We start from the raw sequence: 144179 nt of genomic DNA, 5'->3' as shown, positions 1-144179 counted from the left end.
GCTGAAGGGGTTACCGTTCAGGCTAGTGGGGGAGAGTTTCCTATATTTGGGGATGCAGGTGGCAAGGGACTGGGGCAGGTTGCATGAGCTCAACCTGTCCCGACTGGTGGAACGAGTGAGGTAGGAGGTCCGGAGGTGGGATGCGCTCCCACTGTCATTGGCGGGGAGGGTGCAGACTGTTAAGGTGACGATTCTCCCGCAGCTCTTGTTTGTTTTTCAGTGTCTCCCCATCTTTATCCCGCGGTCCTTCTTTAAGAGGCTGAATACAATTATTCTGGAATTTGTATGGGCAGGGAAGTCCCCGCGGGTGAAGAGGGTGATGCTTGAAAGGAACAGAGAAGAAGGGGGGCTGGCGTTGCCGAACTTCAGCAACTATTACTGGGCGGCCAACATAGCGATGATAAGGAAATGGATGGTGGGTGCGGGGTCAGTTTGGGAGCGGATGGAGGCTGCTTTGTGCAGGGGCACTAGCTTAGCAGCCCTGGTCACGGCGTCTCTGCCGCTTCCGTCGGCACGGTACTCCACCAGCCCGATAATGGTGGCGGCTCTTCGGATCTGGGGCCAGTGGAGGAGGCATGTAGGCGAGGTAAGAGCATCGGTGTGGACCCCAATCTGCGGCAACCACCGATTTGCCCCGGGGAACATGGATGGGGGACAGAGACTGTGGAGGAGGGCGGGGATTGTGAGAATGGGGGATCTGTTCCTGGAAGGGAGCTTTCCGAGCATGAGGCCGCTGGAGGAGAAGTTTGGGCTGGCGAGGGGGAAGGACTTTAGATACTTTCAGATGAGGGATTTTGTTCGCAGACTGGTGCCGTCCTTCCCACGTCTCCTGCCGAAGGGGAGGCAGGACAGGGTAATTTCTAGGGGAGAGGTGGAAGAGGGTAGAGTCTCAGACGTCTACAAGGAACTAATGGGAGCTGAGGATACGCAGACCGAGGATCTGAAGCTTAAGTGGGAAGAGGAACTCAGGGGTGAGATGGAGGACGGTATCTGGGCAGAAGCCCTGAGCAGGGTGAACATGACATCAACATGCGCCAGGCTCAGCTTGATCCAGTTTAAGGTCGTGCACTGGGCCCACATGACGGGGGCCCGGATGAGCAGATTCTTCGGGCTGGAGGACAAGTGTGCTAGATGCGCCGGAGGGCCAGCTAACCATGTACACATGTTCTGGTCATGCCCTAAACTCAGGGGTTATTGGCAGGGATTCGCAGATGTCATGTCCTGAGTATTGAAAACTGGGGTGGTAATGAGCCTTGAGGTGGCAATCTTTAGGGTTTCGGAGGACCCGGGAGTCTAGGAAGAGAGGGAGGCCGACGTTCTGGCCTTTGCTTCCCTGGTGCGGTAAATGTTGTGTTTATCTTCCCCGGCTCCGACACCATGTTCCCAACCCAGTCCGTATCTAAGCCAAATCTCCAGCCAATGGGGTGCTACCCTCAGCTCTGGGACACAATAAACATCTCCTCCCATAATCAACTGGTGCATGACCAAGTCCAGGATCGCTGCCAGCAACCCCCTCATAAAACCTACATTGTCCCAATTCGGTGCATATACATTCACCAGTACCACCGGCGTCTCCTCTAATATCCCACTCACCATCACACATCTCCCACCTGGGTTCCTCACTTCCTTCGCGCTCACAAACCCCATTTACTTGTTCATCAAAATGGCCACCCCCCGTGACTGAATCAAACCCCAAGTGGAAAACCTGTCCCACACATCCCTTTCTTAGCCTAACCTGGTCCTTCACGCGTAGGTGTGTCCACTGCAGAAAGACCACCTCCGCTTTTAAACTCCTTAGGTGCACAAAGACCCAAAATCTTTTTACCAGTCCATTGATCCCTCGCACATTCCATGTTCTCAGCCATGCCGGGGGCTTACCCCTCCATTCCCCTCTACTATCCGTTAGCCTCCTCTTTTGGCTCTACCCCGTTAATTTCACCGTGTACCTGGCCCATCCAAGATGGCTCCTATCTCCGCCCCTGACTATATTTCTTCCCCAAACTTGCCGAGTCACATTACACCCCTCCCACCCCCCACAACCGCCACCACCACCACCCCCTCCTACGGCCATCTCTCCCGGCCTTCTCCCACCACCTCAACTTCTGTTCACCAGCATGACCCCCCCCCCCCCACCCCTCCCCCAACTTCACCTCTTTGTTCTGTGAAGATGACTCCCGTTGACCTCCCCCTCCCCCACCCAAACAAAGACTCATCCAGAACCACAGCTCACCTTCCCCAAAAACAAACAATAAGAAAAAACACACCACAGGCAGCGGATTGGGGGTGGGGGTGGGGGTGGGGGGGGGGGGGGGGGTACATGTCCCCTTACAAACATTTCACCCCTGCTACCCTTTGTCAACCCAACAGAAAAACGAAGACAGCTCCTTCACTTCGAAGGAAAGTACCCATATTCTCCATTATTCCAGTCTCCCAAAATTATTCAGTTTTCCCCCAGTTTGTGCTGCTTGATAAAGTCATTGGCCGCTTCTGGGGTCTCAAAATAATATTCCCGGTCTTCATAAGTCACCCATTGTTTAACAAAGAACAAAGAAAATTACAGCACAGGAACAGGCCCTTCGGCCCTCCCAGCCTGCGCCGATCCAGATCCTTTATCTAAACCTGTCTCCTATTTTCCAAGGTCTACTTCCCTCTGTTCCCGCCCATTCATATACATGTCTAGATGCCTCTTAAATGATGCTATCGTGCCCGCCTCTACCACCTCCGCTGGTAAAGCGTTCCAGGCACCCACCACCCTCTGCGTAAAAAACTTTCCACGCACATCTCCCTTAAACTTTCCCCCTCTCACCTTGAAATCGTGACCCCTTGTAACTGACACCCCCACTCTTGGAAAAAGCTTGTTGCTATCCACCCTGTCCATACCTCTCATAATTTTGTATACCTCAATCAGGCCCCCCTCAACCTCCGTCTTTCCAACCAATAGTTTTCACCGGATAGAGCACCCCAAACCTGATCGACCATTGATATCACACCACCTTTGCTCTGTTGAACCCCGCATGCCATTTTCCCATTTCAGCACCAATGTCCTGGCATATTCGGACCTTGTTACCTTCCCATTCGCAGTTCCGCTTCTCCCTGGCCCATTGCAAGATCTTCTCTTTCTCCACAAAATTGTGGAGTCTCACAATCACCACCCGCAGCTGCTCCCCAGCTCTTGGCTTCTACCTCAAGAGATCTGTGCGCTCTGTCCACCTCAGTGGCCTCGCCCAGCACCCCTGCCACCACCAGCCACGCCAGCATCCTCGTGACTCTCGCACCTTCCACTCCTTCAGGCATGCTAACTATTCACAGATTCTGCCTCCTCGAGCTGTTTTCCAGCTCCTCCACCTTTGCTCTCAACATCTTGCAACGGTCTCCTAAGAGCCTCACCTCCGCCTCCAGTGCCACCACTCTGTCGCTGTGATCCGAGATCACCCTCTCAATCTCTCAGACCTGTGACCCTCTGAGCCTCCAGACGCTTTTCCACCCTCCCCATCGAGCCCTTCAGGGATGCCACAGCCCCTTCGATGGCCTTTGTGTGATCCTCCTGCATCTCCTTCCTCTGCTGGTGGAACTCTGCCTTGATGAGGACAGTCAACTGTTCCATCTGGGGCTTTGCTACTTGCACTAGCCCTTCCCCCTCCGCCATCCTTCCACTGGCTGCTGCATCACGGGTCTCTTCCAACTCCTTAGCCTGGTCTTTCACCTTCTCCTGCCGGGTTTGATAACCAGCAGACATACCACTCCTGGGAAAGGGGGGGGGACGGGGGGGGGGGGGGGACTTCTCCGACCTTCAGTTACATTTTTCCGTCGAAGTTACACCCGATTTTGAGTAAAAAGAGCTCTTTTCTCTGCCTTCCAGCAGGAGCTGCCCTGTGTGCGACCACTTACACCATGGCCACCACCGGAAGTCTGGATGCCTGCTATTTTAATTCTTCACCTTACTCCCACCCTGGCCCTCTCTGTCCTCCACCATTGCATTTGTCATTCAATCTCTCCTGATATCACTGATTTTCCTTTTGTTCTTTCCTTCCTCCCTTTCCCTGCCTCTCGCTTATTTAAAACCTGCTACATCACAATCTTTTTCCGGTTCGAATGAAAGATCATCAACCTGAAATGTTGACTCTATTTCTCTCTCCACAGAAGCTGCCTGACCTACTGAGCTTTTCCAGCATTTTATATTTTTATTTTAAGAGGGCAGGTACAGTATCTGGAGGATCTGATTTCTGAATGAATTAAAGAGGCAGCTGTCTTTTGGAGCTCACTCACCAGTAGGTGTCTGACCCTCACCCCCCACCCCAGTGAAAAAGCAGATTTGCCCATTAGGAAGCCCGTCTCGGGCAGCACGGTGGCGCAGCGGTTAGCACTGCTGCCTCACGGCGCTGAGGTCCCAGGTTCGATCCCGGCTCTGGGTCACTGTCCATGTGGAGTTTGCACATTCTCCCCGTGTTTGCGTGCGTTTCGCCCCCACAACCCAAAGATGTGCAGGGTCGGTGGGTTGGCCATGCTAAATTGCCCCTTAATTGGAAACAATGAATTGGGCACTCTAAATTTTTTTACAAGGCTCTCCTTAATGCCCCTCATCACTGGAATGTTCAAGTTACGTTAATTACCTGGCAACCCTTGCAGGTTATAAAAGTTTGAAACATTCACCGCTTCCCCTCAGATTTCTGCTTCATTTCACTGTTCCTTCATTTGGAATCCCCACCCTCGTCATTGTGAATCTATTGTTGAAAGCAAAATAAATCAGCAAATTACTGCAACATTGGGCCAATAGGTTTGATTGCCAGTCTGATCATGAGGGAGAGGGAGTTCAGTTCCAAACTTAGACATCAACGAATAGCTAATATATTTTATATATAGTTTGTGATCTAGAGAAAGGAGAGTATATGAGAGTGTCTCATACTTGCATTTAGGACCCCTGGACAGTAGGGTATCTAACAGAGACTGCCTGGCGGTAGGGCTGGATTTAAACTGAATGGATACAAAGTCAATGTTCTGATTAGACAGCTCAAACCAAAACCAATCTGAAAGCTTGCATTAATATCACTCTATTCACGGTCTCAGGCACCCTGAAGCGCAATGAACAATTAAATAGTTTTGAAGAAATCATCTGATGTTACTGTATGAACAGGTTGTATCATCCATTGAACACTACTCTTCCCTGTTCTACAGCTTCATTTCTGATGATAGAATTGGGTGTTCACGAAGTTGATTGAGATTGCAGTGACAGTGAAGGAACATATTTTCTCTTCTGCTGCCAATATTAAACATTCCCAGCTTGGGTTATACAGAGTAATGCTCCCTCTACACTGTCCCATCAAACACTCCCAGGACAGGTAGAACACAGGGTTAGATACAGAGTAATGCTCCCTCTACACTGTCCCATCAAACACTCCCAGGACAGGTAGAACACAGGGTTAGATACAGAGTAAAGCTCCTTCTACACTATCCCATCAAACACGCCAGGGCTAGGCAAGGACAGCACAGACTATTCATAGTTAGTAAACCCAGTTTCTTTCTCCATAGATACTGCCTGATCTGCTGAGTATTTCCAGCATTTTCTGTGTTTATTTTTAATTTTTTTACCAGACGTTGTCCTACTCTTACATTGCCTACTTACCCTAAATTGGTTTCCAAGAATCACACCCAGAATAACCCCTGAACACGATACTTCAGGTATCAATCCTGGGAACACTTTCAAAATTATCCCGGGCTAGATTCTCCATTTTTAAAAAATATTTTTTATTATCTTCCCTTTTCACATTTTCTCCCAGATTTACACCCAACAATAAACAATAATCAGTAACGAATGTAATGTCAATCCCCATATCAATAACAACGATCCAATCCTCCCACCAAACCCCAAACATTAGCCCGCATGTTCACATAAACAAACGACAAAAAGGAATCAGGAATCATCTATAGTCACCATTAACACATACAGTCCCCCACCCCCAACCCGCCCAGCCCACAACCTCCCCAATGTTCGTTTGTGATCCAATTCTCGAAAGTGCGTAATGAATAACGGCCATGAATTGTAGAACCCCTCCATCCTACCCCTCAGTTTAAATTTGACCTTTTCAAGCGTTAAGAATTCCAGCAGGTCCCCCCCCCCCCCCCCCCCCCCCCCCCCCCCCCCCCGCCACGACAGGGCACAGGGTGTAGAGGTTGATGAAGGCCAGCATGCCGTATGCCTTCTTGACAACCTGATCCACATGCATTGCCACTTTCAGTGATCGGTGGACATGCGTGCCCAGATTTTTCTGCCTGTCAGTACTCGCAAGAATTCTACCATTTGTTGGATATGCATTGGACCTTCCCGAGTGCGTTACCTCACACTTGTCCAGATTAAACTCCCATCTGCCATTTCTCCTCCCATGACTCCAACCAGTTTATATCCTGCTGTAACCTCTGACAATCCTATTCACTATCCGCAGCTCCACCAAATTTTGTGTCGTCTGTGTACTTACTAATCAGACCAGCTACATTTTCTTCCAAATCATTTATATACACCACGAACAACAAAGACCCCAGAACTGGGTCAGGCCACCGTGGGGGCACCTCCCGGGGCCAGATCCCTCCCCGAGGACCCTGGAGGTTGCCCGTACAGCCTGGTCCCGCCGGCAAATACCTGGTGTAATATACGCCAGCGGGACTGGCCGAAAATGGGCGGCCCATTGCAGGCCGGAGAATCGCGGGGGGGGGGGGGGGGGCGGGTGCGCTGCCAGCGGCCACCGACCAGCGCGGCGCGATTCCCGCCCCCGCCAAATCCCCAGCGCTAGAGAATTCGGCAGCCGGTGGGGGCGAGATTCACGCCGCCCCCCGGCAATTCTCCGACCCGGCAGGGGGTCGGAGAATCCTGCCCCTGATCTCTGTGGAACGCCGCTAGTCACAGCCTTCCATTCAGAAAAGCACCCTTCTACTGCTGCCCTCTGACTTCTGTGCCCAAGCCAGTTCTGTATCCAACTTGCCAGCTCTCCTCTGATCCCATGTGACTTCACCTTTTGTACCAGTCTACCATGAGGTACCTTGTCAAAGGCTTTACTGAAATCCATGTATTTAACATTTACTGCCTTGCCCTCATCCATCACCTTTGTCACTTCCTCGAAAAACACAATCAAATTAGTGTGGAAGAGGCACATCAACTCCATACTCCCAGAATGCGTAGATCCACTGTAATTCGCATTCTGCCACAACTGGTCAACTGCAGACACCATCTCCTTGGCCTACACATCCCTGGAGCATTTTGACAACAAGGACTCCTACATCAGACTCCTATTTATTGACTACAGCTCGGCCTTCAATACCATAATCTCTGCCAAGTTCATATCAAAGCTCCAAACCTAGGACTTGGCTCCTCACTCTGCAATTGGATCCTCGAATTTCTGACCTATAGACCACAATTGGTAAGCACAGTAAGAAGTCTTACATCACCAGGTTAAAGTCAAACAGGTTTGTTTTGAATCACCCACTTTCGGAACACAGCTCCTTCCTCAGGTGAACCACAATCGGTAAGGATAAACAACAACACCTCCTCCACGGTAGTCCTCAATACGAGGGCCCCCCAAGGCTGCAGTATTTAGTTCCCTACTTTACTCCCTGTACACACACGGCTGCGTGGCACAATTTGGCTTCAACTCCATCAACAGGTTTGCTGATGACGCGACCGAAGTGGGTCGGATCTCGAACAACGATGAGTCAGAATACAGGAAATAGAGGACTGAGTGGAGTGGTGTAACGACAACAATCTCTCCCTCAATGTCAGCAAAACTAAAGAGCTGGTCATTGACTTCAAGAAGTAAAGTATCGTACACACCCCTATCTGCATCAACCAGGCTGATGTAGGGATGGTTGACAGCTTCAAATTCCTAGGTGTGCACATCGCCAACAATCTGTCGTAGTCCACTCACGTCGATGCTACAACCAAGAAAGCATAACAGAGCTTATACTTTCTCAGGAAACTAAGGAAACCCGGCATGTCCACATTGACTCTTACCAATTTTTACAGATGCACCATAGCAAACATCCCATCTGGCTGCCTCACAGGCTGGTATAGCAACTGTTCGGCCCAAGATCGTAAGAAACCACAAGAGTCATGAACACCACCCAGTCCATCACGCAAACTTACCTCCCATCCATTGACTCTGTCTACACCTCCCGCTGCCTTGGGAAAACGGGCAGCATAATCAACGACCCCTCCCACCCAGCTCTTCCAACTTCTTCCATCAGGCAGGAGTTACAAAAGTCTGAAACACGCAAAAACAGTTTCAAAAACAGCTTCTCCCCGCTGTTACCAGACTCCTAAACAACCCTCTTATGAACTGATCTGATCTCTTCGCACATCTTCTCGACTGAGTAGTACTACGCTCCTGTATGCTTCACCTGATGCACGTGTCTATGTATTTACAGTGTGTATTTATGTTGCCCTATTATATTTTTTCTTTTCATGTATGGAAAGATCTGTCTGAACTGTATGCAGAACAATACTTTTCCCTGCACCTTGGTCCATGTGACAATAAACAACCCAATCCAAAATAATTCAATCATGACACTTTGTTTAATGGTCTATATACAACTCAAATTTCTTATCCAAATTGTAGGATCTCTTATTTTCAAATAAGAGACAGGGTCCGGTGGTAGTTTGAGGTTGAGTTTATTGCAAAAACTTGAGTAGTCCACGTTTAAATACAAACAAAAGAAATTAAAGCCCAGCAGAGCATAAGGAAGAAAACAATGGAAAGAGAACAAAGAAGAGGAGCGCGGGAAACGCGTGCACCAATAACTTTATACCTAAACATTTTGGTAACGACTCCCTCTCTGCCCCTAATTGGCTTGTAAACTTTGAATTATGATTTCTGAATGGTGCTCCATACCATCTCTCACACTGATATCCAACTTTCTGGCTGTGCTTACTTTGTTACATTGTCACATTTGTGGTCTGGATTCTGAAAAGCTGGTGTGTTCCCACAGTATACTCGCTTAATGTGAGAATCCAAGTTTTCTTCCCATGGACTTTAGCAGCTGCTTGGGTGGTCAGTAGCACTTGATAGAAGTTCTTAATGTACTTTCTTCATGTAAACCCAAACTCCAGGGACGTGTCCTCCTTCTGTTGGATCTCCCCAGCCTGCCGATACCTGTTGAGAAGCAGAACTACTGGCATTTGTTAGATTCTGACAATATTCTCATAAGGGATCACTTATCAAGTGACGATCGGCATTTTGCAAATCAATAGTTCCTGGACTATTTTAAATTGGATGAGGCTAAGCCTAGCGCACAAAAAGGATGCAAATTCACCCTTCTCAGAGCCTCCTCCCAGCCTCCAACACCTTCCCCAGCTCTTCCTCCCATTTCCACCTGGGTCTTACTGTTTAATTTCAAATGGACTTAGATCCGTGGTTCTTTTAGGCGTTGCCCTAATACTGCACAGGACTATTGGCAATGCCTGGGGCCACGGCATTCCTTCCTGATGATGTTTGGCAAGTCGTTCTTTCAAAGTTCTGTTCATTTGTTCCACTTGCCCTGATGATGAGGACAATGCAAGTCCCAGGTAATGTTTAGTAAACTACAGACCTCTTGGCAGACAACACCTGGAAAGCGAATCCGTTGGTCAGACTCCATGCTGGTCGGGCATTCCCATCAGCGAATGTGATCCTTACACAGGTTCTTGGCCGTGTGATTCGCTGTGGCCCTTCGAGTTGGAACGGCTTCCACCCACCTTGAGAACTTGTCGACCACCGAAACGGTCCTTGTATCAGTGAGATGGAGGAAGGGAGATATGGTCAACCTGCAAATTCTGGAATGGTCCTGCAGGGGATCTCAGTTGGGGTATTACCATGATAGGTCCAGGATTATTCTTCTGGCAGATCACACAGCAGTCTGCTTCCAACTGGGCGTGTTTCTTGACTCTGCTATCCCACCAGATTTCTGGAACCGTGCCAACCAAAACATATGAACATGGTTTGCAGGCCCCCCCGCAATGTTCACACACATCTTCTACCTCCTCAAAGAGCCGGCTCATCCTCGCCCTTGTGAGGTGTGCTCTATATAGCACCTTCAGCTGTATCAGCCCCAACATCGCACACGAGGTGGAGGCGTTCACTCTCCGGAGCACCTCACACCAGAACCCCTCCTCCATTCCCACTCCCAACTCTTCCTCCCACTTTGCCTTGATCCCTTCCAGCGGTGCTTTCTCCTCTTCCAAAATAGCTCCGTACAGCGCTGACACAACCCCCTTCTCCAGTCCCCCTGTCATCAGCACCTCCTCCAGCAATGTGGAAGCCGGCTCTATCGGGAAGCTCTCCATCTCCTTCCTGGCAAAATCTCGAACCTGCATGTATCTAAACATTTCCCGCTGCTCCAGCCCATACTTCGCTCCCAGCTCCTTCAATTCTGCAAAACGACCCCCAAGAAACAAATGTTTTAGTGTCCAAATTCCTTTCTCCTCCCAACTCCGATAATTTCCATCCCACTTCCCTGGCTCAAATCTATGGTTCCTCCGAATCGGCATTTCCCTTGACCCTGCCCCGAACCTGAAGTGTTGGCGATACTGTATCCAAATTCTCAACGAAGCTATTATTACTGGTCTTCCTGAGTATTTCCCCAGGGCCATTGGGAGCGGCGCTGTTGCTAGCACCTTCAATCCCGACCCCCTGCACAAATTCTCCTCTATTCTGATCCACTGGGAGTCAACCCCTCTGACCCAGCTCCGTACCTTCTCCACATTCGCCACCCAGTAGTAATACTTCAGGTTCGGAAGACCCAAACCCCCTGCCTGCCTTCCTCTCTGTAGTAGCACCTTTCTAATGCTGGCCACCTTCCCTCCCCCATATGAACGAGGTAATCATCCTTTCAATCTCTCTAAAAAATGGCTTGGGCAGGAAAATCGGCAGGCATTGGAAAATAAACAGGAATCACAGCAACACATTCTTTTTAACCGCCTGTACCTGACCTGCCAGTGACAGAGGGAGACCATCCCACCTTGCCAGATCAGCTTTCACCCTCCCCACCAAAGTAGAAATGTTGGACCTCATCATTTATGACAGCTTTGGCAAGTCCTCTTGGTTTAAAAGTAGAACATAAAACATAGAATACACAGTGCAGAAGGAGGCCATTCGGCCCATCGAGTCTGCACCAACCCACTTAAGCCCTCACTTCCACCCTACACCCATAACCCAATAACTCCTCCTAACTTTTTTGGTCACTAAGGACAATTTATCATGGCCAATCCACCTAACCCCGCACATCTTTGGACTGTGGGAGGAAACCGGAGCACCCGGAGGAAACCCACGTAGACACGGGGAGAACGTGCAGACTCCGCACAGACAGTGACCCAGCTGGGAATCGAACCTGGGACACTGGCGCTGTGAAGCCACAGTGCTAGCCACTTGTGCTACCGTGCTGCCCTGAATTCACTGATTACCTCTTGCCTGCCTTTGCCAGCAGATCTTCATGGTTTTGATCCTCATCAGCCCCAAAGCTCCTTATTTTTCTTTTTACTATTTATGCATTTATAAAATATTTGGAGTTGCTTTTATGATAACCCTCAATCTCGCCTCATACTCCTCTTGTCCCTTTTACGCCTTTCCTTTTACACCCCTCCTCTGTATTTTTGTATTCCACCCAGATTTGTCCTTGTATTATCAAGATGACATCGCCCATACACCTTTTGCTGTTTCATCTCAACCTCTTAATCTATTATTCGGGGGACTCCAGTTCTGGTGGCTCCCTCACAGTGCCAGGGACCTGGGTTTGATTCCCGGCTTGAGTCACTGTCTTTGTGGAGTCTGCATGTTCTTCCAATGTCTGTGTGGCTTTCCTCCGGGTGCTACAGTTTTCTCCCACAAGTCCCGAAAGACGTGCTTGTTAGGTGAATTGGCCATTCTGAATTCTCCCTCAGTGTACCTGAACAGGCACCGGAATGTGGCGACTGGGGGATTTTCACAGAAACTTCATTGCAGTGTTAATGTAAGCCTACTTGTGACAATAATAAAGATTATTATGTTCTTCCTTGTGGGAATGCACCTAAATATGTCAGAAATATACCACCTCCTCTTTAAAGGTTGCCCGTTATTGCAATACATTTTTGCTGTTCTATGTTCTATTTTGATGTTCTATTATTTGTGGATGGGAGGTTCGCGAGCCTGGGTGAGTTAGAGGGGAAGTTTGGGCTCCCCCCGGGGAACGTTTCGGTATATGCCGGTTAGGGTGTTTGCCAGGCATCAGGTGGAGGGGTTCCCCTTGTTGCCCCCATGTGGGGTACGAGACAGGGTGCTCTCGGGGGTGTGGATTGGAGGAGGGAGGATTTCGGACATATACCGGGTAATGCAGGAGGTAGACGAGGCCTCGGTGGAGGAACTGAAGGATAAATGGGAAGAGGAGCTGGGTGAGGAGATTGAGGAGGGGACGTGGTTGGATGCCCTGGAGAGAGTGAATTCTTCCTCTTCCTGTGCGAGGCTTAGCCTCATACAGTTCAAGGTGCTGCATAGGGCCCACATGACGAGGATGAGTAGGTTTTTTGGGGGAGAAGATAGGTGTGCTAGGTGCTCGGGGAGCCCAGCGAACCACGCCCATATGTTTTGGGCATGCCCAGTGCTGGGGGAATTTTGGAAGGGGGTAGCAAGGACGGTGTCGAGGGTGGTGGGATCCAGGGTCGAGCCAGGCTGGGGACTCGCAATTTTTGGGGTTGCAGTGGAGCCGGGAGTGCAGGAGGCGAAGGAGGCCGGTGTCCTGGCCTTTGCGTCCCTAGTAGCCCGGCGGAGGATTCTTCTTCAGTGGTAGGATGCGAGGCCCCCAAGCGTGGAGGCCTGGATCAATGATATGGCGGGGTTCATCAAATTGGAGAAGGTGAAATTTGCTCTGAGGGTGTAGCCATCTAAGATGGACACTGGGCTACAAAATGGAGAACTGCTAAGACTGCAGGGAAAAACAGTCATAGTGAGAACAAGCAGCTTGCAGAAGACTGTTTTGCATTCTGCACGTACAGAAACCAGTTTCTGGCCAGGTGCAGAGTTTCAGCCAAAGGTGCAAATGGGAAACAGATCTGCATAGTAATGAGGTGATCCAGATCCAGACCCCGGACAATAGAAACATTTAAGTATCAATGGATACTTTTCCATAGACGCCCAGACAGAATGGCGCCAAAGCAACCAAACACAAAGAGCCGTAGGGACCGCCCCACCCATCGAGGAACGACCCTAAGATTGGGGAGTTTGAAAGATATCGATTGGGAGAGACCCAATCGATACCTAGCAGGTGAAAGAACCCGCCCCAAGGGGCACAGACTTCTAGGACCTAGAAGAGTAGGTCCCGCACATGGTTCGGTCTGTTTTGCTCCGGCCCAGATCTGCTGTTGCTTCCAGACTCCGGCCCAGACTTGTTACATCGCATCCTGACTCCAGTTTCATCACCGGCCGTTGAGCATCAGCCATCGAACTGTAAGTGCCAACACAACGATCGCTACGTGATCCAGACCTTGCTAGATCTTGACAACTTCGCCAATCAGAAAGTTACAGACCAAGAACGGGACGAAGGCCTTGCTCCCTGACCTTGCCTGTTCCTGTCTAGATAAGTATTTAGTTGTTTAGTATTAGAAGTAAGTTAGTCTCTTTAGCGTATGCATGTGTATTTATTATATTTGTTATAATAAACACCAATCGTTTGGACTTACTAATCGGTGTACGGATTTATTACTTTGAACCTGACCTTTATATACTTGTGACGGTGTCTCAATACGGCACCTGGCAACTCCGAGCATAATTACACATACAGAGCCATAGTAGTGTTAATCACACTCCAGTAAAACGAGCAACAAGGGGATCAGTACAAGGGTTCTTTAGGCGGTGGCAGCCTTTCCTGGACTTCCTGGCGGAACGGTAGGGAAATAGGCCGGCGGCAGCAGCAGGGGGGGTTTGGTTCGGTGGGAGGGAGAACTGTGTACATGGGTTTGTGGGATGTGGCGGGTGTTATCTCTTTCCCTTTTGTTGTTTGTTTTTTTTTCTTTGTTTGCAGTTGCTTTTGTAGTTGGGTGGGTGTTGTTCTTGATAAATACATGAATAGGATGGGAATAGAGGGATACAGGCCCGGAAGTTGTAGAAGATTTTAGTTTGGAGGGCCGAAGGTCCGGGTCGTGTGCTGTACTTTTCTTTGTTCCCTGGCAGTGCATTCCAGACCATCACCACTCTCATGGTAAAAATGTTTTTCCGCAAACCCCCCCTCAACCTCCCACCCCTCACCTTGAACTTGTGTCCCCTCGTAACTGACCCTTCAACTGAGGGGAACAGCTGCTCCCTATCCATGCCCCACATAATCTTGTACACCTCAATGATGTCACCCTCAGTCTTTGTCCCAGTGAAAACAACCCAAGTCTATCCAACCTCTCTTTATAACTTAAATGTTCCATCCCGGCAACATTCTGGTGAATTGAAGAAACATCCTTGTGAATCTTAGAACGTCCTGGTGAATCTTAATATTGCTCCAGAAAACTACCCCATATATACTCTGGAAATTCCTCTACTGTACTGTGACTAATTTGACTCACCCAATCTATATGCTCATTAAAGTCACCCATAATCACAGATGTTCCTTTATCACATGCATCTCTGATTTCCTGTCTATTGCTATTCCCAACATTACCACTGCAGTTTTCTGGTCTGTATACCATCCCTATGAACGTTGGTGTTTCTAAACTCGACCCATACAGATTACAGATGGCCAGTACTAATATCTTTCCTCAATATTGTATCAATATCTTCTTTAATCAACAATGCAACTTCACCACCTCTTCCCTTCCTAAAAACTGAATAGCCTTCAATGCTTAGCTCCCATCCTTGGGCACCTTGGAGCCATGTCTCCATAATCCCAACTGTATCATACCCCTTAACATCTACCTGCGCAACTAATTCATCCATTTTATTTTGAATGCTTCGCACGTTCAGGTACAAAACCTTAAGGCTTGTCCTTTTAATGTTCCTTGTCCCTTCTCTACTATTTTCTTTACTGTATCCTTTTCTGATTCTGGCCATTGATCCCTCTATCACTTTTCTTATTCTCCATTCAGTCTTTTTCTCTTGTTCTTGATTTCCCCGTGCTCTGAAACCATACATAGGTTCCCATTCCCCCTGCTATATTAGTTTAAACCCTCCTCAACCGCTCTAGCAAGTAACTCCCCCCCCACCCCCCGAAGGACATCGGTCCCAATTCTGCCCAGATGCAACCCGTCCAGTTTGTACAGATCCCACCTTCCAGAACCAGTCCCAATGCCTCAGGGATCTGAAACCCTGCACCTCACATCATATCTTTAACCACATATTCATCCAATATATCCTGCTCTGACTTGCATGTGGCACTGGTCGTAATCCTGAGATCAATACCGTTGAGGTACAACTTCTCAACTTTCTTCCTAGTTCTCTATATTCCGCTTTTAGGAACTCATCTCTTTTTTTTTTAAAACCTATGTCATTTGTACCAATGTGTACCCAATCACTGGCTGTTCACCCTCCCCCACCAGAATGTCCTGTACCCGCTCAGAGGCATCCTTGATCCTACCACAAGGGAGACAACATACCATTGTGGAGTCTAGTTTGCAGCCATAGAAACACCAATTTTTCCCCTTACAATTGAATCCGATAACTATTACAATCCCACACTATTTACTCCTCCCCTCTGCAGCAGAACCAACCATGGTGCAACAAATTTGGCTGTTGCTGTCCCCCCCCCCCCCCCCCCCACCCCCCCACAAGCGCGCGAGAGGTCATTCCCCTCAACAGTATCGAAAGCGGTATATCTGTTTTGTAGGGGAATGGCCACAGGAGATTCCTGCACTGCCTTGGTGCCTTGCTCTTCCTGGTGGTCACCCATTCCCTGCCTACCTGTGGAGTCTGAGACTGCGGTGTGACCACCTCTCTATATGTGCTATCCACAATACTCTCCACCTTACGGATGATCTACAGTGCCCCCAGCTGCCCCTCCAGCTCCGAAGCCCGGGCTTCCTGGAGCTGCTGCTGGAGACACTTCCTGTACTCATGCTGGTCCCGGGAACTGAAAACATTCTTTGTCAGCCACATGGAGCAAGAGCAGACCATGGTTTGGAGCTCTTCTAGCATGCCTTAGCCTTTAAATTAAATTTATCCTTTTGATATCAATAATCATAGTGGTTATCATAGAATTTACAGTGTAGAACGAGGCCGTCCTTCAACTGGTTATCACCATTTAATAATATTAACTGGTATTAACAAATATTAACTAGGCCATTCGTCTTTGCGCCTTATACTCACCCAATCGACTCTTATGATTTCCTGGTTCTATTTTCAGTATCACCTCTATATCCTCCCTGTTAGGGCAGCACGGTGGCGCAGTGAGTAACACTGCAGCCTCACGGCGCCGAGGTCCCAGGTTCGAACCCAGCTCTGGGTCACTGTCCGTGTGGAGTTTGCACATTCTCCCCGTGTCTGCGTGGGTTTCGCCCCCACAACCCAAATATATGTAGGGTAGGTGGATTGGTCATGCTAAATTGCCCCTTAATTGGAAAAATGAATTGGATACTCTAAATTTATTTATAGAAAAAAAAATATATATATATATATATATATCCTCCCTGTTTTCTCCTTGATCCTCCCTGTTCTCTAACTGTTGTCCTTTTCAGTTATTTAAGTTTCAGCTATTTGGACACAGTTCCTAATATCAGTTACACACCAACCAATCAGCTGACCACTTCCTGTGAAATTGCTGTAGTTTTTTCCTCAAACTGAGCGTGCTGCCTGAACAACTCTTCCCAGACTGCTTCACTGCACTGCTGACTGCAGAACACACTTCCCAGACTGCTTCACTACAAGGCTGACTGCAGAACACTCTTCCCAGACTGCTTCACTGCAATGCTGACTGCAGGACACTCTTCCCAGACTGCTTCACTGCAATGCTGACTGCAGGACATTCTTCCCAGACTGCTTCACTGCAATGCAGACTGCAGAACACTCTTCCCAGACTGCTTTACTGCAATGCTGTAACTGCAGAACACTCCTCCCAGACTGCTTCACTGCAATGCTGACTGCAGAACACTCCTCCCAGACTGCTTCACTGCAATGCTAACTGCAGGACACTCCTCCCAGACTGCTTCACTGCAATGCTAACTGCAGGACACTCTTCCCAGACTGCTTCACTGCAATGCTGACTGCAGAACACTCTTCCCAGACTGCTTCACTGCAATGCTGACTGCAGAACACTCTTCCCAGACTGCTTCACTGCAATGCTGACTGCAGAACACTCTTCCCAGACTGCTTCACTGCAATGCTGACTGCAGAACACTCTTCCCAGACTGCTTCACTGCAATGCCGAATACAGGACACTCTTCCCAGACTGCTTCACTGCAATGCTGACTGCAGGACACTCTTCCCAGACTGCTTCACTGTGATTCTCACTGCCGAAGTTCAGCTTGCCCGGGGTGCCAGCAACCCTAGGGCCGGCGCTGCTGCAATGCTGACTTCAGTATACTCCTCCCAGACTGCTTTACTGTGATTCTCACTGCGGAACACTCTTCCCTGACTGCTTCACTGCGATGCTGACTGCAGGACATTCTTCCCAGACTGCTTCACTGTGATGCTGACTGTAGGGCACTCTTCCCAGACTGCTTCACTGCAATGCTGACTGCAGGACACTCTTCCCAGACTGCTTCACTGTGATGCTGACTGCATGGCACTCTTCCCAGACTGCTTCACTGCAATGCTAACTGCAGAACACACTTCCCAGACTGCTTCACTGCAATGCTGACTGCAGAACACTCTTCCCAGACTGCTTCACTGCAATGCTGACTGCAGAACACTCTTCCCAGACATCTTCACTGCAATCCTGACTGCAGGGCACTCTTCCCAAACTGCTTCACTGCAATGCTGACTTCAGTATACACTTCCCAGACTGCGTCACTGCAATGCAGACTGCGGAACACTCTTCCCAGACTGCTTCACTGCAATGCTGAATGCAGAACACTCTTCCCAGACTGCTTCACTGCAATGCTGACTGCAGAACACTCTTCCCAGACTGCTTCACTGCAATGCTGACTGCAGAACACTCTTCCCAGACTGCTTCACTGCAATGCTGACTGCAGAACACTCTTCCCAGACTGCTTCACTGCAATGCTGACTGCAGGACACTTTTCCCAGACTGCTTCACTGTGATTCTCACTGCAGGACATTCTTCCCAGACTGCTTCACTGCAATGCTGACTGCAGGGCACTCTTCCCAGACTGCTTCACTGCAATGCTGACTGCAGAACACTCTTCCCAGACTGCTTAATTGTGATTCTCACTGCAGAACACTCTTCCCAGACTGCTTCACTGTGATTCTCACTGCATGACATTCTTCCCAGACTGCTTCACTGCAATGCTGACTGCAGAACACTCTTCCCAGACTGCTTCACTGCAATGCTGACTGCAGAACACTCTTCCCAGACTGCTTCACTGCAATGCTGACTGCAGGACACTTTTCCCAGACTGCTTCACTGCAATGCTGTCTGCAGAACACTCTTCCCAGACTGCTTCACTGCAATGCTGACTGCAGGACACTTTTCCCAGACTGCTTCACTGTGATTCTCACTGCAGGACACTTTTCCCAGACTGCTTCACTGCAATGCTGCCTTCAGTATACCCTTCCCAGACTGCTTTACTGTGATTCTCACTGCGGAACACTCTTCCCAGACTGCTTCACTCTGATTCTCACTGCAGGACACTCTTCCCAAACTGCTTCACTGCAATGCTGACTTCAGTATACCCTTCCCAGACTGCTTTACTGTGATTCTCACTGCGGAACACTCTTCCCAGACTGCTTCACTACGATACGGACTGCAGGATTCTTCCTAAATTGCTTCATTAAGATGCCCCCTGGTTATTGACCCCCCCATCCTTCCTATAATGTAGCGACCAGAACTGCACACCGCACTCTAGCTGTAGCCTAACAAGTGTTTTTATGCAGCTCCCTGATAACTTCCCTGCTCTCTTTATTCTTCATCTAATAAAGGGTTGTTCCTCGTTTAGTAAAAGTAAGCATCCTACATGCCTTTTTAACCAACTTATTTACTGTCCTGCTGCCTTCAGGGACCTATACATATGCACCCTAGTTTTCTCTGGTCCTCTGTATTTCCTAGCAAACTACAGTTCATTCTACGTTCCCTTGCCTGGTTAATTCTCACAAAATGCATCACCCTACTTTTCAGGGTTAAATTTGCCATTGTTCTGACCATTTGACCAGCCCATCTATATTATCCTGTAATCCAAGGCCTTCCTCCTCGCTATTTACCAAACCCACCAGTTTCTGTGCCATCTGCGAACTTACTGATCATACTCTTCCCTCCCAGATAATGATTTAAAAAAAAAAAAATTTAGAGTGCCCAATTCTTTTTTCCAATTAAGGGGCAATTTAGCATCGCCAATTCACTTACTCTACACATCTTTGGGTTGCGGGGGTGAGACCCATGCAGACACAAGGAGAATGTGCAAACTCTACACGGACAGTGACCCGGGTCTGAATTGAACCACTGCACCACCATCCCACCTTACGTTCAGATCATTGATATACACTGGCCAACATGTGACTCCCACAGCAATATGGTTGACTCATGTATTACTCTCAAGGCCATTAGGAATGTGTAATAAATGTTAGCTTTGCCAGCAACCCATGAATGACTTATTGCCCCACCCCCTTCCTAGAGATAAAGTACCAAATCCCCCCCCCCCTCCCCCCGCTATTTTAGGGGCAATTTAGTGTGGCCAATCCACCTAACCTGCACATCTTTGGGTTGTGGGGGCGAAACCCACGCAGATATGGGGAGAATGTGCAAACTCGGACAGTGTCCCAGGTCCTCAGCGCTGCAGTCCCAATGCTAACCACTGCGCCATCCTCCTTCCTTTATCTCTGGCTTTAAGGCCTCAACCCCCTTCCTCCCTACATCATTTGCTCCAACACGGACCTTCCCTTCTCCACCCCATAGAATGTTATGCATTCTCGCAACATTCCTTACCCTGGAAGCGGGGTGGTAACTTACCAAACGGAGTTCACATTGGCAATAACAGAACTGCGTGGCTGGTCTTCAGTAACCAGGACATCCATCGGTAGTTTCCATGCAGTAATTCCATGATGTGCAACTTTTTGGCTCATCTATTGTCCTGGATTTCAAACCACGCTTTTTTAAAATCCCGAACACCATTTATTTTGTGAAACTAATCTCGACTGTCAAGCCAGAGAACCGTCACAGATTCAGAAGCTTTGATTGGCCAGCTTTCACGCACAAACTACTGACCTTTGTGCACTAGGACCCCCAGAAACATGAGGGGAACAGTGTAGTCAGTCTGCCATTCCGTGACCCAACCGTAACAGGTCCTTAAAATAGTCAACAAATCAATTTACAGCCGTGCACAATCTTTTTGCACTAAATTTTAAGTTGTAGACTGGTCCATCTTGTGTTTCATTAGATGCAGAATTAGGCCATGAGGACCTGGATACACACAGAAAATCCAGTGCCCATGTCAAAAGTATCACATTATGTCCTTATTTTGAACTATATGTGGATTTGTTACGATAGTCAGCGGACGACCTGTTGCTAGTTGGGCAGTAAAGTTGGTCTGAGCATGGAGCTTCTCTACACTACAAGCTTGAGGGGCTGGAAGAGGCCAAGTGAATACAGGTTTACTGACAGTACCAAGTTTAGGCGGCACAGTAAATACTTTGGTGGAAGTAATCAGCTGCAATGGGATTAAATGAGTGGCCGAAAAGAGCAGATGGAGCGTAATTGTGGGGGGGGGGGGGGGGGGATGGAGATTTTAGGTGGCCCCACATTAGACATTAGAATATATTTGAAATAGGGATACGCTGGGAAGTGTGGAGAGGCAGTGAGTTTAGAAATCCAAACACAGAAATTACTAAAAACTGATGGGCAGATACAAAAAACATTCACAAAGACTTATGGAATTTTGGCCTTTATCTTGAAGAAGGCTGAAGGCAAAGTAGTGGAAGTTGTTTTAGGTTAAGCTTAGGCCAACTGGAGTACTGTGTTGTGTGCTTGGGGCATTGCACCTCAGGAAGGGTACATATGTACCCTTGATGTTTCCAGGGTAGCATGGTGGTTAGCATAAATGCTTCACAGCTCCAGGGTCCCAGGTTCGATTCCCGGCTGGGTCACTGTCTGTGTGGAGTCTGCACGTCCTCCCCGTGTGCGCGTGGGTTTCCTCCGGGTGCTCCGGTTTCCTCCCACAGTCCAAAGATGTGTGGGTTAGGTGGATTGGCCATGCTAAATCGCCCGTAGTGTCCTAATAAAAAGTGGGGGGGGGGGGGGTTTGAGTAGGGTGATCATGGCTCGGCACAACATTGAGGGCCGAAGGGCCTGTTCTGTGCTGTACTGTTCTATGTCCAAATAAATTCACACGGGGTGATGAAAGCACAATTGAGTTTTTGCAATGTGTTCAGGACACATGTCTTACTTAGTATGGAAAAATACTCAACAAGGAGAGTGAATGAGCACTAATGAATCTTGTAATGGGGAATGAACCCATAAGATGATAAGAGAAGTACACATGGGGGAAACATCTAGGCAATAGTGATCACAACACAAGGTTTAAAATAAAGATTGGGAAGGATATAAGGAGGACAAAAACCAGGGCAATAAATCAGGAGAAAACACATTTTTCAGGAATTTGAGCAGAACAGGGGAATATAAATTGGAAAAATTATTGACAGAGCGATTAGAGCAGCAATGGAAAACATTTCAAACAGAAATCAAGAGTTTAGGAGAAATATATCCTCCTGAAAAGCAAGATAAACAAGCCAGTAATGAATTACTGTGGATGAATAAAAAAAAATAGGGGCAACATTGAAACTAAAGATAAAAGTATAGAGACAGTATAGGATGACACAAAGGAATTGAAAAGCTTGGGTGAGTAGTCAAGGAATACGAAACTTTGTATGTTCCACAGATACAAACAATAAAAGAAAAGTCAAAGAATTGGGTTCCTGAGGTTCAGACACTGTAAATTCAATGGCAATGATAGTGAAATAGCAGAAATGTTAATTACTTTTCTCGATATCATAATGGCGTATTTCAAACAAGATGTATTCATTTGTAATGATGTGCTTCAAATGCAAGAAACCTAAGCTGGGATAAATGCACGTAGATGGAAAAGGTCCAGTGACAGGGCTCATAGATCTGTGGGGACAATGTTGTGTAGTTGACTCATTTCCATTACAAGCCAGAGTGAGACTGCCCATGTTATTTGATCTCAGGATCCATATAGCATAACAAACTGCAGAAAGTAGCATCAATGTTTCAGACATAATGGAGATGATCGGATAACTCACTTCTTACCCACGCTGAGAAGCCACACTGCTGTGACTGGGATTGGCTTTAGACACAATTTGTATGGTAAACTATTCTCCACCCGTTACGTTTCTGGTGAAATACCTCTGCTTTTTTGCTGTAGTTCACACAGACTCTGTTTAAGTAGACTGATTTATGCAGTGTGCGGTTTAAATAAACACTTTGTTGTGGTCCCGCTCACCCTTCAACTCACTGGCTAATACAATGGTGTCAAAAAAAAAACACAAGAACTAACAGTAGGAGTAGGCATTTCAGCCCCTCGAGCCTGCTCCATCAATCAATACGATCACGGCTGATCTCATCTTGGCCACAACTCCACTTTCCTGCCTGTTCTCCATAACTCTTCAATTTACTCAATGTTCCGGTATCCACTGCACTCTCGGATAGTGAATTCCAGAAATTCACGACCCTTCGAGAGAAGTAATTTTTCCTCATCTGCTACCACTTATTCTAAAACTATTTCCTCTCATCCTAGATTGCCCTACAAGAGCAAGCATCCCCTCCACGTCCATTTTGTCAATTCCCCATATCATCTTGTATACCTCAATTAGATCTCCTCTCATTCTTCTAAACTCGGCAGCGGATTAGTATGGAAACAGATTTCATCAGCCTGGGCTAGATTCAATCACGTACCTTAAGAGATGAAAGGCTAGTGCCTAGCTCACTGTACTGCTCAATTCCATACACTGTAGATATGTGTGTGTGTGTGCGCGCGCGTGCGCACACATTAAATATTTATAGAAAAAAAGCTTACAAGGAACAGAAAGAAATCTCTTTGGTGAAAACACATTTTAATACAAGACTTCCAACATACAGTACCTAGTGGCATAAATAAAATGTTTACTAATAACTGTAAAAAGTAAAATTGCTAATAATGCATTATTCGGTTTTGATTTGCCCGCCAATCACCGTGGTGATGGATGAATCAGTTCTCTTGGCCACTGCAGATCCAAGCGCACACACCAGGCGTGTGCGGTGTTCTATTATGGCTTCAAGATCCCATGGCGTGCGCTTTAAGCCAGCTCTGGAGCTTGACCACCCAAGCTAGCACAGCACACGATTATTGCAATGGTTTTTGCGAGTCCCAAGTTCCAAATACCATCTCTTTGTGGTTCAGTCCAGTAAAGTGTGGCAGACATCACACCTACATGATATCCTGTGAGAATAATCAACTTTAAAAATAAAAGCAGTAAAACTTCTTTTTAAAAAACCCTTCTAAATTAAAATTTATACGGTGATCTATGAGAGGGAGAGAGAGAAAGAAAGAAAGAGAAAAAAAATCAAACCCAATTTCATTTCAATAATCCCTAAGAAGCCAAGCGTTTACAAATTGCAGTATGCTTTTAATAAAAGGATTGAGGCTGTATCAAAAATTTAGTAAAAAACTTAGATTGAATTTTTTATTTTAATCATTTCTGGCTGAATAGAATATAATCTACCATAAGACCCCTGTACGTCTGCAGCCAAGGAGCTGAAATGGGAGTAGCAGGACCTGACAAACAAGCAACTTTATATCAATTGCACGGATTGGAGAGGAAGGGGGCGCAAACAAGGAAGAAATGGGATGTACAAGCGGAAAAAGGTGGGAGAACCCAAAGAGATAAAGAAAGCGTGCAGGGCATAGGAGAAGGCAAATGGCACACCAAAACAGCGTGCGATATGAGAGATGTGCAGCACAGTCACACAGGGGCGATGATGTGCCAGACAGCTTCGCAAGAGCGCTTGGCGCCAAAGGGTGCGAACGATCTGGCGATATTAAAAGGAAACTGTTTAGAGAACCAGCGACAGAGGCCAGACAGCAAGAAATGATGAGAAGCTAAAAAGAAAGTTGACGGAGGCGTCCCAAAGCCACAGCAGAGAAAAGTTCCAACTTAAAAACAATTAACATGGCCAAAACTAGAAGTAAAAATTTAGGTATAGTGGATTAAATGTAAAACAAACTGATTTCAGTACAGTCTCTGACATTTACATTAGGCTACCGTTTTGTTATACTTCTGTTGCTAGACGCGTGAATAGAAAACAGTACAATTAGTGTTAAAGGCAAACCGTATCAAACATCCCCCAGTGCTGCCCGTGGTCTCTTTAGCATTTTAAAACAAATGTTCTGAAGCCTGCGGTATCAATGTACAGAAAAGATCAAGGTAACAATGCTGACTGGTGGATATCATCCCGCCAAGCGGGAGAGGTGATCAACAGCATTAAGGGCTGCAGTGAAACTGCAGCATTACTCAGCTTCCAAACCGACAAACCCAGTGCTCAAAAAATTAAAAATGGTGGCAGACTTCCATTCCTTACAGACAGCACTGGTGTGGAAAGGGGGTGGGTGAGTGGGTTGGGAGGGGTTGGTTATGGGGGTTCCAGTCTCCTTTGGGTATTAGGGTGGGACGTAAGGTGGTGGGGATCTGTATGGGGTCATGTTCTTTGGACGGCAGCCTTTTCCTTCCATTGGTGCTGTGAAGGGTGGCGGGGGCTGGTAGGGGGGTGCATTGGGATCCTCTTCTCTCAGAGGGGTGTATTCACCAATCAGATCCTGGCCCAGAGGGATTGCCTCATGGGTGGACTGGTTGGGATACTCTGGAGGAGGAAGAGGAGGCTTTTCCTCTTGGAGGATCAGGGGGACGCTCGATGAAGGAGGAGGCTTCGAGTCATCCAGTTCATCGGCGAAAATGATGGGAACGCCCTTCTTGATGAAGGTGGCTTGGTCCTCGATGGTGAGCTTCCCTTTCCGCTTCTTGCGGTAGCAGATCATAGCAATGATGCCAGCAATGAGGAGGATGGCAGCTACAACCACTGCTGGGATGACTGTGTGCAGATACACATCATCGTCGCTGGTCCTGGATGGCCCCCCACCGGCGGCAACCGACACGGTAGGCTCGATGGGAATCTCTAGCTGACCCGCTGGTACAAATTGGATATGTTTGCAGCTGCCTGTTCCGGTGACAGACACGTTCATGGGGATAAACTCAGGCTCCATGGTTGTCACAAACATAGAATCTGGCTTGCCATCTCTGTCCGCAATGCGCGTACTCAAAGATCGAACCTGCTCCTCTGGGCAGGGGTCGAGGGGGAGTGTGTTATTAGTCCACTCAACCACAATGGAACCCTTAGAGATACCGAGCAAGGTCACAGTGCTACTGTTGCGGTCGCCAAATGATTCGGCCAGCTTCTTGATCAGTTGGATTTTTTTGTTAACATTGTTGGCCACTTTCCTGTAATCGCCTTGAAATCGAGCGGCAAATTTGGCACTCGATTTGCCACCGTGAGGTCGACTGTGTACATGTACCTCGAAGGCATCCACCGCCGTTAAGCCTCCCTTGTCTGCAGCGTGCATAAAGTACTCATGCTTGCCTTCGTGACCAGTGTCTGGCAAACCATATAACAGCTGGCTGGTGCCGTTGAACTTGACCCAGGAGTTCTCGGGCAGCGGTTGCTGTTCCCGGAGTTTGAGCGTGAGCTGCAGTTTGTCCGTGGTGCCGTCCTCTTTGTCGTAGAAGGTGTCCGATGGGATCTTAAGCTCGAAGTACGTTCCCAACCACGAGTCCACGCGGTCAATATGGTTAGTAAGCTTGGGTGGCTCGTTGTCAACACCAGGATGCTTGGTCGCGTGGACGGGGCTGATCGTACGCCTTGTGGGCGGCGATGGGGTCGGCAGCTTGGGGGATGGTTTGGTAGTGCCTCGTGGCGCCTTGGTTCGCATCTTTGGCTTCCTGGTGGTTACAGTAATGGCGGTTGGAGTCGTAACCTGTGGTTTCAGAGTGGTAACCCTGGGTTTCTTGGTCGTGCGTGGAGACGGCACAGCAGTGGGTTCAACATAACCGCTTCTGGTTACGGTCGGTACGATCTGACCGGGGATGGTTGTACTTGATTTCTCCAACACCCTGGTTGGTTGCACAGGACCCAAAGTGGGTGTGTGAGTAATTGTATCTTTTGGCCTGGCTGTTTTCATGGACGACTTACTAATCAAAGGTTTCCTGATTGGTGGTGCCACTTTGTCAGTGGTAGATGCAATAATCGGAGAGGTGGGTGTTGGGACTATACGAGGAGGAGGTTCTCTAACAGCAGTTGTTGGTGGCAATGCAATTATGACGGGTGTTGGAGTGGGATGTATTTGCCTTCGCACTCTCTTGGTCACCTGCAACTTCTTGTTGGCAATGTGCCACCCTACCACAGGATAGCCAAGCTGAGCAGACATGGTCCCTTCCTTGGCAGGGATCTCCACACTGCTGATGTTAGGGACATTGTTCTGATTTAAGAAACATCCAATCTTCCAGGACAGCAGAGCCCCATTCTCCACCACCTTCTTGGCGTTCCCAGGGCCGGCCATGAAAGCAGACATGTCGAACAGACGGTTGTTGACAACTGGCACAAGTTTCATTTGATGGAGTCCCACCTCGGCAAACTTGCGCATTCGGTCTAACAGTCCGATGCGCTGCTCGGCTGTCATCTTTGTTAGGTCAGCGTCCAAAATCACAGTCAAAATGGTGAGGGGTTCCTCGTGTGCACAGACTGATGGTGTAACCTCGTTGACCAACTGTGATGACAGAGCAATGGGAGCACTGTCTAATGGGTCATCTGGCAGAACCTCAATAGAGAAGACATCTTCAGCGAAAGGCACAAGGCTACCATTGGCAGCCAACTCCAGAGCAGTGGCTGAGATATAGTGGACCCCTCTGTCTGTGTCCAACGGGAGCCCCTGAAGTGAGTGGCTCACGGGATCCCAATGTAGCCATGAGGGCAATGACTCCTTCCCAGACTCCGTAATCTAGGAAAAGAAGAAAGATATTGATTTACTATCTCCATGTAGCACTTTCATATTTAATCTCAGCACACAGGGATAAAAGCTCATTCATTACTTTGACAGGGTTCGTCACAGATGTAATCAGGATGCCTGATTCATGTTTACCTCTCCCAGTTTGGCAGAATGTATCATGTAGTAATGTATAGCTCCGAGAATGTTCTATGGCACCACTGAACAGCCACGGCACATTTTTCAAAAAGCAACAGCTGCTATTATTCCCTGATATTAGCTTAATAAAGAAAGTATGTTCAGAGTTACTCTACTGAAAGAACACATGGGCCACAGGGTCATTTTTGTTCACAATGTAAATGTACAAAAGGTCATTCTGTCCATTAACGTTTAACTCACTTTATCCCATCTCATCAAGGACAACGTCACTGCAGTACGTCACGGCCCATCCCTCCGTTACCATCATCCCCGCACGGCCCATCCCTCCGTTACCATCATCCCCGCACGGCCCATCCCTCCTGTACCATCATCCCCGCACGGCCCATCCCTCCGTTACCATCATCCCCGCACAGCCCATCCCTCCTGTACCATCACCCTCGCACGGCCCATCCCTCCTGTACCATCACCCTCGCACGGCCCATCCCTCCTGTACCATCACCCTCGCACGGCCCATCCCTCCTGTACCATCACCCTCGCACGGCCCATCCCTCCTGTACCATCACCCCGCACGGCCCATCCCTCCTGTACCATCACCCTCGCACGGCCCATCCCTCCTGTACCATCATCCCCGCACAGCCCATCCCTCCTGTACCATCATCCCCGCACGGCCCATCTCTCCTGTACCATCACCCTCGCACGGCCCATCCCTCCTGTACCATCACCCCGCACGGCCCATCCCTCCTGTACCATCACCCTCGCACGGCCCATCCCTCCGTTACCATCATCCCCGCACGGCCCATCCCTCCTGTACCATCATCCCCGCACGGCCCATCCCTCCTGTACCATCATCCCCGCACGGCTCATCCCTCCTGTACCATCATCCCCGCACGGCCCATCCCTCCGTTACCATCACCCTCGCACGGCCCATCCCTCCGTTACCATCATCCCCGCACGGCCCATCCCTCCTGTACCATCACCCTCGCACGGCCCATCTCTCCTGTACCATCACCCTCACAGCCCATCCCTACGGTACCATCACCCTCGCTCAGCCCATCCCTCCGGTACCATCACCCTCACACGGCCCATCCCTACGGTACTGTCACCCTCGCTCAGCCCATCCCTCCGGTACCATGACCCCACACAGCCCATCCCTCCGGTACCATGACCCCACACAGCCCATCCCTCCGGTACCGTCACCCTCTCACAGCCCATCCCTCCGGTACCATCACCCTCGCATGGCCCGTCCCTCTGGTACCATGACCCCACACAGCCCATCCCTCCGGTACCGTCACCCTCGCACGGCCCGTCCCTCTGGTACCATGACCCCACACAGCCCATCCCTCCGGTACCGTCACCCTCGCACGGCCCGTCCCTCTGGTACCATGACCCCACACAGCCCATCCCTACGGTACCATCACCCTCACAGCCCATCCCTACGGTACCGTCACCCTCGCTCAGCCCATCCCTCCGGTACCATCACCCTCACAGCCCATCCCTACGGTACTGTCACCCTCTCACAGCCCATCCCTCCGGTACCATCACCCTCGCATGGCCCATCCCTCTGGTACCATGACCCCACACAGCCCATCCCTCCGGTACCATCACCCTCACATGGCCCGTCCCTCTGGTACCATGATCCCACACAGCCCATCCCTCCGGTACCGTCACCCTCGCACGGCCTGTCCCTCTGGTACCATGACCCCACACAGCCCATCCCTCCGGTACCGTCACCCTCGCACGGCCCGTCCCTCTGGTACCATGACCCCACACAGCCCATCCCTCCGGTACCGTCACCCTCACACGGCCCGTCCCTCTGGTACCATGACCCCACACAGCCCATCCCTCCGGTACCGTCACCCTCGCACGGCCTGTCCCTCTGGTACCATGACCCCACACAGCCCATCCCTCCGGTACCGTCACCCTCGCACGGCCTGTCCCTCTGGTACCATGACCCCACACAGCCCATCCCTACGGTACCATCACCCTCACACGGCCTGTCCCTCTGGTACCGTCACCCTCGCTCAGCCCATCCCTCCGGTACCATCACCCTCACAGCCCATCCCTACGGTACTGTCACCCTCTCACAGCCCATCCCTCCGGTACCATCACCCTCGCATGGCCCGTCCCTCTGGTACCATGACCCCACACAGCCCATCCCTCCGGTACCGTCACCCTCGCACGGCCTGTCCCTCTGGTACCATGACCCCACACAGCCCATCCCTCCGGTACCGTCACCCTCACACGGCCTGTCCCTCTGGTACCATGACCCCACACAGCCCATCCCTCCGGTACCGTCACCCCCACATGCAGCTGCATTGTGAACAATTGTCTTCACTACATTTTTACCACTTACTTGGACACCAAAAGGGATGATTACCTGTCACCATTCCTGGTTCTGTTTCCAACTCTCCCTCTGGCAATACTATTTATTCCAATTTACAATACATTCTTTCCACCAGGAAACAGGCTTTACATTTATCATCAAATTTAATTTGGCATCTGTTACTAAAATTCCAAAGGCAAAGCAAGAGTTCTACTAAGTGCTCAATAAATCTGACAAACCTTCTTTTCCAATTAAGGGGCAATTTAGCGTGGCCAGCTCACCTACCCTGCACATCTTTGCGTTGTGGGGGTGAGACCCATGCAGACATGGGGAGAATGTGCAAATTCCACACGAACAGTGACCCAGGGACAAGATCGAACCAGGGACCTCAGCGCCGTGAGGCAGCAGTGCTAACCACTGCTCCGCCGTGCCGTCCCCGACTCTGACAAACCCAGCTGTAATCTTAATACACACACATCTAATATATCAAACCCAGTAAAGACTCTTCAGGACAGTAAGGTAGGATCCATGTGCAAGAAAGGATGGGAGACAGGGGATGCGTAGAGACAGACAGAACAATGAGTGTGTGGGAGAGAAAAAGAACACAGATCAGCTGATAGTAGCCATCGGAGAGGGTAGCGGTCTTATCTGAAAGATGCCACCTTTGACACTGCATTATGCCCTCAGTACTGCGATGGGGCGTCACCCAGACTTTATCACAATCTAGACTACACTAAAAAATAACAAATCCTGGAAACTGGGTAACAGAAATAGAATCCATTGGGTGCTCAAAATGTTAAAACTTGTCTTTTCACTACATTTTCAGACTGGCTATCTCAGCATTTTCTAGAAATTCAAAGCAAGATCTCAGCATCTGCAGCTTTTGAACAGCCCTCTTATGCAATTCCATGTTCTGGCTCCTGTTTTATTTTGATTAATTAGAAGCCTTTCATGCAGAACTTCTGCCAAAAGCCTTCCGAAAGCTCAAATAAACTGCACCCATGGAAGATCCAACTTCTATTGCGTGGGTGTCACGCACTCAAATAAAAATTTATTGGGTGGCATCTTCCTCTTCCAAATCTATGCTAAAATATTTTTTATTTAATTTATTGTAGTATGGGTCCTCATCAAGTCTGGTGCTTAATGTGGAGTCCATTACTGTTCTAGTTAAGGACACAAGACTAATGGGTCTGTTGGTGACAGGGTCAAACCTTTTATTCTTTTAAAATATAGACATATTTTCTTGCTTCCAATTCTTTGGGAGCTCAGTAGCATCTGTTGATTAATGACCACTTCCCTTCAAATCCTGCCCCTTGCTTCCTTCAGAGTGCTGGGATATAAAGCGTTTGGCTCAAGGGAAATTGCGATTGTAGTGTCTCTTTGACTTTTGACAGGTATGAAGCATACATGTCTGGTTTTGGCCTATAGTGGCCATTAATTCAATCATAATAAGTAGAGGGATGTTTAAAAGCCAGTTGCATTCAAAATCTTAACTTCACACCCAGTCTAATTTAGTACAATCAGGCAAAGATTTGTTCAGTTGTCTCAGACTGCAAGCTTGATAGAGGGTCGGGGAAGACTCGATGGGCCAAAAGACCTCCTTCTGTGCTGTAGGGATTCTATTCTAGAGGTGCCAAGCCACATTCAGGCAAAAGGCATAATATTGTTGCTTGCTTAGTTATGTCATTTGCAGTTGCATTTGAATTTGAATTTTGCTGACAGTTATGCCATCCATAGCCATCGGGGAAGGGTGTATGTAAGGCAAGGAGAGTTTAAATGATTATTTTGCTTTAGAATTCCAAAAGCCAAGGCCTGGCCAGTGGGCTCCCGGAGTTAACCAGACTACAAGAAAATAATTATATATAACAGCACTGCAATTGTACACATTATTTCCCTTCTGGTATTTCACCTCCCGTAAATGTATAATTTATTATTCCGAGTCAGCTGGGCTCAGTTGGTGGCACCTCTTGCTTCCAAGACGACTGACTGGTTGTGGGTTCAAGTCTCACTCCAGTGACTCGAGTACAAAAATCTAGGCTGTCACTTCACTGCAGTGCTCAGCACTGCCGCACCACTAGAGGGGGCACTTTTTGGATGAATACAAAATGGAGGCGCAACGTGCCTCTTCAGTGGACTAGACCGCTTGCCATTATTTTGAAGAGCGGCAGAGTTCTCCACGGTCTCTGGGCCAGCATTTATCCCTCCACCAACATTACTAGGAAAAAATAATTGCTGTCATCATATTTCTCTGTAAACTGGAATACCCAGTGGTGATGGCACTATGTAAGATTCAATTTATTTCTGTATTAAAGTACACAATTTATTTTCTTACTAAGGTTTGAAAGTGTGACACTTTTCAAAGACATAGGAAAATGCCAGAGGACAGATCTGGGAACCAAAGCAAAGCTTAAAGGAAATGAACACAGAAAAAAAAAATGGGACACATTCAGCAGGTCTGGGCAGCATCTGTGAAGAGAGAAACAGAGTTAAAGTTTCAGGTCGATGAGCACCCGCCAGAACTGGGGAACTCGAGGAAAGATTCGGTAAGGATAACAACAGAAACAATCCGACGAGATAGAAAGGCTGGTGATGTCACGGTACCCACCACAGCAGCAAGGAGTCAAGTGTTATGCGGTTAATCTGAAATACAGAATCTTAAATAGCTGGGATAGGAAGAGAGGAGAGATGTTTCAGCCATGAATGTTTCAATATCTTCTGGGATACCAAGTGTAGATAATATCGAGCAGCAAGTTTCTTGGTTAGTCATATTGCTCTGTGCCACTGTGGGCTCTGTTCAGAGATGTTGCATCTGCACAGACAACGCTATAAATTAATTTCTAAACAGGTGACATTTTAACTGATGGATTCAAGGTTTCCCAATTGTCAGAAGCCACAAATTTAAATCTGCAGCACCTCTATGACTAGCAATCAGTGTGGAGGCAGGGCGGTGGAGGTGGAAAGCAGAACATTTGTCAGCAATGTATTTATTTTTTCTATTTACAGTTGCCATCCAATTGGGTTATTCAGAGTCCAGGACAATGGCAAGGTTTCCGTGCAAGGGCTTAGGCCAATATCAAAATTGCCCAGCACTCGTTACCACCACTGGGGGCCCTCAGTGAGGCATGTGTAGCACGGCTCCATCTACTGGTCTGAGGTGGCAGTGCAATGTTTCCCACTCTTTCCCTGGTCCGTCATCAAACACTGAACTACTTTACATTCTAAAAACACCAACATTCAGCATCATTTCCAGTGATCCATAACACACAAAAGCTTGATAGTCTTGGAGCAACGCCAGAAATGTAACCTTTAGTAAGGATGTCATTGTGCATTAACCGGAGGATTGTTTAAGCTTTTTGTGTGGATGGGCTGCATACATACACATTAAGAGAGCCTCACCTCAAAGGCTGTGGATGTGGAGTCTGTTCAAAATGCAGGTTGAGTGAGGGCGTTAAAGAGTGTGGAAGTTCGGGGGGGGGGGGGGGGGGGGGGGGGAAGCTGAAGTATGAATAATCATGTTCTAACAGGAGTGGGGGGGAAATGAGGAACTGAACGGTCACGTATAAAGTTTAAAGTCAAGTTCCCATCAAGTTACACAGTTGGCACATTGTTGTCTAGGTGGCCCTGGGTGGTTCGGATTTAGGATCTACCCGTCTTAGAGCACAAGCAGTACTTTTCAAACACCCTGGCCCACGTATTCAAACAGGATAAAACCAATATGAAACAACTGCAAACATGCTCCAGGGATTAAAGCAACAGTTTGAAGATCTCTGCCTCAACCAATACCTAGATATTTAATTTTCTCCCTTCCTCTAGCCTGCTGGGATGATTCCATAAATCCCATTTAAACCTCTGCTGGAGTACAAATTTTGCCCAAACTCTCAATGACTGATTGCAGTGTCCTCTCTGCTTCACAGACAGGAGCAGGGAGGGAATCTGTTCTGGGACAGCTTGCCTGCCCACAGGTGAAGTATCTCCACATCAGCATCTGCACAAGCCCAAACTCTACGAGGGAGCAGAGGCTGCAGTACCTTCCTCGCAGCCCCTCAGCATTCCAGCACCACCTTCAGACCTTCAATTGAAAAATTATTTTTTTTTAAAAAACGTCTCAAACAGACTTTGCAGTGAGGGGGGGTGGGGGAGAGAAAAGGGTGGAGGGTGGGAAGAGTGGGTGGGCAGGGGGTTAAGGGGGTAGAGAGGAGGAGGGTGGGAAGAGTGGGTGGGCAGGGGGTTAAGGGGGTAGAGAGGAGGAGGGTGGGAAGAGTGGGTGGGCAGGGGGTTAAGGGGGTAGAGAGGAGGAGGGTGGGAAGAGTGGGTGGGCAGGGGGTTAAGGGGGTAGAGAGGAGGAGGGTGGGAAGAGTGGGTGGGCAGGGGGTTAAGGGGGTAGAGAGGAGGAGGGTGGGAAGAGTGGGTGGGCAGGGGGTTAAGGGGGTAGAGAGGAGGAGGGAGGGGGTAGAGAGGAGGAGGGAGGGGGTAGAGAGGAGGAGGGAGGGGGTAGAGAGGAGGAGGGAGGGAGGGGGGTAGAGAGGAGGAGGGAGGGGGTAGAGAGGAGGAGGGAGGGGGTAGAGAGGAGGAGGGAGGTTAGAGGGAGGAGGGAGGGGGGTTTAGTGAGGAGGGAGGGGTAGAGAGGAGGAGGGGGGAGGGGGTAGAGAGGAGGAGGGAGGGGGTAGAGAGGAGGAGGGAGGGGGTAGAGAGGAGGAGGGAGGGGGTAGAGAGGAGGAGGGAGGGGGGTAGAGTAGAGAGGAGGAGGGAGGGGGTAGAGAGGAGGAGGGAGGGGGTGGGAGAGGAGGAGGGAGGGGGTAGAGAGAGGGAAGGGGGGTAGAGAGGAGGAGGGAGGGGGTAGAGAGGAGGAGGAGGGGTGGTAGAGAGGAGGAGGGAGGGGGTAGAGAGGAGGAGGGAGGGGTAGAGAGGGAGGAGGGATAGGGGGTAGAGAGGAGGAGGGAGGGGGTAGAGAGGAGGAGGGAGGGGGTAGAGAGGAGGAGGGAGGGGGTAGAGAGGAGGAGGGAGGGGGTAGAGAGGAGAGGGAGGGGGTAGAGAGGAGGAGGAAGGGGGGGGCGAGGCAGCAGGACGGGGGCGAGGGGGGTGGGGAAGAGAGAAGAGTGGCGGGAGGCGTGAGGGAAGGAGCGAGGGGATGACCAGCTGGTGGAAGGAAAGAGGTGTAATATTAGGGGAGAGGAACAAGGAGAGAGAAGTGAGAACACAAATGGAGTGTATAAGTGAGAGAACGAGTGAAAAAAAAAACAAGTGGGCGTGAGGGAGTGCCTCATTGTCAGCAAAACAATCTAATTCAATAAAACTGGGCAACTTACAAAACGCCCCTTTCAAAAGTTGAAATATCCCTGGACAATGGGACTGCACTGGTAGCTCACCTTCACAGTCTAAAATCTTAACTTTTACAAATCTCCAAATAGGTGTGCGCTGTTATGCCATAACCCTCTCCATCACTGAAATGAGCAACCAGCCTCATTGCAGTCTATCTGGGATTTATCACGCAATTAATGTCACATGATCTGATAATGTATTGCACTGCGGATCATGGGATTTTGCCGGACACACAGCAGACAATGACAATACTTGAAAACTTCTTCACTGGCTGCAAGGGGGCGGGGTGGAGCTGTTGATCATCAAGGTGATAGAAAGCTCTGCTGAAAAGAGCGCTTTCCCATTCTGAGCCTCCCAGTGTCAGTGACCATGTGTGCACCCCCCCCCAAACCCGGGCTACACAATGTGTCGGTACAATGAAAGGCTTTCTATATTCTGTCCCAGTCTCTAACACAGCAACGTGGAGTTATTTAATTTCCTCTTAACAACCATCCCATGCTGCCTCAGAGTGAGGGATTGACAGCCCAGGGCAGCTCCTTGCTGTGGGCCCGTGCCCACTCGGGAGCTGGATTGTGATCGCCCAAATTTCCCCCACCCTCCTCCTAATTACAGTGGACGGCCTAAAACCCCCGTCAATCTGGGCTGGATCTAAAGCCAGGTATCAGAGACGAAAGGCCAATCACATTAACCCAGTGTACCCAATGAGCGGCTCAATTAATACAAATGCGCTTGTAGGCAGGACAAAGGCCCAGCAGCAGCTTGGTTTAGTCAGGGTACAAACCGTGTAAAATCGTGCTAGATTGCAGGAACCAAATGTGATGCTGGCAACCAGCTCTGCAACTTTTACAAATGGCCCTTTGTGCGCAGGGAATCAGGAAAGGTTGACCCACTTTTCATTGCAGCTAGGTCTCACTTAATTCTGCACGGACTATGCAAGAAAGGCAGCTAATAAAAGTATTTAACGTCTGCTCGGAATACTACCTAACAGTTACTGACTAACCTGCTGACACCAGCACTTCTGGCCCATCCCCCCATACCTTCTCTTCAAGCCGGGCCTTTTACACGGATGAACAATTACCGAATGAAGATGAACAATTACAGAATGATTAAAGGAAGAGTTGAACAGTGCTTTGAAACACCTTCCGGATTGGAGGACTGCAATGTGAACTTGCCGGTCCATCCCATAAACAGTCCGCCAGTGTGTATATGTGTAAGTGAGAGAGGCATTATTAACTGTGTTGAACATAGAATAGAGCTCAACAGGTAAAGGTTAATTGGAAGCAGGACTGAAAGCTCCTCTACTTTCATAGAACATAGAATGCAGAAGGAGGCCATTCGGGCCATCAAGTCTGCACCGACCCACTTAAGCCCTCACTTCCACCCTATCCCCATTACCAATAACCCCTCATAACCTTTTTTGGTCACTAAGGGTAATTTATCATGGCCAATCCACCTAACTTGCACGTCTTTGGACCGTGGGAGGAAACCGGAGCACCCAGGGGAAACCCACGCAGACAGCGGGGAGAACGTGCAGACTCCGCACAGAGTAACCCAGAAGGGAATCAAACCTGAGACCCTGGCGCTGTGAAGCCACAGTACTATCCACTTGTGCTACCATGCTGCCCAAACATGCTTCGGGGTGCTAAGACTGGGGGCATGGCCATTGTACAAATTCATTGTTGAAAGATGGAAGAGCAAATTCCCTTGAATGAAATGATCATCTCCATGCTATTGGTTGCTAATGACACATGGCAAGGGTATGTGAAGAGTTGGATGGATCATAACTTTCGCCGGCTCAACAGTGATGATAATGAAGTACACCTGCATTAAAAATGCAAATGCAACCTGCATTTACGTAATGTCCTTAACATATTAACATCTCAAGTGTCCTCACAGGAATATGATAAGGGAAACATCCATCAGGAGAGGTGATCAAAGAGGTTGTTTTTAAAAGGAGTATCTCAGAGGAGGATAAGGTGGAAAATGAGTACTTAGGGGTCTTGGTGGTTGAGGGCATGGCCACCAATGGTGGAACGGAGGGAGTTGGGAAACGGACAAGAGGCATGGGTGGAGGAACTTGAGGGCGGTGGAGGTTTAAGAGTTTCAAAGATAGGGAAGGGCAAAGACATGGATGGATTTGAATGTGAGGAAAATAATTTTAAGCTTAAGGTGTTCATGGATTGTGGGTATAGGGGTAATGTACTGGGTTGTTTGGGTACAGACAGCAAAATTCTAGATGAGGCGATTTTTATAGCAGAGGGACATGGGAGGTCGTCTCACTCGGAGATTACTGTGAGTGCCTGGAGGCAACAAAAGCATGGATGAAGGTAACAGCAGCGAATGAGCAAAGACAAATGGGCAACGTTATGGAGCTGGAAGAAGCCGGTCTTGGTGATGGGAAGAGTATGAATTGGTTGATGCCTATACCCTAGACTGTGTTAATTTGTTTACATGCTCAGACTGCATTTGTGGTGCATTCTGCCTAACCCCTTCTGCCAGTAGTCTCATCCAGGTCTTCATCCGAGTGTAAAAGTATATTATTTTACTTAGACTTGGTCAAATACATCAAAAACTATCCCCTCTTCTTTGTTGAAACTCAAGAAAACCTGTCTGATTGTGTCTTCCGTGATCACAGCATGTAAATTGTTAACCACTCACTGAATTGGCAATTTTATTATTTTCATTGCAGTGGAAGGAGACCCTTAATAGGAGGATGGAGGGAGCCGGGAAGGAAGGAGGAGGTGAATCAGCTGTTGCCACCCATCAAATATTTCTCTTCCTCAACACCTCTAGGCATCATGGTGAATTGTTGCATACTAACTGGCCTGGCAGGTATTAGTTAACCCAGCAAAGATCAGTCATTGAGCATTTGCCTTTATCCACTCGGCCATCAGAGGAGTTAAGAGTTCCAATGTTCAAAGGAAATGTGGACACAAGTGTGTAAGTAATATTTGGGAGCTTTTTATTAGCCATGGCAGAAAATAATTTGGGCGCGATAATTGACTGCTCACTGAATCCAATGTTATAAACAGGCTAATCCAGCGATGGATACATCTCAAGGGTATTTGACTAGGTCAAAATTCAGGCATTTCTTTTGCCCTTCATAACTCATTGGCAAGGCCAGATTTAGAATACTGTGTAGTTTGGAAATCTTTACAGTTTGAAGGGCACTGATGCATTGGCAGAAGTTCAGGCCAAATTAGCAAGTTTGATTCAGAGGCAGAGGGGGTAGCTCAAGATGGTGAAGAAAAGCTGCCACAATGGAACTAGTTTTTACTGGAATGAGAGGAGGTCTGACCCTGTCTTAGGTCAGGGCTCTGCCTTGGTGTGGCACGAGGCATACAAATCAGATCATCCCGTGTTCATTCCCAGTCTGTTTCGAGTCCGCTGATCTCATACGGTGCTGAATTAGGAACTAGATTGTTTTCAGCTTCCCACCTCAGCTGAGGGGGAGGGGTAAACTATTCAGACCCTTATCCAGTTTTGTTAAATAAGGGTGTAACATTAAACTGCCTTTCCTAGATGTCTGAACCAGGGATAAACACTTTGTTTTGAAAGCCATTCTTTAATGTGGCTGCCACTGGCAAGTGTGGAATTTGTCTATTCTTATTTGCTCCATAATAAGGTGGTGGTGGGTGATTATGAACTGCTGCAGCCGGTGAGATTCAGAACCTCCCACAGCACCGTTAGGAAGCTCCAAGGTTTTGACTCCGACAATGAGGAAAGAGTGTTATACGTCCCATGTTTGCAGTATGAGACACTTGGTAGGGAGCCTGGCGGCAGTGGCATTCCCATCCACCTACTGGATCCTTCTGGGTGTGTAAGAGGTCTCAAGGTTTTGGAGGTGCTGAAAGCCTTGGTGAGTTTCTGCAGCTTACTATGCAGACAGTACACATCCTGTAGACACAATGCTATATTGATAAGAGTGGATAGGATGCTGATCATAGGGGCTGCTTTGACCTGGAAGGTTTTGAGATGGAGTATTGCTCCAGCTACCTCAACCACGCAATTGGTGTGCACACCATCATTCTCCTCACTTGCACCTTTAATGATAGAGGGTTAGGGAAGTCAGGAGCCAAGCCATTTCCCACAAAGTACCCAACTTCTGATGTGCTCTGCCCAATAGCACTCATAACCACTATCCAGATTCTGATCAATGGCAATCTCCAAGGTGTTGACAATGGTGGGGTTGCTGAAGTTCATACCGTTTAATATTGGAGAGAGATGGTTATGTTCCTTTCTGTTGCAAATGGTTATTGTTTATCATTTGAGTGGTGTGCCATTTCCGTCTCTGGGAAAGGCCGAACGTACCCTTGGATCTCTCCTCCACTTTCATCACTTTATATCGTCCTGGCTGTTGCATTGAGAAAGGGCCTTCCAAAGATGAGCAGGCTCAAAAATTCTCACTGCCTCGTCGCCCACATGATGAACGATCTCAGTTTGATGTGCCAGTGGTCACGTGCTTGTTTGAGCCAGCATCTTCAGGGGAGGGGGGGGGGGGGACAAAATCAGAGGAGGAAGAGGTGGGGTGTGGAAGTTGTGATTAATGTAAGAAATCCACAGATGCTGCCAGACCTGCTGCATTTTTCAAGGACTTTGTTTTTATTTTAGATTGCAGCATTTTGCTTTTATCCTGGAGTAGTATATATCGCTTCTTGCCAAAGGAAGAATGTTATTTGTCTTAGAAGGAATTCTGCAACGGTTCACAAGATTGATTTCCTGGAATGAGGAGACTGTCCACGAGCCTATATTCCGAGAGGTTAGAGGAATAAGAGGCAAGATATAAAATTCCTTAAGGGCTTAATAGAGTAAAAGCCAGGAATATGTCTCCCCTGATTGGGAAGTGCAGAATAAGGAGTTACCCTGAAGTCTGAGACGAGGGGAATGTTGTTTTTTTACTCAAAGGGCTTGCAATTCTTCAGCCCAGAGGGTGTGGATGTTCATTCAAGGAAAGGGATTGATAAATTTTTGTATACTATGGAACTCCAGGGATATGGAATAGTGTGGGGAGATGGAGTGAGGTGGAAGATGAGCCATGGAATAGTGCAGCAGCCTTAAAGGACCAAATGCTCTTAACTGTTTTCGAAAAGTTGGTCAAGATTAAGCATTGGCCAGGACAGCACAAGAACTTTACTACTCAATTGAAATAGCACCATGAGTTTGATTCACAACTCAAGGAACTGTCTGTATGGAGTTGAGTTTGCACATTCTCCTCGTGTCTGCGTGGATTCCGTCCGGGTGCCCCCCCCCCCCCCCACTCCAAAGATGTGGAGGTTAGGTGGATTGAACATGTCAAATTGTTCCTTCGGGCGAGGTTACAGGGCAGGGGATTGGGCCTAGGTACGGGGGGAGGGGGGGTGGTCTTTCGAAGTGTTGGTGCAGACTCGATGGGCCGAATGGCCTCTTTCTACACTGTGAAGACTCTATGAAGGGACAGCGCTTGGTATTGCAGGTTGTAATGTTAACCGGATGTCCAGGAGTTTCACTAATTACCTAAGGAATCACAAGTCACTTTGCAAAGACTTATTTTCGTGTAGGTGTTACCCAAGGTTACACCACCTCCCACAGGCAATGAAACTGTTGATTATAAGTCCACTGCCAAGCAGAATGTGCACAACATATTGCAAGGTCATCAGAAGAGTCAAACAGCTCCTTCCGTTGTTGCCTACCTTATTTATTTTCCCAGTCCTGAAGCACCATTTCCCATCAAAGTCACAGAGGTTCAATGAATGGCTCGTGATTTGGGAATAAAGCAACCTGATATCACACAAGTTGTAATATTGACACTTGGTCTTTGATGCAGCACTTGTGTGAATGTAAATATTGGATCTAAAATGCAAAGGCCTGTTGTACAAACAGGTTAATCATTGTGTACTTGGCCCATATGTGTGAATAGATTTAACAGCAAGCTTTGTGGTTCTACAGGAAGGCCGATGATATGTACTCAGAAACATGTGGTGCAGTGAGCAGGTTCGAGGTGACGACTGAGATGCCAACGATGGAAGGTTAAAGAAGAAACAGAATATTTTAAGAGGATGACAAACAAGCACATCAACACAAGTGCAAACACTGGAAAGAGCCTGTGACTTCCAACACATCAACATTACCATTGGCAGGTTTCAATACAACACAAACTGGGAGGGGTGGAAATTGACCATTAAACCACAAGGTTAAAGGTCCATATGTGAGCTGCAGCAGATTTCTTTACATTTATTATGTTTTTATGCACAGAGACAGGAGTAGATCATACAGCCCCTTCGGTCTCCCCCTTCCCCTATTCATTGAGATCATAGCAAATCTGTACCTCAAACAGATTTACCCACCATAGCTCTAAACCAAACAAAAATCTAGTGAAGGGGAGGGAATTGCAGAAGGAATGCAATGGAAGCGTCCAAAAGCATCCTGGGCTGACATACTGGTTAGCACAGCTGCCTCAAGCAGGAACCTGGGATCGATTCCGGCCTTGGGTGACGGTGTGGAGTTTGCACGTTCTCTGCCTCTCTGCGTGGGTTTTCTTCTTGTGTTCTGGTTTCCTACCACAGTCCAAAGATGTGCAGGTTAGGTGGATTGAACACAATACTTGCGTTGAAAGATGTGCAGGTTAGGTGGATTGAACACAATACTTGCGTCGAAAGATGTGTAGGTTAGAGCGGGGGAGTGGGCAGAGGTAGGGTGATCTTTCGGAGGGTTGGTGCAAACTCGATGGGCTGAATGGTCTCCTTCTGCACTGTAGGGATGCAATGGACAGGCTTCAAGAATAGGAGGGGATGGCACGAGAACAGGAAAGAGAAAAATAAATATCTGAAAAAAGATTGGAACTGGGTTGACAACTGTCATAATTTATAATCAGCCCAAGCACACAACGTTTATCCCCTCAGCTCAAATTAAATTCAAACCAATGCCATAAGGTAAATGGACCGTGTTAACCCACTACTCCATCCCGCCAAATGCTGTGAATATGCAGATCGTCAGTTCCCCAAAGCATGCCTGTTTGAAGAACTGTAATCGATTGTTATATAAATGGAGAGCCTAGACAGATTATTACCATCCAGCAGATACAGTTTTTTTAAAAAAAGGAGTCAAAAAGGAAATGAAATGAAAATCGCTTATTGGCACAAGTAGGCTTCAAATGAAGTTACTGTGAAAAGCCCCTTGTCGCCACATTCCGGCGATAGGTACGTAATTAAAATAAGTGCAAATTCTAGGGAAATGAGAGTTGCAGGAAAGGTTAGTATTTATTGGCCAACTCTAGTTGCCCTCGAGGTGGTGGGTCACCTTCACAAACAACAGCACTCCATGAAGAGCTGTTAGGAAGGGAGTTCCAAAGTTTTGACCCAGCAATGATGAAGGAATGGTGATTTAAGGCACTGTGATGTAGCATTTAGGACCTACACCATGTACTTATACTGTATTCTGCTAGAGGCACGTCCCTGGACACTTTGGTAGGAAGCCGGAAGAACATTACATAAAAGGGCAAGAGCGTAAGGTTACAAAGAAAAAAGTGAGTCGGGTATCCAAATGTTAAGTGTCTTAAGGTAGGGGAGGGTGACACGATACTGTGCAGAGCAGGCATGGGGAGGGGGGGGCTCACCCAGATTATTTTCTAACACTTGACTGTGTTAATTTCAGTTTGGCCCTGGTGTTGGAAAAATTAATTTTGTAACAAAATGCACAATGGCTGCATCCTATACACCCAAGGATAAATCCGTTAACATGGAGTCAAACACTTATCATCTATTAATGGTAAAATGGTACACACACTTGTGACTTGCACCAACATTATAAAGGACAGCTTGCTAAAGAATATACACATATTACAGCTAAACCCTCCAGGTATTTCTCTTCTTCACCTCCCAATGTGCTGCCTGATGCGCTTAATCCTATAGATCTCGGCATTCCGTAGGCCTCATTTCCACTCTCAATCTCCATTCTGACATTTTATGGTCTTAAACTGTAGATCTTAAATTGTAGAGAAGAAAAGGTGTTTTTTGGGTTGACATCACCTAAAAGAGGCCATGCTACAATAATGATGACACAGTCTTCAGCTTAGAGTGACAAAGATAAATGTAAAGATAAACTTGGGTGAATGCTGTTGTTCAACTTTTCTTTATCGCAGAAATAATCTAAAATGGAACATAGTAATAATGGAATTTAGTAGCATACAAATAATTGCGTTAAATGGATTTAACTATTTTTCGATCTTCATAGTCAATGCTGGACAAATAGATCTGTTGGTCTCTAAAAGGCCCCATTTACAGTAAAGAAAATGACATGCTGCTTCTCTAAATGACTCCGTCAATAGCCTCCAGTTGGGAGTAAAGCCATTGAGGGGAAGGTTTTCTTGTCCTCTGCCCTTCTCCAGGGATGGGAGGCAATGGGCAAAAATGCACTGTTGGCTTGTTTAGACAGACAGAAATAGCAACAGCTGGTATGTAATCCGAAAATAAGATATCATACAGCAAGGGACCCTCCCTCCTCAACCCCCATGCAAAGGAACATGAAGCTGTGGGTCACCACCAGATTTAATGATTAAAGCAGAGACCATGGTGGCATTTAATAGGATAGATAATTCAAGGCAAACAGAACAAAGGTGTGCGTGAACAGGTCAGGAATGTGGGATTAGGCCGAAAGTTACGTGGCGGATAAAACCCAATTTGGTCTAGCTGGGCTGAATGGCCCACTTCCCTGTTGTAATTCTCCTGCTTGAAGGAGAGGAAGGCTAGTTGTTCTGGAGGGAGGTCCTCTGGACAGCTTCAACCTCACTTAGGATCCATCAATTCCAAAATAATGAAGTGCTAAAGTGAGGCTCTATCTGCAATCAAAAGGGGTTGTAAAGGATCCCTGGCCATTATTCGAAGAAAAGCAGGAGTTATCCCAAGTGCCGTGCCCGATATTTGTTCCTCAACTAACAGCACTAAAACTGGATTATCTGATCATATCACATTACGGTTTGTAGAAGCTTGCTGTGCACAAATTAGCTCATGTTTCCTACAACAGTGACTACACTTAACGCATTTCTGAGACTATAAAATGCAAGGGCCTGGTTTAGCTCACTCAGCTAAATTGCTGGCTTTTAAAGCAGACCAAGCAAGCCAGCAGCACGGTTCGATTCCCGTACCAGCCTCCCCGGATAGGCGCCGGAATGTGGCGACTAGGGGCTTTTCACAGTAACTTAATTGAAGCCTACTTGTGACAATAAGCCATTTTCATTTTCAATTGGATGTCCTGAACCATATATAAATAAAATATCTAGAATTGAATGTCACCTGTTTTATTCAAATGCTACAAAATGCCAGAGAAGGCTTTGAGCTTGAAGATATTGCGGAGATCACATCTGCCATTCACAATGATACAACATGGTCAGAATGCATGACTGTATGAAACATCTGTAGTGCACAGGGCCCAGCGTGCACATGCTGCTAAACAGACACCCAACTTGATTCTGTTTTTTGAGAGGGGAAAAATGCCTGCCCGTCTACTGATCAATATCATATCCTAGGGCAACCCAAAGTCCTTCACAGGCAATGGATAGCTTTTCAAAGTTGAGTGACCTATATTTGGCAGGTCACCAGCAGAAGGAGAGACACACTGGTTTAATACACGCTAGGTTACTGGTAAAGCAAAGTGGACCATCTTTATTTCAACTTAATACGTCGGCCAAGGGGGTAAGGCATGGTTATTTTTGAGTTGCCTCATTGTTGAACAGGACTCAGTGCGAAGGTTCAAAACCTTGATCCCAATTTTACTGTTCATTTGATAAGTTAGTGGAGGTAGGTGTGTCCCCTGAAGCCTCATGGATTGCAGTTAAGTGGACCAACACCTGTACAGCAGAAGGCACAGCTTATAATTTAATAGGCATCTATGTTTAAATAAATCTTAGTTGATCGCATTACTTAATTCCCGTTCCTACAACAGTGACTACACTTAACGCTGTGTGAACGGGACGACTACTGGCTAGAATCCTCCCCAGCCAACTTTAGAAGCTTTAGAACAGTACAGCACAGAACAGGCCCTTCGGCCCTCGATGTTGTGCCGAGCAATGTCTTGCAACATATGACAGCAGCACAGTCAATCCGAGTCGGAGATTGACCATTCTTTCTTGAAAAGGTCTAAATGGCAACCGCGTACCAAACATCTCAAGAGTAAATAGGAGTATGTGCCAGCCTGCCCTACACGGAGGACGAGGCCAGGAGTCAGCTGGCAGGCTACGGCCAGTCTCATGTTACGGGACGGGCACATCCACTTCCCACCTGTTATAACCCACAGAACTCCTTATTCACGTCAACTTCAGATATATTGGGTCACTTGTTGTGCACTGCCTTAGTACAATGGCATAATTGTGAAAAGAGATCACAGATGTGAATATGATAAATATGCTAGTATGATATTCATGTGATGCACTGGTATCCATGATCTGGAAAACACTGCCTGAAGGGATAGTATTTACAGCAGAGAACCAGACCATTCAGCTCAATGTGTCAGTGTTAATACTCCACGAGTTTTATTAATTCACAGAATGTGGGTGTCGCTGGTTAAGCCAGAATTGATCGCCAATCCCCAACCGCCCTCAAGAAAGTGGTTGGGAGCTGTCTTCTTGAACCGCTCCCATCCTTCTTTGTCTAACCCCATCAACATAACCTTCCATTTTCTTGTGTTTTTATCCACACTCTTCTGAAATCATAGAATCCCCACACTGCAGGAGGCCGCCATTCGGTCTGCACCAACAGGCCAAAGATGCACCCTACCTAGGGTCATGCTCTGTTCTCTTCCACCCCCCCCCCCCCCATAACGCTACCTAACCAGTTGGGCACTATGAATCAATGTTAGTCACCTCACTAGACCACACTACAATAGTTACCATACTTCACAGGTACTTCGCTGGTCGCAAAGCACTTTGGGAAATCCCACGGTCCCAAAAGACTATATAAATGCAACCACTTTGTTTCCTATTACATTCTGTGGTAAAACCTTAATCTTCCATAAATGGAGCTATTATACAAAGATTAACTGCTCTTTCACAAACTTCAACTTACCTCACACTGTGCAAATGCCCACGGTCCTGTATGTTGAAAAATAAGTAGAGAATTGTGTAAAAGGTCAGAAAACAGCCAATTGCATTTGTGCATAATTCAAGAATCCTGGAACTACATTTGATTTTCCATTAATTTTGCCTTTCAGGTCTGGAAACGGAACCCTTTAACAAGCTAAGTTTACCTCGATTAGACTCAATGCCACAGGAGAAGTGGAGAAAGACTCTATAGTAGTTTTCAAAGGGGAATTGGACGGTTATTTGAAAAGGAAGGGGGTTATGGAGATACAGCAAGGGATTGTGGGACTAATTATCTCACTCTTTCAAAGATCCAGCACCCACATGATGTGTTGAATGTCCTTCCTTCATTGTTGGATGATCCAATAATTACAATCTTGCTGTATTCATGGTGTTGTAGATGTAACTTGATACTGAAGCCACCGTCAAAAAGCCAAAAGGGGGAAATATAGACAATGGCTGTTGCAGCCACTGCTATTGGGTAGATTTAGAACACGGAACTGACTTTAGTCTGCAATCTGACTCCTGGCCTCGACCTCACGTTTGGCAGGTGTAGAGAAGATAAATGCAAGAAAGAAGATCATTTCACCCTTCGCAGTTCATTCTCCCTCAAAGACCCTTCAATGACCCCCAACCCATCACCAAATTGTTTCTTCAAAGGACTTTGCCATGACTACCCAAGACAGAGCTCCAATCCAGCATTGTCAGTCCGAAATTATCAGTTTGAACCTATGTCGCCTCATCCCAACCCTCGTAATCTGGTTCAGAGTAATTTTAAAACTTCTCCCGACCCGTTGCCAACTTCCTTACATGGAGATGGTTGCTTCTCAGTCATGCGTTTTTATGGACTCCAAACCTCAATCCCTGGCACTAAAGAACCGCCACCGTGACTCCGCTCAATGTTGATTTTGTGTCCTGAATGTACGTGACACCAAAGTACAATGATTTTAAGATATAGTCCAACCAGACTGTTCTACAATCTGACAGTTTCACATTTCAATTCTTCAGTTTTTTGCAACAGTTGGGACAGGTTTAGAACAATAACAATGGAAACCCCTCGAGCTCCCTCATTGCCATAGCTCTTTCAACACCACTTATGGAACATCACCTATTTTATCCTCCTGTGTACAACACTTAGCAGTCAACCAGCATCTGTTCAATTTGCCAATATTCTTCAACTTGCATTGGCACCAATTCATTTTGGATTTTCCAGTTGCTTTGGTTACTTACACCCAGTGTTACTCAACCTCAGGAAGGTCGGTTAGCTCAGTTGGCTGGATGGCTGGTTTGTGATGCAGAATAACGCCAACCATAACCCTCAAGTTAAATCACCACCAGCCAACTCTCTCTCTCTCCCTCAAAGGGGAGAGCAGTCTTTGGTCCTCTGGGACTAACAAGTGTTTTCATTTCATTCAACCTCAAAATACTCTCTACAAACACAATCCAAACTTGGAAAAGTAGAATGTGTGTGGCCTAGAGTTCCAGTGGACATAGCACAAACATTTTGTAGGCATCAGTGTAAGCACTTCACTAATATTTAACGGGTACAGCAGATATACTGGAGCAACCAGGCAAGTGTCTACTTGAAACCATCCATGAGAGTGGGTTATGGTCGGTTTAGCTCAGTTGGTGGGCAGCTGGTTCATGATGCAGAGCAAGGCCAGTAGCACGGATTCAATTCCTGTACCAGCTGAGGTTACTCATGAAGGCCCCACCTTCTCAACCTTGCCTCTTGACTGAGGTGTTGTGACCCTCAGGTTAAATCACCACCAGTCAGCACTCTTAAAGGGGGGAGAGCAGCCTATGGTCCTCAGGGACTATGGCGACTTTCATGGTTGTAAATGGCCATAGCAGGAATGGATTATAATTGGGGTGCAAGTTCTTTGGTTTTTAAATCCATTAGGATTTGCATCATATCTACACAGTATTCCTCTTCATCCCCCTCCCCTGCCCTTATGGAGTGCCACTACATCATAAATTGTAAACTCACCATTAGGAATGCCTCCTTATCAGAGAACAACCACTTATTTTTGCTAATCCTGTTACAAATTCCTACTGGGATGTGGTGGGTGCAATGGCAGCTCTTCAGTTCCACATTTTAGTCACCTGGACACAAATCTATAGATTGTATCGGTAGCAACTCACTGGGTTCAACACTTGAAACCTTCACAAAGTGAAAATCAGGAGGGGAACTCAATCCCAATGAGACAGAGGGCGGCCTATTCTCATGAAAGAGCTCACTTCATGCTGCGCAGCATGCCAACCAGGGCTCAGCACCAAGCTGCCAAATACCACCTGTTTCCAAATACAGTAACTGGCAGCAGTGCTCCAAGTGGCAGCCCTTATGAGGAGGAAGTTAAAGTTAGGTCCTCACTGGGAGTCGCAGCCAAACATTTACTGATCAGCAGTACAGCAAAATCCAATAGGCAAGTCTCATTTAACATGAGCACAAAGATAGCGCCGCGGTTAAATATAGTTGCCCATGTGGTAGTTTGCTAAAGAAAGCAGGATGGTGTCATCTTCAATACACAGTTTACACTGAATGTCAGTCACGGCTCACATGGGCCAGGAGATTGGTGCAGGTCTAAGCCATACTCCAGACTGGAGGATTTAATCTAAGCTAACATTTCAATGCATTACTGAGAGCCCACTATCCTATGGATGAGACATTAAACAATGCCCCGTCTGCCTGGATATTAAAGATCCCAAGGCAGGACTTCCGGTTGCGGCTATGCGGAGCTAAGTCGCACATTCGGCAGCTCCCGCTAGAAACGGACTTTTGGGTTCTTTTTAGGGCCCCCAGCAGCACTTTTTCGACAATTCCCAGTGTGGGAAGGGGTCAACATTATTTCCCCGGCACTGTATGGATTGGACCAGGAGTGGAGCGGTGCAAAAAGTGGAGTTGGAGCAGAGAAAGGTGCGCGGGAGGAAGGCCAAGATGGCGGCGGGTGGAGACCAGGCAGCGTGGGAGCAGTGGTCACAGGAGCAGCAGGAGTTTCTCCAGCGCTGCTTCACGGAGCTGGAGTCAGAGCTCTTAGAACCGATGAAGGCGTCAATTGATAAGCTACTTGAGACCCAGACGGCCCAAGGGGCGGCGATCCGGGGAGGTCCGACAAACGGTCTCGGAGAATGAGGACGAGATCTTGGGCCTGGCAGTGACGGTGGAGACGCACGAGGCGCTCCATAATAAATGGCAGGCGAAGCTCGGGGACCTGGAAAACCGGTCGAGAAAGAATCTACGGATTCTTGGTCTCCCGGAGGGGCTGGAAGGATCGGATGTGGATGCCTACGTGGTCACCATGTTGAATACGTTGATGGGCGCTGGATCCTTCCAGGGGCCCCTGGAGTTGGAGGGGGCCCATCGAGTGCTGGCGAGGAGGCCCAAGCCCAGTGAGCAGCCGTGGGCGGTGCTAGTGCGGTTCCATCGGTTTGCGAACAGAGAATGTGTGCTAAGGTGGGCCAAGAAGGAGCGGAGCAGCAGGTGGGAGAACGCAGAGATCCGGATTTATCAGGACTGGAGTGGGAAGGTGGCTAAGAAGAGGGCTGGTTACAACAGGGTTAAGGCGGTGCTGCACCGGAGAGGGGTGAAGTTCGGCATGTTGCAGCCGGCTCAACTGTGGGTCACCTACAGAGACCGTCATTATTACTTCGAGATGCCAGAGGAGGTATGGACCATTATTCAAACCGAAAAGCTGGACTCAGACCGAGGGCCGTGGACGAGGGGACGCTGTGGGTGGGGGGGGGGGGGGGGGGGCAGGACTGTTGTGGTGTGATTTTTTTTGGGGGGGGGGGGGGGGATTTTGTGATTGGGTTGGGCACAGTTTCTTTTTATTTTTGTCTGTGATGCAGGTTCGTAGGGGGTTGGTCAGGTAAAAACCTGTGGGCGTTGGTGGCTGGAATTGGGGATGGGGCCCCACGAGGGAGGAATTGGGACTGGGCCCCGAGCTGGAGGAATTGGGACTGGGCCTGGAAGGGAAGTTATGCCAAAGGGGGGCAGGGTTGGCCAGGTGGAAAGTGCGGGCTTTTCCCCGTGCTAGGCACGGAAAGGGGCGGGGCCGGTGCTGGAAGCGCAGGCTTTTTTCCCGTGCTGAGAGTGGAAGGGTTTTGGGGGGGGTGCCCGTTGATGGACAGGAGGGAGGGGGGGGGGGGGGGGGGGGGGGGGAGAGAGAAGACTCCCACACTGGGGGGGGGGGGGGGGTCGGTGGGATGGCGGGAGTAGCCTGGGTCAGCAGGAGTCGTTGACTCATGGGAGTGCAATGGGGGGGGGGGAGCAATGCAGCTAGGGGGAATCCATGCTTGGGTGGGGATGAGCCGGGCACTGATCCTGAGGGTAGAGGACACAGAGTACTCGGCAATAGTTATCTCTGACCATGCCCCACATTGGGTGGACCTTGAGCTGGGGGAGGAGAGGGACCAGCACCCGCTGTGGCGCTTGGAGGTGGGGCTGTTGGCAGACGAAGAGGTTAGCGGGCGGATCCGGGGGGTGTATAGAGATACCTGGAGGCCAACGATAATGGGGAGGTGCAAGTACGAGTGGTTTGGGAGGCGTTAAAGGCGGTGGTCAGGGGAGAATTGACCTCCATCAGGGCCCATAAAGAAGGAAAGGAGAGGAGAGAGAGGGAGAGGCTAATGGGAGAGATGGCAAGGATAGATAGGAGGTACTCAAGAGGCCCCCGAGGAGGGGTTACTTAAGGAGCGGCGTAGCCTCCAGGCAGAGTTTGACTTGTTGACCTCCAGGAAGGCGGAGGTGCAGTGGAGGAAGGCGCAAGGGGCGGTGTACGAGTATGGTGAGAGGGCCAGCAGGATGTTGGCACACCAGCTCCGGAAGCAGGAGGCAGCGAGGGAGATTGGGGGAGTGAGGGAAGGAGGGGGGAGCACGGTGCGAAGTGCGGTGGGTATCAACCGGGTCTTCAGGGACTTCTTTGAGGGCCTGTATCGGTCCGAGCCCCCATTGGAGGAGGGGGGAGGAATGCATCGCTTTTTGGACCGGCTTAGGTTCCAGAGGGTAGAGGAGGAGCAGGCGACGGGGTTGGGGGAGCCGGTTGGGTTGGAGGAACTGGTCAAGGGACTAGGGAGCATGCAGGCAGGGAAGGCACCAGGGCCAGATGGGTTCCCAGTGGAATTCTACAGGAAATACGTGGACGTGTTGAGCCCGCTGCTGGTTAGGACTTTCAACGAGGCAAGGGAGGGGGTCCTGCCCCCGATGATGTCTAGGGCGCTGATCTCTCGGATTTTGAAGCGGGACAAGGATCCTTTACAGTGCGGGCCGTATAGGCCGATTTCATTGCTCAACGTGGATGCAAAACTGCTGGCAAAGATACTAGCTATGAAGATTGAGGACTGTGTCCCGGGGGTTATACACAAGGATCAGACGGATTTTGTGAAAAGGAGGCAGATGAATACCAATGTACGTAGGCTCCTGAATGTAATTATGATGCCGGCGGTGGAGGGGGAGGCAGAGGTAGTGGTAGTTATGGACGTGGAGAAGGCCTTCGATAGGGTGGAGTGGGGTTACCTGTGGGAGGTGTTGAGGAGGTTTGTGGAGGGGTTCGTCAGTTGGGTGAGACTGCTGTAAGAGGCGCTGGTGGCGTGTGTGGCTACGAGCAGGAGGAGCTCGGAATATTTCCGGCAATACCGGGGAACGACGCAGGGGTGTCCTTTATCCCCCCTGCTCTTTGCGCTGGCGATTGAGCCCCTGGCCATGGCTTTGAGGGAGTCGAGGAAGTGGAGGGGGTTGATGCGGGGGGGGGGGGGGGGGGGGGGGGGGGGGGGGGGGGGGGAATACCGGGTATCGTTGTATGCAGATGATCTGCTATTGTATGTGGCGGACCCAGTGGAGGGAATGCCAGAGGTGTTGAGGTTCTTCAGGGAGTTTGGGGATTTCTCCGGGTACAAGCTTAATTTGGGAAGAGTGAGCTGTTCGTGGCGCAGCTGGGAGATCAGGAGAGGGTGATTGGTGAGCTTCCGCTAAAAAGGGCAGAGAGGAGTTTTAGATCCCTGGGGGTGCAGGTGGCTAGAAGCTGAGGGGCCCTGCATAAGCTCAACTAAACGAGGCTGGTGGAGCAAATGGAGGAGTTCAAAAGGTGGGATATGCTGCCGCTCTCCCTGGCAGGTAAGGAGCAGTCCATTAAAATGATAGTGCTCCCGAGGTTTCTGTTTTTGTTTCAGTGCCTCCCCATCCTGATCCCCAAGGCCTTTTTTTAAGTGGGTTAACAGGAGTATTATGGGGTTCGTGTGGGCAAAGAAGACCCCAAGGGTAAGAGGCGTGTTCCTGGAACGGAGCAGAGACTGGGGGGGGGGGGGGGGGGGGGGGCTGGCGTTTGTCTAACCTTTGTGAGTATTATTGGGCTATCAACGTGGTGATGGTACGTAAGTGGGTAATGGAGGGGGAAGGAGCAGCATGGAAGAGGTTGGAGATGGAGTCCTTGTGGCCACGAGCCTGGGAGCACTGGTGGCGGCACCGCTGCCACTCCCTCCGATGAGGTACACTACGAGCCCGGTGGTGGCGGCAACCCTCAAACTCTGGGGGCAATGGAGACGTCACAGGGGGGAGGTCGGGGCCTCGGTGTGGTCCCCGATACGAGAGAACCACCGGTTTGTCCCGGGGAAAATGGATGGGGGGTTCCGGAGCTGGTACTGGGCAGGTATTAGGAGGATTGGGGACCTGTTCATCGATGGGAAGTTTGCGAGCCTTAGGAAGCTGGAGGAGAAATTTAGGCTCCCCCAGGGAATTTCTTCAGATATATGCAAGTAAGGGCATTCGTTAGGCATCAGGTGGTGGGTATGTTCATGTTTGTTTGGAGATTTACTATTGTTTATTGGTTAACATTCATTTGTTTATTTATTTTTGCTGTTTCATTTTTTCTGTAAGGGGGGGGGGTCTCTACTTTCCTTTTCTGTTATTTATAATGTAAAAATTTTGAATAAAAATATTTTATTAAAAAAAAGATCCCAAGGCACTATATGGTTTAAGAACTGCAGGGGTTCGTCCTCGTGTCCTGACCAATATTTATCCCTGAACCATCATTACTGAAATTGATAATGTGGCTATTACGAATAGAGAACAAGGTGGTGAGAGAGGAGGAAAATGTGTACAGGCTGTGGTTCCTCACATAGTTGGTTGCAACACCAATACCCACGCTCGAAAAGAAACAGTCGCTTGAGGCAAGGTGCTTAGTGCTGCCAGTTACTGTGGAAACCAGAAACCAGTGAGCGAGTTCAAGCAGCAACTTGTGTATACATATATAGCACCTTTAAATGTAGTTTTAAAAGTCCCAAGGTGCTTAAAATTTGCTGGCAGTGTAGGTCAACAGGGGAATGGAAATTTAAAAACAACAAATGAAACATGAGAATATGAAAGAGTTTGGAGTGGCAGTAAGTATATTGGTTGAAGATGTGTCTCTAAAGTGTATCTAAATGTGGAACTGTTTTTTTTTAAATGTGGAATAGTTTTTTTTTAAAAAAACATTGGATGTTTGGAAAAGTTCACAAGCCGAGCAACATGTTTTTGACTATAATTTATATAATTCTATATAAAAACTGGTGTACGTGGAAAATTGAATTTTCATCAGAATACTAGAGTGTGGTTTTTAAGTAGTGTTGGCTACTTGAGAACAAGTGCAGAGTCAGAGCCGCCCATATGTGCACAGCTGCAGCATAAAGGCTCTTTGTGAGGAACAACAAAACCACTTTGCCTTTTGTTGCACAAGTTTCCAAAAGTATTTTGGGTCTGCATTTTGTTCGCAGCGCAATCTTTTTTTAAAATGTCACCTCGGGATTAAGGTGATGGGGAGTGGGAGGGGTCAAACTTTACAGAGCAACTATGATGACGGCCGAGGTGGGCGGGGGGTACCGGCAGGTTGTAATCAAAAAGATCAGGGCAGCATAGGCTTCAAAAAGAGAAAGATATAACCGCTCAATCCATTATAGCAGCAAGAAGTCTTACACCACCAGGTTAACGTCCAACAGGTTTGTTTCGAATTACTAGCTTCCACAGCACAGCTCCTTCCTCAGGTGCCCACTCCAGTCCAACGCCGGCATCTCCACATCACGGCATTATAGCAGTGTTGTTGCTCATCAGCAGCATCTGAAATGGAGTTGAGAGTTCTACCCTTCGAGTAAAGAGAACGCGCACCAACTTGGTCCAATGGGACGGGGACGGGGGGGGGAGAGAATTCCTGCTCCATTACCAAACATGTGCTACATATATCAGTTACATCCAAGCCACACTGTGCTCCTCCCACTCAGTAGAAACTTTCACACCACCCCACCCCCATCGCCCACTCCCCACCCATGGAGGTGTCACCTCACACTACTAATCTGCATGGACTTTATCCCAATAATGTTGAGCTGAGTGTCGAATCTAATCTTCCACCTCCTCACCGTTAATTATTTGTGCAGTCACACAGGTCTGTTACCTGGCACAAAGGAGCACTCTTCCAAGAGTACAACAGGTGGGCTGAGTGGCGAGCAGGGGCATGATGCTGGAGCTTCAGACCCTTTTTAAAAAATAGAAATTTAGAGTATTCAATTCTTTTTTTCCAATTAAGGAGCAATTTAGAGTGGACAATCCACCTACCCCACATCTTTTTGGGTTGTGGGAGAAGAGACCCACGCAGGCACAGGGAGAATGTGCAAACTCCACACAGACAGTGACCCAGGGCCGGGATCAAACCCGGGTTCTCAGCCTTTGGAGGCAGCAGTGCTAACCTCTGCATCACCAGCCTCAGATCCTCTTGACACCAGCTGCTGCCTGCTTCCATCTCCCCCTGACCACACCTGGAGTAATGTGCACAGTTTTGGTCCCCTGACTTGAGGAGGGATGTGGTTGCATTAGAGGCAGTTCACAGGATGATCACTAGATTGATTGCAGAGATAAGGGGCAGCACGGTAGCATTGTGGATAGCACAATCGCTTCACAGCTCCAGGGTCCCAGGTTCGATTCCGGCTTGGGTCACTGTCTGTGCGGAGTCTGCACATCCTCCCCGTGTGTGCGTGGGTTTCCTCCGGGTGCTCCGGTTTCCTCCCAGAGTCCAAAGATGTGCAGGTTAGGTGGATTGGCCATGATAAATTGCCCTTAGTGTCCAGATTTTCCCTTAGTGTTGGGTGGGGTTACTGGGTTATGGGGATAGGGTGGAGTTGTTGACCTTGGGTAGGGTGCTCTTTCCAAGAGCCGGTTCAGACTCGATGGGCTGAATGGCCTCCTTCTGCACTGTAAATTCTATGATCTATGATAAGGAGTTTGTCTTATGAAAAGAGATCAAGCAGTTTAGACCTATACTCTCGAGTTTAGAAAAACGAGGGGAGATCTAATTGAAGGGATTAATAACAGACGTAGAGCGGATGCTTCCTCTCGCGCGGAAATCTAGAACAAGAGGCCATAGTTTTAGGACAAGGGTTAGCAGATTTAAAACAGAGATGACAGGGCAGCATGGTGGGGCAGTGGGTTAGCCCTGCTGCCTCACGGCCCCGAGGTCCCAGGTTCGATCCCAGCTCTGGGTCACTGTCCGTGTGGAGTTTGCACATTCTCCCCGTGTTTGCGTGGGTTTCGCCCCCACAACCCAAAGATGTGCAGGGTAGGTGGATTGGCCACGCTGAATTGCCCCTTAATTGGAAAAAATGAATTGGGTACTCTAAATTTATTTTTAAAAACAGAGATGAGGAGAAATTACTTCTCTCAAAAGGGTTGTGAATCTGTGGATGCCAGGACATGAGTAAATTTGAGATAGGCAGATTTTTAAATTAGTAATGGATTGAAAGGTTATAGAGAACAGGCAGAAAAGTGGAATTGAGGCAGAGATGAGATCAGCCAGGATCCCATTGAACAGTGGAGCAGGCTCGAGGGGCTGAATTGCCCACCCGAACTCTCCAATCATCACCCCATCTCAATCCTTCCCTTGTTGGAAAGCACTATTCCGGCACGACTATTACAGTTCTTTTGAAATGTAGTGGTTATTCTAATGTATGGAAAGCAGCAGCAATTTTGTGCACAAAGTCATAATGAGCAGACTATCTGTTTGTGATGTTGGTTAAAGGATGGATATAGGCCAGGACACCAGGGAGAAAGAACTCCCCTGCTCTGGGAACAGGTGAACTTTGGTTTAACGCCTCTTCAGAAAAACAGCACTTAGAATCCCTACAGTGCAGAACGAGCCCATTCAGCCTATCAAGTCTGCACTGGCCCCCCTGCCCCATCCCCAGAACCCCAACCATCATTGGACACAATGGGGCAATTTAGCATGGCCAATCCATCTAACCTGCACATCTTTGGCCTATGAGGGGAAACTGGAACACCCGGAGGAAACCCACGCAGGCACGAGGAGAACGTGCAGGCTCTATACAGGCAGTCACCCCATGTCGGAATTGAACCCAGGTCTCTGGCACCATGAAGGAACAGTGCTAAGCACTGTGCCACCATGCCACTCTGGCAGTAAAGCACTCCCTCAGTGCTGCACTGGAGTGAGAGCCCACATTGTGCTCAGGTCGCGTGGGTCCATGGGCTGGCCACTCCACAGCATGCTATCCCAGTGGGCAGGCGTGAACCCTCAACCTCCTGATTAAAAGGCGAGAGAGTGTGCTACCACTCAGCCTATCATTTGTAAGCAGGGCTCACGACTGCCCACTGGGATAGCATGCTGTGGAGTGGCCAGCCCATGGACCCTCTCGTAGGTCGACAGGTCAAGAGTACAAAAGGAGAAATAAAACCAAGAGTGTTCTTTGACACCAGACAAGTGCAACCTCGACACTCACCAAGTTGCTGCGTTCAATCAAGGGGACTCTGCCCTCTGGCTGCTTTTATTACACTTCTGATCTAATTTAATTACTCTGCACTGATCCATAAAACCAGAGCTGTATCCGGCCTGTGGACATGGTGGGGGAACATCTGAACAAGTCAAGTACTTCTAAACAAAATAAACTCAAATCTGTGAGGCTGAACAGAGCCCAGGTTCCTGCTCTGCATTCAAAATAAAGATTCCTAAAAGGACCGACAATAATGTCCATATACTCCCTGTTACATGTCCATTTGTCAACTTAAAATGAAATGAAATTAAAATCGCTTATTGTCACAAGTAGGCTTCAAATGAAGTTACTGTGAAAAGCCCCTAGTCACCACATTCCGGCGCCTGTTCGGGGAGGCTGGTACGGGAATTGAACCGTGCTGCTGGCCTGCCTTGGTCTGCTTTAAAAACCAGCTCTTTAGCCCTATGCTTAGCTTGCTGATTAGGGTTGCTATCTTTGCCAGATTTATGATGGGAACTTGATGCCCCATCACCGAATCACAGTTCCCAAGGCTGTAGGCTGCTCAGTGCCTTCAAACAAAAGTAAAGTCGCCAGAGACCCAGCTGACCATAGGCTGCTTTCCCTTTTTAAGGGGGGAGAGCTGACTGGTAGTAATTTAATCTGAGGATCACCACACCTCAGATGTAGCTCACTGGGCTAAATCACTAGCTTTTAAAGCAAACCAAGCAGGCCAGCAGCACGGTTCGATTCCCGTACCAGCCTCCCCAGACAGGCGCCGGAATGTGGTGACTAGGGGCTTTTCACAGTAACTTCATTGAAGTCTACTCGTGACAATAAGCGATTTTCATTTCATTTTCATTTCAAGGTTGAGAAGGCAAGGCCTTCATGAGTGGGGCTTAAACTCTGAACCCCGATTAGCTGGTGTGGGAATTGAACCCGTGCTGTTGGCCTTGCTGCATCCAGATGTGGTAAAATTAAGACATTTCACAGGTGCACGGGACAATTGCCTCTGTTAATATTAGACCAGGTAACTAAAAGCTTCAGAAGTAAATTTTAAGGAGCATCTTAAAAAGGAGACAGGCGGAGAGGCAGAAAGACTGACGGAGCAAAGTCCAGGGTGATGCCAGCTGAGGGCACAGCCACCAATGGCGGGGTGAAGAGGATGATGTACATGAAATAAGAACTGGAGGGGCGCAGAGATAGAGATTTTAAAAATTATTTCATGGGATCTAGGCCAGCATCTTTATTACCCATCCCAAGTGCCCTTAAGATGGTGGTAGGCGTTGGGGGAAAAAAAAAGATGGTGGCAGGCAGCTTTCTTGCAACCACTCCAGTCCCTGTGATGTAGGTCTACTCAGTGCCATTAGGGAGGAACTTCCTGATTTTGATCCAGCGACAGCGAAGGAACGACAATATATTTCCAAATCAAGTTGGTGCGTGGGTTGGAGAGGAACTCGCAGGTGATGGAGTTCCCAGGTATCTGCTACCCATGTCCTTCCAGCTGATGGAAGTCATGAGTTTGGAAGATGCTGTCGAAGGGGCCTCAAGGGTTTCCAGGGGGTTACAGAGATAGGGAGGAGTATGGTCATGGAGGGATTTGAAAACAAGGGTGAGTTTTGAACAAGCTTTAATGGCTTTTGTACATTTCGAGTATGAGCTGAGCTGAGCTGACCTCGGCACACCCCCAATATGGCGGAGGACAGTGTCCTCAAGAATTATAGATAAGGAACACACCATTTGGTCCCTCTTCATTCATCTATCCAGAAGGATCCCAGAATTCTCCCAACCTCCACCATTGCAGCTTCTATGATCTCTGGCCTGGCCTCCACCAGTCTATTTGTAAGCTTATTCTTCACATCCCATGAAAAAGAATTTGCCTGATATCAGTTACTAGTTTGAACCAGAGTACCAGTGGAATTATTGCAATTAACAGGGCAATGGAGCAAGAGTAGATGGTATGGAGCGAATGGGATAGCGTAACAGAAGAGCAGGCATAGGTACGATGGATCAATTGGCTTATGTGATTATATTGAGATTTTAGTTCAATTTGTATCGTAGAATTCCCACAGTATAGGAGGAGGTCATTCGGCCCATCATGTCTGTGCAGACCCTCTGAAAGAGCACCCTACCCAGGTCCGCTCACGTCAAAGATAATTGACGCCACATCTTTCCGTTAAAACCGTTGAGCTGGACCAGTCTGTTTATTAACACTAGTGACAGATCTGACCCCAAGATGAGCTTCCAATCACATATCCGCCCCATTACTGAGGCCACCCATTTCCACAGGAGTTCTCAAACCCCCCCCCCAGTTTGAATCACTCCACCATTGATGGCTGCACCTCTAGTTGCCACGGTCCTAATCTCTGGAATGCCCTCCTCAAACCTTTTTCTCCTTTCGAAGATGCTCCTTAAAACATCTCTCTTAAACAAGCTTTTGGCCACCTGTCCCAATATCTATGTGTCTCGAGACCAAATTAGTTCAGAGCATTCTTGTAAAATACCTTGACTGTTTTACTACGATAAAGGTTGTATACAAGTTGGTGTCTACAAGAGGATGTGGTTTTATTTGTTTCCTTTCTTCGCACACTTTTTCCTTCAGTGAATAGCGATGAAACGCTGGAAGGATTAGCAGGCAAATCATCAGCCGGTTGAACTGCATCGTGAACACTCCTCCAACGCGTCCTGGAGTTTGGGGAACAAACTTGGAATCCTCGTGTGGATGTGTAAGAGTGGATCTCTACCACCAGAGGGAGCAGTTTTCAGTTCAGCTTTGTGTGTAAAATTCTGACCAAGAAAGCCCCATCAATTCTGCTTCTTACCTCGACTAGTTGCACAGTTAAGGGGGGAGTGACAACATTTTTTTGGGGAGGTTTTGTTTTGTTTCTGCTTCCAATTGCTGGCTAGTAGCAACTCGCTGTGTATCTATCGTATGTCCTACGTTTTCATGTATGGAACGATCTGTCTGGACTTTGCACAGAACAATACTTTTCACTGTACCTTGGTACACGTGACAATAAACCTAAATCCAAATCTCGAGTAACGGCAGAAGATGCATGGGAGCGCCACTTCCAAGGCATATCCGATACCGCCACCTCCAAGGCATATCCAATATCGACACCCCCAAGGTATATCCAATACCGGCGTGGATATATGGCATTGTTGGGTGAAATTCATGGAACTCCCTGCAGCAACTTTGTTGAAACAGTCTACAGCAGCTTAAGACAGCTCACTATCACCTTCGCAAGGGAAACCAGAAATGGGCAATAAACACTGAAGATTTTCAGCCTTGTCCAGATCTGGAGAATTACTTTCTGAAGTGAACACACCTTCAGCTTTGGCTCTGGTGCTCACACTCAACACAAGGTCATGAGGAGGACCAGTCATTTGTGCGGGATAGTGTGGGTTGCATCGTGCCCCTTGGAACTGACCCAAGCACAAGGAAGAGGGCAGGAGGAGAAGCAAATTTAAAAATAAAAAGCTCATGCAATCGGAACAGGCCACAAATTCTCCAGATTCCAGAGATAAGCTGCCCTGATACATTAGTCCCTCTTGGAATTGTTTAGAAATGCAAAATGTGAGAATTTACAAAAGCAAGTTTGTCGAGTTATAAAAATCCTGCAACATCTGCAGAAAGTTAAAGCTTTACATTCTGGCTGAACAGCTGTAGGTCACTGAATAAGGCAGTGTGTACAAGCCTTCAGCTGGGGCTGCTCGGAATGTAATCCAGATCTTAAGACTGCAAATCATCCGGATCTATAGGCGGACACTTGAATCATCAATTCACAACCAAAGCCTACACCGTGTCTAGGAGAAGGATTAGTTAGCGCAGCACAGAGCGGAGATTGAACTCAGCTGGCTCAGTGAGGATGAAACCATTCGTTTTGGCCTGGCTTGGTACACTGGCCTAAATCTGGAGCCCTCCTGGACAGTATGGCTCAGTGCTTTGAGTGTACTGAGCCAGTGTCAAATTTTCTTTCAACATGCATGTGTAAATAGGAGATGGGATGAACGTCAATAAGTTGCTCACCATTAGGGGAAGCCAACAGGACCATGCTATGGTAAAAGCCTTGTGCAAATGGTTGTCCAAAACCATGAGTGTAAAATAACATGTTTCCGTCTCCCCTCCCTCACTCCCATTAGCAAGTAGATGTCAAAGTGTCAAGGAGGAAGAGAGTGAAAGTGAACAAGCCTTCTGCTACCCAGAACATACTCCGCGTGCAGTCGCTCATATAGAGTTACAATGAAGGAGTGAAACTTGAGTAAGAGACAATTACCTTAAGCATTGCGTGGACAGGCAGCACCTCAGTTGGGATTCTCATTGTAAAGGCCCGACTAATGTAAGCAGAGCCATCCGGGATACTGAAGGACACAGCGGGCGGCTCCTGTTCCAGCAGCACCGAATGCATGGAAGCCTCAATCTGGCTGTCCAAGTCTTTGATGATCTGCACTGGCTCATTCTGCCAGTGCGCCAGTGCTGTGGTCTCCAGAAGCTCCAGTATAAACAGAGTCCTCCCCAATCCGTGCAGTAGAAACATTCTTCCCAAAGCAGAAGAGACCATTTAAAAAAAAAATAGAAATGCAGGACCAGGGTTGATCAGATAGCAGCAGCCGCAGAAAGAGATGTTCTTAAAGTCACGCCAGGTGCAGTCCTATCACTTATTCTCTGTGGTTGGCATCTGACAATAACCTGCAAATAAAAGGACAAAGAATAAATAATATTTTTAGCAAGAAACTAATTCCTCTGGTGGAGCAGTCCAGCACAACGGAGCTTAATCTTAAAATTAGCCTGTTCAAGGGTATTGTCAGAAAGCATTTCCTCACAGAAAGGGTAGAGGGAATCTGGATCTGCTTCCCACAAAAGAGCTGTTGAGCTGGGGATCAACTGAAAACCTCAAAACTGGGAACGGCAGATATTTGTCAGTAAAAGGGTACTCAGGGTAAAGGGGCCAAGATGGGTAGATACAAAATCAGCCACGATCAAAGTGAATGCTGGGAAAGTCCCCAGAGGCTGAATGGCCTCCTCCTGTATTCTGAAATAGGACCGGTGTTTTACAATGAGAACTGGTGGCTGGGGAGTGTCCGAACTGCTTCAACTGCTCACAGTCTCCACAGGTCAGCTCAAGGGAGACCACCTTTCCAGCATTTACATCAGAATGGAGCAGCCCAGCCCTGAGCCCAAACCCTGGCAAATCTTTGACCTTGGTGGGACAGCAAGTGTGCCCAATAGGCATGTACATGTGAATAGAACGTACATGTGACTGGCTGTGGTATGGACTTGTGGAATGCACCAATGAGGTGAGATCTCGAACAGTGAGGCAAAGTACAATGTGGCACGCTCGCCAGGGCTGGGTTAGCCTCAAGTGAAGAAACGCCAACGGTTAGGAAGGTTGGACTAAAAAAAACAGTCACATCTTTCTAACAGTCGGCTGGCTTCAGTAAATCCCACATATTCGGGGCAGCACAAGTGGATAGCACTGTGGCTTCACAGCGCCAGGGTCCCAGGTTCGATTTCCTGCTGGGTCACTGTCTGTGCGGAGTCTGCACATTCTCATGTCTGCGTGGGTTTCCTCCGGGTGCTCCGGTTTCCTCCCACAGTCCAAAGACGTGCAGGCTAGGTGGATTGGCCAAGCTAAATTACCTTTAGTGTCCAAAAAAGTTAGGAGTGGTTATTGGGTTACGGGGATAGGGTGGAAGGAAGGGCTTAGGTGGGTCAGTGCAGACTCGATGGGCCGAATGGCCTCCTTCTGCACTGTATGTTCTATGTATCTATGTGGGAGGGGGACGGCCTGGAGATTAGGACTGGTTGGCAGCAGGACCAGATCGTCGAGAACCAGCAATATTAAAGCAGTTCAAAACTGCACTGGCCATGTAATTCCCCAGAATTGTTCAACTGTTAAAAGCATGCCATCTGAATACAGAGTGTGGAGCCAGGTGTGAACAGCTGGCAGGAGAATTTCATTAAAAGGATGGCCCAGTAATCAATTTCAAAATAAGCACCTTTTCAAATGCATTTTCTTGGGCATGACGTTCAATTTACAGGCGTGTTTACTTTATGCTACCTTCTCATCTCCCAACAGGGCTCAATTTCAATTCAATCCATTTCTTTGTTCTTTTCTCCTTTTGAAATCCCAAATTTTGACACATTCTCGACCACTCTCTGGGACACAATTCAGTAACCCCGAGAGCCAGAATAACAACTTGTTTTGAAGCATTAACCCTTCAGAGAACTGAAGCATGTTAACCCATTGCTATGCAGTTTGCAGGCTAAGTGAGAATTCTTGACTATTTTATTAATAAAAGCATACTTGGGGGCGTGAATATAGAACCCCTGTAGTACATGAGGCTATTTGGCCGATTGAGACTGTACCGACCCTCCTTAGGAGCACCCCACCCAGGCCCACACCCCCACCCTGCCCTCGTAACCCCACCTGACCTTTTCTGGACACTTAAGGGGCAATTTATCATGGTCAATCCACATCTTTGGACTCTGGGAGGAAACTGGAGCACCCGGAGGAAATGCCGCAGACACGGGGAGAATGTGCAAACTCTGCAGAGCCATCCAAGGTCAGAATTAAACCTGGGCATCTGGCTTTGTGAGGCAGCAGTGCTAACCACTGTGCCACCATGCCTCCCCAATCCTTGCGATGTCTATACACCAGCTCATCTTTGACCCTTTATGACATTAAATGGTGGCAGAGTGGTGGGCATTGATGCCTTACAGCGCCAGGGATCCAGGTTCAATTCTGGCCTTGGGTAATTCGTGGAGTTTGCACTTTCTCCCCGAATGTATGTAGATTTCCTCTTACAATCCAAAGATTTGCAGGTTAGGTGAAGGGATTATTGGGATAGGGTGGGGGAGTGGGCGTGGGAGAGTGCTCTTTCAGAGGGTCGGTGCAGACTCGATGGGCTGAATAGCCTCCTTCTGGACTGCAGGGATTTGAAGATTCTAAATCCTTCCGAGTTTTACCTTCTGGACCAAAAGGTGCCTTTCACATGGTTTCAATGAACCATTTCAGCAAATGAACTGCTGGGGCAGAAACGGCAATTTTGAGCTGATACTGCCTCACAGCTCCTCATCACTGGGGCTGTCTTCATTTCATGTCAGAGTCTGTTATAGACTAATTTGACTAGGGTTGTTTGTCATAATCAGCTAGCAGCTTTATCATAACTACCAAAACGGCTACGGCAAACTAGATGAACCTTGGCCTTAGTCGGGCAATCTCTATATTTTTAATTTAAATGACTTCAGAAGCGATCACGTTTCCCTATTTAGGGTATGGTACGTATCTCAGAGTTGCTGTATTTCATTCCTGGTTAAGTTAGCTGATCTCAGGACAGGGAGTGACACATTCCAGTAGCCTCAGGTTACATGTTTGCTCAGACTTCAGGCAGACACGATTGCGCAATGGACCCGTGGACTCCCGGTCAAACCACAGGGACGGCCAGTTGTGAACAGCTCTATAGGCTGGGCCGGGCTGCAGTAGACCTGGACACCAGTAATCAACAGCACTTTCCAACAGCCCCATTGCTAGCAACAGTCCAACTAGACAGAGTAGCAAGTACGCTTCAAGCACATCCCCTTTGCGAAGGAATTTTATTTCTTTGGCCCCCTGTTGAGGCACTGTGTGTAGTTTTTAGTATTGAAGAGTTACAAAATCAATGTTTTTTATTTATTTATTTTTTATAAATTTAGATTACCCAATTATTTTTTCCAATTAAGGGGCAATTTAGCATGGCAAATCCACCTACTCTGCACATTTTTGGGTTGTGGGGGCGAAACCCACGCAGACACGGGGAGAATGTGCAAACTCCACACGGACAGTGACCCAGAGCCGGGATCGAACCTGGGACCTCAGCGCCGTGAGGCCACATAGTGGCCTAACCACTAGGCCACTATGCTGCCCTGCAAAATCAATGTTGATCTGCATGCAGCAGAGGTTCCAGTTGGCTGTTGGCACTGCAAATCAAATGCATGGCAACGTGTGATTGACTGTACCAATGGGTGATCACCATTCCAGTTCCTTCGCCCCCCCCCCCCCAAACACAAGAATCATGGGGCAAAACTGGGCAACCTACCAATGATATGAACGGTACTGATATTCTACTATGAGATACCACTTACAAACACATGGTATAGTAAAGGGAAGATGAGAATTACTGCGCCAGGAGAACAGCAATGCACATTTATATAGCAATTTTACTGCCCGGGCGATTGGCAACCTTTCCACAAATGTTCACACCCTCCACAACCAACACAGTGGCAGCAGCGTGCAGTGTGCACTACCTACAAGATGCACTCCAGGAATTCACCAAGGCTCCTTAAAGCAGCACATTCCAAACCCACGACCACTACCATCTGGAAGGACAAGAGCAGCAGATACCAGAGGTCTTCCCCTCCAAGTCACTTGCCATTCTGGCTTGGAAATATATCACTGTTCCTTCACTGCTGCTGGATCAAAATCCTGAACAGCACAGCTAGTTTACCTACACCTCACGGACTACAGGGTTCAGGACGGCAGCTTACCATCACCTCCTCAAGGGGCAATTAGGGATGGGCAATAAATGCCAGCCTAGCTAGCAACACCAACATCCCGTAAATGAATAAAAATACATCCCAGGCACATCATCAGACAAAAGAAAAACAAAAACCCCCACATAAATTCCTTGAATCACAAGCTTGACCAAAGTCTGGATGCAAGATCCAATTGGTCATTATTACAATAGCATTGCAGTACAATGATGATTTCCCCCCACTCCACTGACTGATGCTGAGGTACTGCTCTTAACTTACTATCCAGTACTATACCAAATAGCTGCCTTTCCCATGAAGGAGAGTGTGGTGGGGCAGGTTGTTTGACTATCGAAGCAGATACATCCAGTCCTCACCAAATACTGACTGACATTTGCTTACTTTCCTGCAGGGATCAAGTGATTGGGACCAACAGCTCTGGGAAGGCTCTCCGCTCTTCTCTGGAAGCTGCCAGGCCCACCTGTAATGGTTCAACTCCTGCTCCATCATGGGAGGGCAGGGCCTGGCATTTCCTCGCCTGCCTGCCACCCGAGTGCTGGAGGGTATCGCATTTACTGAGTGAGCCACCGGCGAGCACCCTAACATAATTCCTTGTAGAGTTTGTTATTTGTAAGCTTAGTGCTTTTGGCAAGTTGGAAACGCAGAATAAATCACATTACACCTTCAATTGGAAACCATCACTTGACTTGGCACAAAACAACCATTTAATTTAAGATCCTCCTGGGGGCCTTGGAATTAGGTATCTAAACACATTCCTGAGTCTGAAGGTAATGAAGGTTTGACAACAAGCAATTCATGGCATCCCAGTTAATATGACAGCACAAAACCTATACAGTACCTCAACTTACATAAATGTACATGCAGAAAGGCGTGTCAGCCATGTCAAACGGTCACAGAAACAGTTGTGTTTGACTCAAATATCCCAGGAATTAACCAAGACAAAAAAAACTAATCATTGTCTGAGCGCATGTCTGGCCAACACCTCCCAGCATTCTTTAAAGCCTTAGACTAGTTCAATGCCAACACCTGATAATAAACAATCTTACATTAACACAGCAATTAAGTTACTGTGAAAATCCTTTAGTCACCACATTCCAGCGCCTTGAGGTAGAATTCAGAGTGTCCAGTTCACCTAACAAGCACACCTTTCAGGAATTGTGGGAGGAAACTGGAACACCCGGAGGAAACCCACACAGACACGGCGAGAACGTGCACAGTTGCAAGACGGGTTCAGCTGTTTCTTTGAATTTTTGTTGGTAAAAGATATCCAGGCAGATGGAATGGAGGTAGGTAAATGGGAGTCAAGATGCAGATCCACCCTAATTTAACTGAAAAAGGGGCACAATGATCTTCTACGGAAGCGTACAATAAAAAAAAAGGAGACTTTGCGGCCCACCCTGCCTGGGCCAGCTCTTTGAAAGGGTTATTTAATTAATACCATTCCCTCCTCAGCAAATTTTCCCTTTCAAGCAATTTATTCAATTCAATTTTGAAAGTTATTATTATTAAAGTTACCATCAGGAATTGCTTCCACCATCTTTCTTTCAGACAGTACATTCCAGACCATAGTTCATTGCTTAAAAAATGATTCTCAGTTCTCCTTTGGTGTTTTTGCCAATTATCTTAAAATCGGTGCTAACTATAAGACCACCACCAAGCTTCACCACCACCTCTCCACCCACCCACCCACTCCTGCCAGCTATGTTCTGAAATACAATGTCGGTTGAGTGCTCAAGCCTAATGCAGAACTGTATTCATTGATAGATGGAATTATGTTTAATTATGCTTTTGTTAAACTAAAACGAGCTCATGCAGGGAGCAGTGTGTGGGGACCAGGACACACCCATTCCCAGTTCAAGCACATGATTCAGGAGAATGATTTCATTCCAGTACTTGCCCTGTGATTTCCAAATAAGGGAAGTCTGTTTTTCTTTGAATGATTTGCTTTTTTGAGGTGGGGAAAATTAGCTTCAAAGCTGAGCCTCAAATGCTTCACAACCTTTATTTGACCTTTCTTTCAGTTCCAATGGATTATGTGGTCTTGTGTGTAAAATATACACATTTTTAATAGATTATATGCAGAAAATAACCTCCTCAAATGCTTTCCCTCAGCCACTGAAAATGTCCCATATGGCTAGTGTTCTCATTTACAGGTCTGTCTGTTCATTACCACCCTTTCTGAACGCTTGCAGACTTCTCAAACTACCCTGAAGCACATTTCTGAAATTCTGAAAGGACAGCCTTTCAATTTTCATTTGCCCAAGCTCTCAAAATAAAAAACTTCCACTTCCCATCTGGATTACTCCCAACCCTCCCACACCGATGCTTTGGAAGTTAACCACAGTCCCGACAATTGGGATGGGCTAACCTGACCTTTCCCACACTCAAATGATTTCTTCTGGATCTCGATCAAAACCACCAGCGGCAGAAATATTTCAGGCAGCCAAAGAGTGAAAAGGCTCTGTCTCGTTTTCCACCACAGTCCGGAGATGACAGCCTGGATTGGCCTGAAATCATTATTTAGGTGACGGGTGAGGCCCTCCATTACCTTCCATCTCCTCACATCCTTGCTGCTGTATTCAAGACTCGCTGAATGGTTCCCGACTCGATCTTTCTCGCCTCCCTCCTTCATCCCCTTCCTCGACAATCTGCAGATCTGAACTCCCCATTTGAGCGCCACCTCGGCACGACCTCTCACTCTCCTTGCCAAAAGACGGTGGCAACATGCTGCACCACAGGCTTTGGCTCTGTATTTGGGTTTCTCAATTCAAAAATGAGTTCTGGGAAAGATAGACCACCAGCACAGAGACTTTCTCCCACGTTTTGCCTTTATTGATTCAGTCCACCATGACTGCAAGCTCCCTCCCCCCATTTCAGAGGTGACCATTTCTACAGGTACTGTCTTTAGCTCAAGTCTTCCCACGCTGCTGCTTCACTCATGGTTATCAGGTCACCTAACTTGATTAGGAGGAAATCAGTGAGGGATATTTCAAGGCAGTGGGTAGGAGTGAAGGTGAGCAAATACTTTTGAGGCATCTGAAGTCAGCAAAGCTTGCTGTACCATAGCTAGATGTAGAGGCAGACTGTCTCTACACCACCTCAGCTAGCCCCCGAGTTAGATGTACAATGCAGTGGAACCTCCATTATCCATGCTCTGATTATCCACTTTCTCAATTACCTGCTAGAATTTTCAAAGCTGTGCTTGACACTTCGCCTCATCGCACAGCTTACTAACACCAATTCCTTCCCAGCTGACAAATCAACCTTGCAGCCCATGAAATATTAAATTCAGTCTGTGTTGTTTGGATTGTACGGTTCTTCATTCCTGAGCTTGAATGTCTGACACCGCAGTATTGCGAGAAATGAAACTTGGATTCTCCCAATTATCTGTTAATTTCCATTATCCAGCAGATGACGAGGCTTCACTGTTGGAAGCTCTCATCATCCATACCCCATCAGTATACATTATTCCAACTTCAGATCAGCACTCTCTGCTGCACAAGAGTGTATCTCGTTTTCTATTTTGATGCTGTTGGTGCCAAAGTGGTAGTCGTTGGGATGAGAATGCTCAATGCTGGTCCACACTTAAAGGTCCTTGCAGACAGTAGAGATCAGAGATCCTATTTCAGGAGCCCAGGATGGGTTTGAACTTGGTATGATGTAGAAGTCAAAACACCATTTATAAAAACTGAGAAAAGATATTGCACATCCAGCTGCTGGGAACTGATGGCGACATGTTGTCCAGAGGCACCTTACCACAACACTGGATTCAGCTCTGTCAACAGAAATCGTGGTTTCTTCAATTCAGAACCAAAAAAAAAACAAGAGAAGGATGGAGGAGAGAGAGAGAGAGAGAGAGAGAGAGAGAAGTACAAATAGCCTTGGTAATCCTGGGCTCCAGAATACATTGAGCAGGGTTCCTACTCCTGATTAGGACCCAGCAATCAACTACATAATGGCCACTGCTTTTCAGAGTCAGCGAAGTTCTTTGGGAATGTAGCAAGGAGTTGGACACAGGCACTTCACAAAGACAAGGCAGACCTTCACCTTCCTTCTTTCAGCTATCCACAAGCCCTGCTGGAAAGTGACTTTGGGAACTTCTGAATGAAGGGAGGACAGGTTCAGCGGCAACTCTCCTCCTATGTCTGTTTAAAACATATCTCAGTTAAGAGGCAGGAGTAAAAGTCTGTGATAAAGGGAGAAAGAGGAAGATCATGCTGAAACCGTTTACTTTGGACATTGGGAAGTTTCAACAAGAAATTAGAGGAGGAAAAGACTTTGCATATTTTGCATTGCGTCTTTCAGAATTTCTGGATGACCCAAAATACTTTACAGCCAAGTTTGAAGTGTAGTCACTGTTGTAGTGCAAGAATCGCGGTGACAATTTGAGCATAGCAAGATCCCAATACGGCACTGTGATAATGGGCAAGTAATCTATTTTGGTAATGTTGGAGGAGGAATAAACATTGGCCAGGGCATTGGAGAGACCGGTCCTGCTTTTTGGAGGACTAATGAGGGATCTTTTATATTCATAGCAGAAAGAAGCCTCTGTCTAATCCAAAAGATTCTACCCCCAACAGTGCAGTACTCCTTCCACATTGCATTTAAGTGTCAAGACGAGATCATAATGCTCCAGTCTTTGCAGTGGGACTTGAACATCGAGGGGTTAATCTCAGCATTGGGAGCAAGCCTGTAATATGGTCGCATGGTAAACTAAATACTGACTGTAAGAAACAGACAATACTGGGTTGAGCTGCCAGCCTGCATCACCTTAGACTCACACTGCAGCATCGACCGCAGTAACACAACGACCGCACTCTCACCTCAAATCATTCAAACCCACTTGGGAACAGCCACACCCCAGTACATTAGTTTATGCCTGGCTGCTGCCCTATTTAATGCAAGGGCCATGAGGGAAACAAAAGGAAGCCATTTCAAGTTTACTTAGGCACAAGAGTCTGGACAAAGCCAGCTGGTGGTGCCTCAGCATCAGCTGCTAGGCGGTCAGGACTCCTAAATGTGAGCCACCACCAAGCTGGGCTCAACGCTGCTCTCAAAAGCGCACTTCACATCTCCCACAGGGTCAGTCAGATAGCTACGAAGCATGAAAGGTACAGGATGGGGTCGCAGAGGGGCACAAAAAGGGAAGCTAAATATGAGCCAAATGCACTTCACATCGCAGCTGGGGGGGGGGGGGGGGGGGGCGACAAATGCAGAGTCCCTGCCATAGAAAACTCAACACCTCAATCAAGAGCAAGAAGTAAACAGCCCGAGAATCAATTAGATGCCGAGTAAAGCAGTCACACAAAAGGGTGCTTTCTAACAGCCTGAAGCCTGGGTTTATTTGACCTTGAGAAGGGAGAATTTCACAGAACAGAATTAAAAACAAACTCTCCAATTTATAAGCCTTGCATTGATGCATCGCCTTCATTCAGAGAAACCTGGAGCCTAATACTGAGCAAAACAGGGCTGGAGCAATGGGGACTTGGGGTAACATTCCACTAAATAGGACAACTCAATGCTTCCCCAGTCTGAGGATTAAAATCTCCCAGGTGACAGTTTAATCACATGCCTTGAAATGCTAGGTTAGTCACTGGGCCTTTTGGTGCCCACAGAGATGGGGGTTTTCTCTTTTAAAATTGCTCTGTGACCAACATGGTGAAATATAACAACCTTCATTTACATGGCACCCTCCATGAAGGTAAAATGCCTGAAGACACGGCTACTAATAGTGGAGCGATTAAAATTGGAAACGTGCAGGAAGCCAGAATTGGAGGAATGAAGAGATTGGAGAGGGTGGTAGGGCTGTACAATATGCTTGTGCAATATTTAATTCCTCTATTTAAACAGCTTGCAATGATAGACGACGAGTGTCACTCTAGTTATATCACTCTTGTGGCCCAAGATTCAGAGGGCAGAATCTGGAATTATACTAGTGTTCAATAAAACTTAGTAAGAAGTCTTACAACACCAGGTTAAAGTCCAACATGTTTGTTTCAAACACTAGCTTTCGGAGCACTGCTCCTTCCTCAGGTGAAGGTACTTAAGCACGGTACAAACATTCTACAGATAATTAGGAAAATCCTAGAAGAACTTGGGCTGTGTTCGGCCTTACCGTACACCTTCGACAACTCAAATGTTATTCCTGGAGTTTTATCAATGTCCCCAATTTAAAGGTCATCAATCTGGAGTTAGAGATTTCTGGGTTAGAGCTATCGGGGGGGGGGGGGGGGGGGGGGGGGTTGTTGTTAGGGGGTAAATTCTATGTCACAGGTTGCTTCAGTGCAGGACTGCAGAAGTAGGCCATTCAGTCCTTCCAGCCTGCTCTGCAGGCCACTCACATACCGCCCAACTCACCAAGCTATTGTGGGAAAACAGACATTCCTGCCCAACTTTATATTCCACACAGAATAAAATCTGGGACACCCAGACAAGCAAATTCAAAATGCATCAACACTTGGCAAAAAAAAACTTCACAAAACAGTGAACGAGCGAAGAAATCATATCTGGATGCCGGGTACAGTAGCTGGTCCAGTAATCCAGAGATTAGACGAATGTTCCAGAGACTGGGGTTCAAATCTCAATGCAGCAGTTGGGGAATTTAAATTCAGTTAGTTAAACAAATCTAGTTTAATCCAGTCTCAGGTATGGTGACCATGAAACTACCAGATTAGAATAAATCCCCACCCAACTCACGAATGCCCTTTAAAAACGAAAGCTGCCCATTTGACCTAATCTAGTCTGCATGCCACGGCTCCAGTGTGGTTGATTATTAACTGCCCTCTGAAATAACCATGCAAGTCCACAATGCTCAGAGTGTAGTGATTCAAGAAAGCAGCTCACCACAACCTTCGATGGCAGTTAGGGATAGACAATAATGCAATGTCCAGAAATAATTATTCTGGACCGATAAACAGAATTATATATAAACTCCTCTCCAAACTACACTAGACCCCAAGGCAATTGTATATAAACGGTATCTCCCCACTCTGCACCAATCTCTTCCAAACACAAATCTGTTGACACTGGATCAAAATGGAGTGCAAGAGGTTCCGAAGTGCGATCAAATAATCGCAAGAATGAGCGGGAGTGAGTTGGAACTGTTTTGGTTGCAGCCTCCAGAGCAGTGAGGACAGATACATTCATTAACTCAAGAGTTTAACCCCAATGCTCTCACCACGTACAACATTCAAATGATGATCCACACAAACTCGGCATGCTGGTAATCTTTTTTGTTCTAAATTTAGAGTACCCAATTATTTTTTCCAATTAAGGGGCAATTTAGCATGGCCAATCCACCTATCCTACACATCTTTGGGTTGTGGGGGTGAAACCCACACAGACACGGGGAGAATGTGCAAACTCCTCACGGACAGTGACCCAGGGCCGGGATTCGAACCCGGGTCCTCAGCGCCGCGGGCAGCAATGCTAACCACTGTGCCACCGTGCTGCCTAGGCATGGTGGTAATCTGACCTTCGGGCAGGAATAGCATAGAAAATTTCTACGCCAAAAATCCAATCCCTTACATACAGAAGAATTTCTTCATTAAAAATATCCCAGCATAGCATGTGAAAAAGATGGGGGTGTTCAACATGCTTTTTCCATCATTAAACAGGCCCAGTATCTCACTGCTGGAGGACTCCCACCCAATGCACACACAATCAGCATTTTAACATTCCAGAAAATGTTGAGTGGGCCCCACACAAATATTTGCAATGCAATACATTTTACTTTCCAGTCACAAATCAGGAGTTTCTTTACCACTTCCAAATGAGCCACAAAGTTTATGTCAACTTGGATCTATCTAACCAGCTACAATGTCGCTTGGCTCGGGGCAAGAGGCGAGACTTGACTACCAAATCTCTACTTTATACAAGAGCTTGGGTCTGATAAAACCAAAAATACTGATCTGGTTTTGGTTCCCTCTCATGGCCAGGAGATACAGGCACTGGGTGCAGACGGGCCATCAGGTCGGTACCTAGTTTAAAAGAAACCTCAGTCATCTGAACAACTGGAGAGATCTGGGGAATGTTATTTTGGAATAGTGTAGACTTTGAGGAGATATAATGGATGCCTTTTAAAATAATGATTTAAAACATTTGAGGCAAAACCAGGGGCTGGTTTAGCTCACAAGGCTAAATCGCTGGCTTACAAAGCAGACCAAGCAGGCCAGCAGCACGGTTCGATTCCTGTACCAGCCTCCCCGGACAGGCGCTGGAATGTGGCGACTAGGGGCTTTTCACAGTAACTTCATTGAAGCCTACTCGTGACAATAAGCGATTTTCATTTTTCATTTCAAATAAGGTAGAGAGGTTCGAAGAATGAAGATGCGTATTTAGAACTAGATTAGTTACTTTTCATAGAGACTTCCCGATCTCGGAAATAAGTTATTGACACATACAGTAAATTCACAGCAAATGTTCATAAAGCGAAATGCCAGTGTGAGAGCAAAGTAACAACAGAGAACATAGGCTGCTCATTGCGGGTGGTGACACGGTTCACGATGACCTTTTAGAGCTTACTTTTGGGGTCAAAATGAGATTAATGCTTCCCATCAATTGAGCTCTCCTCAAGGATTGTGCTGTTGGGATGAGAAAATGGAGAGTCAAGGCATGAAAAAGTTGTACCATGTTAAAATGGGTCAGACTCATCCGATGAGCTGGTCTTGAAATGCCCTTTCTTGTATCACTTAGTAGTTGATAGATGCATACACACATACATAGGGATCACGACTGAGGGAAGAATCAGACCGAGTTGTGACGCCTTCCGTGAGGAAGCTCCAGTACACACCTGACCAGACAACATAGGCTGACACTTCAGGGCAATAGTGGAGAATATCATAGAATTTACAGTGCAGAAGGAGGCCATTTGGCCCATCGAGTCTGCACCGGCTCCTGGAAAGAGCACCCTACCCAAGGTCACACCTCCACCCTATTCCCATAACCCAGTACCACACCCAACACCAAGGGCAATTTTGGACACTAAGGGCAATTTATCAAGGCCAATCCACCTAACCTGCACATCTTTGGACTGTGGCAGGAAACCAGAGCACCCGGAGGAAACCCACGCACACACAGGGAGGATGTGCAGACTCTGCACAGACAGTGACCCAAGCCGGAATCGAACCTGGGACCCTGGAGCTGTGAAGCAATTGTGCTAGCCACAATGCTACCGTGTTACCCCAGCATTGTCAACATTGTTCACAGCATTGTCTTCAGAAAGACATTAAACAAAGATCCTGTTTAGGTGGATGCTAACAATGCTACTTAGAGGAGCACGGAGTTCCTTTAATACCCTGGTCAACATTTACCCATCAGCCAACATCACCAACCAGTCATCTACCATTTGTGGGGTTGGGCTGACGTGTAGAATCCCTATAATTCGGAAGGAGACTATTCGGTCCATCGAGTCTGCACTGACCCTCCGAAAGAGCGCCCCACCCATGTCCACTCACTGTTCCACCCTGACCTATCCCCATAACCCTGTAAGCTAATCTACACATCCCTGGACACTAAGGGACAATTTAGCATGGCCAATCCACCTAACATGTACATCCTTGGACTGTGGGAGGAAACCAGAGCACCCAGCGGAAACCCATGCAGACACAGGAAGAATGGACAAGCTCCACAGAGTCACCCAAGGTTGAATTTAAACCGGGTCCCAGGCACAGTGAGGCAACAGTGCTAACCACTGTGCCACCGTGCTGCCCAGGTTTGCTTGTTAACAGAAATGTGGCATATACTGCAAAAATGGTGAAACACTTTGGGATGTCTGAAGGACATAAGATGCTATACAAATGCAGATTTCCAATACTGAATGCCGTCAGTGGAAGGAGGTTAGATGGAAGAGGAACCTACCCATTGATCATGCTACAATACTAACGTCGCTGGCCTCAGCATCCACACCTGCACTGCATTTTTAAAGATTTCAAACTGCTCCCAGAGGCACAAGAGTGCAATCTATCCTCACTATAAAGAGCGGATGGCCCCAGATCACCAATCAAACATTTGAACAGGAGTCTCCAAATGCTTTCATCTTTTGACACAAGGGTATTGCCAACAAAACAGCACACTGCATAGCAACTGCCTTTGGACATACTTTCCTGTAAAGTTAACATTTCACGGACAGCACGGTAGTGCAGTGGTTAGCACAGCTGCCTCGTGGCACCGAGGTCCCAGGTTCGATCCCGGCTCTGGGTCACTGTCCATGTGGAGTTTGCACATTCTCCCCGTGTTTGCGCGAGTTTCGCCCCCACAACCCAAAGATGTGCAGGCTAGGTGGATTGACCACGCTAAATTGCCCCTTAATTGGAAAAAATGAATTGGGTACTCTAAATTTATCCACACAGTCACTCGTGATCAGAATCTAACCCTGTTTCTGGCGCTAAGGCAGCAGTGCTAGCCTCTGTGCCAACCCTAACCACTATCCTTTATAGCACACAAGAGGACCTTTCAAAACTTGTAGTCTCCATTACAACCTCAGGCAATGCAAAAGTATTTCCAAAACGTACGATTTGAAAACTTGTGGGTTTTTTTTAGTATGAGCTGTTGATAGAGGGATCAATATTGGCTGGGACAGAGGAGAAATCTCTTCTATTCTTATTCAACTAGTGGCAATACAGGCAGACAGGGTCTTGGATTAACTTCTTATTAACTTCTGAAGCTACAATACCTGCTCAATTCTGCACTTGAACAAGGGGAGCAAACACATGGGAACAGCACCACATGCAAGTTCCCCTCCGAGCCATACACCATCCTGACTTGGAACTATAATTGTCCTTCCTTCACTGTCACTGGGTAAAAATTCTGGAGCTTTCTTCCGAACAGCACTGTGGGTGTACCTACAGCACATAGATTCAGGAGGCAGCTTACCACTGTCTCGTCACAGGCAGCTCCGGATGAGCAATAAACGATTGCAACACCCACATTGCGAGAATGAATAAATAATAATGTCCGTCTAGATAATGGGGCCAGCCTCAATTATGTGCCCAAATCTCTGGAATTCCATCTGAACACACAAATGTCTGATTCAAACTGCTACCCACTGACCTATGACTGAGATCGAGGCAAGGAGAGAATACAGGATTAAATCACCGGTCCGCACACACGGGGACCAGTCCAACCATTCAGGCTGCAGAAAGGATAGAACAGTAACAGTAAATCTGCAAGGGCTCAAGAAGTAATGCTACACAGACACACTTGTCATATTGATCTGGCAACATCAGGAAGAATCCAGTAAACCACACCACTCCAGTGGGCTTAAAAACATTTATTTGAATAACTTGGTGAACTCAATTAGCCCAAAACTGAAGGCTTGAACCTACTCAAGAGCCAAATTGTCTGAACTTTCCCAAGGCTGATTTACATCTGCGGATATGGGCGGCAGCGAGGGCCTGCCCCAGACAACTGGGCCCCTTACAGCTGCTGGAGAACAGGCCAAGATGAGCACAAGAATGGAATGAGCACCAGCAGGAATGAGAAATAACTAACCCTGTTCTGTCACAGTAGCTAACTCAACCAATGCATGTTGACCTAATCAGTCTTCCCAGGACCTTTACGCCCATTATATATAAATAAGTATTATTAAAAACACTTCACATTAAATTAAGTCAAAGCTGGGGTGAACCCAGTCCACGGCCTATGATTCTCACAAGCAGAGTTATTTTGTCTCTCTGCGCACACTGGGAAAATTCAGCAACCTCGCCCATCATAATCTCCCCAAGTGGAAGCATAGACTCCACTTCCCTCTTCACCACAATGCCTCCACTTCTACCCACAGGTTATTCAACAGTAGGAATATTCACAAGTCCAATCTGATATTATAAAAGCAAACTCCTGCGGATGTTGGAAATCTGAAATAAAAACAGAAAGTGCTGGAAAAACTCAGTAGGTCTGACAGCATCTGTGGAGAGAGAAAGAGTTCATGTTTGAGTGTGTCCAATAATGATGCTTTTTTGGAACTGAACAACCTGGTTTTTATACATGAAAAGCAAACGTTTGCACGAGTGCAGGTGGAATGGGACTAGTCAGATAGCACAGGCACGATGGGTCCAATGGCCTTCTGCCTATGCTATAAAATTCTAAAATAATCCTGCCCAAAACTGACAACTGTGCTCCTTCTGATTTGGAGCTCAAACCCAAGCCAGTCAGGGTTTTTACTGATGTTCATTACCCACCAGCCCCCATTCAAAGCGCACAAGCAACGTTAGGAAAGCACTGGATTCAACCATGATGAAGAATTGAAAGCGGGATCAAAATATCAGAGAATGTCCAGTCCCATAGATAGGAAAGAGCAAAAAGGCTTGTTCTTATTTCGCACTCCAAAGCCTGAAGCACTTCATAGCCAATGAAATACTTTTGAAGTGCCTCCCTATTGCTTTGTGGACAAACACAGCAGCGAGTTGCACATAGCAAGTTCTTATTTGCAGTGAGATGCATGGCCAATTAATCTATCGTCGGCTGAAGGATAAATGCGGGTCAAGGTACTGGTGAGAACGTCCCCGCTCTATTTCAGATTTCAGATATAGCGCCATTAGGCACGAGAGCGCAGACACTCAATTTAAGGTCTGATCTGAAAGATGGCACCTCCAACAGTGCAGAGCTCCCGCAGAACGGCAGCGAGCATGCACTCAAATCTGCGGTCGGACACAATCTTCTGATTCTAGATTAGAATGCTACGAATTGAGACAAGTTGACAGCAAAGATCTGTTTTTAAAAATCACCCGGAAATCAGTCTATTTCTAATAATGTACAATTTACCTCTTGGTACAATTCACATCCTTCTGCCGCAAGCCATTGCGAGAGAGAAATCCTGGAGTGTAAGAGAACGGAGAAACTAAGGGCCGTATTGTCACAGTTTTCTAGCTGAGGCTATGTGGACTTATTGGATAATTTGTTCCATTTACTGGGAGCACAGCAACCGGCAACAAAACAAAACACAACTCAGCCAGATCTCCCCTCAAACACTCCAGTAGCTGCATACAAGTACAGCATCTGATTTAAATCCATCAGACGACCTACCCTCCCCCTGCAAAAACCCATGCTCATTAAATTTCTGTACACAATTATTCACAAATAAACCTGGAGGGGAGGGTGAGGGGAGGAAGGAATCTGGCGAGGACAGGAATCTTTTTTGCCAAAGAAACACTTGCTTCTTCTTGGGAATGGTTAAAACCTGCCAACGTGCACTCTCACTGGTGCAGAGATGGGCTTCTTCGCAGACATGCATCTTATTTCCTTGGCCAATTACACAAGATCTGTGATTGCAGCATAATGGCTGAAAAATCACAGCCATATCACAAGCTTCTCAACGGAAGCGTCCTGAAATGGTTTGCCAGGCCAACAGAGTATTTTAAGTTTGTTGGCAGTGGTGCAAACGTACATACCAAACACTGCACGCTTGGTGCAAGAGCACAGTTGAAAGCAGGAACGTTATCCAGTACTGATAAAATGCCCGAAATCACAGCTTCGCTTAAACGTCAAGGTCATTGAATATTGACCTTGACTGGACAAGAACGAAACAAAATTGGACACACCCTCAGCAACCTCTTCCAGTCCTTTTTAAAATTTAGCGTACCAAATTCATTTTTCCAATTAAGGGGTAGTGTGGCCAATCTACCTACCCTGCACATCTTTGGGTTGTGGGGGAAAAACCCACGCAAACACAGGGAGAATGTGCAAACTCCACACGGACAGTGACCCAGAGCCAGGATCGAACCTGGAACCTTGGCGCCGTGAGGCAACAGGGCTAACCCACTGTGCCACCGTGCTGCCCCAACCTCTTCCAGTACTGTATGTTCTGTGGGGGGCACTCCGTTCCTCCCAACGGAGACCGTTGAGAAACAAGTTGGCCATTCATCCCCTTGAGCTTATTCTGACATTCTTTTTAAGAACATGTCCAACCTGTATCTTCACTCCCATTTACAACAACAATAATTGGTTTTTTTTAAGTCGCCATAGTCTCAGATGACCATAGTCTGCTTTCTCCTTGGAAGGGCTCTGGCGAGGGGCAAGGTTGCAGTGGGGCCTTCATGAATACCCTCAGGTGGTACAGGATTGACCCATGCCGTTAGCCTTGCTCTGCATCACAAACCAGACGTTCAGCCAACTGAGCTGGTTTTTAAACTTGGGAAGTTAATGAAAGAAACAGACTGGTCTCCAACTTTTCCCACCCGTAAACCCGGCCCCAGCAGTACTCCAGGTCGTAGTAGGAAATGTGAAACTGGGCAATGGCAGAGCATTTGCTGGGTGATTCTAAATCTAACAGGTTGAAGAGTCAAGCACGTTTTATCCCGAGCATTTCATCAAGTTAACTAAACTCAGCTCGAACAGCAGCTGGAGTGCTGCAGTTGGTCTCAGCACCATGGATCAAGGCGAACAGGAGACAAATTAAACCAGAATTCCCATTCTTCACTGCCCAATGTCCTCCTCAGTCAGTACCAGAGTGGACACCATTTGTTCACTTCCCACAGACTGAATTTGTCTCACTGGCATATACACCACAACTACCAGGTAACATCTGTACGTGAACTCGGTGGGAGCACTCTCACCCGAGTCACAGGAAGAATTCAGAATGTCCAATTCACCTAACAAGCACGACCATCGGGATTTGCAGGAGGAAACTGAAGCTGAAGGAGGAGACCCATGCTGACACTGGGAGAACGTGCAGATTCCACACAAAGTGACCCAAGCAGGAATCGAACCTGGGACCCTGACACTGTGAAGCAACAATGCTAACCACTGTGCTACCATGCCATACCGTTACATTCCTGACTTGTGCCTTGTAGACGGTGAACAAGCTTTGGGCAGTCAGGAGGTGAGTTACACGCTGTAGGAATCCTAGCCTTTGACCTGCCCTGGTAGCCGCAGTATTAATATGGCTAGTCCAGTTCAGTTTCTGATCATTGGTAACCCCCAGGATGTTGATTGTGGGGCATTCAGTGATGCTAATGCCATTGAATGTCAAGGGTCGATGGTTAGATCCCCTCTTGTAGGAGGTGATCATTGCCCAACACAAAATGGAACTTGCCACTTGTCCACCCAAGCCTGGCTATTGTCCAGGTCCTGCTGCATTTGGACACGGACTGCTTCATTATTCGAGTCGTCGTGAATGGGGCTGAACATTGCTTCATCCGCAAGCAGTCATCCGCAAACATCACCACTTTTTTAAAAAATTTAGAGTACCCAATTATTTTTTCCAATTAAGGGGCAATTTAGCATAGCCAATTCACCTACCCTACACATCTTTGGGTTATGGGGGCGAAACCCACGTAGAGATGGGGAGAACGTGCAAACTACACACAGACAGTGACCCAGGGCTGGGATTCAAATCTGGATCTTCACTGCTATAGGCAGCAATGCCAACCACTGTGCTGCCCTAACATTCCCACTTTTTTTTCCATAAATTTAAAGTACCCAATAAATTTTTTCCAATTAAGGGTAATTTAGCATGGTCAATCCACCTACTCTGCACATCTTTGGGTTGTGGGGGCGAAGCCCACGCAAACATGGGGAGAATGTGCAAACTCCACACGGAGTGACCCAGAGCCGGGATCGAACCTGGGACCTTGGCGCCGTGAGGCAACAGGAACATTCCCACTTCTGACCTTATGGTGAAAGGGAGGTCATTGATGAAGCAGCTGAAGATTGTTGGGCCGAGGACATTACCCTGAGGAACTCCTGCAGCAATGTCCTGGAGTGGAGATGATTGATCCTCAACCACCACACCCATCATCCTTTGTGCCAGGTGTGACTCCAGCCAGAGGAGAGTCAATGAGAAAATCCCTGATCCTATTGACTCCAGTTTAGGTAGGGCTCCTTGATGCCATACTCGGTCAAATGTTGCCTTAATGACAAGGGCAGTCACTCACCGTTCACCTCTGCAATTCAGCGCTTTTGTCCATGTTTGAACCAAGGCAGGGCAGCACGGTGGCGCAGTGGTAGCACTCCAGTCTCACTGCGCCGAGGTCCCAGGTTCGATCCCGGCTCTGGGTCACTGTGGAGTTTGCACATTCTCCCCGTATTTGCGTGGGTTTTACCCCACAACACAAAAGATGTGAAAAGTAGGTGGATTGAACATGCTAAATTGCCCCTTATTTTGGAATAAATGAACTGGGTACTCTAAATTTATTTTTTTTAAATGTTTGAACCAAGGCAGTTCAGGAGCTGAGCGACCCTGGCGGAACCCAAAGTGAGCATCCATGAGCAGGTTTTTGCTAAGTAAGTGCTGCTTGATAGTACTGATGATGACATCTTCCATCACTTTGCTGATGTTGGAGAGTAGACTGATAGGGTGGTATTGGCTGGGTTGGATTTGTCCTGTTTCTTGTGTACAGGACATACCTGGGCAATTTTCCACATTGCCAGGTAGATGCCATTGCTGTAGCTGTACTGAACAGTTTGGCTAGGGGTGTGGCAAATTCTGGAGCACAAGTTTTCAGTACTATTGCCGGAATATTGTCAAGGCCCATAGCCGTTGCAGTATCCAGTGCCTTCAGCCGTTCCTAATATTACATGGAGCGAATCATATTGGCCGAATACTGATGCTGGGCACGTCCGGAGGAGATCGAGATGCACCATCCACTCGGCACTTCTGGCTGAAGCGAATGCATCAGCTTCGTCTTTTGCACGTGTGCTAGGCTCCTCCATCATTGAGGATGGGGGTATTTGTGGAGCCTCCTCCTCCAGTGAGTTGTTTAATTGTCCACCATTCACAGCTGATGTGCCAGGACTGCTTAGCGCAGATCTGATGCGTTCATTGTGGAATCACTTAGCTCCGTCTTGCTGCTTATGCTGTTTGGCACACAAGTAGTCCTGTGCTGTAGCTTCACCAGGTTGACATCTCATTTTTTGCTATGCCTGATGTTGCTTCTGGCGTGCTCTCCTGCACTCTTCATTGAACCAGGATTGAACCCCTGGCTTGGTGATTATGGTAGAGTAGGGATATGCCAGGCCATGAAGTTTCAGATTGTGATCGAATACAATTCTGTGCCGCTGATAGCCCACAGCCCCTCATGGATGTTCAGTTTGGAGTTGCTAGATTTGTTCAAAGTCTATCCCATTTAGCATGGTAGTAATGCAGCACAACACAGTGGAAGGTATTCTTAATATGAAGGTGGACTTTGTCTCCACAAGGACAATGCGGTGGTCAATTCTACCGATGCTGTAATGGACAGATGCATCCGCAGCAGGCAGATTGGTGAGGGTGAGGTCAAGTATATCTTTACCTCTTACTGGTTCCCTCACCACCTGCTGCAGTCCCAGTCTAGTAACTATGTCCTTTAGGACCCAACCAGCTCTGTCTGTGGTGGTACTACCGAGCCACTCTTGGTGATGGACATTGAAGTTTCCCACCCAGAGTATATTCTGCACCCTTGCCACACTCGGTGCTTCCTCCCAGTGGTGTTCAACATGGAGGAGTGCTGATTCAACAGCTAATGAGGGGCAGTATGTGGTAATCAGCAGGAGGTTTCCTTGCCCATGTTTAACCTGAAGCCATGGAGTTCACTGGGTCCAGAGTCGATGTTGAGGACTCCCAGGGCAACTTCCTCCTGACTGTATTCCACTGTGTGTCACCACTTCTGCTATATACCACCACCACCGGCAGGACATACCCAGGAATGGTGATAATGGTGTCTAGAACATTGTCTGTAAGGTATGATTCTGTGAGTATGGCTATGTCAGGTTGTCACTTAACTAGTCTGTGAGACAGCTCTCCCAGCTTTGGCACAAACCCCCCAGATGTTAGTATGGAGGGCTTTGCAGGGTCTGCATGCCGTTGTCATTGGTGTCTGGTTCGGTGCCTGGTGGTCCGCCCAGTTTCATTTTTCATAGTGGTTTAATACAATTGAGTGACTTTCTAGGCCATTTCAAGGGTATTTAAGAGTCAACCACATTGCTGTGGGTCTGGAGTCACATGTAAGCCAGGCCAGGTGGAGATGGCAGATTTCTTTCCCTAAAGGACATCAGGGAACCAGATGGATTTTTTTGACAATGGTCATCATTAGACTTTGAATTCCAGATATTTTATTGAGTTTAAATTCCATCACCTGCTGTTGTGAGATTTGAACCGGTTCCCCAGATTATTATCCTGAGTCTCTAGATTACTAGTCCAGAGACAATACCACTATACCACAGGGCCTCACCATATCCCACAGTTTGGGTCACTCACATGAACTGCTGAGAGTGCACAGCCACATCAGCTGACGAAATGCTGTGACTACGACAGACAGGGTACTTTGCAATATGATTCACCTCCCGACTCCCCTGAACTCTCTTTCTCGTCCAAGGCACAAATGAGGGTTATAATGGAATAATTTGCGCTTGCTTGGGTTCAGCTGCAATAACACCCAAAACATTCAATAGCTATCTGCACAAAGCAGGTCGACAGCCTATCCAGTATCTTCAACATTCACAAATGTGTGCACACAACTTAAATACACAGCACCTTTACCACGTGGACTGCAACAGCCCAAGACAGCAGCTCACCACCATCCTCAAGGGCAAGTAAAGATGGGCAATAAATGCTGGCCTTTCCACCAATGTCATTGTCCCTAAAATGAATTAAAAATAAACAAGTGACACAGAAGCAAAGGTTTTTATTTGAGAAATGATTTCTTAGTTAGGGGATAGAACTTGAGACTCGATGTCCCTTGCCGTGACCCTATTTTGCAATGACCACAGTCAACATACAATAGGCTTATTATAACTTTGGGACACTGTGTGCACCCTCAGTTGAACACCAGCGGAAATGGAAGTAGCTATTTTATATCCTCACCAATTAGAGAGACACAAAGGAAACAGCTGGGCATATTTCTGAACTGAGGAATAAAGAAGTTGGATCTATTTTGCATCTTGCGATCTTGGAACATCGCAGGGTTCACAGCCAATTCAGTACTTTTAAACAGTCACTGTTGTGGTGTTCAATACACACAAACAGCAATGAGATAATGACAATTTGTTTTAGTGATGTTGGTTAATGGGCAACTATTGACAAAGACACGAGGGAGAACTCCCTCGATTCTCTTCAAATAATCCTGTGGGAACCTTTACATCCAACAGGGGGGGGGGGGGGAAGAGAGTGCAGACAGGTTGCTGTTTAGTGTCTCCTCCAAAAAGGACATCTCCGACAATCCAGCACCTCCTCAGCACTGGAGCAACTGCTGGATAACAGAAAGAAATACAACACAAGGCCAATTCTTTCACAATCTTTCGCATCTTTGAGGTTGGCATGACGATTTGGTGGAGTGAAATCCGCCAGATCGAAAACAAAGCAAATTAGGATGGTGTACTGAATTGATACATTGCTCTGCTGACCTTCTGCCTTATCAAATTAAGGCAAAATGTTTCCATTTAGTGGCAAGTACAAATAATCCTAGAACCAGTTTGCTTCATTAGGACTACAATCATGTTGATGCTGCTATGAAAGGTCAAGAACACGTCACTCCGATGTAGGTTGTGTAATACCCACCTGATGTCAAGCAGTGAATGATCACCACCTCCTTCTCCATTAGGGGTGCTCTGGTATTGAGCATTTGATTTGGATTTAGTTGGCCAGTGCACTCGGTCCAGATTGCTGCTGGTTAATTGCTGTAATCAGACTACAGGAGCTGGATTTAGCAAGTGAAATAAGGAGAGTTGGCAGCCGAATACCACAATGTGAACTTTAAAAACAAGTCGAACCATACAGCTTCACCCTACTATTATGCAGTTTAGAAAGACTCTGCAGCAATTACATTTTGTACATATTAAGACATATTCTGAAATATCTGCACGCCCATTAGTTTACTTCACAAAAGGCCCCAACAACTCAATTTAAAACTTGTGCTGCCGTTCAACGACTTACAAATAAGAGACACGCCCCTGTTGTTTTTGTCTGCATAACACTGGATTATACACTGACAAATATGATTATAAACACACCATCATTGACTTCAACTTTTCCTCAGGCTGGGACTACAATGGACTCCTCTGTTTCTCTGGTACAACAACAACAAAGGCAGTGTTTCAGAAATGGTGGAAATTAAAAAGTCTGTGTAATGTGCTCAAGCTTCCTACACTTGATCTTTATCAAGATCCACACTTGTTCAGGGCTCCGCTTCAACAATGCCACAGTTACAAATTCACAAACCTGCTACGACAAAGAACTGGGCTGAAAACTAAAAATCTTTGCCACAGCACCTAAAAAGACAGCAGCTCAAGGATCAGATCACTCACCCAGCTGCATCACGAAGCTGACATGAAGCAGTGCAAAGAATAGGAAACAACATTTCAAAGCTCAGTTTTCATTCCTCTGCCCCACCAATTTTCACGTTTCCTAAAGGTGCTGGCTCTCAAAGTTACAACCCACTTCTGTTACATCACCCACGTGATCATTGCTAATGTCTCCAGACAAGTATTTGCGACTAAATCAGGGGAATGACCACAGCCAAATCTGATCCTGCCTTCACTCAACACACACAGACATAGAACATAGAACAGTACAGCACAGAACAGGCCCTTCAGCCCTCGATGTTGTGCCGAGCAATGATCACCCTACTTAACCCCACGTAACCCGTATACCCATAACCCAACAATCCCCCCATTAACCTTACACTACGGGCAATTTAGCATGGTCAATCCACCTAACCCGCACATCTTTGGACTGTGGGAGGAAACCGGAGCACCCGGAGGAAACCCACGCACACACGGGGAGGACGTGCAGACTCCACACAGACAGTGACCCAGCCGGAATCGAACCTGGGACCCTGGAGCTGTGAAGCATTGATGCTAACCACCATGCTACCGTGAGGCCCCACAATGAGGACTCACTTCGATAGCATTTAAATAAAAATCTAGCCTGGGAGAGTGGTAGAGGCCTCATATCCTTGACAAAGTACCTGGATGGGCACTTGGCACGTTATAACATACAAGGCTATTGGCCAAATGCTCACAAATGAGATTGGGTGGGTAGGTCAGGGTTTTTCCAAGTGTTGGTGCAGACTCGATGGGCCGAAGGGCCTCTTCTGCACTGTATTTTCTGTGCTTCTGAGAGAAGTGTGAATAAGATCACTGATGGATGCTCCATTGGAACAATTAAAGAATGGTTTATTTTGCGGTCCATAGAAACAGCAAGTAAAACCATAACCTCAAATGCTTTCAACAGTTCCTTAACTCAAGCAGCCCTTTTTATTGGGAAGATTGGGCTTGGGGGGATGGGGGCTCGAAGACTGGGGAAATACAAGAGTGAATGACGGAATGATAAGTGCAGTCTTGTGCAAAGTGAGAGGACGAGGCAGGTGAAGGATGACTATGGTGAACTCGAAGAGCTGGTAAAAAGACTGTGACAGAGGGGGATTGATGAACAGAGACTGCGAGTCAGGATCAGAAGGAGAAAGCGATAGAAATTGTGGTAACTTGACCACAAAAGGCAGTTGAACTTGGGACTGGTTTAGCTCACTGGCCTAAATCGCTGGCTGTTAAAGCAGACCAAGCAGGCCAGGAGCACGGTTCGATTCCTGTACCAGCCTCCCCGGACAGGCGCCGGAATGTGGCGACTAGGGGCTTTTCACAGTAACTTCATTGAAGCCTACTCGCGACAATAAGCGATTTTCATTTCATTTCAACCTTAAAGTTAATGTTTAAATATATAAAAATATAGCTTAAAATACAATATGCACTTAAAACCAGGAGCAACTAGTTAAACATTGAAATAACTAACAGAATTAGAACAGTTAATTACAAACATTCAGATAACAAATGCCACATAACCTATTGATGACGTCAGCTATGGTTTTAAATAAGATGCATAATAATAACACCGAAGTATAAACATACAGACTGATCTGTTAGCTTTCAATCCCAGTATCCGTGCTGTTTTAATAAATGACGAGACGTCCTTGCGATGCTCTGGTCGTGGGGGGGTGGGTGTACAAGCGTCACTTGTGTCTGGGGAGTTGGCTGTGTCTGGCTCATTCTGTATACGATCCTCCGCAGCTCAAACTCCTTCGTGCTAGAACTCTGCAGGGCTGTAGCTCTTGTTTGCGTGTCTCACCCCCAACCCCTCCCAAAGTAGGTTATTTGAAACCTCTGAATGGAGGTAATTTACATTCAATTGAAGTGAGGGGCCAGCATTGCAGGCCCTCTGATCGTCCATGGCCAGAGAAAAGGCCCTTGTACAGCTGAACAAAGAATGGCTGAAGAAAAACCTTTCTGACCCTTTCCCTCTGTGGAAGAGTCAATTCCTCAACATCCTGTTTCTACGGTAACCAAACAAAGCCCTGATTTCTGGAAAAAACGAGTTTGCTGCAACTCCAGGGAAATGGTGTCTTTTGGAAGGGAAGATTTTCAAGTGAAAGGTACACTGACTCATTCCGCATCTCATTCCGTACAACAGTCGCTTTGCCGGGGGAACAAACTTTCCTAAACCTGACAAAATTTCACAGCCTAGTGTGTGGGTGGTGGGGGGGTTACATTAGAAGTGGCTGCAGTGCACTGTCCAGTAGCTCCCCCGCCCTTATCCTCCCCCCTCCCCATTCATCAACCTTCTTTAGTCTGCAGTCACTAAAGCAAAACAAGGAACAAAAATAGATCATGAGAACGTAGTTTGTTCCCAACCCCAGCCTCGATGTTATTGTTTTTAAATTCCTTAAGCCACTAACTGCACAGGGTTAGACCAATCATGTAGCATGACTTCATTAAAAGGATTCTTTTAACCAACACTACTGTTTCTGCTAGGCTGGGATGAGAGGTATCATCTTTGAATTTATTCATAGATGTGATACCACAAGTTACTGCCTCAACGTACTGTTTCACACCCAGAGGCATTTATCCACTTGGGGCTCCCGAGAATGCAGTTCCAGGGACGCCTCCCGCTAGTTGGGCTGCTCCACCCTCAGATTAACTTGGCATCACCAGGAATCCAAGACTGTTAACGAACATGTCAGGAATTTTCAGAAACTAATGTAATGCAGTCAGTCTTTGAAATGTCATGGCCACACCACCTTGAGCGCCCCCGCCCACCCTCAACACATCTTTTTGATGTAAAAATGTTATGACTCATGATGCTGCAAGGTTAGTCTCGTCTTACTTTACCATGGCTCATGTGCACGGTTTCTGTCTCAAAACATGAAAACCCTTGTGGAATACTTTTACGATACCTAGGGATAAGGCTTGGGTAACCTACAGAAGCCTTCCCTGGCTATTGGAAACGGTGCAACGCTCAGGAAACAACATCACCATTCCACCCTCACGCACACTTTCCCCCAACTGTCAAGATTCAGCACGCAGGGTCACTCCCAGAGTCCTAAAACCATCTGGGAACTCTGCTCACCCTCAACACTGGTCTTTTGTGCATCCTTTTGCCCTACCCTCAGCAGATTGGCTTTCAGCCATCTAAGTCACAAACTCAAGAGTTCTCTCCCTAAATCTCCCATCTTTCAAACTCAAAAACATCCTTCATCACAAACCGGAGAATGATACAGCACAGGAGGAGGCCACTGAACTCATTGGGCCTGTGCCACCACTTGGTGGAGTTGTATTCAATTATTCCCACTTTCCTTAGATGCCTGTAAATTTCCCCACTTCAAATATTTATCCAATTTCTATCTGAAAACTATTGAATATGCTTCCACCACGTTTCATGCAGTGTGTTGCAGATTGGAACAGCTCGCTGCATAATTAATTTCTTTTTCCTTGTGCTTTTGCCAATTACCTTAAATCTCTGTTCTCTGGCCTCCAATCTTGTTGCTCCGGAAACAGTTTTTTTTTACTCCATCCAAACACTTCATAGAAGTGTTGAAAATTATGAATACGAAAAATTCATTTTTAAAATCCTTTTTTTAACAAATACAACTTTTCCAGTGTCGCCCACAACTGAAACGGTCATCGTCTCGTAAATCTCCTCTGAACCCACTCCAAGGCCTCGAGATCATGGATTCCAACATCTTCTGTTATGGCCTGGTATTCGTAAAGAGGTTCTGTTTGTCACTGTAAATACCCAGGTTGTGAACCTGTAAGGCAATCAGTACTATCTTGGGAGGGGGCTGGTTGAAACCGAGAAAGCATCAGACTTAACAATGAAGGAAAAGAAGGCTAAATTCGCATACATATCAATTATCTTGTAGGTAAGCATTTAAAAGACTTCATGAGACAGCAACCACACCAACATCCTCCCCAACAAAGGCGGTCTCTGGGTGCCATCCATAATGCGTGTGACAATGAAGGGTGTGTTAATGTTTCTGTATTAGAAAGCAAGCCTCGAGCAACAGAATTGGAGCTTGTGGAATGCATCAGAAAGATTTTCTTGTATACCATAATATATGTGGAACTTCACGTACTGATTGTAATCATTCCTCATGATATGCGCATTTGGTAACAGAAGTCAGCCAGACCCCTGTTCCGAGTCAGTATTATTATTTGGGATCACAGGTTCGATTCCCTGCTGGGTCACCGTCTGTGCGGAGTCTGCACGCTCTTCCAGTGTCTGTGTGAGTTTCCTCCGGGTGCTCCGGTTTCCTCCCACAGTCAAAAAATGTGCAGATTAGGTGGATTGGCCATAATAAATTGCACTTAGTGACCAAAAAAGGTTAGGAGGGGTTAGTGGGTTACCGGGATAGGGTGGGTGAGGGCTTAAGTGGGTCGGTGCAACTCGATGGGCCAAATGGCCTCCTTCTGCACTGTATGTTTTATGTACACATGGCCCACTGCGTTTTCTTTGGGTTTTATTGGTGGGTGAGGAAGAGAGAGAGGCCAATGTCTTCCCCCAGATCAAATCCGGTCATATACACAGGGGAGGAGATAGAGAAACCCTGCTCGAAATGCACTGGACATACAGACCAATGCCAATCACAGAGAGAGGTGGATAATTAAATTTGAACTGAACTAAAAGGAATTGAAGCATTTCTTCAATCTACCAAGTGACCGAGATCTGACAATGAATCCAGACATTTTTCCAATTATTTCTATTTATGACGTTTGAGAAAAGCTTTCAAGGTGGAGCAAACTCCAGAGTATAATCCACCCCATTCCTTCCGAATGGGTTGTGGGCAAGGAAAAGGACATATCAGACAAGGTACATGCTTTTGATCACTGGGATAGCTGAGCAAGGAGAAAATCACGTGAAGTCTACTTGGTGAGTACCAGAGGTACCAAAACCCAAAGAAGACAAGAAACAGAGCCTCTAGAGCAGGGGTGGGCAAACTTTTCCGTGCAAGGGCCACATTCAGAAATTCACAATTTTAAAGGGCCGCATAGTATATTAAGTAAAATAATTAATATTTAAAATAGCCAAAATAAAAGGTTTTTAAAGAAAAAAAAGCAATTAATTTTTATTAATTAATATTTTAAAGTAGAAACTTTACATGAAACACATTGTGCCGAGCAATGATCACCCTACTCAAGTCAACGTATCCACCCTATACCAGTAACCCAACAGCCCACCTTAAATTTAAATTTAAAAAAAAAATGTTATGACTTGATGTTGGTGGGCCGCATAAAGACCTTTGGCGGGCCGTAGTTTGCCCACCCCTGCTCTAGAGCCTGTGTAATATCACAGCTGATCTACCGCAACTCTACCTCTTCCTGCCCCTCATGAGGATCTCTTATGAAAATGAAATGAAATGAAAATCACTTATTGTCACAAGTAGTTACTGTGAAAAGCCCCTAGTCACCACATTCTGGCGCCTGTTCGGGGAGGTTGGTACGGGAATTGAACCGTGCTACTGGTCTGCCTTGGTCTGCTTTAAAAGCCAGCTATTTAGCCCAATGTGCTAAACCAGCCCCATGCATCAAAAAACCTATCAACCGCTGTCCTGAATGGAACTCAACATTTGAGGGCATTTCCAGCACTCCAGAATAGGACATTCCAAAGATCCACAATTCTTCAAATCAAGAAATTTATCATCTCAATCCTAAATGGTTTACCCCTTATTCTGAGACCAAGAGGTTGAGAGTCCCGTGTTCTAGACTCTCCAGCCAGAAAAAATATTTTCTTTGCATCTAGCTTGTCAAATCCCTTAAAAATTTTGTATGTTTAAAACTTTGATCAGCTCTCAAATCTGTTAAATGTCAGGAAATAAATGCCTGGTTTACACAATCTCTCTTCACAGGATAATCTCCTCATCCCCAGAAACAACCATTGTTTCACTTCCTCTGGGGTGAGTCAAGTCCTTTTTTAGGAAGGGAGACCAAATTGTTCCAGACGAGTCTCACCAAAACTCGATATAATTAAGATTCTTTATTCGTATACGTTCTTTACTCGGGCGGCACTGTGATTAGCACTGCGGCTTCACAGCTCCAGTGACCGGGTTCAATTCCGGCCGTGGGTGACTGTTTGTAAAGTTTGCACTTTCTCCCTGTCTGCGTGGGTTTCCTCCCGCAGTCCAAAGATGTACAGGTTAGGTGGATTGACCATTGATGTCCAAAAGGTTAGGTGGGGTTATGGAGATAGAGTGGAGGCGTGGGTTTAAGTAGGGTGCTCTTTCCAAGAGTTGGTGCAGACACGACGGGCCGAATGGTCTCCTTCTGCACTGCAATCCCTTTGTAATAAAGACCAGCATACCTCTTTCCTTACTAATTACTTGCTGCATGCCACGTGTATATGTCTCTCGGAATACCAATATTTTCCAGTCTATTACCATTTTAAAAAACCTTTTTTTTTTCCTTCCAAAGTGCTTACCTTCACACTTTCCCCACATTATATTCCATCTACCACATTCCTGTCCACACAATAGTGTAGAGGTAATGTCACTGGGTTTGTAATCCAGAGGCCCCAACTATTCTCTGGGGATACAGAGTAAATTCTCACTAACAGCACAGTAAATTTTAATTCAATTATTTATCAAACTGGAATTAAAAGCTAGCCTCAGACCATGAAATTACCGGACTGTTATAAATCCCCTTTAAAGGAGGGTAAGCTACCTGGTCTGGGGCTACATGCAACTCGAGGTCCACCAAAAAATGTTGTTTCGGCACCAACCTCTGAACGAGCATCCTACCTCGGCCCATGCCTCCACTCTATCCCCATAACCCCATCCAACCGTTGGACACTAAGGGGCAATTTAGCATGGCCAATCCACCTAACCTGCATATCTTTGGTCTCTGGGAGGAAACCCATACAGACATGCGGAGAGAGTGCAAACGCCACACAGACGCTCACCCAAGGTCAGAACTGAACTTGGGTCCCTGGCGCAGTGAGGCAGCAGTGCTATCCACTGTGCCACCATGCCACCCATAAAGGAATTTTAAAAAAATGTTTATATCCATTTGCGGACTCCTTACGTCCTCCTCACAGCTTACTTTCCCACTTAACATAGAACATAGAACAGTACAGCACAGAACAGACCCTTCGGCCCTCAATGTTGTGCCGAGCAATGATCACCCTACTCAAACCCACGTATCCACACTATACCCGCAACCCAACAACCCCCCCTTAACCTTACTTTTTTTTTTAGGACACTACGGGCAATTTAGCATGGCCATTCCACCTAACCTGCACATCTTTGGACTGTGGGAGGAAACCGGAGCACCCGGAGGAAACCCACGCACACACGGGGAGGACGTGCAGACTCCACACAGACAGTGACCCAGCCGGGAATCAAACCTCAGACCCTGGAGCTGTGAAGCATTTATGCTAACCACCATGCTACCGTGCTGCCCTAACCTTGTATCATCGGCAAACCTGGATCCATCACCCCTGGTTTCCTCATCTAAGTCATTGATATATTTGCTATGGGCCAAGTGCTGGCAAATGGGATTAGGATTGGCAGATCAGGTATCTTTCATGCGGCAGTGCAGACTCAATGGGCCGAAGGGCCTTTTCTGCACTGTATTTTTCTGTGATTCTGTGAACACGCCAGGTTTAGACTACTAACCTAAACTACATCTGCTAACCCCAGTTTTCTGTTCATTAAACCAATCCATTTTCTTTTTTAGTTGCTTTTTTTAAATAAAGGGCCAATTTAGCATGGCCAATCCACCTACCCAGCACATCTTTTGGGCTGTGGGAGTGAGACCCACGCAGACACAGGGAAAATGTGAAAACTCCACACGTTTAGTGACCCAGGGCCAGGATCGAACCCGGGTCCTCGGCGCCGTGAGGCAGCAGCGCCGACCACCGAGTTCCTTTAAGGATATTGTGGGGTTTTTTTTAAGGGTATTCAACCAAACCCATGGCAATAAGTAATTGCCCAATCTCAAGCTCTATTTTGGAGTAATAATCTCTGGTATAACACTTTATCATGCTTTTTTAAAACTACAAAAACACCACTTCAACTGGTTCCTCCTCATCCCCCCTGCTCAAAACCTCAAAAAACACTAAGGCTCACCTTTCATAAATCAGTGTTGAGGGTTGGCATGGTGGCACAGTGGTTAACACTGCTGCATCACAACTCTTGGGTGACTCGGTGTGCAGTTTGCACTTCTTCCCTGTGGGTTTCCTCCATGTGCTCCACTTTCCTCCCACAGTCCAAAGATGTGGCGGTTAGTTGGATTGGCCATGCTAAATTTTCCTTAAGTGTCCAAAAGATTAGGTGGGGTTACTGGGTTACACTAGGTTACGGGGATCGGGTGGATGCATGGGCTTAACCTTAAGTAAGGTGCTCTTTCCAAGGGCTGGTGCAGGCCTGATGGGCTGAATGGCTTCCTACTGCACTGTAAATTTTATGATTCTATGAGATAATCATTTTATAACTTTCTATGTTACTATGCCCAAAATAATAGAACCTCATTTTTCCCCACCACTGACTTCAGGATAACAAGTACTGGAGAAATTATTGGAACTATTTCTTTTACTAATACCAATTTTAGTTCCTTATTCTCACATGACCCTTGATGGGCCATTATTTCGAGATTTATTTAGTGTCTTCTTCCATGAAATAAAACATTTGCTTGTGTCCCTATCATTTTCTTCACCCCCCCCCCCCCCCCCCATTATAACTTTGTCTGTCATCTCCTCCACAGATCCACCTTTATTTTCACGAATATCTTCCTTTTTTTTGAAAACATATGTTGAAAACCTTGTACAATTCGTTTTTGTCTCGTGCTAGTTTACCCTCGTGTTCTCTTTGTTAGGGTCCTCCCAATCCTCAGGCTTACCATTTGAAAAAAAATTGCCACAAGTAGGCTTCAAATGAAGTTACAGTGAAAAGTCCCTAGTCGCCACATTCCGGCACCTGTTCGGGGAGGCTGGTACGGGAATTGAACCGTGCTGCTGGCCTGCCTTGGTCTGCTTTCAAAGCCAGCGATTTAGTCCTGTGCTAAACCACCGTGCTAAAATCTATGAAGCTTCTTCCTTTAAGCTACTCTTAGAACCACAATAAACATGAATCAGTGACTGAAAGGGGCAACCAAAAAAATGCAAGGGATCAGATCCCAACAGGTCAGGGCCTGTGGAGTTTGTAAATTCTCCCAGCGTCTGCGTGGGTCTCACCCCCACAATCCAAAGATGTGCAGGGTAGGTGGATTGGCGATGCTAAATTGCCCCTTAATTGGGAAAAATTTAAAAATATCACGATGGGAGGCACCCGCACTTGGTCTAAGAACGTAGAACATACAGTGCAGAAGGAGGCCATTCGGCCCATCGAGTCTGCACCGACCCACCCAAGCCCTCACTTCCACCCTATCCCCGTAACCCAATAACCTCTCCTCAACCTTTTTGGTCACTAAGGGCAATTTATCATGGCCAATCCCCCCAACTTGCACGTCTTTGGGCTGTGGGAGGAAACCGGAGCACCCGGAGGAAACCCACGCAGACACGGGGAGAACGTGCAGACTCCGCACAGATGGCCTACCGTTGACAACAATCATCAGTAGCAATCACTCACTGTTCCAACAATCAGAGAGTCGGACATGTAGTGGTGAGCAATGGATTTATGCAATAGACCACTGCTTGTCTTGATCTGCGTTAATGACAGACTTGGGTGCACAGGGCACAATTTCAAAATTTGCAGATGACATAAAGCTTGGAAACATTGTGAATCGAGGGGGAGGTTGGTGATAGACTTCAAAAGGACATAGAAGTGCTGGAGGAATGCCAATGGCATATGAAATGTAAGCAGAGGCGTGTGAAGTGGTGCAATTTGGTACACTGGAGCCTGGCTGCAATGCAATTTGGTGTCCTGGGGACCCTATCTTGAGCGCACATTTTTGAAAAGACCACATCACCAACCATCATAAAGAGTGTTGCGACACCAGTCAGCTTTTAGTCCCTCTTCAGGAAGTTCAATGAAATAGTAGGTTTTAGAAATGTCACTGTTGTGCAGTACCTTACAACACTGAACACAGTTGCCAACAGGGAGAAAGAGTCCAAGGAATGGGTGAATGTGTACTAAAAAATCATCTTTCAACTTCAACGAGGTGTAGTTCTAATTCCATGCATTCTCTTTGATTTCAGCCCCCCACGCCACTTTTCTTTAACCATAAATCCAGGGCAGCATAGTGGCGCAGTGGTTAGTACTGCTGCCTCACGGCGCTGTGGTCCCAGGTTCGATCCCAGCTCTGGGTCACTGTCCGTGTGGAGTTTGCACATTCTCTCAGTGTTTGCATGGGTTTTGCCCCCACAACCCAAAGATGTGCAGGGGAGGTGGATTGGCCACACAAAATTGCCCTTTAATTGGAAAAAATGAATTGGGAACTCTAAATTTATTTTGAAACACCATAAATTTAATCTATTCCTAAAATGTTGACATAATCAGTGCTTCGAGCACAAACTCTGATAGTACATTCCACAATCCAGTACATTCCACAATCCAGATGTTTTTTAAAAAACTGTTATATTCTGATAAATCTCTTACATTTAATCTTTTCTCCATGTTCCTCATTATAAACCCTTAAATTACTGGAAGCAGTCTGATTCTCCCTACACTGCCTCATCCCGTTGCAATTTTAAATAACCATCACCCTGTAATCGCCTCCCTTTTTCACAGAAACAGCCCCATCCACTCACTGCACAAACTCACTGAGCCAATAGATATTACTTCAGCTTCTTTATACTCCCGAGCTAAGTCACTCTACCAAATCCAGACTCTTTTGATGTCAGTAGCGCTCCAGCTTAAGCAATAAAAGACAACGTAATAAATTAAAGGATGTTCATTCTCCCTTGAATTTTTTTTTTAAAAATATAAATTGAAGCAGCAATCTCAGTCTTCCCTGGAAGCATTGATTCCTGAAGCCAGAGGACTCTCAGGAGGTGGAAAGTTTGTCATTTATACTTCAATGCTTAACACATCGTGGGGGGGAAAAATCTTTTCTGAAAGGAAAAACTTTAGTGGAGGTTGAGGTTCAAGTCAAACTAGTGTATCTAGAAATAAAAGCAAAATACTGTGGATGTTGGAATCCAAAATAAAAACAGAAAATGTTGGGAAAACTCAGCCACTCTGGCAGCATCTGTGGAGAGATGGAGTTAATGCTGAGTCCATATGACTTCATCTCTGGAGAGGAATCACACAGATTCAAAAAACGTTGACTGTTTTTCTCTCGACAGATGCTGCCAGACCGGAGGTTTTTCCATAACTTTCTGCTTTCATTTCAGTATTGTACCGGGCTCCATGCTATTACAGCCCAATGCCTAAAGGGAGAGAAGAGGCAATATAAAACAAAAGGGTGAGTTCTGGTGTATTTGCACACAACTCTTGGGGCAGGTAAAAAGGCAGAGGGAATCTTGGGCTTTATAAATGCTGGCCTAGTATAAAAGCAAGAGCGTCATGGTGAACATTAATAAAACAATGGTTTGGCACCAACTGCAGTATTATGTTCAATCCTGCTTCCACACTTCAGGAAACACGTAACAAGGCTTTCACAGGTGCCAAAAAGATTTGTGAGAATGGTTCCAGGGATGAGGGACTTTGTGGGCAGGAGAAACTGGGGTTGCTCTCCTGAAAGAAGGTTAATAACAAAAATAATAACAATAATAATAACAACTTATTGTCACAAGTAGCTTTCAATGAAGTTACTGTGAAAAAACCCTAGTCGCCACAGTTAGCCCAGCGTGCTAAACCAGCCCCAGTTTGAGAGATTTGATAAGAAATGTTCAGAATAATAAAGAGTCTGGACAGAGTAGATAGAGGGAACCTGTACACTGGGCTAAATCGCTGGCTTTTAAAGCAGACCAAGGCAGGCCAGCAGCACGGTTCAATTCCCGTACCAGCCCCCCCGAACAGTCGCCGGAATGTGGCGACTAGGGGCTTTTCACAGTAACTTCATTGAAGCCTACTCGTGACAATAAGCGATTTCCAATTCTCATTGGCGGGAGAGACAAGAACCAGAGGACAGCAATGAATGGCATCAAAACAAATGGCGACATGTGGAAACATTTTTACCCAGGGGTGGTTAGACTCTGGAATGCACTCCGAGTCTGTGATGGAGATTCAATCGTTACCTTTAAAAGGCAATTGAATAAGTATCTGAAGATGGAGACTCGATTAATTGCTCTTGCAAAGAATCAGTACAGGCATTGAAGGGCCAAAAGGTCTCCTTCTATGCTGTTACCACTATGATTCATTCTGGGATTCTCAGCTCCACTGATTCATTCACTGCCTGGATGCAGCCTGTTCTCCAAGATGCCCTGTATTTATTGAGAAATAAACAGTTGATTCTTCATTTCAGAATATTTTACTTATCGCCGCTGTTTCACCCCTTCCTTGAACATGTCACCATTTACAGCAGAGCCAACTGACCACTCCCCCTAAAAAGTTCAGCCCAGATATTTCACCATGAAAGGCATCACAATTCAGCCCAATCCCATTCTTGCCCACACAATGCGCACAGGTACACATTTTCTGGAAGGGATTGTGAAGCGGTCTAAGCAACAGCGAAATAAAACAGAAAATGCTGTTCAGACAGATGGAGAGTTAATGTTCCAGGTCAATGACCTTCCGTCAGAACTCCCAAGTACTTTGTGATGTGAGTTTTAAGCACGACAGGGGAAAGAGGGAGGGGAAGAACAAAAGGCAAGGGTGGAAGGGAGGAGAGATTAAATGACAAAGAGATGGATGGTGTGAGCCATAAAGAGATGATAATGGAACAAGTAAAGAAACAAAAGAGGAGTCTAGAATGGTTTAAATGTGAAAAGCAGAAACATCAACAGCTGCCAACAAAAGAAAGAGTTAAATCTGGCGAGTCCAGAAGGCTATACAGACATCACTGACCTCATCTCCCCTGGATACCTTCGCTCCATGATCTACAACCTGTCTCTCAAACCTTACACACGCTCCATCAATCTCCTTCCCAAAATCCACAAACAGGACCTCCCTGGTAGACTCATCATTTCTGCCCATCCGTGTCCCACACAATTGATTTCTTCCAATCTCGACTTTTTTCACCCTCGTTCAATCATCTTCCCTTCCACATCTCTGACTCCTCTGACACCCTCTGTCACTTTCAGTTTCCAATTTACTGACCCAATCATCTTGATGTCCACTTGCATCGCCAGCCTTCGCTGCAGTTTGAGGGCTCTCTGCTACTTCCTTGAATGGAAACTCAATTACTCCCCAACCACCAGCACCCTGACTGAACCCGTTTTCACATTGAAGAACATCTTTATTGCCACTCACTCTTCCAAATAAAAAGGTGTTACCATGGGAATCCATATGGATCATTGGTACACTGCTTTTTCACAGGATATTTGGAACATTCTTTGTTCCAATCCCACTGAAATCCATCCCTCTCCTTTGTACATTGCCGATTACTGATGCTTACCTGCGGAACGGTTTCCAATTCCACCCTTCCCTCAGTATGGTCCATCAACAACTTTTCGTTTCCTCAGCTTCTCAGTCCCAATTTCTGGGGATAGGTCATTGGCTAATATTCACAATAAGCTCACTGACCCCTCACAGCTACCCCGACGACACTTCCTTGCTTCCTGCAAGGACTGTCCCATTCTCTCACTTCCTCCGTCTCTGTACTCTGTTCCAACAATGCAACCTCGTATACTGGCATTATGTCTTCCCCCTCACTATGGTTGACAGTTGGCTCAACCGTAACCGCTCCATTTGACACACTTCTACTCTCATCGTCTCACCCTCCGAGAAACAAGAAAGATTTCCCTTGTCCTCATTGTCTTATGCAATTAATCTTCCTCTGCAACTTGAAATGTAATGCAACATCTACGCTTTTCCTTCTGAAGGGACCACTCCCTTGGAGACTGGTCCAATCCTCGGTCGTGCCCATCACCTCCTCTCTCTCACTTGCGCCAAACCATACAACAAAAATGCCCAGAAGATGCAACGTCTGCCCTCTTACCATCTCATCATCCGAGGCACCAAATAATTCACGGTGAAGTAGCAATTTACTCGTACTTCTTTCAATTTAGTGAACTGTAGTTGCTGGTCACAATGTGATTTTGCTCTACGCTGGGGAATCTAAATGCAGATTTAGTGATTGCTTTGTTGATCGCCTACATTCGGTCTCCTTGCATGACCCCGAGCTTCCAGTCATCGGTCATGGTAACTCACTGTCCGACCCCCATTCTGTCCGCACCCTCTGCACTGCTCCAGTTAAACTCATCATAAGCTTGGGGAACAGTACCTCACCTTTCAGCAAGCACTTTACAGCCTTCTGGACCTCAATGGAGTTCAACAATTTCAGAGCCTAGCCTTTGTCCCTATCTCTTTTTCGGGGAGACATGATTCTGAGTTTTACATTTACACCTCCTTCAGATGCCGCTTTTGGATTTTAAAAAAAACTTGTCCCATTATTATTTATTGTTTTATCTCTCATCCGCTTGGACATTTAAATCACTCCAGTCTTCCACCCTATCACATAATCCACATTTTGTACTTTGCTTCTCCATTCACCCCGCTTTGCATCTTGGAAACTTCCAAGTTCTGATGAAGGGCTGCTGACCCAAGCATCAATTCTGCTGCCCAACCTGCCAAATAACTTGAGCATCCACAGTACTCTGCTCTTGTCTAAAGGAGCAAGAGACCCTGACCAACTGAAGCTAAACACGGTGGAGTCAAAGGACCCACTCCTACCTTATGACAAAAAGAGGTCATTGATAAACAGCTCAAAATGGTTGGAAGCTAAAAGGATGCTTGCCTGAAGTTCACCTGAAATGACACCCTGGGAATTGTGGCGATTTGCCCGACAACGGCAACTATTTTCCATTGCATCACGTAGAACTCCAGTCACCAGAAGGACTTTCCTTTAACTTTGTATCTTTTTCTAGGGCTCCTTGGGGCTACATTCAGTTAAATTCTGCCTTGATGTTAAGGACAGCTACTCTCATCACTTTCCTGGATTCAGTTCTTTGGTCCATGTCTGGATCATAGTGATGCCAATATCTGGAGCCAGTGATTCTGGCTCTACACAATCAAGTACGAGTGAGCAGACACCACTTGTTGGCACAGTTTATGACTCCTTCCTTCATTTCCCTCATGCTTTGGGCATTAATTAGCCAAGTTAGATTGATCCTATCTTTTTTTTTTGCTCAGCACAAGAAGGAAGGGCCCAATAAACATAAGGTTTATCAGCAATACCCACACCTTGAGAATGGAGATTAGGGAAATGTATATTCCATTTACAAGTGTGAGATGGAGTGGAGAAGAAGTGCAGAATAGGAGTAAATAATCTTACCCCATGTATGATCTTAATTCAACCCCCAAAACTGCTGCCACTAATAGTTCAGTCACAAGCCTCTAACTGACCGTCCATTCCCCAGCTTCATTCTGCCAACAACAGAATCCACAATCCAGTTTTTCATTGGTCCGTAGGCCTTGCTGCTATGGACAAGGGTCGGTTTTAATGTAAATATGGAGAGCTGTTACAAAGACATTGCTGTCCCCATGACACAAGCTCATCAAAACTCTCTACAAGTTTCTGACAGCTGAAAATATACTCTGGACAGAGGGCATGTAGCCCCTTTTCACACTAGGTGAACAGGATATTAAACATTCACAGCCGCAGTTAACACTTCGAATCCATAGAATCCTTACAGTTCAGACGGAGGCCATTCAGCCCAACAGGTCTGTACCGACCCTCTGAAAGAGCACCCTAACTAGGCCCACTCCCCCACCCAATCCCACTAGCCCCACCTAGCCTGCGCATGTTTGGACACTAAGGGGCAATTTCAGCATGACCAATGCACCTAACCTGCACATCTTTGAACTGTGGGTGGAAACCCACACAGACACGGAAAGAACATGTAAACTCCATACAGACTGTCACCAAAGCCCTTATCGAACCCAGGTCCCTGGCACCATGAGGCATCAGTACTAATCACTGTGTCACCAGAGTTTATTAAACCTCAAGCGAGATTACTGCTGCATGACGGGGCGATGTCCCAGGATCTATTAAAGAGGTCAACAGTGGTAGCACGCTCACCCATCGGCAGATTCAAGTCTCACTTCAGAGATGAGAGTTTGTGGGATCTTGCTGTGCGCAAATTGGCTGTCACATCGCCTAACAGTGACTGCACTTAACGCGAACATTGAGTGAGGTACCATGGATTGGCTGGCACGGTGGTGCAGTGGTTAGCACTTCTGCCTACGGTGCTGAGGACCCGGGTTCGATCCCAGCCCCGGGTCACTGTCCATGTGGAGTTTGCACTTTCTCTCAGTGTTGTATGGGTCTCACCCCCACAGCCCAAAGATGTGCCGGGTAGGTGGATTGGCCACGCCAAATTGCCTCTTAATTAGGAAAAAAAGTATTGGGTACTCTAAATTTATATTTAAAAAAAGGTTAGCCGGCACCTGCACAACTGGACCCCAGCAGGAGAAGCACATGTGTACCAGACAGAGCTGGAGGGGGTTAACTGGGGAATGAGTGACACTTCATTAGATTGCAATGATGAGAATGTCGGGGGTTGGCATTGATACCACCTGACTTGAGTCCAGCTGATCAAGCAGTCGGAACAGTGGGGTGCAAACATCATTGTTGCAATTGCCCCAATTCCTGCTGTCCCAGTGTTGCAGTATCACACTTGGCAGCTGCCCCTTTCGATAGATTCAGAAACAAAGTCATTTTAAGCTTCCCTCCTGGCCACGGGCCTTTTTCACTCTCTCCCCAGCACCTTTTGGTCTGGAGTTCAGTGACTCACGAGACACACACAGAGTGAGTTGGGGGGGGGGGGGATCCCCAATTCAGCAATGGGACCAAAATGGCCCAAAGCCTTAGATAGAATCAAACGGCAGTCTTGCATTTCTACAGCATCTTTCACGGCCCCAGCACGTCCCAAGGTGATTACACTCTTGTGTAAACAGCAATGTGATAATGATCAGATTATTATGGTTTTGTGATGTTGATTGAGGTATAATGACCAAGACACCAGGGACAACTCTCTGCGTTCTTTGAAATAATGCTGTGGGGTATTTTATATTGACCCAATGGGGCCAAAGTGGACCTCAGTTTAAATTCTGGTCTGAAACATTGCACCTCTGACAGTGCAGCACTCCCTCAGAAGTGCATTGAACACCAGCTTAGATTCTCTGCTCATCTCTCTGAAGTTTAAACTTATCACACAGATACAAGAATGCTACCACTGAGCCACCAGGCTGCTGAGCTCTCTTAGCCTAGGTCAGGGGTGGGCAAACTACGGCCCGCGGGCCGCATGCGGCCCGCCAAAGGTATTTCTGCGGCCCTCCAAGTCATTAAAAAAAAAAAAAAAAAAAAAAAATTTTTTTAATTAAAAAAAAAAAAATTTTTTTTTAAAGGTTAATGGGGGGGGGGGGCTGTTGGGTTACTTACTGGTATAGGGTGGATACGTTGACTTGAGTAGGATGATCATTGCTCGGCACAACGTCGAGGGCCGAAGGGCCTGTTCTGTGCTGTACTGTTCTATGTTCTATATGAGACGCCCAGAATCATAACCGGGTGAAGTAATTATTTTACTTAATATACTATGCGGCCCTTTGTGAATTGTGAATTTCTGAATGTGGCCCTTGCACGGAAAAGTTTGCCCACCCCTGGCCTAGGTCGAGCTGTTCCAAAGAAACCAACTCCAGCTTCTCTACATAACTGAGGCCCTCGCTGTTGTGGAAGTTGACGACTACACCTGGTCTTAACGCTCCTGGGCCACGAATGGGGTCACAGCTGAGGGCCTTGTATCTAAATTCAGTGACCCATGGTGTTAAGTGAATATTGACCGTAGTGGATCAGATCTCAAACAATGCTGAGAGTACAGGAGGGAGATATAGAACCTAGTGGAGTGGTATAACGACAACAATCTCTTCCACAATGTCAGCAAAACTAAAGAGCTGGTCGTTAACTTCAGGAAGTAAAGTATCGTACACACCCCTATCTGCATAAATGGTGCCGAGGTGAAGATGGTTGACAGCTTCAAATTCCTAAGTGTGCACATCACCAACAATCTGCCCTGGTCCACCCATGTCGACGCTTCGACCAAGAAAGCACAGCAGCGCCTATACTTTGTCAGGAAACTAAGGAGAATCGGCATGTTCACATTGACTCTTACCAACTTTTTAAAAAATAAATTTATAGTACCCAATTCATTTTTCCAATTAAGGGGCAATTTAGCTTGTTCAATCCACCTACCTTGCACATCTTTGGGTTGTGGGGGAAAAACCCACGCAAACACAGGGAGAATATGCAAACTCCACACGGACAGAGAGCCGTGATCGAACCTGGGACCTCGGCACCATGAGACTGCAGTGCTATCGCTGCCCCACTGTGCTGCCCCGACTCTTACCAACTTTTACAGATGCACCATTGAAAACATCCCATATAGCTGCATCACAGCCTGGTATGCAACTGCCCAGCCAAGACCGTAAGAAACTACGATGGGCAGCAAGGTGGCGCAGTGGTCAGCACTACTACCTCACGCCGGAGGTCCCAGGTTCGATCCCGACCCTGGATCACTGTCTATGCGTAGTTTGCACATCTCTCTTTTTTTTTTAAACTATATTTTTTATATAGAGTACCCAATTAATTTTTTCCAATTAAGGGGCAATTTAGAGTGGCCAATTCACCTACCCTGCACATCTTTGGGTTGTGGGGGTGAAACCAGTGCAGACACGGGGAGGATAAGGAACATGAGGCAGCAATGCTAATCACTGTGCCACCATGCTGCCCTGAGTTTGCACATTCTCCCAGTGTCTGCGTGGATCTCACCCCCACAACCCAAAAGATGTGCAGGGTATGTGGATTGACCACATTAAATTGCCCCTTAATTGGAAAAAAATTATAATTGGGTACTCTAAATTTATTTTAAAAAGAAACTACAGAGTGGCGTGAACACAGCCCCGTCCATCACACAAACCAGTCTCCCATGCATTGACTCAGTCTACACCTCCTACTGCCTTGGTAAAGCAGGCAGCATAATCAAAGACCCCTCCCACACAGTTTTAAGTGTCAGAAGTAGGCTTACATTAACACTGCAATTAAAGGGCAGCACGGTGGCCTAGTGGTTAGCACAACCGCCTCACGGCGCTGAGGTCCCAGGTTCGATACCGGCTCTGGGTCACTGTCCGTGTGGAGTTTGCACGTTCTCCCAGTGTCTGCGTGGGTTTCGCCCCCACAACCCAAAAATGTGCAGAGTAGGTGGATTGGCCACGCTAAATTGCCCCTTAATTGGAAAAAAAATTGGCTAATCTAAATTTAAAAAAAAACACTGCAATTAAGTTACTATGAAGAGGCCCTAGTCGCCACACTCCAGCGCCTTTTGGGGTACACTGAGGGAGAATTAAAAATGTCCAATTCACCTGAAAAGCACGTCTTTCGGGACTTATTCACTGTTCCAACTTCTTCCATTGGGCAGGAGAAACAAAAGTCTGAGAACATGCACTACAGTAGTCCCCCTTTATAACGCGGGTGTTGGGGTCCAAGACAGCCAACCGCGTTGCATCCGAGCCGCGGATATCCACGATGGGGGTTTTAAATTTATTTTAAAATCTATGCTAGCGCTTCCCATTGAGAGTCTACGGGGGGCGGGGGGAAGAGGTCAGACCCCCGTAGACTCACAATGGGAAGCGCTAGCATAGATTTTAAATAAATTTAAAACCCCCATCGTGGATCTAATTAAAACAGTGTCAATTTCAGCGGCCGGCTCACTTTGGGGTACAGGCTGTGGCTCCTGGGGTACAGGCCGTGGCTGCTGGGCTTCAGGCTGTGGCTGCTGGGGTTCAGGCTGTGGCTGCTGGGGTACTGATTGGAGGGAGAGAGCAGCCGGCAGTGTCAATTTCAGCGGCCGACTCACTTTGATTGGGAGAGGGAAGCTGCTCTCACTGAAACAATCAGCCGGCCGCTGAAATTGACACTGCCGGCTGCTCTCTCCCTCCAATCCAACTTTTAAGTTTTAATGTTTCTGATTGGAGGGAGAGAGCAGCCGGCAGTGTCAATTTCAGCGGCCGGCTGATTGCTTCAGTGAGAGCAGCTTCCCTCTCCGGATCAAAGTGAGCCGGCCGCTGAAATTGACACAACTGAGAGTTGGGGTCCATAAGCCCCCCCGCGGTATATCGCGAACCGCGGTATTGCGGAGCGCGGTATAACGGGGGACTACTGTAACAGATTCAAAAACAGCTTCTTGCCTGCTGTTACTAGACTCCTGAATGACCCTTTTATAGACTGATCTGATCCCTTCACACATCTTCCCGACTGAGCAGTACTGCACTCTTGTATGCTTCACCCAATGCCTGTGTCTATGTATTTATATTGTGTATTTATGTATGCCCTATGTTTTTTTCCATGTATGGAATGATTAATCTGGACTGTACGCAGAACAATAAACAAATCCAATCCAATCAGGCCAAATCAGACTGAAACTGGGCTTGGCTTGGCCTTCACCAGTGAAGGAGTCACACTTAAAGGACGATTTACACAATACAAAGGGTTACTAGATAGAACTTTGATAAGCAGAACTTAATTTGCACCAATCAACCGTCATACATTCAAATGTACAGTGAACCACCTCTGATTGTTCATAGTCGTCTCATCAATAGAAAACCAGTGTTAAATGCATTGTATAAAGGGACTTATCACACGTATTCCCTTTTGCCCTGAGATTCCCAATGGCACGGTTACAGAGACTGCATTATCCAGCAGATGGCAAGGAGCCTTTCAGAGGCAGTTCCATACCGCAGATCAAATCACCTTGTATCAACTAGCGGTTTAACTTGCAAGGTGTGCTACTGACATTAAGATACGTCAGCTCCACCACTGACTATACCAGCTGCACTCCTTTTTATGGATCTCTGATTCTTTCCCTGTGGTTCACAGAATAATGCAGTGCAGAAGAGGCCCTTCAGTCCATCAAGTCTGCACCGACGCATGAAAGACATCTGACCTGCCTACCTAATCTAATTTGCCAGCACTTGGCCCATAGCCTGGAATATTATGACGTGTCAAGTACTCATCAAGGTACTTTTTAAGGGATGTGTGGCAACCCGCCGCTACCACCCTCCCAGGCATTGCATTTCAGACAGTCACCACCCTCTGGGTAAAAACGTTTCTCCTCAAATCCCCCCTAAACCTCCTGTCCCTTACCTTGAACTTGTGTCCCCTCATAACTGACCATTCAACTAAGGGGAACTGCTGCTCCCTAGCCACCCTGCCCATATAATCTTGTACACCTCATACACCTCGATCACCCCTCAGTCTTCTCTGCTCCAGCAAAAACAACCTAAACCTATCCAACCTCTCTTCATAACATATAGGCAACATCCTGGTGAATCGTCTCTGCACCCCCATCCTTCCTATAATGTGGCGACCAGAATTGCACAGTACTCCATCTGTGGCCTCACCAAAGTTCTATACACCTCCGACATGACTACCCTGCTTTTGTAATCTATGCCTCGATGATAAAGGCAAGCGTCCCATAAGTATATTCAAGGCGGAGTTCGACAGATTTTTAATCAGTAAGGGAATCAAGGGTTATGAGTATACAGTGGGAAAGTGGAATTGAGGATCATCAAATCAGATCAGCCATGATCCCATTGAAAGGCAGAGCAGACTCGACTGGCCGAATGGCCTACTTCTGCTCCTACATCTTGTGGGTGTTAACTATTTAAGAAAGCGGCTCAAGGTAATGGAAGTGTAGAGTGGTGAAAGGGAGCGTTGGCAGACAACAGTACAGGTTGATTCAAAGTTCCTGTGTTGGCTCTCAATTGCCCAGCATCTTAAACTTTAAAAGTTCACATATTTTCACCCTCAAGCTTCAAAACTCCACAAACTCTACAGCCCTCATGAAAATCTTCAGCCCTCTAACTCTTGCCCCCTTGTACGTGCCTCACTACTTTTACCCCAAAGTACATTCAGCTACCACCATCCTAAACTCTGGAATTTCCTCCCTAAACACTCCCAAAATCACCATTGTTGGCTTGGCGTTGATTGCTGTTTGATGAAACAGCTCAAAAAACTTTTCTATAGTCAACAGGCCAGTGCAGCACAAGCTCTGGATGATCTTTTAATGTCTATATTTAAAAGTCAGCATGGAACGAACACGCCCGTATTCCAACCACACAGGAACTCTCTGTGGAGTATAGTTTAAATTTTTTATGCTGCAGGATAAAATTATTTCACAAACTGGAACTGCAAATGTGGTAGCTTGGAAAAAACAACTGAGGAATTGTCTTGGGGCGGGGGGGGCTGCACCGAGTATGTTCGCTCATTCTCCAGTGAGTCCTTGGTGTAATTGTTCCTTACAATCACAGGAAGCGCGCTGTACTAGCTCTCGTCGCAAAGCACCGCCACACAACACAGTGCTCAAGATCCTTGCTGAGGGAAGGTCTCTCAGACCAAATCAGGCCCTGGTTCACCATCAGCGAGTCTTCTCCAGCCAAATGTTACTTGAATTCATTTGTTTCAAGCTCTCCCCCATCAACTGGAACGTACCAGTCTAGGTGGATACTACAGTGCTAGTGCAAAGGAGGTGGTGTGTGTTTCAGAGGAGACATTAAACCAAGATCCTGTCTGCCCTCTTAGGTGGATGCAATGAATCCCAGGACATGTTTTCAAAGAAAGAGTAGGGAAGTTCTTCCGGATGCCCTTGCCAATACATATCCTTCAACCAACATCACTAATCAGATTATTTGGTCAGTACCTCATTGCTGGTTTTGGGAGCCTGCGGTTCACTTTTTCCTGTACAAAAGTGATCAGGCTTTAAAGGCACTTTGTTGGCTGAAAAGTGCTTTGGGACATCCAGAGGTGGTGCAAGGTACTATAGAAATGCAAATTCTTTGCTCCTTTATCCCAAGACTTAACCTGACAAAACTCATTTAAAGGTCAGCAAGCCAGGCAGGCCTGTTCCTCACAGGAACGTCAGGACTGTCTTATACGTGTAATCCCAGTTGAGGTCCACTGGGAACCGGTGCCACGCCTGCATAATGTCTCAGCAGCTGGAGTCTGCTCGGCATCTCTGGGGCTCAAGTCCTCTGGTAGAACTCCTCAGCTGCTCAATGATTACCCTGGAGTCTTCAGAAATTAACATGGATCTCCTCGATTGTGCTGTGAGCAAACCCAGAGGTCACAGGGCTCCAGGTGGGAAGGGGACTCAGTTATAAGGCATCGCAAGTACAAAAAGCACTAGCATGGATATAACAATTTTCATGCCACTAATCCACATTTAAAATCTAGGAAAGGTGGCAGCCAGTTTGTGCACAGCAAGGTCTCAAGTAACAATGGGAGGGAGGACAGCCTCAATTTAGTATCTATTTGAAAGATAGCACCTTTGACAGTGTAACACTCCTGCAGTACTGCACTGGAGAATCAGTCTGGATTATGCTCAAATCCCACACTAAGAGCTGGATTTAATGAAGGTGACGTGGGTCTCGTCGGCAAGCTGGAGGGCCGACGGGACCCGCTTGCCACTTTTAGGGAAAACCTGCAGAATTAAGTGCCACTCAAGATACTTGACAGGCCAGTGGGAAGACTTTACCTAGGGTTGAGGAGCACTGAGTGATAGTGGGAAGTGTAAACTGGGCAGGAGTGGCTCTCAGGAGGCACCACCACCACCACCCACCTCCCTCTCCCTCAACCCTCCAGCTGCAGCTCCTTCGATTAAGCACCAATTGCCATTGACCACTGCCATCACCCACAACATCAACCCCACGTGAAGCCATAAGAATATACGGCAGGGTTTGCTTGTCGTGCTCATCAAAAGTCTGCCCCTTGTGTGCCTCGGAGCATTAATTGGCCACTTACGAGCCTCAATAGGTGGCAGTGAGGGAAGAGCGTCCTCAGGGGCCGGGAGTCAGTAAATGGGATTCTGGAAGTGCCATGACCAACAGCGAAAAGTCCTGGTTTTACATGGATATTGCTGCCCAAGACAACACCAAGGCAATTCCAGAAAAACCCCATCTATGGGCCTTCCCGCCCCAGAATTCATCTAGGTGAAGGCAGGGTCTACATTCGACACAAAGCTTGCCATGGGGGTGGGGATGGATTATTAAATTTCACCCTAGGACTTAGACTCATTTTCTGACCTAGAGTTGGGTGTGTTAGTGCCGTACCATGGTCAGCACTGTGCATACATTAGGTGAACAAGTTGGTCTTTTCCTATCCATCATTTTTATATATATTTGTGATCCAGGGGCTGAAAAAAAATAAGGTAATTGAATAGTGATTTTTCTACGTTTCCATGAACACTGAATATAAAAATATTGGAGATGGGAGACAAAGTACTTGGGCAACAAGGTGCCTGTTCTGGCTACACACCATCCACACATCAATCGGAAAGAGACCCGTGTTGAGAGCAGGGAGTTCCGGCAAAAACGCCCAGAGTCAGCAACCCTACGCCACAGGCACATTGTTCTCTGACAGCGTATATTTGTCTCGCAGCTGTCATTACAGGTATGGGATCTCAGGGGTTGCTGTTGGGCTTGAGGCACAAAGAGTTTAATTCTCACCAATGCAAGCTACAGGATAAATCAGGGGGAAAGAAGATTAAAGCTGTACAACCCAAGTCACATGACTCCACACCCACCCTATGCAACTGATGTCCTTTGAAGTGGGTGAGTTCTTGAAGGAGTAATTACTCTGGCTTCAAGGGATGGGCAGAAAATGTGACTGTGCCCAAATACCAAGAAGAAATAAGAAAATGACTAACTGATGTTAATTGAAATTAGAGAAAGTGAATGATGCAATTCAAAGGAGCGATGGGAGTGGGAATGTGGGTGGATCTATCACATGGCAATCCACATGAGCCAAGAATGGGATTGAATTCTGCCCCAATGTCAGTGTGGAGTTTGCACATTCTCCCAGTGTCTGCGTGAGTCTCACTCCCACAACCCAAAGATGTATAGGGTAGAGGTGGATTGGCCACTAATTGGAATTTTTTTTAATTTTTTTTTTTATAAATAAATCGCAGCGTCCTCAGCCACGCTGGCCCAGAACTCGTACTCTCCTTCTAACTTCTCGATCATCCTTTACGACGCTCATTAAAAACTACTTGTCTCTGTTCTAATATTTCATGAGGCTGAGTGTCAAATTTGCTTCATAATATTTTCAAACAGCACTTTGGAATGTTTTATATCGAAGGTGCTATATTAATGTATATTCCTGTTGCCCGAGCAGACACCAACGGTCTCGAGGTGCAAACACCCTCATCATGTATACCAACTCTGGTCAATTTGCAAATCATGAAGTTGGCATTGAGATGGCGTTTCTTCAACCCAAGCCCCCACCACCCTGGCCTCAAATGACAAGAGGAGAAAGAAAAAAAGGAAAAACTAAAGAGCTGTTGCTTGTGAGGCCACTCCTCTGGCACTCGCCCATTTCTAATTCTGCAGCTACATTCTCTCAGCCTGCTCACAAATTCCACGCCCACACTGTGCCCTTTCCCAACGTGCAAGCTGCTTCCGTCGGTCAGGAAATCTTAGATTGGCAATCGACCGATCCGCAACACAGTAATCACTGAAGTGATGCATGGTGCGCAGTTTAAATCCAGCATTGATTGGGAGGAGGTGGAAGAGAAATGCCCAATGTGTTTGATTTGGTGTCAATCAGCTGTAACCGGTTGCCAAGTTCACATTACAGCCACATATCCAAATGACCAGACCCAATAGTAGACAATTCCAGCCTTGGGAGACTGTGTGGAGTTTGCACATTCTCCCCATATCTGCGTGGGTTTCCTCTATGAGCTCCGGTTTCCTTCCACAGTCCAAAGATATGCAGGTTAGATGGGTTACGTTACGGGGATTGGATGGGTGTGGGGGCCTGGCACGAGTGCTCTTTCAGAGGGTTGGTCTAGACTCAATGAGGCAAATGGCCTTCTTCTGCACTATAGGGATATGATTAAATAAATGTTGATGATAGAACTATAGAAATAGGATAATAAATGAGTATATTGTCCTGTGCCCAACTGCTGACTGTCATCAACCTGTGTTGTCCAGTACCTTAACCAACACAGTTAATTGGGAATCAATGTGGCTTACTAAAATTTCTGTTCAATTTAAAATGACAGACCGACAGTCACTAGACACGTCATGGCAATAAGTCATCGCAATACTTGCATTTGCATGGTGCACGTGCATACTATTGGTAAAATGGAAGGTGAGAAGCAATGTGTCTGACAGTTTTTAGTTGGCAAGAGCTTTACTTCCTTGGTCACTGAATGGTAGAAGATGTTTGAGAAGTCAATAAACACGTGTAGTATATCGACTCGTTCTGTGCAGGAGGTGTCTTCTACTAAAAGTAACTCACGTGACTAACCGGCCCTACCATGCATTCGCACCCGTTGCCAGTCGGCACTTTCTACTGGACAACACTGGGCAAACCCATCAAATCACCATCAAGGTAACCTCACCACCAGCAGCTCAACACTCAACTGCTCTGCATCCTCAAGCATTAAGAAATGGAGCAGGGTTGGGAGCAGTGGTGATTTTAAGAGCAGACTCCAGCTCAATGATGAGCCAACAAGGCTCGGCACAACATCGAGGGCCGAAGGGCCTGTTCTGTGCTGTACTGTTCTATGTAATCGTTTTCCTGACATGATCAAAGCTGTGGCTGCTGGGCAAACCTTTATGAAATAGAAGGGATAGCAATGAAGGGAACTGCACAATGATTGGTTAAACATATCAGACAAGTTGAGGGGGCTTGTATTCTTAAAACTGTCAACACTTAAAAGCCCCTCCTGCAGAGGCCTCCATTTTCTCTGTGCTGTGCCCCACTTGCTGTGGCAGAGTCTAAGATTAGCCTGATCAGAATTGCACTAATCTGATCACCCACCCTCCCACAGCACCTTTAAACAGTCTCCGAAGGATGATTTTTATAACTGCTGGGTACACATGCTTTCAAGGGACATGGAACGAAGATAGGTAATAAATGAAGTTAGATAATTGCTGACTTGTACCTCCAAGAAAAAGGCAGAATAGGTCAAGGGCTGAATCATCTACTCATGTTCCAATGAATGAAGGGGAGGAGAAGAAAGAGCTTGCATTGCTGAAACACCTTCCAGGACGCAGGACAGCCAGTAACGTATTTTTGAAGCATAATCACTGTCGCTGTGCAGGAATGTTACTATGAGCTGATACAGCAGGTAGGAAGACCTCCAAGGAAGCTCATGAAACAATGACATGACAGAACGTGTACAGTCCAGACAGATCATTCCATACATGAAAAATATTTGACATACAATAGATACACAATGTAAATACATAGACACATGTATCGGGTGAAACATGTGCAGTGTAGCACTACTCAACAGAGAAGATGCGTGGAGAGATCAGTTCAATCCACAAGAGAATCAGGAATCTGTTAATATGCGTTCTCAAACTTTTGTATATCCTGCCCGATTGAAGCGTTGGAAAGAGAATAACCGGCGGGTCTTTGATTATGCTGCCCGCTTCTGATAAAAAAGGGTTAAAGGGATGTGGGAAACAGTTAGGGAGGAGGCTTTGCGACCAGGGAAGAGATCAGCCATGATCTGATTGCACAGTGGAGCAGGCTCGAAGGGCTGATTTACCTACCTCGGCTCCTAATTCCTATGTTCTTATGTTTCATTTCATTTTCATTTCCCCATGAAGCGGGGAGGTGTAGACCGAGTCAACGGATGGGAGGCGGATACGCCTGATGGACTAAGCTGCGATCACGACATCTGTAGTTTCTTACGTTTTGGGCCGAGCAGTTGCCATACCTGCTTATGTAGCCAGGTAGGATGCTTTCTATGGTGTATCTGTAAAAATTGGTAAGAGTCAGAGTCAATGTGGACATGCTGAATTTCCTTAGTTTCCTGAGAAAGCATAGGTGCCGTTGTGCTTTCTTGATCGTAGCGTCGACGTGAGTGGACCAGGACAGATTGTTCATGCGCACACCTAGGAATTTGAAGCTGTCAACCATCTCCACCATGGCACCCCTGATGCAGACAGGGGTGTGTCTGATACTTTGCTTACTGAAGTCAATGATCAGCTCCTTTGGGGGGAGAGATTGTCATCATTACACCACGCCACTAGATTCTCTATCGCCCTCCTGTGCTCTGACTCATCGTTGTTCGAGATCTAATCCATTGCGGTTGTGTCATCAGCAAACTTGTAGATGGAGTTGGAGCCAAATTTTGCCACACAGTCGTGTGTGTATGGGAGTACAGTAGGGGGCCAAGCAGGCAACCTGGTAGGGCACCAGTATTAAGAACTATCATGAAGGCGGTGTTGTTTATCTTTAGTGATTGTGGCCAATGGGTCAGGAAGTAGAGGAACCAGTTGCAGAGAAGAGACAAGTCTTAGGTTTTGGAGTTTTGATGTGAGCTTCACTGGTATTATGGCGTTGAAGACAGAGCTGAGGCCAATGAATAGGAGTCTGATGTAGGAGTCGGTGTTGTTGAGATACTCCAAGGATGAGTGTAGGGCCAGGGAGATAGCGTCTGTCGTGGACTGGTTGTGGCGCTATACGATCAAGGTACTCTGGGAGTATGGAGTTGATGTGTCTCATGTCCAACCTCTCAAAACACTTCATAATGATAGTTGTCAAGGCCACCAGATGGTAGTTGTTGAGGCACATTGCCTGGCACCAGGATGATGGTAGTCTTCTTGAAGTAGATTTCCTCAGATGCCCCTTGCAGATCAAGGACATTGATTTAACCAGTCATGTCAAGCTCCCTGCAACCTCATCTTCAGCTGACCCAATGAAAATGCTGATAAACTACACAGTAGCATGACCCGAGCAAAAGCCTTGAACTCCATAAAAAGGCAGTGGAATTGGCTGGCAGATTTCACACTATGTCCAACTTGTCACAGTATTAAGAGCTCAGAGTGAAAAGACAGTGTTAGAATTAGGTTTGGCCAACTTGGCAGGGAGGTAAGTGTGGTGGGAACAGAGGGAATTACCTAGTTGGACAGCCAAGCCAGGAACCTGAGCGACAGATGCTCCTGGGAGAAAAACAGAGGTGGTCCTCCAAAGCCACACAAGCTGATCTCAAAATGATCGGGGAGAGTCATAGCGAGCACAGAAAGAGGCTATTCGGCCAACAGTCCATGCTGGCTCTCCGTAGAGAAATCCTGGCAGTCTCCTTCTTCTGCTCAATCCCATATCACTGCAATTTTATTTCTTTCAGGTCCCCATCCAATTTCCTTTTAAAATGATTGATTGTTTCCACTTCTATCACCCCGTGGGCAGCAAATTCCAGGTCATTGCCACTTGCTGTGTAAAAAAAGATCTTCCTCACATTCCACCTGCATCCCTTGCCCAAAATAAGAAGGCCACACACCACACTGACTGGAAATTCACCATTCCATCACTGTCGCTGGGTCAAAATCCTGGAACTCCCTTTCTAACTGCGCTACCTACATTGCACGTGACTGCAGCTCACCACCACCTTCTCAAGGGCAGTTAGGGAGGGAGATAAAAATGTCGACCTAGTCAGCGATGCCAACATCACCTGAAAGAATCAGAGACTCCCTATAGTGCAGGAGGCCATTCAGCCCACTGGGTCTACACCGACCCTCCAAAAGAACAGCTCACCTAGGCTCACTGCCCTTCCATATCCTTGAAAACCCACCTAGCCTGCACATCTTTGGACACTAAGGGGTCATTCAGCATGGCTAATCCACCCAATTTGCACACTTTTGGACTGCGGGAGGAAACCAGAGCACCCGGAGGAAACCCGCAGACACAGGAGATAATGCAAACTCCACACAGTAACCAAAGGCCGGAATTGAACCCAGGTCCCTGGTGCTGTGGACAGCAGTGGTAATCACTGTGCCACTCCTAGTCTTTCGCAACATCAGCTATTGGGAGTTTTGCTTCATCTACTTTATCTAAGCCCGTCATAACAGCGTACATTTTAAAGGGTCAATGCCAATAACAACTACTGAACATGTGCTGAGGAGCTATGTCATAGTGATCCAGATGAATGAGAAGCATCTTCGAATAGAGTTCTAGCGGGGGCAGCAGAGTGGCGCAGTGGTTAGCACTGATATCTCACCGCGCCTAGGTCCCAGGTTCAATCCCGGCTCTGGATCACTGTCTGTGTGGTGTTTACATTCTCCCAGTGTCTGCCTGGGTTTCGCCCCCACAACCCAAAGATGTGCAGGGTAGGTGGATTGGCCACACTAAATTGCCCCTTAATTGGAAAAGAAAGAATTGGGTACTCTAAATTTATTTTTAAAAAAGAATAGAGCTGTAGCTATGTCCTGATATTCTATAATCTTGTAAATAGTTAATGTAAATAATGTACTTTGAACGAAAGACCATTGCTTCCAACAACATTTCTTCTGGAGTAAGAAACCAAGGAATCATGAGGCAAACGTGGAACAAGAGATGGTGGCAGCAGTGACTACACCCAGAGACAGCACAAAACGGTGGGAGAAGCCAGAAGAGAAACCCAGCCGTGCAGAGCAGTGCGTGAAGGAATTCAAGGTCAACCCAGAGAAATATAAACAGGACGGTCCAGTAGCTAGAAAGGCAAACAGCACTGGAAAAGGGAATCTTAACCAAGGTTGAGAAATAACTTACCTCTCCTGGAATCATTCAAAAACATAGAAATCCTAAAACAGGCAGAGCAATGGTAAAATTGGTGCCGACATTTCACCTGATCATAAAAAACGTTTCAGGTCTTGTGAGTAAAAATAACAAAAGGCCAGGTTATCAATTTGTTAAATGCTGTTGGGAGCATCTCAAGACAACGTGCTGCTCAAACGGTGTGGACGAACAGACAGCCGCCTACAAGGAGGTCATCATCCTGGACTCGTCTGTCGGTCTCCATTGAAATATTGTGATAGAGGGGGGCAACATTTAATTGGTGGTCAAAAACAGGGTGACGGGGGCAGCACGGTGGCACAGTGGTTAGCATTGCTGCCTATGGCGCTGAGGACCCGGGTTCGAATCCCGGACCTGGGTCACTGTCCGTGTGGAGTTTGCACATTCTCCCCGTGTCTGCGTGGGTTTCACCCCCACAACCCAAAGACGTGCAGGTTAGGTGGATTGGCCATGCTAAATTGCCCCTTAATTGGAAAAAATAATTGGCTACCCTAAATTTAAAAAAAAAAAACAGGGTGACGGGATCAACTCGTTCATCAAAAATTGTACTGTCCCGCTGACAATTGAGAGCACGGAACAGTAAAAGACTACTATAAAATAGTCAGAGGTGTTTTAGGTGAAAGCCTCTGACATTTTACAATCTCAGGAAGATTTAACTTTAAAAAAAAAAAAAAAATTTGGAATACCCAATTCATTTTTTCCAATTAAGGGGCAATTTAGCGTGGCCAATCCACTTAACCTGCACATTTTTGGGCTGTGGGGGCGAAACCCACGCAAGCACAGGGAGAATGTGCAAACTCCACGTGGACAGTGACCTGGGGCCAGGATCGAACCTGGGACCTCAGCGCCGTGAGCCAGCAATTCTAACCACTGCGTCACCGCAGTGACTTTAATAAAGCTGCACAACTATCCAGACAAGCCACAGAGCAGATGTAAAATAGAGTCTTTGTACGAGGTTCGAGGGAAATCCGGCAGGAATAGCCTTCAGTTTGTGTGCCACATAACCAAAAGTATAGCAAGGCAGCAAGCTGGGAATCACTTCGGAAAGGGGCCAGCCTCCACTTTCCAATTTCATGATGGACAATAACCCCTCCCCACTCATTGCTGTTTCACCACAGTGCAAAAGTGGGCACCACTGTGCAACATTTTGCTGCTCACCAACCCACCACCGATTCAGTTCAAGAGGCAGAACAAAAGTCTGGCAAGCACAGGAATGAATCAACCACCACACCCACTCGGACTCGCTACCAGTTCTATTAAACATGCAGTCCTTGCAAAATTTGGGTTGTATGTGAAAAGCAATTCAAATTATTTCAGCATTAGGGTTTAACACTGGTATTGCAGGTCCTGGCGACAGGAATTTGAATAGATGACTGAAGACCACTGGAGCAGCATCGTGATAAGACTTTGAAACAAATCGACAGCACCCACAGTTCCAGCCACCAAACATAGACATGTCATCACTTGACCTAGCTCTTACAGCCATTAGGCCAATGGCAGCTGACACATTCCAGTACCACTTGTTCAAGGCTGCTAGCTGATAACACAAACAGGTACATTGGCTGTTTCACGTCACAGAGCAGACATTCCATGCATACGTTTCTCAACTGCAGAAGATACAGTTCAGGAAAGCAGCAGCAGTTTTGACTCCTGGCCCCAGCTGTAACCTGCCAAATCCAACCCTGCAAGAGACACATGACTGGTCCATATGTACAAATTACCCAAACTTGAAAAAGGCAGGAAACAGCAATCAGCACCTGGTTTTGAGGCAAATCTACATGCAAGCTCTTTCTTCTCTATAGCACATGGTGACCTTGCTACATTTGACAGCAGTGGCGCAAACCCAACCAAAATATTAGTTCACAGAGCAGTCAGGTGATTGTCCCATCACACCATCCGCATTTTCACAAGATCCTGGGGAGGTGAAGAGTGAGTCAGGACAAACAATGAAACACAGGCAGCTGTGGAAGTTCAGGATCTCACACACACTCGGTAGGAAGAAAGAAAGACGGCAAGTTCATCCTTACATCGAGATAGATCTTTCACAATCTCAGGATATTACAATGCACGTCACATATAATGAAGCTTTTTTTGTTGTGATATGCATGTCGGGAAACATGGCAGCCAATTTAGGCACAGCAAACTCCCACAACCAGTTATCTGAATCGGCAAATAATCTCTATTATTCGTGGTGGTTGAGGCACTATTGGTCTGGACACAGAAACACCTCCTCTTTCCCCCCCCCCACCCCCTCTTCAAAATGGTGCCACAGATCTATTACGTTGATGTCAAAAGGCAAACACAACCTCGATTTAATGTCTCATCCCAGAATACAGCAACTTTGACAGTGCAGATGTAAATTTGAAATTTTAAAGCATTTGTTGAAATATTTTATGAACTAATGTAGGTTCCCGCCAAGCTCTCCATATTCCATGGTGACCCCTGCATATACATTGTCATCACCCCTGCATAAACATTGCACACAGAACTCCCTTACACACACTAGCCCCTCTCCTCATCTCCATTCCCCCTCACCAGCCTCTCTGCCCGCTCCTCCCTCTCACTGGTCGTCTCTCCTCCCCCCCCCCCCCCCCCCCCCCAAATTCCCTTCATCTGCTTTGATCTGATTACTGGTACCCACAAAACTGTAGTGTTATCCTGGGCTAAGTGCCTGTACAAGTCAGAGAGGAACAGAAACGCAGTAAAGTCTGAAGCTGCCATTCACCCTCCCTGCCTCAGCCTCACTCTTACGAGTGTCAATCTCTTCTGTCTGCTAGCTGTGCCAAGTTGGCGTACAAATATCCCAGGCCCACTCAAATTTACCGCTAGAATTCTTCTCTGAAGCTTGTGCATTTTCAATTCACCGTCCACCCAGTGTTATTTAGTGGAATTGATCCGGTGAGTCCACAGCTGTCCCGCCACAGCTTCCAGAGTGGATTGTTTCCTTGGCAGTTGCCAGAGGAGGGGAACTTGCAACCCCAAAAGTGACCTTCATGTCCCCACTGGGGGTTGCCATCCACAATTTGGGAATCCCTAATCCAGCAGGGCCAGATTACGAGTGTACAAGTGTAAATGGTATGGTTTTGTACATAGACTGACAGATTGTGTAACATAGACAGAACAGGGCATAACATAGATTGTAAAGACAGATAATCCAATCTAGAGGTTCCCAGCTGCCGTTCTGTGAAGGTTCCACAAGTGTGCCGTGAAATAAGATTCAAAGTGATTAAACATTAATAAAAATAAAGTCAATCTAATCTTTGTTTTCAGCTCAGTGGTCAGCACCTCCAAGCTACAACGAACCTCAGGCCTCCAACACACGCACTGGCCAATTTTTTTAACATCATTTAGGCCCATGCACCCAACCAATGTAAAGAAAATTCAAAACTGCGAATGCCCTTTCCAGACTGACACATGCAGGGTTCAAAAACCGTACATAAAACATTCTGAACCGCACATATGCAGCCCTTCCCTGGCTGAAGCGTGCACAGGAGATCCCAGGTTCTTTGGGAATTGGAGATGCCAACCACGGAGTTCAATACAAAGTGTGTAGAAACACAAAAAGGGTGCAAAAACCTGGCGGAAAGCAAGCGAGACAGGGAGAGGTTGAAAAAGTTTCCAGTAAGGGAAGAAGACAGAGTTAAGAAGCATGAACTAATAAAGTTAAGAAAAGGAGAAACAGGCTCCAATATTATATTTGACATGCAAATCTGATAAGCTTTTCATTGTAAATTTTGTTAAATTTAAGAGTACCCAATTTTTTTTTCCAATTAAGTGGCAATTTAGCGTGGCCGATCCACCTAGGTGGTGAAACCCAGGCAGACACAAGGAGAATGTGCAAACTCCACATGTACAGTGACCCAGGGCAGGGATTCGAACCCTCAGCGCCACATGCCGCTCCTATTGTAAACTTCTCAAACTAATGAAAACTGTATTAAATGGTGGCTTGTCAGGTTTTGGGAAAGTTTCAGAGATAAAAAGGCTTTTGCGATGGCACTTCAATTGGAGAAAATAGGAGATGTGCCTAAAGGTTTTTTTGTAGTATAAAGGGGCATTTTCACCACTGATTAGAACTGTACCCCACCAAACTTGTCACTTTCAAATGAGTAGTATGGGTACAGCAGCAATACCATTATCACCACGGAATTACTTTTTTTTTTTAAATTTAGGGTACCCAATTCATTTTTTCCAATTAAGGGGCAATTTAGTGTGGCCAATCAATCTAGCCTGCACATCTTTTGGGTTGTGGGGACGAAACCCACACAAACACGGGGAGAATGTGCAAACTCCACACGGACAGTGACCGAGAGACGGTATCGAACCTGGGACCTTGGCGCCGTGAGGCTGCAGGGCTAACCCACTGCGCCACCGTGCTGCCCAGAATTACGTTTAACCATGCCAAACCACACCTTTGACCATCTTCAACATCATTGCCTTCTGGTTCAATTAAAAGAACCGAAACTAAACAACCACCATCTCCAATTTAACAACCCTTCAACAGTCAAGGACAGGGAAGTAAATTGATCCCAGAAATACCTCAAAATAAAGAGAACTTGGTGTACCACATTCCCCCAATCGCTCCCTGTGCCGCAAATCAACACTCCCGAGCACAAATGCTCAGAACAGCTCTCAGCTAAACTTCAGCTCCAGGTTGTGGGCCCCAAACAATTCATTTAGTGGCAGGTTCTACAGCAAAGAATTATATAGATGCTATTACAAGGAAACAGACCATTCAGCCCAGCCATTCAAGATTAATATTTATCCTTGCGACACAAGCAAATCATCAGATTTACCCAACTCTGATCACTTCAAGCCCATTCCCATCATTCGTCTATCTAATACAAAATGCACACCCTCAATTAGCAACTTCAATTATAGCATTCACTGAGAAACTACTCCAAAACTGGCAACAACTTGCACTTATATTGGGCCTTCAGCACAGAAGCGTCTTAAGGCACTTGCACAGGGGCACAATCAAATCAAGTTCAAAACCAAACCACACAAAAGATATCAGGACAAATGATCAACGGCTTGGTCAAAAAGGTGGGCTTTAGGGCATGTCTTAGAAAAGGAGATGTAGAAATGCAGAGCAGTGCAAGGGAGCAAATTCCAGAGCTCGGGACTTGGGCAGCTGAAGCCACAATCATCAACGGGAGAGTAGTTAAAAATAGGGATGTTCCAGAGGCCAGAATCAGAGAAAAACATTGAGTCGTCAGAGGACTGAAGGAATTTGCAAAGATAGGGAGGGATGAAGATTCAAAAGCAAGGATGAAAACTTTAAGATAAAAATACAAATCATGCGTGAACTGTTGGACATGGTGGGCAGTATGGCTCAAAATGGGACGGTGGAGGGCTGAGAAATTATGACATTAAAAACATTTTTTGTTGGAGAGTGTTAGGGGAGGGCGTGGGAGAGTTCAGGGGCAAGGGTCTACAACCTTTGGCCGCGGGGGGAGGGGGGGGGGTACAATCAAGGCAGTTGCTATGGAGAGGCCCTGAGCCTCCCGAGGAATGGGTAAAAGGCTAACCTCAAATGCTTGGCAATGAAAGAAGAATGAACAAACCGCCACACAGGCACTGAATTAGCCACCCCTAAAGGCCACAGGTTTACACGTCTACACCATTAATGAGTAACTTAAATCAGGCAACTTAAACCTGCTCCTTCATTACAAGCAGTCCACTCGGTCTAAAAATACCTGTGCTATGAATATCCTGGAATATTTTTAATCACGGAATACACTTAGCTACTTTAAACCTCTCATTCCCTACCCCCAGCCAATTATCTGGACCTGTACAGTGTGCTTTCCACGGCTCACTTTTCTTAAATTAGTCCTGACACGCAGTTAGCACTGATTCTATGACCCTTTGGGTTAAACAGTGTCTGGTCTCCCACTCCTCCTCTTTGGATTTTCTCCTGTCCTATCCTTAAGCATTCAATGTTTATGAGGGTAGAAATCTCTTCATCAGTGTTGTAGAAAGCAGGTATGGCAGGAGATCCCAGGGTCGCAAACACACTTTGATGAAGCCAATCCAGCATTGGATGAGCAGAAATTTTCTCTAATTTAAACACTGCAAAGTCTAACGCCCTTAGTTTTCGGTCCCCGCTATTAAGACCATAAGACATAGGAGAAGCAGGCCATTCAGCCCATCAAGTCTGCTCCATCATTCAATGAGATCATAACTGCTCGGAGATGATAATCCTCAACTCCACTTTCCTACCTTATCCCATAAACCTCGATTCCCTTACTGATCAAAAATCTGTCTATCTCATCCTTGAACATACTTTTTTTTTTATAAATGTTTTTTTATTCAGTTTTCATGTTTTATATTGAACAAATTACAAATTGTTAGAGAGAGAAAAAAAAGAACACGCAAAAATTAACATATATATTTACAGGTAAGCATCTTCGTAATAATAACTGTGGCCTCCCCCCTTTAGCCGGCATACATATTTTACATTCCCCAATATGGCCGAGGCACATGTTTATTGGCATTTATTTAGTTTGGTTTTGGGCCTTAGCTAGCCATCAAACCCCCGTAACGAACCCGTAGCCCCCCCCCCCCCCCCCCCCCGGCTACCTTCCCCCGACTATTCTTCCTCTTGTACATTGGCCACAAACAGGTCCCGGAACAGTTGCATGAAATGCTCCCACGTTCTGTGGAAGCCGTCGTCCGACCCTCGGATGGCGAATTTGATTTTCTCCATTTGGAGAGATTCCGAGAGGTCGGACAGCCAGTCTGCAGCTCTGGGCGGTGCTGCTGACCGCCAGCCAAACAGGATTCTACGGCGGGCGATCAGGGAGGCAAAGGCAAGGGCGTCCGCCCTCCTCCCCAGGAATAGATCTGGCTGGTCTGAAACCCCGAAGACCGCCACTATCGGGCATGGCTCCACCCTCACCCCCACCACTTTGGACATAGCCTCGAAGAAGGCTGTCCAGTACTCCACAAGTCTGGGGCAAGACCAGAACATGTGGGCGTGGTTGGCCGGGCCTCTTTGGCACCGTTCACATTTGTCCTCCACCTCCGGAAAGAACCTACTCATACGGTTTCTCGTTAAGTGGGCTCTATGTACCACTTTTAGTTGCGTCAGGCTGAGCCTTGCGCACGTGGAGGTGGAATTGACCCTATGCAGTGCTTCACTCCAGAGTCCCCACCCTATCTCCATCCCCAAGTCGTCCTCCCATTTCCTTCTTGTTGCGTCCAGTACGGTGTCGTCCCTTTCTACCAGTCGGTCATACATGTCGCTACAGTTCCCTTTCTCTAGGATACTTGCTTCCAGTAGGTCTTCCAGTAGTGTCTGTCGTGGCGGTTGTGGGTACATCCTTGTCTCCTTTCGTAGGAAGTTTTTGAGCTGCAGGTACCGTAGCTCGTTCCCCCCAGCTAGCGGAAATTTCTCTGTCAGTTCGTCCAGTGTTGCGATCCTGTCGTCCGTGTATAGGTCCCTGACTGTCAGTGTCCCCCCGTCCTGCCTCCACCTTTTGAAGGTGGCGTCAGTCAGTGCTGGTTTGAACCTATGGTTGTTGCAGATGGGAGCCTTGTCCGACATTTTGTTCAGGCCAAATTGCTGCCGCAGTTGGTTCCAGGATTGGAGGGTGGCTGTCACCACTGGGCTGCTGGAGTGTTTTTTGGGTGGGGATGGGAGTGCTGCCGTGGCGAGGGCCCGGAGGGAGGTCCCCATGCAGGAGGCCTCCTCCGCACGCACCCACTCGGCTTCTGGCTCCTGGATCCATCCCCTTACTCGCTCGGCTGTTGCCGCCCAGTGGTAGAATTGTAGATTCGGGAGGGCTAGCCCCCCCCTGGATTTTGTTTTCTGTAGGACCTTCTTTGGGATCCTAGCATTTTTACCCCCATACGAACGCCATGATAAGTTTGTCCAGCGCTTTGAAGAAGGCCTTGGGGATGTAGATCGGAATGGATCTAAACAGGAAGAGGAACCTGGGCAATACGTTCATTTTGATCGTCTGGACTCTCCCCGCGAGGGAGAGTGGGAGTGTGTTCCATCTTTGCAGGTCCTTTTTTACTTCCTCCGCCAGGCTGGTGAGGTTCCATTTGTGGATCCCTTTTCAGTCATGGGCTATTTGGATCCCCAGGTAGCGGAATTTATGTCGGGCTTGTTTGAACGGCAGCCCCTTTAGTGCTGCCCCCCCCCCCCCACCACTTGCTGGTGTACTGGGAAGATCTCGCTTTTGCTCATGTTGAGTTTGTAGCCCGAGAAGGCTCCAAACTCTTTCAGGAGCGCGATGATTCCGTCCATGCTGCTTTGTGGGTCCGAGATGTAGAGGAGCAGATCATCTGCATAGAGTGAGACTCTGTGCTCTCTGCCTCCCCTTCGGATCCCCCTCCAATTTTTTGCTGCCCTGAGCGCAATTGCTAGCGCGAACAGCAGCGGGGACAGTGGGCATCCTTGTCTGGTGCCCCTGTGCAGCTGGAAGTATTGGGAATTGGTATTGTTGGTCCGTACACTCGTCATGGGGGCGTTGTATAGGAGCTTTACCCAAGCGGTGAACCCTGTTCCAAGCCCGAACCGCTCCAGTACCTCTATGAGGTATTTCCATTCGACTCTGTCGAAGGCCTTTTCTGCGTCCAGGGAGACGATCACCTCTTGTGTTCTCTCCCCGGAGGGGGTCATTATCACGTTCAGCAGGTTCCTTGAACATACTTAACAACCCAGCCTCTACAACTTTCTGCGGTAAAGAATTCCAGCAAATCACCACCCTCAGAAGAAGTTCTTCCTCATCGGTCTTAAATAGGCGACCCCTTACTTTGAAAGTATGCCCGCTGGTCCTAGACTTTCCTCACAAGAGGAAACTTGTCAAGCCCCCCCCCCCCCCCCGGAGAATCTTACATGTCTCAATAAGGTCGCCTCTCATTCTTCTAAACATCAATGAGTACAGGCCCAACCTACTCAATCGCTCTGCAGAAGAAATTCCCTCTGTACCCAGGATCAACTTGGTTCCCTAGCTACCAACTCCATCCCTCCCCCTGGGAACAGTCTCTCCCCCCCCCCCCCCCCCCCCCATGTTGAGCTTACAACCACATATCCACACTAAGATCTGCCTCTCCCTCAACTCATATGCTGATGGCACTCCAAGCCTCCTACATTCTATCTACCCTCTATATACTTGAGGTCACCCAAAACGGTGTTGCCCATTGAAAGTCAAAGTTCCCGATTACAGCTCTCATTAAAGTAGTTGTGTGAGCACATTGATCAGATGAATATGCGACTGACTCAGTTACATTGCTCCCGTGGTTGAACAGGCTGCTGGAGCTCACCATCGGGAGGTTCATGGGAACAGAGGACACTCAGCAGAAACAAAGGGTAATCAATACTTGCAAAACTGTGTCAAAGAATCACCGTTCTTGGAGGGGAACCGTAGAAGAGGCGAGAGACTGGAAAAACAGTGTTTCCATTTGGAACAGTGGGAGAACAGTGGTTCCTCACCGGCCCGTCACACCATTGCGAAGCTAGTCACAAAATAATTTACCCTGACAGCAAGAGAGGACTGATAAAGACTTGGTCCCCTGTGAGTTATGTAGCGAAAGATCTGTGCCACAAGTATATCATTGGTGTTCCTCCACAAGACAACATGCTGCAGCCTCAAGGAAAGGTACAGGAGGTGAGAGTTACCATTAGCAGCTGATGGCACACGAATACTCTGCAAATGTGTGTGAAAAATAAAACACAGCTATCCTTTTACATGAAGATATCCATCAGTCTTCCCTGGCCAATGACTGTGTTTCAGGACACTCATCCATCAAAATGGACTCATACCTCAATGGTGTGCCAAACAGTGCCAGAATGGATCTGGCTTTCTGCCCTTGACCTACGCTCAAGGGGGGTGCAACCTGGGCCAACACCAATAAGCGTGCGAGAAGAGGATCTTGCAGAGAGGACAGGAGGGCAATGTATTGGAACAACCAAGGTTGATCCGGGGCACTATTCCAAGATGTTCAAACTGGAAAAGGCAAATTCAGAGTTGCTGTCAGGGTGGGCCTCTCTTTTCACAGTGTAAAGTGCTCCTCCTGATATGAATGTCAAAAATCTAGAGCCATTCAAGGGAGTTGGTTGGTATGCTTGTGAGGAAGAGAATGCCTCGGTTCATAGGTTATAGAGGCATGAGCCAGGTGAGCTAAATGATCTTCCTATCCTGCATTTATCTCTATGCTGTGTCCTCATGAATGACCTTTCAGCCATTACATTCTGCCCTTTTTAAATTCAGATTTTAGGGGAAAAAGATGCTTGAACAATGCGGACTTTGAGCTCCTCAGGCATTCTGGGGGCAATTCCTTTGTCTGTAATGTAGCAGCTGTAAATAACACTCACTAAAAAGGTACATGTGACCTACATCAAACACACATTCAACTCAACACAATCCCACAAAACCTGGCAGAATTGCCAAGGGTTTGGGCAAGAATATCTCTCTGCTTTGTACTGACTCATGATTGTTACAGACTCAAGTTAAATTTGTATTGGTGCATTTTGATCTGTCCTGTCACATATATAACAGATGCACAGGGCTTCTGACACAGATTAAAACCCTTTGCATGCACTGTCTACAAAACCACACTCTGCTGTTGTCACAATTTTTCCAATAACACTGCCCAGTGTCTACATTATTTAATGGAATTTGTCCAGGTAAACTTGTAATGCTGTAATTATACCTCTTCACCACTAGTTGTGTTGTAGCAGCTGAGTGTTGGTCTCCCAGCTTCTTGGTTTATACTGTAGGTAAAAACATTGCCATGACAGACACTCCTTTGTAAAATTCCATTAAATAAACCAAATATAAAAAGTAACATATACCATTAAAAGGGGGACTGAATTATACTTATGGTCCAATATCCCCTGTCCACTACATCCACTTTACCTGATGACTACACTTGGTCTTGGTGATTCAATGCCCGGATGGAAATCAATTAGGAATTCAGAGTTGTTCTAGGAGTGCAAATCTATCTGATGGGTTCTTGCACCATTGAAAATCTGAGGCTATCTATTGAGTGCCTAACGTTAGGAAAACCGCCCAAGTCAGGATCAGAAATCATTGAGCAGAGTTCCATGCAAATGTTCTAGACAGGCATGTGTAAAAGGTCATCTTGGTTTCATTTGAGAGAGCACCGTAACTCCCTGCTGTACCCTGTACTAGTCCAAGAATGTTACACATGCATAAGCGAGAGACGGACTGCAGACCATTCTAATCTACAGAAGAAATCATTTACCTCGACTTCATATGCAGCTCACCCATGGGGTACAGGCCAGATGCAATAAAGCTTGTTGTGCACTGGGTTGCACTCAAGTGTAATTGTAGTGTAAGAGAGATTGCAGCTCTTAAAACTATCCTTCATCCTAAAGGTCAGAATGAACTGTTTTTCAGTCCATTCTCGGTGCTTGCCAAGAAAATGTCAGCCATATTTGCTTTTGGGAAGTAACATACGATCCCCATCTCTCAGACTGACGCTCATTCTTCATTTCTTGCTTTTCATTATTCGGCCAATCTCTTTGCAAGAGTCCTTGAAAAGCACCTGTTATGTAGTTAATGGATTATGAAATATTGCCTCGTAAAACACACAACAGTAAGGTGATCCTGAAACTAAAAGTTGAACCAATTTCATCTATCGCCAGGTATGTCTAGACACAAAAGAATAGGAGGCCATTCAGCCCCTCGAGTCTGTTCCAGTATTCAATCAAACTCTATTAACCCACCTTTGCTCATACCCAATTACATCCTTATGCAGCAATCCCAATCTTGAGAGCTCCAAATAGTCCCCACAGAGTTCCAGATTTTTTGTGTGAGGAAGTGCTTCTTAACATCACTACTTAATGGCTTAGCTCTAATTTCCTTCAGTAACAGACTTTCATTTTTTAAAATAAATTTCCTCAGTCTTACTAAACTCTGGAACTTACCTCTCACTGACAACAGATTTTTAACTTGCCCCTAAACAGTGAAACTTTTCTTTTCCCTGGTTTTCAACTTTTCTGCTGCTGCTGGGCTAAACCAAGGCCCCAATATCGATTTGCAGCGAGGTTTTATCAACATCCAACGGGTTGTCTTGCCCAGTTTACACTTCCACCCTTTGTGTGCAGACGACAAGTGGGGAGATATAGGTTTAAACTAGAGAGATGTGGCAATCTGCCACAGATCAGATATGTACACACATATAATATCGAGGGATTATGCCAGAATATATCAGTTATCTTTTAGATTTTGCTTTTTTCTTGAACTCGTCACATGGAGTTTCCATGACAATATCCCATTGTTGCAGTTCCTGTTGAAAAGCAATTGTATGTGGGAGGAGAAAGGTGGAAGTGGAAAGAAGTGGAATTTATCTTAATTCCCATTTCCAATTGAGGGGGCTTCAGATAGAATGATGCGACACAACACAAGAGGCTATTCAAGCCAACACGCCTGTGTCAACTCTTTGATGGGGAGCTGCCTTCCGTGGCTTGGCGGTAAGTGTAGCATCGACAGTCCAGGAACACTTGGTTATCTTACAGAGGCTTCCTGACCCCATTTCAGCCACTTGCCTTTCCTGGGACTAGTAGACACACTGCTGTTGTCACCGCATCCGAGGGTCGCCTCTATGTGTCTCACCACCCTGAAGAAAATGACATGGTCACTCTGCGTAGAATAGCCACGTGAACAACAGTGAAACCAGTTTACAGTTCACAAGCACGACCCGAGTTGCTGCCACTTGCCATTTTAACTATCCATTCCGCTCCCACCTCTGCCTCCTACACTGTTCTATTGAAACTTGATGGAAACTCAAGGAACAACATTGCATCTTTCGATTAGAAACTTTGCAGCCTTCCGGTTCGACGTGAAGTTCACCAATTTCAGATCATAACCCTTTAGGCGATAGGTGCTGAAAATGCTGTCCTTCATACCTCCTTCGCACCCAATTATGTTTCTCTACTGGAGCCGTTACCACTTGTTTGTGCCTTGCACCATCATCCCTTTTTGTCATTTAACCTCTCTTGTCTGCCTTTGTACTTGCTGAAAACCTGTTGCGGCTACACATTTTCCAGTGCTGACAAAGAGACAACAAACCTCAAATGTTAACTATTGTTTCTCCTGCCGCACATCTGGCCTGATTTTCCCTGTAATTCCAATATTTCGTTTTTTTCTTCCAGGAAGGCTAGCTGCACATTAGAAATGTCACCTTCCTTTCCCAAGACCTAGGCTGTGGCAGGAAATCACCTGGAGTATATTCACCATATAGCTGCCAGGGTTTAAAGAGATGAATCATAAGGACAAGTTGCATAAACGTGTATTCGCTCAAGGATGTAAATGATCTGATTGCGATTGTCAAAATAGGAAAGGGATTCAACCGGGGAGTTGTGGTGAAACTATTACTCGGGTGGGGAAATCCAGGACCATAAGGCAAAATGTTTAATATAGAGCTACCATTTTGAATTGAAATCCCAAAGGGCAGCATGGTGGCACAGTGGTTAGCACTGCTGTCTCATGGCGCAGAGGTCCCAGTTTCGATCCCGTCCATGTGGAGTTTGCGCACTCTCCCCGTGTTTGCGTGGGTTCCACCCCCACAAGACAACACAAAGATGTGCAGGGTAGATGGATTGGCCACACTAAATTGCACCTTAATTGGAAAAAGTGAATTGGGCACTCAATTTATTTTTTTAAAAGAATTGAAATCGCAAATCTTTTTCACAGGTGAGAATCCGGAACTTTCCCCCCCGCCCCTCAAAAGGCTGCAGACATTGGTTCAAATTTCAAGGACTGTGATCGCTAGCCGTTTGTTAGGTAGGGGTATAAGGGATCTGGTGTGAAGGTGGTTGAATGGTGGAAATGGTTCAAGGGGACCAATGGCCTACTTCCTCTTCCCAGTATGTTGTAGTGGAGCAGTCAACATAGCTAAACCCTTTAAATAATACACAGGACCTCAAATTGCTCCCATCCCTCCTCCCGACCACCATGACAGGCCTATAGCCAGAAGTATTTGAACCTATTGTGCTCAAATCAAAATGCTTTGCAGGCACAAGCCAAATAAAATTGGAAGGAGAGAAATCAACAGAAGATATTTACAGGATCATAGATACCTGTGTTCATACACTGGCTACTCTCTACCGGAAAGTAATTTCATGCAAAGGCCATCACTTTCGCTTATTCATTAACAGGATGTGGGTGTCGCTGGCTAGGCCAACATTTATTGTTCTTGAGAAGGTGGCAGTGAGCTGCCTTCCTTAACTGCTGCAATCCGTATGGTGTAGGTGCTCCCACAGTTCCAGGATTTTGACCTAGTGACAAGTGAAGGAATGGCGATATATTTCTTTTTTTTTTAATTTAGATTAGCCAATTATTTTTTCCAATTAAGGGGCAATTTAGCGTGGCCAATCCACCTACTCTGCAGTTTTTGGGTTGTGGGGGCGAAACCCACGCAGACACGGGGAGAACGTGCAAACTCCACACGGACAGTGACCCAGAGCCGGGATCGAACCTGGGACCTCAGCGCCGTGAAGCGGTTGTGCTAACCACTAGGCGACCGTGCTGCCCACTTGGCGATATATTTCTAAGTCAGGTTGATGAGTTGCTTGGAGGGGAACCTTCAGGTGGTGGCGTTTCCATGTCTGCTGCTCTTGACCTTCTAAATGGTAGTGGTTGAGGGTTTGGAAGGTGCTGCTTCAGGAGCCATGGTGAGTTCCTGCAGTGCATCTTGTAGGTAGTGCACACTGCTGCCACTATGCGTCGGTGGTGGAGGGTGTGAACATTTATCGATGGGGTGCCAATCAAGAGGGATGTTTTGTCCTGAATCATGTCAAGCTTCTAGGGTGTTATTGGAGCTGCGCATGCAGACAAGTGGACAGTATCCCATCACAGGCTTGGGGAGTCAGGAGGGGGGTTACGTGCCACAAGATTCCTAGCGTGGGATCCAGCAATGGTAATGCCATTGAATGTCAAGGAGCGATGGTTAGACTCTCCAGTTAGAGATGGTCATTGCCGGCACAAATGTTACTTGCCACTTGACAGCACAAGGGTATTATCCCGGTCTTGCAGCAAAGGGCAATCTAATAGCATTCAGAACTTATTAACTAACAGCATCTGCTCAACTCAGCGGTTTCTGACATTATGTCACAGCACACTAGGTTCATTTTCCATAAACACTGCATTCTTTAGTAGAGGAGAGCACGATAGGTATCAGGCAGATGTGACAGTTACACTTTCCATCAGCACCTCATGATGTAGGACTTGATTGTAAAGCATTCATCCTTATTAATCCCAGAGAGATTTATATTTTCCTCATGGTTAACCTCTCTCCTCGAGTCAAAACAAATCCTGTGCAATAACTTACTGAACAGAGAAACACAGAGAGACACTCCCAATGTCAACGAATCAAATTCTGTTCAGTTTGCATTCTGAACCTTCGTACAATGCCCACAAAGGGCCTTTAATGTCCCACGGCACTCCACAGAAGTGTAATCAGACAAAAACTTATACCAAGTCACAGAAGCTGAAATTGGGACAGAGAATCCAAACCTTAGTCAGCGAGGTAGCTGTTAAGCAGCATCTTGAAAGGGAGGAGAGGTGGAGCAGTTTCAGGCCTAGACAACGAAAAGCATTACTGCAAATGGCAAGGCAAAGGGAATGGGGGATACACAGAGGGTCAGGATTGGAGAGGTTGAGTGTTTGCTGGAGGAGTTCTACAATCTTTGTGCAGAGGAGCCCAGCAAATACAAAAGTATCGAATAGTTGTCTAACTGGACACAGTATCAACATTTCACATTCTCCTAAACTTCAATTGAAACAAAGTGTCCAAGGTTTTTAAATAGAAAAGGTTCACATTCTCCTAAACTTCTATTGGAACAAAGCGTCCAAGGTTTTTCAATAGAAACGGACAAGGGTATTCTCATTGACAGATATTTGGTATCACAATGGTACACACACAGGTTGACACACAACACTGCGAGTTAAAGCATGGCCAGGCTCCAAACCACATCAGCAACACAACAAAGGTACCTGCCTCCGCAGAAAGTCCCGCATCTGCAGATATCGAAATTCGTTTCCCCCCCCCTCCCGCCAATGCAAACTTCTCCTCCAGTGCCCTCATATTCGGAAAGCTCCCCTCTATAAACAAGTACCCCATCCTTTCAATCCCCGCTCTCCACCATATTCGGAATGTCCATCCTCCCTGGGGCAAATCGGTGATTATCACAGATTGGGGACCAGGCCGATGCTCCCACATAGCTCCTCCATTGCCCCAAGACTCTCATGGCCGCCACCACAACGGGACTGGTGGAGTACCGTGCCGGCGGGAAGCCCAGAGGCGCCAGTTACCAGCGCCCCCAAACATGTGCCCTTGCAAGAAGCCACCTCCATACCCACACATGCCGACTCCCCCCCACCAACCAGCCACTTCCTAATCATGGCTATGTTAGCCGCACAGTAATAATTGCTAAAGTTCGGCAGCGCCAGCCCTCCCTCTCCCCGACTCCACTCCAGCATTACCCTCCTCACTCGCTGGGACTAGCCCCCCCCATACAAAGCCCGCTATAATTTTATTGACCCGCTTCAAAAAGGACCGCGGAATGAAGATGGGGAGACTTTGAAATACAAACAGGAATCTTGGGAGGACCATAATTTTCACCGTCTGGATTCTACCAGCTTGGGACAACGGGAGCACATCCCATCTCCGGAAATCATCTTTCATCTGATCCAACAACCAGGCCAAGTTCAATTTATGTAGCCGGTCCCAATCCCGCGCCACTTGGATACCTAGGTACCTGAAACTGTCCCCTACCAATCTAAAACGGCAGTTCCCCCAGTCGCCTCTCCTGACCCCTCACCTGGACCACAAACATCTCGCTCTTCCCCATATTAAGCTTATACCCTGACAACTGGCCGAATTCCCCAAAAATTCCCATGATTTCTTTTGTCCCCTCAATTGGATCTGAAATATACAGAAGCAGGTCGTCCGCATACAGTGAGACTCTGTGCTCCACCGCCCCCTGAGGGGGCATCCCTGTCTCATCCCCCAATGCAGTCTAAAATAGTACAAAATCGTCCTGTTCATCCGTACACTTGCCACAGGAGCCTGGTACAGCAACCTAACCCAGTCAATAAAGCCCCACCCAAATCTGAACCGCTCCAGCACCTCCCATAAATAATCCCACTCAACCCGGCCAAAAGCTTTTTCCACATCCAACACAGTGCACGCACTTTTGGCAGCTAAAAAGGAATTTAATGCAAAATGCTTCACAGAGGGTTAATTCATGGTGGGACCTGTTGGGCAGGGAGGTGGGGGACGCCCCACGGTCAATTCTATCTCAGATGCTGTGGTGTGGGTAATTTACAAAATATTTTCAAATAAATTCATCACCTTGCTCTTAAGTAACTTTAAAAAAAACATTAAATAAAAAGGGTTGATTAGACTGGGATGGATTACCAATGGTACAATGCAAGTTAGACACACAATTACAAAGAGCCTCTCTCCTCCAACATGGAGAATCACAACCCCTGTTGAACCATCCCCCTCACCAAGTCAATCCTCGTCACACACACTAAATGCTGAGAATACTCAGGTTGTCAGTCAGCATCTGTGGAAAGAGCGGAAGATTTAACTTTTCTATAGCCTACAGTGTGCTGAAACATCAACACTAACTCGCCAGACAATTGTTTCAGTAGACTAACTTCAGATTTGTATTTTAAATGAATTCAAATTTCACAATCTGCCATGGCTGGAATTGAACCCAGGTCCCTAGATCATTACACTGGCACTCTGGATTATTAGTCCAGTGACAATAACACTGCACCACTGCCTCCAGTTGTCCGGTCTTTCCAGATACTGGCTGGCATGCCGAGTGGTCAGCACTTTCTGCCCAGCACCTGAAATTTTTAATGCTTTTTGTTAATCCCTTCATTCAGTTTAAGCCGACCCAAAGAATCCTTGTCACCTCCAATATCATTGGACCCAGATTACTTTAACTAGTTGTTGCAATTGTTCCGAGGAAAAGGCTGCTGTGATCTCCTTGTTAGTTCACACGGTATAATCTCTATGTCACAAACTATTGCGACACAAAGCTCTGCTTTAACATTGGTTGATCAAATCGAGTTGAATGACTAATTGCAAGAAAACACAGCAGTGATTGTGCCGTTCCAGTTGCCAGATCTGCTGCAGCAAGAAATATGAAATTCAGTTTAATCTTGTCCAACAAACTCCAGCACAATCTTCAAAAACAAGCCTTTCCCTGATGTTAGACAATTGTTCAAAAGTTCCACATATTCACAAGTGCTCATTAAAAGTGAGAAATAAATCGATAATTAATTAACAAATTAATCTTAAGGGGGTCAGTTAAGCAGTATAAGTGTATTGCTTTTCTAGTACACTTGTCACTGGGCTTTTTTAGCATGTTGGTACCATTACAATAGAGGCAACCAAACACAAAACCCATTCTTGTGCCAGACACATTTCACAATTTAGCTACCCAACATAGCTACCACCGCTTCAGACTACTAACCTGGCATTGACAGCAGTCAGGTGACCCCCACCCCAACACATACACACACCCCCAATCCCAGACCCACTGCCAAGGGCAGAAGCACATCCCTGTTCTAGCTGCCAGGCGCAGACGAACATCTCCTGTTCCAGCTGCCAGATGCAACTTCCCCCATTTCCACTGCCAGCCAGCCAACCCCCTCCTCTACCATTCTCACTGGCTGCCAGTTGCAGACAACACCCTCAATTCCCACCCACTGCCAGGCACAAATGACACCACCAGAGTTCACACCTTCAGCCAAGCCCCCTCCATGCCATTCAGGCGCAGACAGCCCAGGCCCCCCTATTCCTGCAGCCAGGCGTAGGCACCACCCTATTCACGTGCTTGGTGCAGATGCCTTGAGCCTCTCGTTTTATTCCTTTATCAGAGTTACAAACCAGAGCTCAGAGTGCGGACAGGGGCAAACCCCGACTCCAGCGCCTTGCCTGCTCCAAAAACCAATTCAAATTGAATCCAAATCATGGTCCCCACAAGAGACACATACCAGATCCAGGCATCACACCTGACCTCACACTCAGCCAAAAGGCCGAGAAGCGATGCCTTGAGCCACTCTATTCCCACTGCCAGTCGCAGACGCCCCCTGACCCAGCTGTCAGGTGCAGACACCCATTGCCCACCTATTGCTGGTGCCAGACACATATGCACCACACCCACCTATTGCCATAGCAAAGCACAAAACCCCACTATACCCCCCTCCAATGCCACTGCCAGGCACAGATGCCCCACACTGCCATTCCTACTGCCAGACACATTTGCACCACACCCCACATAAAAACATCTTTCAGACAATAATCCCAATCAACTCCCCAGGCACAGGCACCAGATACCCCCCCAGACCCACCCACCCAGGCACAGGCACCGGTTCCCCACACACCCACCCAGGCACAGGCAGAGGCACCGGTTCCCCACCCAGGCAGAGGCACCGGTTCCCCACCCACCCACCCGGGCACCGGTTACCCACCCACCCGGGCACCGGTTCCCCCCCCACCCACCCGGGCACCGGTTCCCCCCCCACCCACCCGGGCACCGGTTCCCCCCCCACCCACCCGGGCACCGGTTCCCCACCCACCCACCCGGGCACAGGTTCCCCACCCACCCACCCACCCAGGCACAGGTTCCCCACCCACCCAGGCACAGGTTCCCCACCCACCCACCCGGGCACAGGTTCCCCACCCACCCACCCGGGCACAGGTTCCCCACCCACCCACCCGGGCACAGGTTCCCCACCCACCCACCCGGGCACAGGTTCCCCACCCACCCAGACACAGGCTATCCCCACCCACCCAGACACAGGCTATCCCCACTCACCCAGACACAGGCTATCCCCACCCATCTCCTTCACCAATGGGCAGCTCCTTTGCATTTGGCTGCTTTGCCCCCGGTTCTGCTCACAGTGGGGACAGTGTGAAGGGAGTCGGACCACCCCCCTCTGGACGCTGCCAAGGCTGGTGAAGGTAGCGCTGCCCTGTCCGGCCTGGCTCCTCTCATACCCGGGGAGCTTGCTAAACTTGTACCGGGCTGGAGGTCACTTTGAAGCGGCGGCCTATCTCCGGCAGCGGTGAAGGAAAGGGGGTGTTTTCAAAGCCGAAACCGGAGCGGCAGCTGATCAGAGCGGGTGCGCTGGCCGCGGTCCAGAGACTGGGGGGAGGGGGGGGTTAACCGGGGATTCAACCCTGATGCCCGAACAGGCGGGGCCCGCAAGCCGGGGTCTCCCCTACCTGATGGCTGCTGAACCGGGCGCTACTCCTCCTGGCCGCTGCGGGCTTGTCTCCGGGACCGAGCGCTGTCTCCCAGCCGGCCCACCCGCTACATCCATTCCATTCGCAGCCGCGACTGCACTGACTGCAGCTGCGGCCTCAACTACCTCCACCCTGCCGCCCGCTCCGCCAATCGCCAGCCAAGACTCGCCGCTAAGACCCGCCCTCCCTGACGTCAGTCACAGCCCGACAGCCAATCGGGGTTCTGAGCCGATCAGGGCCGACCCTGTCACTCAGCGCGAACGGACCAATGGCGGCCTGTGCAGGGCTCTCGCACGGATCTCCAGTGCCGACCAATGAGCCGCCTTAGCAGCAGGTACGATCGATTCGGACTGGGTCAGGGTGGATTCCGAGACCCGGAGATAGGCCGCGGTTTACCCCTCCCCACCTCACCTCACGTCCCAGCACCTGGGGCGCCAAGCCAATAAAAAGTACTGATGAAAGATCAAATGTTCACTTTGTTTCTGTCTCTACAGAATCCAGACAGTACTGAAGGAGGCCATTCGGCCCATCGAGTCTGCACCGACCCTCTGAAAGAGCACCCTACCATGGCAGCGTGGTTAGCTCACTTGGCTAAACAGCTAGTTCATGATGCAGAGCAAGGCCAGCAGCGTGGGTTCATTGCTCATACTGGGGTTATTCATGTAGGCCCTGCCTTCTCAACCTTGCCCCTCACCTCAGGTGTGCTGATCCTCAGGTTCAATCACCACTTGTCAGCTCTCCTCCTCAAAGGGGAAAGCAGCCTATGGTCATCTGGGTCTATGGCGACTTTACCTTCATCTTTTAGCTACCTAGCCCCATTCCCCCACCCCATGCCTGTAACCCCACCTAACCTGCACACCTTTGGACACTAATGGGTAATTTAGCATGGTCAATCCATTTAGAATCATAGAATTTAGTGCAGAAGGTGGCCATTCAGCCCGTGGAGTCTGCACCAGCCCTTGGAAAGAGCACTCTACTTAAGCCTACGCCTCCACTCTATCCCCAAAACCCAGTAACACCTAACCTTTTAGACACTAAGGTTCAATTTAGCACGACCACTCCACCTAACCTGTGGGAGGAAACCAAAACACCCAGAGGAACCCCAGGCAGACACGGGGAGAAAGTGCAAACTCCACACAGACAGTCACCTGCTGTGAGGCAGTAGTGCTAACCACTGTGCCACCGTGCTGCCCTGGACTGCTGGAATTTAACCCGTGCTGCCTAACCTGCTAAGTCTTTCCAACATTTTCTTTCTTGTTTTAAACACCTGGCCATATCATGGCCCCCGGGATTGTTCTGCTAGCAGGAGGGGCAGAAAATCCCAACCAAATTGTGAGTTGAGAATGTGGGACCTTGGCTGCTGGGGCTAGGACACCACCCCACCACCAAATGGGACAAAATAGCTAACTTTAAACTAGGACAGTGGCAGCCAAGGTTGCCCTGGAGGGATTGCACCAGGATTTACCAGACTAATCCCTGGGGTGGCAGGATTGTTTTATGAGGTGAGATTGAAGAGACCGGGCCTTTATTTCCTAGAGTTTCAAAGAATGGCAGGTGATCTCATTAAAACTTACAAAATTTTTGCAGGGCATGATAGAATGGTTTAGAAACAGGCCATTTAGCCCATCATGTCTCCACTGGCCGAAAAAGAGAAAAAAGGATCTAGCCACTCATTTTAATCCTACTTTTCGGTACCTAGTGTGTACCCTTGCAAATTACAGCATTTCAAACAGGCTAAATGTTGATTGAATATAGCCAGACTAAACGTTTCCCCAGCTGATGAATAAGAGCCACAGAGCACAGACTCAGAATAAAGGGTCGGCCGTTTATGATTGAGATGAAGAGGAATTTCTTCACTTAGAGGGTGGGTGAATCTGTGGAATTTGCTATCCTACCCTAGAGGGCTGTGGAACCTTGATCAGTGAGCATGTTCAAGACAGTAATCAATAGATTTCTGGATACACGGGATAGGGGATAGCGCAGGAAGTGGCGTTGTGGGAGATGATTAGTAATTTTTTCAAATACATTTAGAATACCCAATTATTTTTTTTTCCAATTAAGCTTGTCCAATCCACCTAACCTGCACATCTTTGGGTTGTGGGGGTGTGAAACTCCACACGGACAGTGACCCAGGGCTGGGATCCAGTAGATGATTAGTCATGATCCAGTTGAATGGCGAAGAACACACTTGACAGGTCAGATTGCCTACTCTTGCTCCATTGTACCTATGATGGGTGTGCAGGACCAATGTGCATGGGATCCTCATTGTTACATCCTGCCCTCTCCCCAAAACCAACCCCGATTCCTTGTCCTTACTGCTTCTGAAACCCGTCCTCCCCTAAACAGCCATGATTGCTTGCCTCTGCACAAAGACCAGCTCCTGCATCCCAGACTTGCACAGTCTCATCTATTGGTTGGCGGGAGCACCCAACCTTCTCTCTAGCTGCAGTATTTGTAGAATCCAACTGCAGCTCCCCAGCACGTTTCTCAACCCATCGACTGCCCCTGATTTGCCAAACTACTTGATAGACATCCCATATCGGATGAGTAGAAATATCCATCAACTAAATATTTGAAGGCTGAAGACATTCCCTGATGCAATTCCATTACCAAGCCACAGATTCCATCTCTCCCCCTCGCTACTTTAAGGCCAAACCAGATCTTTCCCTATTTAACCCTGAGAATAGTTTCCCACTCCATATCCTCTCCATCACCAAGATTGCCTACTTCTACCAACTCCGATCTGCAACCCGGCTCAGGTCTTCTGTTGTTGAAACTCTCATCCATGCAATCGTGCATCTTCTCCAATGCTCTCCTGGCTGGCAACCCATCCTCTGTAAACACGAGCTCACCTAAATCTTTGCTGCCTATATTCCAATTTGTACTGAGTCTCTTTCACCCATCATGTCTGTGTTCGCTGATACCGGTCCACCCAAGCCTCGATTTTAAAATCATTATCCTTGTTTTCAAAATTCTCCATTGCATTGTCCCTATCCATTTCTTTAACCTCAAGCTGCATAACCCATCTGTGTTCTCCCAATTGTACTGTCTTGCACATCCCCAATTTTTCATTGCTCTGCCATGCCACCAACCACCGAGGTCATAAGTTTTTGTATTCTATATCTAAACCTTACTGCTTTTCTCCCCTCCATCTGTAGCTCAATATCAAATTCTGTTTGTTGAAGTGTGGTGGTATGAATGTGAGCACTGCCATTGGTGCAGAGCATTGGTTTCCCATTGGCTCTGGCTGGTCATGTGCCTCTCATCCGATTGGCTGGGACTAGTCATGTGACTGCTCACCAATTTGTCGAGAGGCCAGTAGAGGCGGGTATAAGTACCCAGAGTTCCCGGCGGTCAGCCTTTCTCTGTAGTCGACCACCGGGCTAACAACTAGCCGATTAAAGCCACAGTTTGGATCTTCATCGTGTCTCGAGTCCAATTGATGGTACATCATGAAGCTCTTGGGAAGCACTTTGGAATGTTTTACTAGGTTACAGATGCTATATAAATAGCAGCAGACTGAAACTTTCCAACCATATGGCTATTTCAGCATAGTTACATCCTGTGCAACTCTGATTACTCTCTCATTGACATCAAGAGCCCAGAGGGTGGTTGGGGTCTGGAACTCACTCAACCGTAATGTTGGAAACCCTCAACTCATTTAAAAGATGTCTGGATATGTATCTGGTCCAGGGCTACAGACCTAGTCCTGGAAAATAGCTGAGGGGCTGGCTCATTCATTGGGCGGCACACAAATAATGGGCAGAGTGGCCTCCTTTTCAATTGTCTAACAACGGAAAAGGAGGAACATGCTGGAATGTGGTGCGAGGGCAGGTGAGTGGCAGTACATGAATTGCTCCTTAGGAGAGCCAGCATGGTCATGATGAGCCGAATGGCCTTCTTCAGGATGCAACAATTCCATGAACTGACTGTGCTGGATCAGCCTTGTTGGGTACAAGGGAATGCTGCATCTCCTTTTAATAGTGGATCTTGCCTGTTGGGTCCTTGTTAGAGGGACACCTTCAGCTTCTGTCAGATACAGCCTCCGTTTAGTGGGCTGCTGATCTTTATCCATTTCTTGTGGCTCTGAATCTATAAGTGTCACAGAAGATTCCCTCCAGGAAATTTCTACATTTGATTGCACATCACAGAATCATAAAGTCCCTACAGTGCAAAAGGATGCCATTCGGACCATCGAGTCTGCAGTGACCCTCGAAAGAGCACTCTAACCAGGTCCATCCCCCATTCACCCTACCCTATCCCCTTAACTCCTTAACCTAAGCTGCACATCCCCAGATATTATGGGGCAATTTATCATGGCCAATCCACCTAACCCGCACAACTTTGGACTGTGGGAGTAAACTGGAACACCCGGAGGAAACCCACGCAGATAAGAGGAGAATGAACAAGCTCCACACAGTCACTCAAGGTTGGAATTGAACCTGGGTCCCTGATGCTGTGAGGCAGCAATGCTAACTACTGTGCCACCGTGCCACCCCAATTGTTTTCAAATAATGTTTAAAAATAGAAGCTCTTCTTCCTCTATGCAGTTTCAGAGTTAAAGCTTGGCGATGTACAAGATCAAGTTGGCTGACCTGGAAGTTATTCAGGTTCTGGGTGTGAAAGAAATTAACTCAGCAACTTGCACTCAGCGGGAATCATGCAGCTAAGGCCACACGTAACCCCGTTTTCTGCACGGAGCAGCTCTGCTCGCAGGAACTCCTCAGTGTAGAGAAAAATTGGGGCACCATTTTTAAATGGTGTCCTGATCTCTGGAGCCCCCGATGTGATCACACCCCCCCCCAACTCACTATGACCGGGTCCTTGCACCCCCCCCCCCCCCACACTTGCGCAGGGCACCCCTGGCCTGATCACTGCCACACGTGAAAAATGCTAGTTTGCCACCTTGGCAGTGTCAACCTGTTACCCTTGCAGTGCTCTTGCCCACTGACAGTGCCACCTTGGCACATCAAAGGTGCCAGGCTGGCGGTGCCCAGGTGGCACCAGTAGCACCAGTGTGCCACCCTGCCTAAAAAGCATGCACCTGGGGGCCTCCAATCCCTTGGAGACCCCCACGAGTGGCATTCCATCTGACCCCTGTTTGTGGAGACCAATACTGAATGGCCCACGGTCTCCAAGGCAAAGGAAATAGATCCTAAACTCTCGGGTATCTCAGGAAACTGCGTATTACAATGAGACTAGCTGTCTCACTCTAATATGCAGATTTGCCAGAAAGTGATCCTACCCACAATGGGCGGGATTTGCATCGCAACGTCTTGCGAGATCGCATTAGATCCCGCAAGGCGTTGCGAGCCGGGTAGATCCCAGGAGCGGCAATGTTGCACCACGGTGAACCGCTTTTTGGACGCAGCGTAGTCGTTCGATCACGCCCCAAGACTTACATATAATATTCGAAGTGTGGGGCTGTGAGCTGTGGTTCAGTTAGCGCTGTTGTCTCTGAGTCGGTGGGTTGTATTTTCAAGTCTCGCTTTCAGAACTTAAATTAAGACTGGCACACCAGGGGGCACGGTCTGCTCCCCTGGCTGGATGTAAAAGAGCCTAAGGCTCCACTTCAAAGAGGAGCAGGGGATGGACCATAACAATATTTATCCTTCAGGCAACAATAGAGAACAGCTTATTTTGTCATGCTTGTGCGAGCTTGCTGTGCGCAAATTGGTTGCTCACTCTCTCCATCACAATAGTGAATACACTTCATAAGTACTTCATTGGCTGCAAAGCACTTTGGGATGTTTTGCGGCGATGAAAGCCATTTTATAAATGTGAGTTCTTCCTATCGTTTTTCCTTTTGTTCTTTTGAACTTCCAGCGCAGTATTGAGGGATGCTGCATTGTTGACAACACTGTCTTTTGGATGAAATATTCAATCAAATCACAGTCCAACTGTTTGGGCAGCGTAACGTATCCCATGGCATTATTCAAAGAGGAGCAGGGAATTTTCCCGGTGTCCTGGGCAACATTCATCCCTCTACCAACACTTATCAAAACAAATTAACTGCTCATTCATCTACTTGGTGCATTGACAAAAACAGTGACTGTACTTTGGGTGTAAAGCACTTTGGAATGTGAAAGGTACTATATCAAATTCAAGATTGTTTTGTATAATCAAGGAATTGACAAGCATTTGGAAACCAGAAAGGTTGTGAGGACCTGCATACTGCATTCGGTGCAGTCGCTCCAACCATTGTGTCTATCTGCTCGTGGAATGACAGATCAGACTTGAGACTTTGCAACCAGATAAATTCTCTCATAATAACGGGCAGAGTCTGCGTCCTCCAAGCCCTGGTGAATCTGACAAGAATCTATATGTTAGGAGTTAAGAGTACTAACGTACTATTAAGTTCAGTATAAAAGCAACTGGAATCTTCAGTTTGAACAGCAAATCTGAATTCCATTGGTTAGTTTTACACTGTCTGTGCAGAACATCACATCTTCAATGTCCATCAATACTCAAAGTGGACCAATTCACCAAAAAGTGTTATTCATTTAACTCTTAAAGATTAATTCTTGAAAGGGCATATTAACTAAATGAGGACTAGTTCAGAAGTATTGTACTGATTCTGTATCAATGTAGTATTTGGCAGGTGTTTATCAACTCTAAGTGTTACAACATTCACAGAGGTCACAGGATATGGACTACCAAGTCCCCCGGGGCAGCACGGTAGTACAGTGGTTAGCACTGTTGCTTCACAGCGCCAGGGACCCGGGTTCGATTCCCGGCTTGGGTCACTGTCTGTGCAGAGTCTGCACGTTCTTCCTGTGTCTGCGTGGGATTCCTCTGGGTGCTCCGGTTTCCTCCTACAAAGTCCCGAAAGTTAATACATTTTTTTTTTGATTTAAAAAAAATAAATTTAGATTACCCAATTAATTTTTTCCAATTAAGGGGCAATTTAGCGTGGCCAATTCACCTATCCTGCACATCTTTGGGTTGTGGGAGCGAAACCCACGCAGACACGGGGAGAATGTGCAAACTCCACACGGACAGTGACCCAGAGCCGGGATCGAATCTGGGACCTCAGCGCCGTGAGGAAGCAGGGCTAACCCACTGCGCCACCGTCCTGCCCTCCGAAAGTTAATAATGATAATCGCTTATTGTCACAAGTAGGCTTCAATGAAGTTACTATGAAAAGCCCTTAGTCACCACATTTCGGCGCCTGTTCTGGGAGGCTGGTACAGGAATTGAACTCCGCTGTGGCCTTGTTCTGTATTACAAGCCAGCTATTTAGCCCAGTGTGCTAAACCAGCCCGTACCACACCAGATGTGCTTGTTAGGTGAATTGGACATTCTGAATTCTCCCTCTGTGTACCCGAACAGGCGCCGTAGTAACTTCATTGCAGTGTTAATGTAAGCCTACTTGTGACACTAATAAAGATTATTATTTTACATCAGCAAAGTACGAACTTTCCTTTAACAACTAGAGCCTACAGCAGCATGGTGGCGCATTGGGTTAGCCCTGCAGTCTCACGGCGGTGAGGTCTCAGTTTCGATCCTGGCTCTGGGTCACTGTCTGTGATGAGTTTGCACATTCTCCCCGTGTTTGCATGGGTTTCGCCCCCACAACCCAAAGATGTACAGGCTAGGTGGATTGGGCACGCTAAATTGCCCCTTAATTGGAAACAATGAATTGGATACTCTAAATTTATTTTAAAAAACAAGGAGAGCCAGTCTAGCATAAAAATCCCAGCCTAAGTGAAGGTCAGGGTGGGAGAACCCTTCCGGGAGTTGAGTTGAATAATTAAATGTTTAATTAAACATTTGTTTATGTATCCCACCTATGGTTTCCTGTGGTCACCCTACTCGGAACCAACACTGACGATGAGGATCAAGTGGAGCTGCCTACAGCGAAATTTCTAAGAACTCGTACCAC

At 47.1% G+C, this 144179-nt stretch overlaps 1 protein-coding gene across 4 annotated transcripts; it reads right to left on the bottom strand.

Moving 5' to 3' along the window:
• Positions 1-23120: 23120 nt before the first annotated feature.
• On the bottom strand, positions 23121-136437 carry dag1 (dystroglycan 1). 4 transcript variants are annotated; one of them, XM_038810808.1, is made up of 3 exons: positions 136274-136437; positions 60960-61372; positions 23121-27112 (listed from the first exon to the last, which is right to left on the bottom strand). In XM_038810808.1, exons 2-3 carry the CDS (start codon positions 61242-61244, stop codon positions 24725-24727), a joined length of 2673 nt encoding a protein of 890 aa, XP_038666736.1. In that variant the 5' UTR covers positions 61245-61372; positions 136274-136437; the 3' UTR covers positions 23121-24724. The 4 variants fall into 4 exon arrangements, with proteins under 4 accessions (XP_038666736.1, XP_038666739.1, XP_038666738.1 ...); XM_038810811.1 differs by lacking the exon at positions 136274-136437 and adding an exon at positions 87029-87048; XM_038810810.1 differs by lacking the exon at positions 136274-136437 and adding an exon at positions 85430-85449.
• Between the last annotated feature and the right edge of the window lie 7742 nt (positions 136438-144179).

The sequence above is a fragment of the Scyliorhinus canicula genome, chromosome 11, assembly GCF_902713615.1.
Source record: "Scyliorhinus canicula chromosome 11, sScyCan1.1, whole genome shotgun sequence".
Taxonomy (NCBI): Eukaryota; Metazoa; Chordata; class Chondrichthyes; order Carcharhiniformes; family Scyliorhinidae; genus Scyliorhinus; species Scyliorhinus canicula.
The sequence above is the reverse complement of the archived record's forward strand: the minus strand, read 5'-3'. Positions and strand labels throughout refer to the sequence as shown.

Excerpts from the sequence above, each read along its gene's own strand:
- dag1 (XM_038810808.1), bottom strand. The coding sequence starts at position 61,244 with ATGGTCTCTTCTGCTTTGGGAAGAATGTTTCTACTGCACGGATTGGGG. Across the intron at positions 27,113-60,959 it reads CTGTCCACGCAATGCTTAAG|ATTACGGAGTCTGGGAAGGA; the intron begins GTAATTGTCTCT and ends TTCTTTTCCTAG.